We start from the raw sequence: 118,668 nt of genomic DNA on the forward strand, positions 1-118,668 counted from the left end.
ATAGTCTTTTGCTTTTAATAAATTAATTAAAAACAGGTTTTATATTAATTCAGGGTTTCTTTTTGTATGATGTTAAAATTTGTTTGATATTCTGAAATATTAATACTTAAAGTGTGACAACTAATAATAACAATAATAAAAAAAACATCTGCATGGGGGAAACATACTTTTTAAAACATTTTACCATTTTTTAGAGCATGACAGTAATTTGTGGTTTAGTTAATTGTAATGCTTGTTCTACCAGAGTTTTGCTGTGACAGCACCTAGTTTTTATTTTCTCCTCCTGCAGGAAAGAAAAAATTTATGTGAGTTATTCGCCATCATTAGAAAGTTTGCACAGAGGCCTAAGCATATGAAATGAGTCAAAGGTTTTATATTTCTAGTTAAACCATCATAGTAAATTCCTTTGGGTGTCTAAAACTATATGTGTGAAAAACGCCAGCTTTTATGTTTATGAACCTGACTTCATTTTTTTTTAGCATGTGTCTTGCAGTTTTCGTGTGTGAAAATGTTACATGTGTGTGCTGTTAGTGGGCTAATGGGGGTCACAATAAATATGGACCCATAACAAATCTTCCCATTTCCAGGAAAAATAAATATATTTTTCCACAATAAAAATAATCCACAAAAATACATGAGCACACTGTGCACAGTTCTCTGATCAAGCATTTGGATGTAAAGCCAAGGCACAAAATTAAAGAGGCCAGATTTGCGGGTGTGAAGTGCAGACACTGGCTGTTCACTCTTCCAAAAATAAAAAAAGAAAAAAAAAAGTTTCATAACAGCGAATGATTGTTGGGGCTTTTAATGGACAGGCGTGTTACATCATTGAAAAGTTCAGCTGAGGTTTCGGTCATTTAGGTTTTTTAGGACATGGTTAGGCTAGAAAAATAATTTATTTATAAAGCAATTTTACATATAGCGGGACCAGGACTCAGTAGGGAGGGCTTTGGGTTTAGTCAAAGTTAAAAGACAGAAGATCAGGTGGAAGATTAGGCTTTATTTATCTGGGGAGTAGCATAGTTACTCACCAGGTAAATAACTTTGCTAACCTTGGACCTCTTGAGATTGAATCTCAGGAAAAATTACAGGCAAAATAACATTAAATGAAAAAGATGTAGGCTGGAAGGGCAGAGGGCAATGCACTAAATTGCTTTGTCGACCTTAGTTGGAATGCTGACAAGACTGGATAGTCATAAGGAGAAATATGGATGGTAAATATGAAGAAGGGGTCTGAAATGGTAAAGTGTTATGTGAGAGTGAAGGAGTAAAGAAAAGGGAAGAGATAAATTGGGGAAATGAAAAGAGGTCATAAAATGGTATAAAGAAGTGGACTGTGAAGTGGTGTGATAAGCGATCTTGCATAAGGATGAAGAAAAGTCTCTGATGAACTGATAATTAACAAAGGATTAGTTTGAAGAAGAATCTAGAGGAGGAATAATGAGGAGGATGAGTGGAATTAAAAGTTGTGGGTAAAGTGGCTGTCATCGCTGATATCTCAAAAAAGAAAAAAATATAAATACGATTAAAAACTGATGATTTTTCACAAGTAGTAAACTTCCCAAGGGCATGTTACATTAGTCCCAATTTCTTACAATTTCTAGATGGTTAGAAGTGTAAAGGAAAGAGATTTTAGGTGTGAAACTCACTGGAGAAGATGTCATTTTGCAGGTTCTGAATCTGGATATGGTGCAGATCCAGTTTCAGTGTTATTTTGTTTCTCTTATATTCCCTATAGTAGTTTAACAAAGGCAGTTACAGGAAAGCAATATGGACAGTCAGTGGAAAAAAACATGCACATTTTATTACTTTAGATAACCACCTTTTATTAAAGTCATAGCACATTGAGCTGCATGTTAAGTCCAAGCAAGGTTTGGAGCAAAGCAAAGTTCAAACCTGCTTTGCTGCATGTCACAAATCTAGAAGCAAGAAATCTGGAACCAGAAAGTAAATTCTTCAAGCATAATCTGCAAAGTATGTATTTAGAATATGAGACCCAATTCTTTAACAAGTCAGTTAAATTTAACTACATTAGGAGTCTGTTTTTAACATTTACCTCCATTAAAGTTGGACTTCATCCCAACTTATTTTTAGACCGTATTTTGTTTCTTTTGGGATTTACAAACTCTTTGAACCTCCTCTCTGTGTCCACTCAGGAAGTCCTGGTGGCAAAACCAGCCATCTCTTAAACACACATTTGTTTCCTGCATTTGAAGGCGTGTGTGTGTGCGTGTGTATACCACTTGACCATCTGCACAGTTAGAGTGTGTGAGACGGGGAGAAAGAGATTTCGTGCATGCAGTGTGTATGTCTACGATAATGAGACTGGCATGAAGTGATTCAGCGTATGTTTTTCTGAAAGGCAGAACCAGCAAACAAACAGCTTTGCAGTAGGAAGCTTTTAAACAGCTGCTGAGGTTCACTGCAGTTCAGCTGCCTGATAATAACAGCAGGATGCGGCACATCCTGCTGCTGCTTTCAACCTGATTGCAGCAACCTGCCTTCTATATGCAACAGAACAAAAAGAACAGAAGGAACTAAAACATTTTAATTAAATTTCCCCTGTCACATAATAATGGCACAGTGAAATTGTAAAATGTACTATGTTTGAGCCATAAAAACCACAATTTGGAATCATTTCCAAACCATTTGGAACTATTTCAACCTGAATCTCTGAGTGCTATTGCTGTAATTGTGACATAGTTGTTGGGCACAGTCATCAAGAATGCAAAAAATAAGTTGTCTACATATATGCCCAACGTAATTTAACCAGCTGAAATACAAAGATATTATTTAGAAATGTTAATCATTGCCATTTATGGCTATGAGAAGCTCCTAAATGTCTCTTTAGGTTTAAAAGAAAGGACTCAAGTAAATGTATTGTCTCTCCAGGTGTTCATGTCATTAATTATTTTATCAGTTTAAAAGTGGTCCTGAAATTTATATTTTTTTGTTTTTTCCGTTTCCTTTACATCTTGTACAATAGTCTTTTCTTCTCTCCCTTTTCAATCTATGGTCGCTATTTCTCCAAAATAACCAGTTATAGTTCACTGTAGCAAATTAAGCTCTATGAATTTAAAGTTTTGCATTTGATTGCAATCCTTCACATTCATAGTTTCCACTCTTGTCTGTACAAACGACAAAAAAAAATGTTCAGTGTTCTTAGATAACTCCCTACACACATACATGTTTGCTCTTGAAACATGCCACAAATTGCTTGGAGGGAAATTTCAGACTCGGTTCACTGGCCGGAGATCAGTGAGGTTCCTGTAATTTCTTTGTGTCTCCTGTTTCATTCAGAAGTTGCTGCTATGTGCTGCATGTGTGAGTTTCATAAGCATTCTTCTGTCATGGCTCATGATGCTAGGAGGTGACGCTAATCTAGCCCAGCACTGTTGGGGGAAACTGCTACTTTTAACTGGCTGTCAGCCACGCCAGAAAAGTTGGCAAACTTTGCAACTTTTCCATCCTCACTTTTTCAACTCCATCCTTTGTAATTTCTCAGCACTGCTCCATCAAACAATACAAAAATTTGTGTTAAGAGAATTTTAATCAAGCCTACAAAGCTGAACTTTAGAAGAGGTTTAACTAGCAAAACTAGAAGACCACTTGTTCCTTTATTTATCTCAAATACCACTGAAAACTGACTGCTTATTTGTTAATCTTATTAAACAAGAAAAGATATGTACAATTACTTGAAAAGTCAAAGAAAATGTGTTTCTTCATGAAGAGCAATAGTTCCCAGAAACAATAGCAATTATCAGTTCTATAATATTTTATAATTAACTTCTTTATAGTGGTATAGAGAGTACATATTTTTGTATTTTTTTCTATCTTAAAAATTTACATATGCCTTTAGTGTTTAGAAAAAATGCCTTTAAAAATGTAGTACCATTTGGTTATCCTTCCACAAGGCACTTAGAATAGTTGGCTGGAATTTTGGCGCATTCATACTGACAAAACTGATGAAACTGACTCAGGTTTGAAGGTCACTTTGCTCTAACACATCTTTTCATTCCTTCTCACACTTTTCTTAAGGAAGTAATGTCAGAACGTTGTGATGGCCATCCCCCAAAAATTGTTTTCTTGTACTTAGGTCACTTTGTAACGACTTTGCCAGTAAGACTCATTTTTCATTTGCAAGACACATTTTTGCCGAATCTTTGACTTCCTGGCTGCTTTCTTGAGATGTTGCTGAGTCATGTTGTTTGTTTGTCAATGTGCCATCGATCTTGTAAAGTGTGCTACTTCTGAATTAAGATATTTTCTCAGGTTTGTTACATTTTTCCAAATGTAACAACGGTCATCATGGTGAAACACTTTAAGTTAATCCAAACCTAGTAATGGCTTCTTCCTCGCTGAGCGGCCTATAATCCAGTGTTGGTGCAGGACTTGTTTCAGTATGGATGACATTTGCATGTCAGCTCATCCACCATCTGCAAAATGTCCTTTGTTTTTGTCCTGTGAGTGAACCTATCTTCTTCTTGAACAATGTAATCTACTGTTGAATGGAGTTATTTGTTGCTGATAATTACAGAATGTAAATCATCAACAACATCATTTGAAATGTTACCGTTTCTATATGGTGTTAATTGGATGCCTGTACCTGGCAAGGTACAATGACATCGTCAGAAATTCGCTGTTCAGAATTATGACAACCCATGACGACCCATGCAGCTATTGGCTCAAAGAACGTGAATCTACGTTCTTTGATTAGCTGCAGGAACGGAAGCTTGGTCCATGGTGCTGAAAGTGAACGCGTCTCCTTCTGAGTTTGACATTTATTATGAGTCTCCGAGACCATGTCGCCACCAAAAAGAAAAGGACGACAGACATTAGAAGTTATTTCGCTACCTCGGCTGTAAGTACAGTGAGTGGACCCATAAGTTAGATATCTATCACGCAACGCATTTGTGGTAAAGTCCGGTGTTTATTAAGGTCAGCACTGAATGTGAGGTAGAATAGGTCTGTTAATTATGTAATACTTTTTCACATAGGATGCTCAGACAGCAGAGCAAGCAATTTTATGAATCTTTTTTCCTCTTAAATGCATAATATCTCAACAATTGGATCTTTTTCTTGAAGTGCAAGAAGTCATTTTTTGTTCTTATCTGCAATTGTGTTTGTTGTATAATCAGTAGATCCAGAGGATATTTCTTTTGATCTTACTTGTAATGTTTGCTGAATTTTGAAAAGGAAAAAGTAAAGTGTTCTTGAACTGATCTGCTGAGTATGACTGTATCTGGTTGTATACACAAGATGTATGATCTGGTTATGGTTGGGGGGAGGGGGCTATAAGCCAATGTAGTGACCCCCCCACCCCCCGGTCAAAAATGGTCGGGGGGGGGGGTCAGTAAGTTGTAAGGTCCCACCAAAACTTAGACCAAACCTACGCCCTTGCCTGTAGTAGTGTCTTCCTTCTGCACTTTAGTCTCTTTAGCAGGAGATGAAATTGAAGCCATCAAAAAATTACCATACAGTACTGAATTTCCACCTGTGAGCTAAGTTGTAAGGAGTGGATCTGGCCATGACAATGGAATTTTTTTTTACACTTGCCATGAAAAAAAAAAAGAAAAGTATTTTACTGTAACTTTATTTGTTCTGCAAAAAAGTAATGTAGAATCGTCAAATTTTTTTTGTGTGTAATATCCATTAATCCATTCAGCAGAGACTGTTTTTCTGTCTCTTCTGAGGAAATGCATTTCCACAACATGATCCTACATTCACTGCATTTCTAGGTGAGGATGGCATTTTCAAGGTGATGTGCTAAATTCCACTTTTTGCAGGTTAAAAAGTACAATTTTGTCATATCCGAGTAGAGAAACTCAATTTTTTCTGTGTCACCTACATGCCTGGAGGCAAAATGCAAACCGGATGTTGGCATTGGTAGACTATTTTGTGGAGGCACAACATTTTATTTAGAGCTAAGTGTCCACCACACTTTTTCATGTTTTTAATCTTGAAATATTTTAAAAACCATGCATCCGTTTCAGTAATATAATTCCTTTGTGCTTGTATGCTCCCAAGTGCTAGTCTGCTGCATAGTAGCCAACTAAAAGAAAGCATAGCTTGTGGTTGTCTTAAAAGACAGATTGTGTGAGTTTCCACACTGTTCAGTAATTTGAAACACACATTCTGTATGAATGAATCATTTGGGAATGAGTCATTGACATTTTTTAAATTGTCTATCTCTGTTCACTTTTATGTGTAATGTTGCACTCCAAGAACACCAATTTAAATGTACATAGCATGAGAAAGACAAATTAAAGGTCAGTGTTTCATTCCCTTTTCCTTTTCTTACTTCTGCAAAGCTTTGGAAAAACCTCCTGAGTTTATTTGAAGATCGAGCAGCCGAAGAGAATGGCTTGAGAGTGTTTCCAACCATTTGGGGTTTTCCATGGAATCTGCTACCCTTTTGGTTATTTCACCATCTTACAGATGTATATATTCTTTTTTTTCTCTCAGTTGTCATCAAGAAACAGGGTCAGTACTTCATCCGTTCATGCAGGATCTCTGACTGTAAATATCCAAATAATGTTTACTACAGGATATTGCCACTTCCCATAACGGAAATAGAATCTTAGGCATCCAGAAGATTATGCCCATCTTCCTTTGCAACAATAAGAGCTTTAAAGTCATTTTTAGAAATTGCACACTGAAGAACTGTAAGATGAGAGGTAGAGTATGAGTCAATGTGTGAGGCAGCTGGAAAACAGACAAAACGAACTCTGTGAACCCAAAGACTTAGGAATTTTGGTCAAGTTAAAACAAAAATAGGGGGAATATATTTTCTGAATTTTTTATTTTATTTTTGTCTGAACAGAAATGAAAATGCTATAAGCTCAACTTTTATAAGTACAAGTCAAAGATATTGCAGGTGAAACACATCCTGGAAAATGCGGTGTGTACACTTAGCTATAGGAAGTCCATTTAAATGCATGGGAGATAAAAAAACATTTTTGGTTGTTTTGTTCCCCAGGATGATCCAAGAGAGAGCATTAAATGGTGTCACAGGACAGGAGGTGGTAATCAAGCTGTTTATTGTCACAGGTGTGGCAGAGAGTGTAATGCTGCTGAGGATGTAGGCCCAGCTGGAGAAACTAGCAGTGTTCAGTGTTCCTGAACTTTAAGGCCACTTGCATGATCAATTGGACATTTGACCACTTCACCATGACAGCTTGATGGAAAAAGTCATGAAACTAATCCCCTGGTCTGCTGCAGAAATATTTACATCAATTTCCTAAAGGTCCTTAAGCAACGCTAACGTAGACAAACCAATTAAGTACAAATCAATACTTTAATATTTCAAGTAAGAAAACGGTAGCTCTGTTATTGTTATTTTTTATTATAAATCTAGGTTAAATTAATAAATGGAACAAAAATGAAAGAAATACAACATGTCCTTGATGCATTTCACATACTGCCCATGTGTAATGATGGGCTGTTCCTTTGATCTGAAGTATATTCTACTTTTTGTTTTATAATGCTGTCTCTGCGAGTCTTCACCCATAAAAACGTGTTTAGCGGCTTTAGACTGTATTATGTGGTTAGGATTTCATGTTCATTCAGCATTTCCCTTAATTCCGAAGCAACTAAAAAACAGATCTGTCGGATTAGGAGTATTAAATGGCCACAAACAAGGGTTTCTTAAATTGTCACTTTTATATTTAATTTCAGATGTGGTTACAGATTTACAACCCCGCTTCACCATTCATCTAACTTTGTGCTACAGTTAAGGTAATTTGCTGTATAGTTCATGTCCTCTCTATGTCTTTCTTTTTACGTCTTCCAAACTATCTGACAAACTTTTTCATGGCAACTTATAATACAAGAACACAGCAGACTTACAACAGTCTGAATATTAGCACTTTGTCATACTGCTACCTTGAGCGCGTCAAAGGGATTCATGATAAATTCAGGAGCTACATGTTACACACATAAATCATCAAATCTTTCTAGTTTACCAAGCACTTAATCTAGATTCTACACTTAATTATGATTTCTCATAAGGTCCCAGGACTCAGTAGTTCTGGTTTTAGTTTGGCTTTTTGTGATGTATCAATGAGGAGGACCTAAGGGTGCAATCAGCAACCCTGGCATCAGTACACGATTCTCCTCTCTGAGGCCTTAAAAGAGAGATCAATCTGTAACAACAATCAAACCAAACATTTCATGGCGTTCTTTTAAATATTACATGTTGTAAACAGACAAAACCAAAATTACCTGGAAACAACATGAGCGTAATACAATGTTTGTCTTGTGTGCCATTTTTACTTTTGTTTTTGGATCTAGCTGTTTTAAACTGCCTCTAAGAAGTTTGGTGCGACACTTTCTACCCCAACGGCTTTTAGTGTGATTGCAGTTTATATAGCCGGTTATAGCTCAGCTTTATGTGACGGATGTGAATATTTCCTACAAACTGCTTGTGGTCAGGTCATGGCACCAGTGTCAGCTCTGCCTTGTTAGAAGGCAGCTCCAGGCAGAGAAATCAGTCAGTACAGGACCTTGGCAACGCGTGGCGTTAGGTGCACTCAGTACACTCTCCCAGACTGCACTGACGTCCCACCATGCGCTCATGCCCATAACTCAACCGCGGCCAAACTAGCTCATTAGTGAAACAATCCTCACCCTGGTTTGTGTGTGTATGTCTGGACAAGCAAATGAGAGTGTAAAGGGTGAGATTTCACGTTGTTCTGGAAGAATTGTCATCACAAGCTCAGAATGCATTATATTGTTATAATATCTCTCTTATTCCAACTACCTGTAACATTTTCCGATTTGCTAATATTTTCCATGATATTTTCCCACATTCACTCAATCACTCCCAACACATTATCCACGCATTATCCAGTCTTTGCTTGCACAATATTTATTCATGGCACAAAGTATTCCAAATGAGTGCCCTCATAATGTGGTTGTTAATGTAAGAGCAGGTTTAAAGACAGGTTTATGAATGTGTCTTTATGCAAGCAACACCTGACCTGTGAAGACTATAATGAGGATTGTTACCAGTTGAGAGAGCTCTCTGGCAGTGTACTATTCTTCACTTGCTGTCTGAAGTCGTGCTTAACATAGTGTTTATATACATAGATGTTGCAGCTCCAACATTGTGTGACAAAGTGCTCTCTATTGATCAAATGACTGAGGATGAGAAATGTGAAACATACATCAAAATATATAGATAAGGTGTTCAGCGCCTTGCATTCATACACATTGAACTTTCTCCCGTACTGCCATGCTGCACCTCCAAATTTCTGAATGTATAGTGAAAAATAAAATAAAATACAAAAGAGTGCATAACTATAAAGTGAAAGGAAAATTATACATGTTTTTTTTAAATACTTTGCAAATAAAAATCTTTGTGGTGTGCATTTGTATCCATCCCCCAAAAAAGCTACCAATCTTTCAGCTTATGTCTCTACCATAAGCTGGCTCCCATTGCTGGAGCCAGAATTTTTTTTCCCCCCATTCTTCTTTGCAAAGAAAGTCAAAATCCCTTAACTTAGTGAGCATCTATGAATGTTTTTACTGTCAGTTTTCTCTGCTGAAAAAGAGCATCAGCGTATAATGCTCCCACCACGGAGAGGATGTGTTTACATTGCTTGGCATTATTGGTTTTAAATCACATGTAGTGCTTTGCCAAAAAGTAAACATTTTGATCGATTTTGAACAGAATACAGATGCACATCATGCCTTTCTGGTTTTTATTTGTAAATAAAAGTTTGAAAAACCATTTATCTAGAATGTCACAATTGTGTACAGCTTTGTGTTTGCAATAGAAAAAAAAAAGTAAGTTATGGTAAATAAGTTTGTGATTGGAACATAAAGAATTGGTGGAAATGATAACCTGTTCAAAGCACTGTGCATATTAGTACAACAGCATGTTTTCAGAATTGATTCCTAGATCTTTAGAGCAATGATTCAGCTTCTTGATGTGTCTTAATTATTTCCTTATTCTTCTTTGGATGTGGGAGGTAAAACAGTCAAGCTTTTCCAGGTCCTCGGTTATTAATCTTCTGCAATAAATACCAAAGTAAAGGAAAATCAAGTCATAACAAGGGGAAAGTTAAATTTTCTTGTCCTTTAGGGAATTTACTGCTATGACTTTGACCAAACTGTAAATCTTGCCCCCCCCAGAGGGAAGCAAAGGAGGGCTGCAGGGAAGAAAGTGAGCGGCGCTTGTTATGTTGCGTTTCTTGTTAGGCCACAGACACTTTATGGTGTGAAGTAATAGTTCACAAGGGTGCATTTTAATTGAATCCTTTCCTTCTGCTGCAGCTAAATAGCATTTTCAAAGATTATAAATGCTACGGTGTATAAATCAATTCAGCTTTCTCTTTCTCACACAGACTCTGCAGGGCTGGACTCAATTATTCGGCCTAGAGGGTCTGATTTTGATTGTTGAATAAGCAAATGAGACATGACATGGAAAAACATATCCTTTTTATATGAACCTGTAACTCCTTTAAGTGTGAGCTTTGTCTGCCTCGCTAATGTGATGTATTTTTAGAGAAACTGATACAACCTCTTGTTTCTTTTTATTTTGTTTGATCACTCGCTCTCAGTCTCTCCTTCTTCATTGTTATGTATTTTTTGGCATGAGCAGAGCTGAACAGCAAATACTTCGCTCATGTAGTCACTAGACAAATAAAAGCCCTCTAACAAAACAATAAAATGAAATCTGCTCATGGTTCGGCTTCGATTTGTTTCATTGATTTGCTAGGACAACCATTTCTTAGCACATTTAAATGGATTTACAGCTGTCTGAAAACCCAGTCATTAGAGGTGTATTCAAAGGAAATGTTTTAGAGGGTAAAAAATATAAATTTTTGCTTGCCCAAATAATGGATACGTGTTGTCCCACTTGATTTCAATCGATCACAAGATTGTAGGCAGCGAGATCCAGATATCAAAAGTCCTTCTTTCAGAGATGAACTCTCAAAACCGGAAAAGATGAAGAGATGTTCGGATTTAGAATCAGATGTCAGTCATTGCAGGAGACACAGCAAGATTTTCTCTAATAATTGGAGATATGGTTTAACATTTGCCGCACTATTCTTTTAGTCTGAAAGATGTGTTACAATGGCTGATAATCACAGTGTGAACTGACTTTGAGCTGACATTGGTAGAAACTCCCTTTGTAAAAACTTGTTACCTTTCTGGTCTTATATACCCGATGAAGACCTTAAGTAGCCATGCCAACAATTAACTAAGGCACATGTTGGAAATGTCTGATATTTTCTGACCAGCGGACCTCGAACCTCAGATTCAGTCAGGATAACACTATGGTCACTGCTAGGTTCAGGGGCAGGACAGTAAGCATTGCTAGGAAGTTCAGAAAGCGATGGAAGTGTGCCAGCATCCTGAGAGAGCTGACACGGAGAAAAGTAAAGTCTGAAAAGAAGATTTCGGTTTCCTGATTTCTGGCAGTATTGTGTTGTCCTCTCTTTCTCTCTGACACAGAGATGATGGATTTAAACCATGTATGTCCTGCGACACCTTTTCAGAAGTATTAATGTTGTACATCCTCTTGATTTTGTTTCCAATGAACAGAGATGCTGGTGGATGGGCTGATGCTGGGAGCTGGCCAGACAGAACAAAACTTGTGGTTTTCCGTTCGCATGAAGTGGAGCTGGTCCACATTCTGGTGGGTAAAAATAATGAAAGGCTGACCGGGACAGAGTGCAGGGAAGATGCAGAGGTGAGGGAAAGGAAGGAAGCAGGAAGAGGAAGAGACTAGAAGTATTCAAAGAAAGGTCTTTGAGGTGATTAAAAAAAAGCCAGACATACACTGTGACATGACAGTGGAGGATACTGAGTGAAATAAGAGGTGCTGAAGAGATTGTGCTTATGGCATTAAATTTAATATTCACAGTACGCTCTCTAAAGAAACGGCTTTGATTGTTTTTGTGTGTTTTATTTCAGCTATACATCAAAATCAAACAGGAGTGAACTAAAGTTCATTTATATGAAGGAGACATTAGAGCGAGAACACAAAATTAATTTTAGGTGATTAATAAAACTGTGGTAGAGACAAAAGATCCCAAAATTGGATGCCAATTAAACATAGCAAGAAAAACAAAACAACTATAAAATATAAATATAACACAAAAACAGTATCAAATGACAAAAAAACACTCAACATCACTTTTGTCTTGTTTTCAAGCTTGTATTGTTTTATTCATCACACAAGTCTGATCTTTCATCTTAGTAAAATCCCATACCTTAGCCGCATTGCAGTGTTCAAAGCCTGTGACAAAAGTAGCGGCCGGTATTCTGGACTATGATTACAATGATGGTATGCAAATGCAGAGGGCAATAATATATTCATAGAGGACTGCATATACGTTGGGTTATTTTGGGTCACATAACAAAGAAATCAAACTGTTCCAAACAGAAATTGTGAGTATTGCTTGATGACACCAACAAGCAATGCTCAAAAATTGCCTGTTGGTGTCAAACAAGCAAAATTCAAAAATGCAACTTCACTCAACCGACATGTTCCTCTCTGTGACAATCTGACACTTGCAGATGCAGTTCCTGAACACCACAAATGGTTTTAGCACCGAGGTGCAACCCTGGAAGAGTACAACCCACTGGGAGTGCAACTCTTGCGTTGGTAATACAAGGACAGGGTAGCCCTTGCAACTTCCGTTGGCTCTCCGTACTCTGAGGGAACACTGTCATAAGGCTCTTTCAGAACACATGTGGACCGGTCAACCAAACTAACATGAGCCAATCACCAGTTCTGCAAGTAGATAGATCTGCTCCAAATGTCTACAGGCTGAATGAAAGTCAAACCAATCATCATAAATCTGATACTGGACAGAGCCTCTTTTCCAATAATCCTGAGTAACTCCAGTGCTCTGGGGCTGGTGACCTGTAACCTTTTGCTGTGTCTCTGGTCAAACACACCTGAATCAAATAGGCTAATTAGGACTCTAATTAGTACTCTGGACCCAAGCCCTAGAGTAAGCTAACCCAGGTCACTTCTTAAAAACTTGGACTCTACCACTGCTGTGCAGGTGTTGTGCTCCCCACTCGCACACAGTAAGGAGGTGTAGTGTGTTTTATGTTGTGTTGGCATCAAGTTATTTAAATTCCATATGACAGAGTCATGTATAAATATAACTCTGACCTCCACTGATGGGTCATGTAATGATATGCACCTGCACAGTTCAGTTCAGGTGCAACAGGTTGAAACCTCATCTGCCTTCATGGTCCTTTGCGGTCACAATCCTCCTCCTACAGAGCTGGGCCACACTCTGCATAGTTTCCATTCACTCATTCACTTACATTTACAAAAACAATTAAATTGCATGTTCTTAAGGGGTTCAAAATGGCCCTAAAGTTTTCATGCTGGAGCCTGCTGTCTAATCTCATCTGGTTAGGCCACTAATTGTTAAAAGAACAAATAGTGCAGACCCTTTTGCCACAGAGGCCACTGTGGCAAAAGCGAGTTCCAAGATGCTATGAGCAAGAAATCCTTGTCAGATATTGTTTCAGGATGATGAGAAAGTATTTTTCTCTGTTTTTACTGAAAATCTTTTCTCTTTTTTTCGCTAGATTTAAGGAGTGATTACAAAGTCGAGTGTTTACAAACTGCTGTTATGTCTCTTCTTTATAATGTGCAGATGTCACCACCGAGGGAAGGTTTGCCTGTAGAGCATCGTGGTGCAGTTTGAGAACTGGTTATCCTGCAAATCTGACTCTCTCACAAATACCTGCAGTCATTGGGAAGGCATTAGGAAGTGATGTGTTCATTCTTTCCAAACAGAGATGATGCACTCGTCTGGTATGGACTGTTGCATTTGGTGGGCTGCCTCAGCCAAACCTTTTTAGAGGGGAGAAAGGGACGCTTCTGCTACTAGTTAGCATACATCTGTGGCTCCGGCGGACAAGGGCAGAGGCTCACAAGCTGCAGACCCGGCAGATTAATGTTGAAAAATGAAAGGCAGCAGTCACTTACAGACACTCTGCAGCAACAAAAAAAAAGCTGCCAAGGCAATCCTCCAGGCCGTCACTGCCATGTGTTCTCCATTCATGCCACACATTAGTGAGCAGAGGTATCAGTGGTTGTGAAGTGCTTAACCCAACAAACCTGGCTCCGGCCGGCATTCCTGCGCATGTGTAAATGTGTTCTCACTGACGGTGGTTTCATTCTCCAGCTCAACACATGGGAAAAGACAGCTACTTTACCCACAAATATTTGTCTGTCTCCACTAAGTGTCTTGTTTTGAGGAGGACGGTTTTCATTTTAGATTTGTTTTACTTTTCTAGCATCATCCAGCACCAACATCGCAGTGTGCTGCTCCCTGTCATCTTCTCATCTTCTCACCTTCTCGCGTGTCTTTGTTTGTACTCAAACATACAAAACTCCTCAAAGTTGCACGCAGACGGACGGCTCGCAGATGTCACCCCGCTTTCATTAAACACACTGACACATTTGACTCCTCCGCTGTGAGTGTGTGTGGGTGTGTGTGTGTGTGTATGTGACCACACAACCAGTTCAGTGGGAAAAGCTGATCAAAACCAGATGTCCCTGCATGCACATAGACATACTATCTTATTCTGTCTTTCCTGCTCTCACGTATGGAAACTCGTTCTTCCTCACATCTGTAATAATGTCCATCGATGCTTATTTCCATTTGTGTTTCTCCTGAGAGCACTTTGGTGAACTCCAGTTTGGGTTTTGTATCATTCCCAGCTTTGAAACCTGCAAATGCTTCATCTGTCAGAAATTTCACTTTGATAGCGTGAGATTTCCTAGAGCACCTGCAACGAACATTTCAGGCTCTGTAAATCAGTGTGTGTGCTTTGTGCAACGGACGTTTCTTTTTCTTTTTGCAGATGCTTCTTGTCTTGTGGTGTGCAGCAATGGAAAGCGCTGCACACAAACTGCCTGCTGGGAACTAGTTAGCCATAGACATTAATTACATTGCAGACGGCATGTTAAAAGCCCCAAAAACTCTTGTTAAAACTGAATTAAGGCAACTGCTCTCTGCTTCTGAAGATAACAAGAACACTGGGGGAGGGAAAAAAACACTTGCTGCACCCGAGATGTTTCAAACTAAAGTCTGTTTCCAGACGGAACTCCATTTTGATTGGCAAGAAACTTGTTTTATCTTTTATTATGAACAGACTCCTTACAGTTGAAATAGGTTCTCATGAAACGAAGCCACAGCCTTGCTCATGTTTCTTTATATAAATCAAATTTGTTGGAAAAATTGAGAAGAAAAAGTTAAAATGGAAAAAGGCAAAGGGCAAAAGCTGTCAATGGTGCGACTGCAAAACAAGAACCCAAACAAGCTGCAACTACAACTCTAACCACATAGATTTTAGGTTTTGATTTCCGATTTTTCCTCCAGCACGGCTTGCCAGCGTTCATCCCATCCTTACTGGAACACATGGCCATTGCCTCTTTGTACGACTAAAGTACTTGCCATTTGTTCATAGTTGAAACCATTTATTTACATTCTCTGTATAAAAAAACACATAACATTTTATTCCTCAGTGGCTAAGATTAAATCAGACAAAGGTTTCATATTCTAGATTTAATATCACATCATGGTTTCTATTTGCTAAATCCCAGAATAATAATCAGATATGTTTTTTGATCATCGTTTTTTTTTTTAATCTTTCTTCAAATTCAGTCATTTACTTGTGTTTACTTAGTATTGGGTAGCACTGACTTTTAAACAGAATGACTCGGTATCCTTACATAATTATGCTTCTCACATCAGTTTGGTGGAATTCTGCCGGTTCTTCCTGACAGAACTGATATAACTGAATTTGGTTTGTGTGCTGCCTTATACCCACATGCCTTCAGCTTCGCCCTAAAATTTTCTATGACACTGGAATTAGGTCTTTGTGATGGCGACTCCAAAACATTGGCTTAGTCATTAGGTCCATTTGGAATACATTTTTCTTATACGCTCTTCTTGGTTTTCTCCACACACGGTGCTGTGCATTTAGCTCAGACATTTCCACTCTGATCTTAAGGTGTTCTAGTCTTATGTATCAAGCTAGTTGCGGCTTTTTGTCGTTTTTCGATATCGTTTGACACATTTACTCATTTTTAAGTTGAGTTCCATTTTTACACTGTTCGAATGAGTTCTGTTATACTTTTAAAGACAAAAGAAAATCGGTGTCATTCATTTCTCACAAAATCACAATAACATAAACATGATCCATTAACATTTGATCCATAAACATGGTCCATTAACATTTGCAGCCTGTGATTTGTTCAAAATGGTTCCCATCCTTCACTCAAATACATTCGTTCAAGTTGTATTTTTCTTGATTTTAACAGTTAGGTACTTAGCAGGGATTTCCAGTGGACTTCCTCCTGTCTTTGTCAGATGAATTCTTATTTTACCTTTGGCTAAACTTAAGTGTTTTTGCATTTTGCATTGCATTACATTTTTAGACTCCAACTTTTTAAAATCAGGGATGGGTCGCTTTAGGGAGTGGATGATCTGGAGGAATGTTTTCAACATCCCAACACACATAAGAGTTGTGGGGGAAAAGCTCCAAACCCCATTCTGACCTATTAAATCTCATCACAATTTTCGACTGCATCATTACCAATCTGCAAGCCGACTCAGAATAATCTGCAGCAATGGATGGTCATGAACTGCTTTTTTTTTTCAAAGTGATTTCCCAAACACAAGCTTAAACTGCTGATAATGATGATGATGGCACTGCGGTTTGCTGATTCATGCAGCACTCGTCCTCTCTATAAACCCAACATGTAGGACTGAAATTAGGTAAAGAGGTCCTTGGTGTGCACTTTTTAGGAAAGCACTGAATATATTTGATGTAATTGTGTCAACAATTGAGTTCAAACCAGAGTATTCTCGGTACTACATATTCCAGGATTTATGAAGTAGCTTACGGTTGTAGGAGAGTATTTGATGGAGCAACACATAGAAATGGATAATTATTTGGAAGCAGCCAAGAGGGCCTTTGATTATGTTCACTGAATAACCTGCAGAGATCCATAAGTCAGGTAGAATGATCTGTATACAGGACAACTTTTAGCCATGAACTTTACAAATTTGTCCTATTTTGAAGAAAAGAAAGATTTTGCGTAAAAAAAAGACAGGTCACATCACCAGTTTGGCAATATATCAGATATTTAAAACAAAAAACTAATCAATAATTATTAATATCAACCGATATGAAATCCTTGTATTGTAGTAAATTTTTCTACATGATCATCCAGCAATAGGCTATAAACAATGTTGCAAGGGAGTTCAAAATGATAAACCTGGGCGGGGGAAAAACCTGCCTCTTGACTTTATGTGTTTTAGGAAGACACTGAGACAAAGGCACAGGCACAGCATTAAAATAAACTGCGTTTATTTTAGCCACACTGTATTGGATATAGAATAATTTGAGATTTTAATATTTATGTTTTTACTGATTTTCAGAACAATCAAACTGATATAATCCAGTTTGATTGTTCTGAATGAAACCACCTGACTCATTAAGGACAGAAAAATGTGTTTGTGGTGCAAAGTGTTGACTTGTTTGTGTGACGCTCCAGCTCAACTGTGAAGCCACATTCCAGGGAGCGGCCTGGTTTTATTTTGAACGTTTATAAGCAACCTGATTGAGAACAGAAAGTAAACGGATGAGGGACATTGTGTCCTGCCATGCATGTTGCATTTGTCACAGTGTTATTTCATGCTTCTGCCTAGAATAATCTCGAGAAGGTCTTTGATGTCCCGATCCTGTATTTTCATGGACTGTTATGGCTGGTCTGCGGAAGCCACTCTGTGGGGAAAGTCTCTGGGTAAATACAGTGAATCACAACCGCATTCGACAGAAAAAAGAAATTCCTTGAATCTGTTTCTAAAATTAATTGGGGAAACCTATTTTGGTTGTGACTTAAAAGAGATAAGACTCTTGGGTCTGTCAAGAAATTATTACTGTGCTTGTAAGTGTGCTTTTGGTGCATCTTTGAGTGTCTGTTGTCATGTGGGAAACTTTCTGAATCTGTATATCATTAGAAGGAGTTTTATTTTCCTTACATTTACCTGATTTTGTCACAGTTTCACAAGTCTCTTTTTAAAACCTGCAGTCTTTTTCCCCTGAGAGTTACATATGAACTGAGTGGTGAAATAGGCAAGCAGGTAAAATTGTTAAAATGGAGTTTAATCATTAAAAACTTTACCAGCAGGCAAACTTCTCACCTGCAATCCAAGTCTGGCTTCTCAGTTTTAAAAGTATTTCACATCAGACTGACTGGTAAACCACAGACATTGCAAAACCATGTTGTGGAAAAACTCAAACTGCAAAACAGATTTTGGTTTTATCCCAGTTGAGTCATCTGGAAGTGGAATTGAAGGGGAATTTCTTTCATTGTTTTCCATAAAGTTGACATTAGAACTGCAGCTATGATGTAAACGTGTATTTTGCTTAAAATCTTCACATCTAAATCAATCACATAGTTGTGGTAACAACTACGTGATCATGATCAATACGTAACAGAATCAACCCTGGGATGCTAGCGGTAGAATCTCTGAGGAAGGGTTCAAGCACCTTGTTTAACTTGTGCTATAAAGAATTAAGGAAGTTCTGAAGGCAAACGGTGGTCCAACCCAAATCTTGCAAGTTGTTTGTCTTTTAAATTACCTTTTTGGTAACATTACTGTTGAGCTGGTTCCACATACAGTGCTGTTAAAAACATTTTTGTCCATTGAAAGATTTCCCCTGGTTTTGCTTTTTCGTCACACTTAAATGTTTTCGTTCATCAAAAAAGTTTACTATCCAAAAATATAAAATTGGTTAAATGCCAAGTGCAATTTTTAAATATTTTTTACTGAAAAAAGTTACCTTAATCAGTCTTGCTCTATGTGAAAAAGCCTAAAAATTAAGAACTCTTTGGCTCGCTTCACTGAACAACAGTTTTGTTAGACATAATAGACTAAGAGTCTTTAATGTTTGGTCCATTTTTTTTTTTCACAGAAGTATTTCGAAAAAGAATGACTTGTTTAAAGTTCAGGACTTTGACTTGGCTATAGCCAAAGAACTCTCTCATCGATTCTACTTTTCCCCAGTTTAATTTTTTTTTAAATTATTGGCACTGAACTTACCTGATGCAATTGAGGTTTGCAATGCTCTAGATGTTGTTCTGGGTTATTTTGTGACTTCCTGGCTGAGACGTAGGTGCAGTGTTGAAGTAATTTTGTAACACTCCTGAAAAGGTTTTCTTACCACTTCATGTTTTCTCTATTTGTTGATTCAGACTGCATGATGTATGTAGTTTTTGATACTGAAATAAGCTTAATTATCTTTTTAATAGGACAATAAATTAAATATGATCATGTTTTCTTCTCACCAATAGAGGATGATTAAGTCCACAAGAGTTATACAAATTAAAGCTCATCAAATAATTTCCTTTTTACTTCCCAACACAATATTGACCAATTTCTAGATTTAGTTTATAGGTAACAGATGATAAAAGGAGAAACAACATAGTTTCATAATCGCAAAACTTACTTTTTTATGGACATTTTTTAGATGTGAGCACGATTCATTAGCCGCAGCCCCAGTGCAGGAAAACCGACCTCTGCATGACCTGACGTCTGCATGCAAACAGCTCCGTTTCTCACCCCAAACATAATTCCACTCAGCTGAATGCTGTCACTGGGAAACTTGGCTAAAAATAACTCCAGAGAGATAAATCGATGTTGTGATTAAATCAAGATGAGTCTGGATGTTTGGGGACGTCTTCAACTGTCCACTTTTAATCAATGAAATCACAACAAACCGCAGTGTGAGTGTGTGGAACGGCTCCGGAGTGAACTTTCCGACCTCCATCTAACGTTATTTTCCATAACCCAGTCTCATTTGATCAGAATAATTTCAGCCCCTTTTCCCATGTTTCCTGTTTGGAGATCTGGCCTGCCTCGTTGACCACTACAATTACTCCAAGTGTGTTGTTGAGAATGTATTGGAAAAGCTTTGGGAGGGAAAGATGAAAGCATGACAGAGAAGCATAAATGGATGATTCTCTTGTTGCCTGGGACAATACAACAAATGCCTGGAAAAATATTGTTTATCCTCAAGGACCATTTTTCCCCCCTCATTCTCAAAAGGTGTTAAACTTTGGATTTCCTGGTAGGAGAGATGTTTGGGAAGCGGGCTTGGAGAAGGGGCTGTTTTTCCGTTCAGCTATCACACCTGATTTATGTGAGATTTTCCTGGAAGATTTTGCCACTGCTGCCGTCTGAGTCTACCCACGCAGTAAGGCTGGACTCCAGGGTGGCCTGGCCCCCCCTAATCACACACCGGACAAACACTGTGGAGTGATCAGAGGCTGTGGGAATGCATTTCTAGATAATAGCATAAGTGCAACAGGAAATGGTTATGATAAAATAATAATAATACATTTACAAAATACTGTAGCTGGAATGTTGATGATGAACTTAAGAGTTGGCCGCTGCCTGTATGTACTCTGGCTATGAAGGTGGTGTCTGGGTCTTTGTAAAACCTTTGGTGCCAATGATCTCATTGTGCAGATTTGAATGATTGCCTATTGTCTGCAAGAGATGTTAGGGAGACAATCATAAAAAAGGAAATTTACTGGCCTGTGTTCAGCAGCAGAAGCTTTCTGATTTCTCTTTGTGTCATTTGTTCTCACTACTTCATGCCCCCTTACAATTTTTAAGTATTTATATCATGATCATTACTTCTACTGTCATATTTAGTATTTTGAATGCTCTCTCTGCACACCAGTCTTTTTTCTTACACTTGAAGGCTGAACAACATACAAAAGTTAGGCAACATCTCTACTGCTGCATTGCCTAACATTGAGGATATTCTGTTGTGCAAAGGAGATTTTTGGTTGGGGAGATCTGTTTCTTGGGTTCCCTTCTGATCATAATTGTCTTACTGTTCAGTCCCATCAATTTACAGCAGGTTCATTTGTTTTGTCAGGCAGTTACAGAGAGCTGCCATGGGCTTTGGCTTGAAGGCCTCGATCATTTCCAAGCCTGGTCCAAGCCTTTAAACTTAAAACTCCATTTAGGATGAATGATGTGATGAATGCTGCTTCCTCTTTTTCTCCAAAATTGTTCAGCCTCAGCATTGGGTGAGTCTGCACTCATGTTTCTGACCCGCCACTGAGAGTAGATTTTAGTTGGTGCTCTGTTGGGATTTTCTCACCGTGTGACATTAAATGAGACTAGATCCTCCTTTTCTTGGTTTTATTTCAGCCTCAACATCCTTCTTTTACTGCAACTTAGTGTGAAACTCCTGGCTGCATTCAGGATGGCAGGTATGAGAGAGGGGAGACACATCCAGTGTAAATATATGGATGTTTATCTATCTGTACAATTTACAGAAAGAAAGAATGCTAAGTGGGTTAAATCTCTTTGCTCGTATACTCTTGGGTCTGTATTCTCTGGTTTTAACTCGACCTTTGCATAGGTGGGTGGTCTGAAATACAATGCCAGATGGGATTGCCAAAAATATTTCTGATGTGTGCCATTTTAACACATGAATATGCTTTGATATAATGCATTTATTTTAGGTCTGGCTGGATGTACAGTATATGGTAATTTCCATTGTAGAAGGTGAACCACTGACTAAGACACAAACACATTTTCTTTAAGGATTATTCTGTATGCACCTCTTGCTGAAGAAAAGTGCTCAAACAGCACATTGCTGGCCACCCGTTTGCAGTTTGCCTTCATATTGCTATCGCAAACTGGACTTCTTATTGCTTTCTTTTAACAAGAGCTTTCGTGAAGTTCTACTGAGATTAAACTAGTAGGTTAAACAAGTGGGCTCTATGTACTACTTAAGCTTTGAAAATGTTTTTAGAGACATCAAAGAATAAGGGACTGAATCTGTTATCCATTTATTGTCTCAACTTTCTGTTCCATGCAGGGTTGTGAAGGGCTTAGCGCCTACCCTCAGCGGTCATTTGACAAGAGGCACGGCATACCCCAAATAGGACAACTGTGTCATATTTTTAGATAACTTCCTGATTCACACCAAGATTCAGAAGCAGGACTCTGAATGAAAAGGCAAAGGACCATGGATTTCAACCAGTACTACCTGCACCCCTTTCCATATTAGACTATTTTTGTTTGTTTAAAAGAAAGATTTATGACTTCCCATCCCTTTCACAATTATGCTCTCAAATCCCAATGAAATGCATTGCAGCTTGGCATAATGTAAATAAGTTTGAGGGTACGAATACTTTTTATATTTTCTAAGTTTTGAATAATGTATACAAACCATGACTGAAGATGAGTGAACAACCAACCCTTTATCTAACCTCTGATTTGATGGTCTGATGAAGAGTTTGATCCTGGCATCACAAGAGAAAAAAAACATTTTAAAGTTTTCTAGATAGGAATCAAATGTTAACTGTGATGCATGCACTTATTAATAAGTCACCTCTGAGAACATAAATGTATAAGTAATATTAAGGTCCATTGTTGCAGTGCAGAGGCACAGCATACTTTTGGGTGTTTTCTCTCTTGGTTTCCCAACAACACTCACAAACAAAGGAAGCAGTTACAGTGATTCAAAAGGTTAGTTCTAGCCTTATAACCGTTTAGGAAATTTAAAAGAAAAAAAAACTAACTCAGATTCCCAGGCATCTGATTGGTGCACAACAGCAGTGCATGCTGGGAAGCCCCGAGTATTCCATTGTCGCAATAGATGAGTCGATTCCTGAACACCATGACCTCATTCACTTCCTGGGAGATCTGAGCTGAAAGGCAGGCTGCTGAAACTCACCTTACAGAGAACAACGTGCAATAGTTACTAATGAGATCATAAATAAAATTGAAATGAACACATTCTTTGATATGATGGGTGTTCTAGTGTTTGCCATTGTCTTCCCTAGACAGTGTGAAGACTGGCTGATTAGGCCGGCTCCCGGACAAAACGCAGATCATTTCCAAGCTTTTAAAGTTCATCAATACTGCCAACGTGGTCGCCCGCCAGTTAAAGAGTTGAAGCCAATGAGGAGCTAAACAGACTGACCTGGAGCTTCTCTGCAGCACAGCTGTCTGGAAATCGAGGTGAGTGGTGTTTACTGGCTACAGAGCACAATTGCTTTTGGCTGTAGGGTTTGGGTCATTGACCTGCTGTGCCATCTCCTATAGGATGAATCTGATCAGGGGCTCTGTGACATCCCGGGACAAGCATAGCATGTGCTACTCAGGGCACGTGTTTGTAGAATAAGCACCTTTTGCACAGACATATGGCATATGTCTGTGTGGTATGTGCGACTAAAGTCAGAACTGGTAAAGCTGCAGATTACCAAGATTACAAACACTCAGCCATGTAAAGTAATGTATGGCTCTCATTTCCAACTTAAATTGAGATTCTGATTTCATTCAACAGAAAAGCATGTTTTTAAATGTCTCTATTTTGTCACATTTTCTATCAAAATTAAGACTGGAGTTTGAGATCATTAATCACCCTATTTGGACTGAGCTGCATATGTGAGAGAAATGAGCTCCTCCACGTTCTCCCATTGCTGCTATTGTCATCTGCAAACTAGTCTAGAGGAAGGTCATAGCTCTGTCACTCAGTGGTGCTCAATGTGCTAATGGTGGAGAAACGGCTTACAGTCACAAAGAAAATCCTCTATCTGGCATCATCGTGACCATGATAACTAGCTTTAGCATTCGTGGGGGACTCTACTGTCATTAAGATGCTGAAGCGTAGGACAGAGTGGGGGGGCAAGTGAGGGTGAAGGTGATTGATAGCGCTAAGGAACTCATTGTTTCAGTATTTACATTTTTATTTATTTATTTATTTATTGCAGTTTTCTTGAAGTTTCTCAAAGGTTGTTGGAACCTGAATGCTGTGTCTCCATGTTTTTTTTAAATTCTGGATATGAAAAGTAAACTTGACCTAGAAGACCTGATTGGTCTGGAAAATGATACAACAGATCATTAATGTGTTTTGAAGCTACGCCATTCAGTGATTTATAAATTAATAACAATATTTCAAAGTTTTTTCTTGGAATTAAATACATTTTTGATTGATATGGTCATTGTGGCGTCTTAGCAAGCCTAAATCATTACCCATCCACCGCCTTGCGTAGCAGTTGGAATGGTATGAATTTCTCCTACTTCTGGAGTTGCTCTGGCCTTTTGATCATCTGGCATTAAACATAATTTCCCTCCCAATTCACAATTATGCATGACTTTGTGTTGGTCTATTGCATAAAATCCTAATGAATGCATTGATGTTTTGCCGCTGTGCCATGAAAGAGTTTAAGAGATGTGAATACTTTTGCAAGAGACTGTTCAGAAGTTCGAAATGCAGGTCAGATGGTAAGTTTCCACTGCAGACGTTGAGGCTTTATACCTTTATAAACTTTTACAAACTGGTTTATTTGTGGCATGGGGCCTTCACAGTTAAACAGTAAGTGCGAGCAGCCTGTGAGCCACAGATAAAGGTTAAAATGTAAGCGTGTTAAAAAGCATTTCTGTTTCAGATTCACTGCAACTTCAGCCTGGCCGAAGCTCTCCACCCCACCTGCCGAGCTGTTTTCAATAAACGATGAAGATGTGAAAGAGTCGAGTCGTCCGAAGCAGCTCTGAGGTATCATAAACACGATTCCTGTTGACTCAGAGTTAACGACACGCAGCAGTAGTGGAAAATGCTGCCCTTGTTTTCCTGATCGAAATAGGAAATCAACCTGTGACCTTGAGCAGCGGAGGGAAAGAAAATAAAGATGAGCAGAAGACAAAGAACGCAAATAAACAAAGCCACAACTGTAGTAACAGTGACATGTGACCTCAGATGTTACAACATCGCCACACAGAGCTGTTCTCAGCCTTTAAAGGTGTTGTGGAAACCTTTTTAGCTCTTTTACAGGGTGGACTGACAAAATAAGATCGACCTTTTGGTTTTTTAAGTCAAGAATAGCTTCAGCTCATCACACTTTGGGTGGATTTGTCTTTATTTGTCATACTAATACGGTGTAATGGAGATAATTAGTGGAAAGAAAAACAAAGGCTGCAGATTTGATTTGGAAACAGTTCCAATAGCCTGACTGAGTTCTTCGTTTTGTTTGGAGAGCTCTTCTCTATCTGAGCTGAAGCTCTAAGAATGAAGGATTGTATTCTCTGAGCAGATTGTTTCAACCCAATAAGACAAACCTGTGGTTTGTGATGTTTGGCTGCTTGTAAAAGCAGAAACTGAGGTCCAACTCCTGGATTAATAATTATTTTTGTGCTAAACTTAGAAGTTTCATACATCAAACAAAGTGACCATCACTATTATCAATGTGCTGAGTTATTGCTGTTGGCAGGTTGAAGTTTTGAAAGGAAACATTGGCTCAAACATCATAAACATCGTTTGACTGAAATTTACTCCAGTTAGGTAATGATTGTCTGTAAAAGAGCATCGCACAAGCTCATCAAGAAAGTAATTTCACATAAATTTGAATATTCTATTTTATTACTGCTGCAGATTTATCGCAACGTTGCTTTTGCTTTGCCCAGTCAGTCATCTTTCTACAAAAAAGAGGAAAACTTTCAAAATAGCTCCCAAACTTTCTAGGAATGAACATTCTAGGGAAAGTAACTCAGAGATTTTAAAATTTTTTAGATGACCAGTACGCGAGTGAAATGTCCTGCCCAAAAAAAACAGAGAGAGACAGATGAAGCAAAACGTCAACCTACTGGTTAAAGACAGACTCCTCCCACCATTGCCACTGTTGCTCCATAATAAAATAAAAAACCTTGCATCCTCATCTCAGAGTGTGTCTTCATCATCTTGTTAAATGTTGAAGTTCATGATAGAAAATTTAAAAAGTTTGACCAAGTTTGGAATTTTTGAAAGGGTTGAGAGAAAAGGTATCTGCTCACTAAAAAGAATTGAAGCCCTACAACTAAAGGACTTTGCAGTCCTGTTCATTAGAATAGAATACGCGCTTCAACGAGACTTGCTTGTCAGATAGAAAATACATTTGAAATAAACCTTTTGGCAGGTGATAAACACATTTTTCTTTTTTTTTTTATTAGTTTTTGATCTGATGTATGACGAATCTTCCAAGAAATTAATTGGTGGTTTTTTGTAGGTTGTAAGGGAAAATCATCATAATTGAATATAAAACAGCCTTCTTTGTGTAATTAATCCAAATAATTTGTTTTACCTAGTGAAATGAGTTACTGAAGTGAGGATGATTTTTTCCATAATATTCTAATTTACTGAATATGACTGTACATGCTCAGTGAGAACAGAGAAATTTGCTCTCTTTTTCAGAACTACAAAATTTCAGTGACACCATTCTGTCCTTGTATCTTGTTCTTGACACATTTGGGGTAGAGCTTGTTCTGTTTGCACTGTTTGAGAAAGATTAGTAAAGAATTTGAAGTGAACCCTAAACTGCAGGGACTTTCAAGGAGTACAGCAATAGAGTCCTTATGGAGCAGAAAATGTTCTGGCCAGAAAGAAATGTGTAAACTTTTTTGCCACCTTGAGAAAAATAATACATTTCTCTGTTCCTGAACAATATGTTATGTCATGTATGCACAGCGGCATCAAAATTAACCAGAAGTCATGAAGAAGAGATATTTAGTGATAATACCTAAACATGTTATACTAATTGTTAATTGTTATAGAGGGGTCATGATATGGGCTGATATGTTATGATATGGGCTTCCCTTTATAAAAGTATGACGGCATGACTTATGTTTGCAAGGTTACATCTGACTGAACCACAAGACTTTGAGAACAACTTCCTTTGGGTGGTTGTGACCAGTGAGGGAATGTTTGGCCATAATGGACACCACATCAGTTCAACCGTTGTCAAGCATAGTATTGGAGGACTGGTGATTTTGGTCTATTTAAGAGTCAGGACCTTTGTATCTTACATTCTTTAACTTGACCATGAGTATTTCTGTACAACAACATATTCTAGAATCAAAACAGGGTCCAGCAGGGGTCAAAACATGGCAGCAAATCTAAAAAAAGAATGGCTGTAAAACAAGAAAAGGCCAACAAATGACTGACATGAGGTTAAATGAGTGCATTTTTGTGAATGTGACAACTTCTAGGCAGGGTTTTTCTTTAGCAACATATAGCAATGTTTATAGTGGCCATGTGTTTTCCGTAAAAGGCAAAAAACATGGGCTCTTCTGTTAAACATAAACTAAATATATTTAAAAATATTATTTTAAATTGCTTTAGAATAAACTAAAGCAATTCATCTTGACAGAGCCAAGCATATAAAAGAGTCTCATGATAGTTAATATGTAATACTCGTGTATATATATTCAGGTCCTTGTTATCAGCTTTTATCTTTATGAGTCTGTAAATACGGCAAAGCTTTGAAATTGGCCGAATTTCTTTGCAGACTTGATATATGGCTTCCTCCATGAGTTAAAACATAGTTTTATGCAGATAAATCACAGTAATCAACTGTTATTCATTAACTGACCGCGCTTGTTGCGATCACCTCATCTGTTTTGGAGACATATAAACTGCAGAGCGCCAACACGGAGAAGCAGAAAGTCTGTTACAAGCAGCCAGAGCTCTTATTAGATGAGTTTAATGGGGAGAACAGACTGTAAGAAGCTGGAAGACTTTAACTCCTGGTAGCTTTGACTTCACATGTTGTTTGGATATGTGACTGACAAGTTTCAGCTGATCAGTAAGCTAAGAGTACTTTCTAACTACTGTCTCACTTTTTACAGTTAGATTATCAGTCTGTTGTCTCTTTATGACTCAATATTCTCAGTGTTTTTTTAGATATGTGCTCATGAAATTGAGCTAAATTCTCCATCATAACAGTGGGAATGGACTTGGACTTTGATGTGATTTTTTTTTTCTTTCACAGATTTATTAGAAGTGACTCAGATTTTCCTTCTTGTGTGAGATATCTGCAGGAGGGTGGTCTATGAGTTGTGTAATTCCAGTTGATTGGTGAAAACGTTCCATGGCACCCACCCAGGTGTATCAATCCTACCATTCAAACATTTCATTAGAAGTCCTCTCAGCAAGAGCAAAACAAGATGTTCTGCACATCTCAGGTGACGTCCCTCCACTGGTCCGGTCACATGAGTGGGACGACCCCTTCAGCGACGACAGATAAAACAATCAACGACCATTTGGAGACTGCAGGCCAAGAGTGACTAGCAATACTGGGACCGGACTCAGAGCTCAGCTGTGAGGGTCGCAACCTCTCCGGTCCGGGGAGTGGTGAGAGTCAGCGCCGGGGGCCCAATCCATTTCTCTGGCCCCCTCTCTTCATGGGCTGTTATCAAGCCTCAGGGTAGGCAACTGTATCAACACAATCTGAGGCTTCATGTGGCCAAGTTCAACCGGACCCCTCTGAGTGGTCACCGAAGCCAACAGTGCGCATGGAGTAAATACGGAGAAGAACAGCAGAAGTTGAATAATTCTCGCACTCGGGGAGCAGCGTTTCAGGGTTGTGGATGGAGTTCATAAATGGTGGAAAGAATGCTTCAAATCCAGGCAGCGTAGCCCTGCACATGTGCACACATGGGGGCTTTTGGCATTAGTTCAAATACAATTTAACATGATTAAATTAACTTGATGTATTAAATATACAGATTGAAATGTGCTCATTTTGTTGTTTATTCACTTTCAACACCTGCAACTAAAAAGCAAAACAAGTCGAGCTTAAAGTGAAGACAATTTTAAGATGACTCAGATCCGATTTGAAGCCAAAACCTAATGACATCATCATACAACACCTTTGTGTTGTGACTCATTTTGCACACTCCAAATAAAAAGAGTAATGCCTAAGAAATGCAGGAGCTGAAGCAAAGTGCTTCACGTAGATGTTGTCAGAAAGTTCTTAAAAATAACATATTGTCAGTATTTTAGTTTGGGATCGTTGTCCTGTTGATGACAGCTGTTGAACAAATTGTCTCACATTTTACTATAGTATACTTTGGTATACAGAGAAGTTCATGGTGGATTCATTAATTGCATACGGGGCCAAGTCACGGGACTGCAAAACAAGCTATAGGATGACCCCCTCCACCACAGTGCTTGATAGCCAGCATGTGTTTGCTCTGGCATTGTGTCTTTGGTATTCTGCAAACATGCATTTTGTCCAAGCATCTCTTCTTTGCTTCCATTTATCTAAAGACATTGTTCTAGATGTCTTGTGGTTCATTCAGATGCATTTTTGCAAATCTAACTCACACACAGCGAAATGCTAAAACTCCTTAAATTGGTGTCGCCTGGCTGCTTTCTACTCTTCTAAATCATTTAATGGAGTAAGGTTCTTCTTCATTTTTTTCACGCAGAGATCTTTGGCTTAAGCTGTGCTCATTTCATTGTTTTTAGTGCTATACACAGAGCAAAACAGTGTTGTGTTTTCAAGGAACTCCAAATATCTATATATCCATCTGATTTATCACCCCAAGAATGCTCCTTTGTTCAAGCATGTCTGATTTTGAAACATGGTCAGCAAGTCATAGTGTTTCTGTTGTAGCACAAGTGCCATGTTGGCTTTTAGTTAATACAATCATAGTGACACAACACACTTCATGTGTACTGTGGAAACACACCGATGAACATCCACCTCTGGTCACCTTGAATTGTACATGTACTTTACTCACAGTCACTGTCTATTGGAAGACTAATTTGTGCCAAAGGTTGAATATTTCCACACAGAGTTCATTTGTGATGATACACAACAAGACGCCCATGCAGCCCATGTAGGCTGGTGTTTTTTCTTCAAATGTTCATTACAGCCAAACTCTTCTTGAGTTTGAGTGCAAATTGTAATCTGTCTGTTTTTAATGCATTATGGAGTAACAATTCCTTATACTTTCCATCCATATGTATCTCCGTACAATGGAATGGTAGAGCAGGATTATCGCAGGTTCTCGGCTCAAATCCCACTCCCTCCCTTCCTGAGGATGATCGAAGGGTTGCGTCAAGAACAGCATCCGGTATAAAAACTGCTGCCAAGTCTGTGCACACGCAGCTGCGGAGTGGGGGAGGCGGGCGTGCTGTAGCTACCCCATGGAGGGAAGTTCCGAAAGAACAAGATATACAGTATAATGGACCTGATAGGTGAATTACCCTTCAATGAATCTTCATCTTTATCACAGGTTTTCATCTAATACCTCATTGGTGCTAATCCTGTCTTCTGTCTGAACTTACTATCTGTGGGATTTTTTAAAATAATTGAGCTAATAAAATGGGAACATAGTATATTAGTAGTAGTACATAGTATATTTCTGATACGATGCTAATAACAAGGTGCAAGAAGGTGTTCTAATATTGGTCATTTACGAAGTTGCCCCTTGAGTTCAGAAGCCTTTTTATATGTGTGATCAGTTTACCTCTGTAGTTTAGAGTCACCGGTGCTATTTCTCCAAAACAGTTGAAACAGGAATAGTCCCTTTTAGGTTTAACTGATTTGCAATGGAGTCTAAGGCCTGTCGTGACCTCAGGATGTAAAACAAGACTTTCAGCTGAGGTTTTGGCCAATTCTGAGGTTCCCGTGCAACCGTTTGCTAATGACCTGCACAGCTGTGAGCTCTGGAGAAAATGTGTTGAATAACAGTACCTCGCAGGCCAAAAGACCCCAGAAACATTCTCGTCTAAGTATTTTATTTCTTATGATCTCAGACAAAGGCTTGTTTTGCTCTTTCAAGGCTTTTCTACATGCGATGGCTCAAATCCTCTGCTTATTTTATGACTTCCCATTCTCCTGTCTTGGACATGACAGACACCTGGCCAGAGCTCAGATATTTGTTTGGCAGCAGTTCACAGACATAACATTTACACACACTTCAATATTTCCAGCATTAGCATGATTAAGACAACACCCTGAATAAGAAACTCATGAAAACTATATATTCTGTTCATACTGACCTGGCAGGAGCTATACAAGCATTTGAGAAAATCAGTTCAGGCTGGTGCAGAAATACATGTCAGTCTTGGTTACATACAGTAACCCATTTATGGAGAATTCAGGAACATTTTCATACTTTTTTCCAAATAAGAATTTTTGAACCTTTTTTCCACATGCTACAATCAAACATTTTCTCATAAATTTGTTCAGCTATTGAGGTGCTTGGGTGAGTTTTTGAGTCAAAGTGCAGGTTGGAAGTGGTTTGTGGATGGAAAACCAACCTGTCAAAACTTCACAGAGGCTGCAGTACTACTAATGTTTCAGGTCAAACCTCAGCTTTGTGCAAAAATAGATGCAATAACTTACCACAGAGAGGTTTGGGGGTAAATTCTGGAACATTTTACTTAAGAGTGGAAACATGACTGGTTGTTTAGGTAACCCACACAAACAGCTTTAACAAAATAGTGTTTTACCTTCACTGTCAAAGAAGGTCCATACTTTGATGATGACAGTGTATGGGAATTTTTCTGCATTTATTTGATGCTGACAGTTTTGAGAAAACACATGAGCAGCTGGGCACTGATCTTCAGATGAAGACCTTTATCAGAAATTGTCTTTCATAAGACTAATTAAATGTGACCACAATCAGATTTCCATGTGAACGGTTTACACAGGACTCGCATGTCTAGAAGAAGAACTTAGATGTCACACAGCAGTACACTGTTTACGGGAGTAATAATGGATGTCATCATCTGTGGATTGATTTTAAAGTTGTTCACCAATAGGAATATTGTCACAAGATCATAACAAGATGAAGGAAACTATGGCAATAAAAAGAAAGCACAACTAATAGCAATGGTCTTTTGTGGAGCATTGGCTGAAACTTTAGTAGAAAAGTTTGTTTGGATAAATAATTCAAACCAGGAGTGAAGGGATTGTGGTGTGATGTGCTTTACTGACAAATTTCTTTCATAATTTTCAGAATTATAATTTTCAGCCATTGTTTATGTTCGTTTTTGCCACATCTAGCTTTCTTTGTTGCAGAATTATGATGCATGGTTCACATTAGTGACATAAAAGCTGGATAAAGTGAAACATGACTGCAGGCGCTTTGAAAACTATTTGATAAAAAAACAATTTTGCACAAAATGTGAAAGCGGTACAAACCATATTTGTTGGGATGGATGAAAAGATTGGAATCGACCTGTTGAGACAGCCATGACAAATTTGGCTATGGGTTGCTTAGGGGCAAAAAATGACTTGGTCTCATTTGCATGCTGTGTGAATGTAGCCCAAGACACATCAGTTTTTTCGCTCCTTATCATGCCATCAGAAGATTCAGAAGGCCTTACTATGGTCCAGAACTTGTTGTGTCACCCCTCGGTGGACCTGATTGTCTTGACCTGGTGTCTATCTCCAGCAGTCATGGAACGAGAGACAGGGTACACCCTGGACAAGTCAACAGTCCATCTTTATGCAGTGTGTGTCAATATCTGGTTCCTACTGAATTTGCCTCAGCTGTCAAAATCAGATATTGCGGACTGAAAAATAGTCTACATTATTTCTGTTTTCTGTTATTCAAGTTTCATTCTGTACATCTAAGCTTATTTTCAGTGGAACCACATTTGGCATAATAAAACCCACCTCTGACCCTGACTGACCTAATTACTCCAATATAGCTGCTGCTTTTTTAGCCTGTTCTTTTGTGTGACTTGCTGACTTCCTGAGTTTTCAAAGTGAATTCTCTGAATGAAGGCTTGAAAAAAGTAAATGGAAGAAAAGGTAAAAAAAATCAAGTGCACGTCTCCGACTTTCTGTTTTGATGCCTTCAGACTGAAACATGTTTCTTTTAGGAAGACTGTGTGAGCAAAGAGTCTTTTCTTCATCAGTCTACAACTTCATGTTTCTTGCTGCTCATGTGCATGTCTTTTGTCGCTGACATGGATCTTTGATCTTTAATGAGGGGAAAAATCTTACCTCAGTTTAGGTCCCGCATTCTGAAAAAAACAGGAAAGATAAAATGACAACACTGGGTCAGGCTGAGATTTAGGGTAAAAACAGGTGTATTACCAAGTTGTTTGGTAAACAGTGAGATCCAATCTGATGCCACTTCCTATCCTGCTGGCTGTTTGAGGGTAAATACCACCATGTGGTTCTGCAGAATGGAGCGGCACTGCTGCAGTGAGCGTAACGCAAGCACTCCGATTGATCGATGGCCCTCACTGACTCTGTCATCTCTTCTCATTGTGAAGAAATCCAAACAGTCAAACACCCAGTGTTTTGGTGTTTTTACACCGCCAGTCCTGAATTTGCAGATGTGTGAGCTGTGAGCGCCCGCTTGCATGCAAAATGACATAACATTGACGACACATGCTCTTACGTCCCGTTCCAGTGTTTAGGAGTGCTTTTCACTGAAGTAGATTACCCTAATTTTCCATGCTGCTCATCCTGTTGATGTATTACCTAATTCAACTTGTTTAATGTATTTAATCACTGACTTAAGTCTGATTCCACTTTGTATTTTTTAGGGCAACTTGTGCTTGAAATGCACTTTGAAGTTGAGCTGAGTTTTTTTTTTCTTTTTTTTCCCCCTGAATGTACCTTTCAGATGTGGAACACAAATTGCTCAAAAAATGAATTTCTTAAAGAGCGTGTTTCTTAGGTCCAATCAGTGAAAGCAAATATGGAGTGTTATTTGTATTTATTTTAGGTTAAAATGGGTTTTTTTTCCTTCAAGGCTGACCCATGTAGCCTTGAGGAGGATGAGAAAGAAGCCCAACATGATGCTCCATCCCTACATACAATACGTATGAAGAGAAACGTGTGTAAACATTGAAAAATCCTGTATGTTAACAGAAATACATTTTCTCACTGAAGTCTCTCTTTGAATTCAAAATTTATGACTGAAACATAAAATTTAATAGAGCCACAATGGACAGCCAGGCTTCACAAATCGGTTTGGGATAATTGGTTATGTTTCCCATCAAAGCCTGTTCGACTGATTCATCTCGAGGTCACCGAGTTCAGCACAACACCTGATTCTCATCACTCCCGCCCTGTTAAAATATAAGAAAAACACTTTAGCTCAACATCAACTTATCTCCGAAATTAAAATATTTGTGACTAGTTAGAAACGGCGTCAGAGACTGCTGTCACACCGATTAGATGAAAAAAAGTTGACACCCTTTAACATGCGTACGAAAAGATGAGTAGAATTAGATGTCGCAGAGCTCAATATGCTGAGGTTCTCTTTGGTAATGAGGAGGATGGATAGTATCAGAAATGGCTACATCAGAAGGACAGCTCATGTTAAATGTTTTAGAGATAAAGTCAGAGAGGCCAGAATGAGAATGAATCCACAGGCTTGTGTGCTGTGTTGAGGCTGTGTGAGTGTTGTTTTTCTACCTTATTCCTTCTCAGGGTGTGACTGGCAGGTGAAGCCTCCTGCTGGTGATCATTAGACATAATCAAGGAGTGGTATTTAAAGGACCAGATTTCCTGAGGCAGATGCCACATGGAAAAATGATCTAAAGCATTTAGGATACCAATAATTTTGGAGATTCTAACTGACCTGAAACAAGAAAACTTTAATGCAATTTGATGTCAGCCCAGGAAAAAAAAATGGTTATTTGTTTTGTCAGAAAGTGTAGTTTCTTCTGCCTCAAACTGTAAAATAGAAAGCAATATTCATACTATGGAGTTTCCATTCCCTAATTTATCTCAGTGACCATTTTTCCTGTTTTTCCTTTGAATGCATGGGGAAAATCAGGGCGAGCAGTGGTGAGCAGCACACAGATAGACTAAGCACAATTAGGGGCTTGCATTCCATTCGTTTTTCTATAAATACCCTGCAAATTTCCGTTCTGCGATTCTCATTAAATCAGTGGAAAATCTGCCCACTTTGCGTGGAACTGAGGGCCCCTTGCTTTTTTTCTCTCCATGGCCTCCAACAGGGCACAAACTGGGTGGCAGCACTGGAGACTGCCCCGCAGGAAAAGATAGTAACCCCTTTTAGCAACAATACAGACCACAGAGTGAAAATAAAACAACAAGAATAAAATGGAAATAAATCAATCAAATACAAATATCTAAATCCCGTGAAGACAATCATCTTATGGAGCAAAGGTGCTTCTGCAGAACTTAGTCTCTGCGTTAATGGATAAGTCAGCAACTTACATCTCAATGAGAATTTTAAATCATTGACTGCAGCTTTGAAATCTTTTAGTCACTGAGGACTCTATTGATTTGGGATTTGATGTTAACATTCAGACGTTGCAACTGGGTTCCTCAAGCATTTTTTCTTCTTCATTTTTCACCAAAAAATATTTTCAGGACACTTTGTTTCCATAAAACAAAGTGCCAGGCACTTAGTGTCACATATTGTCAAGTTAAAACAGCAAATGGTGTAGTTGTGTGAGTGCAATACCATCTCCACCCAGCTGGCACGTGGCTCACAGAAAATCAAGCACACCCGTCTCTCTCACTCAGGCCTTCAGGAGCCTATAAGGCAACTCAGCACACCTGTGTTGGGGATAATCTCTACAAACAAAGACCTCATCTTTAAGCTCCTGCAGAAACACCACTGGTAGGAACTGAACTTTAAACCTGTATTCGGAGGACCTAGCTGGCTTAACAAAAATGGATTTATGAAAGTAGTTTATTTTGTTTATTTTTTTGATAACTTAAAAGTAATTTGTAATTTGTTTGTTTGTAGGTTTTCAACCTGCTTGGGTGTCATGTATTGGAAAGTACAGTGATTTAAAGAAAAAAGAGAAATAAAATGAAAGGATGACACTGAGAAGAGTTGGTCCTGGATTTCTTTGATGGGAGCAAGCCCTTGTCAAGTTTGGGCAGAAGCTAAGGATTTTTAGAGGCCAAAAAACTTGACACATATCTTTGAAAATAAATAAGCTGTTAAGATGTTGTTGGCATCATCTAAGGTGTATTTTAATTGTGAATTGTTGCTGGAGGTTTCTGTACTAGCTTGTTCAGAAACATGAGAGAACTAGGACAACTCCATCAGATATTCAGTTCTGAATTAAGATATGTTTATAGATGACTAGTCTTGTTTATTTATTATTTTATATCTAGTGAAAAGAATGTGCCTTGGATGGACTTAAACGCAGAGTCTCCAATTTTCAAACAATACCTACCTGAGACCAGCAGAAAACACTTCCCAGTAGGTACTTTTACCATGCACTTACCATGCATATTGACTTACAATCATAATGAATATCATATTTCACTTAAATAATAAAATCGTTTTCACTGGCTAACACACAATAGACGCCTTTGTTCTTCTCGTTTCAGTATTAAGCTTAAAATCTGCCATATACTGTAGTTGAGGGAGGAAGTTCAGATAACTGGATTGTCAGAGTTCTGGTAAAACATTATGGTTTGTGTCATTTTTCAACCAAAAGGTATTCACAGGCTGGAAGTATTTTTATGGGCCAGGCAACCGAGAGGTCTGACTCAGGTCAGTCCGTCTCCTGAATCTGGAGACATATGGACACAATAACACATGCACACAACAAACAGCTGATAGCACATCATCAAGCCATCAAGCTGGAGAGCAAAATGGAAGTTGTGGATATGAGACGGTAATAATGCGAAAAGGAGACGGATGGATCCGCCCCGGTGATATGAGGTTTAGCGCATTTTTCTGACGTCAACGCTCAACGGCGCTGCTCCTCAGCAGGTCTTGTGGTTTCCGAGTTTGAGAGAGACGGTGCAGAGTCCACACGAAATCCCCATCTGAGAAAATCTCTTTCCCGCTTCCTCACTTCTGGCTGTCCTCTGTGTGGCTGCACTGAACTTTCCTCAAACTTTATCCTACGAGAGGAGTTTTGTAACAGTTCCCCTCTTTTTGCATTGATGTGAACTGGTTGTTCAGAATGATGGAGAAACTAAAACAGTGACAGGATCTCTGATAAAAGAAATATAATGCCGAATATACAGTATATTAAAAGAAGCTATTATTGAACTGACAAAGCTACTGCTAATGATCGGCAGGAAGGCTCTTTCTAATTAAGTTTTGCTTTTGGTACAATATTCTGCAAAAAAATCCGTAACACTGTTAAAGCTGAAGGAATTTTTTTAGATTGTTTTTTAACAATTAAAATCTAAAAAGTTTACCATGTATTTTTATCCAACAACCATTTCTTGGATGCCTCTGGATAAATTAGACAACTGTGGACTGGATTGTCTGGTACTGAGGTAAACTGGTTAAGATGTTATTTGACTGACTGGGACTAATTCATGTCATTGGATAATTTAAAATCATAGCAAGCAAATATCACATGTAGGTTACCTCTAGGCTTTATTCTGGAACTGCATTTATTTAAAATATCCCAAGAGCTTAGATTATGGAGTGCAATATGTATGCCACTGACATTTAACTACATGTTTTTCTGTCACCATGTCATTGTTTTAAGCAGCTTCTTGTTTTAGCCAGACACTGCTCCTGAATTTATTTCTTAGTTAAACATGTCAGTATCTGTGAGATTCAATAGATGCTAAAATTTCAGTTAATGAAAAGCAATTTAAAGAAACTGAGGTAACTGCAGTTGCTCACGCTTCCTGTATGAGGACATCTTGATCATTAGGCCTCCATTTTCCCAAATCTATCCTTTGCCTGGGGATTTCTGTGTAGTAGCAGTGTTTGCATCATCTTCACTTCAATCTATCAAAGTTTCTTTGTCAGATGAAGCATCATTCTTGAGGCATGACAGCACTGCTGACTCATTATCCAATGTGCTGAATGCTTTTTTTTTTTCCTTTTCTCTTTTTACTTCCAAAAGGATCTCATAGATGTACGCAGGCATTCAGACTTGAATAACAGATCTCTAGTGCTGTAAATGCTCCAAAATCGCAGCAGTGTAATTTCAGTCTTCCCAAATGTCAGCCTCAGGTGCAAAGAAAGTGACACAATGTGAGCGAGTGAGTTTGTTTTCTCTGCGTTCTGACGGGGAAACGTGTGTGAGGTAGCAGAGAAGTCTATTGATTTAAGAAGCATTCGTCACACTACAGCACAACTGGCTCGTTTCTATCAGGTTAAACCCTAAAATCAGTCAGATTTAGGTTTAAAACCCCTTCCTGTCCTGAAGACAGCGGTGTCCTCATGAACCCATTGACTTGCATATAAGTGTTTCCAGGGCTAAAGCTAAGGGAACCTCTGGAAAAAAAAACATTTCAAAACTTTTAAAGAGCAAACATAAAACTTTGCATGTTGATATTGTTGGAAAATCGTATAAAAAAAAAAAGCCACATAGTTTCCAACATAAAGAGAAAAATTGAACTGGAAATGGCTAAACCATGCATTTGGTTTTGTATTTGCATTTTAAAACATTAGTTGGTTCGTTTTCATTTATAGCCCAAATTATTAAGAGCCGTTGTGAAGATGCCAGGAAGCCACTTGCCATTTTCACAGAATCTTTTCTTTAAATTTCATTGGAAATTTTTATTAGATTACTGGTAATTCTGTCCTAATTGGTATGCTATGAGAGTTGCAACATTATCATTTTAGTAGTTTGTTAAAACTAAGGTGAACATACCCAGAAAGCTTTCATGAACTTAATCTGACTTGTCCTTGTTGTATCTGCCCCAATGACCTCTGGAGACATGCATTCTACAAGGACAAGTGGGTTCAGTTTTCACAGAAAAACCAAAGTTGGTGATCTTTCTGGTGATTAACCATTAGACTCTTTACATCCACATGTTTTCTTGCTAAGTAATAATAAAAAGTTAATTTTTTAAGGTGATTTGTGTCGGTCATTCATCCAAAATCCAAATGAAGGCCCTTGAAGATTTTGGTTGTATGTGACAAAATGTAAAAAAAAAAAAAAAAACAGTTCTAGCAGTATGAATACTTCTGGATTGCACTGTTTATATTTAGTGTATTATCAACCTTTTTAGTCGGTTTTCAAACATTTTTCATCCTTTTGTCTCTCTGCTCCGACGCACGTAGCTGTGATGGCGATGCAGATTGTTGCAGTTGTGTTTCCAGTCCAGCTGCTGAGCGCTGACACCAGACTGCCCGTCCAGACAGAGTCGGCTGGCGGCTGAAGCTGCTACCGCCTGTTTTTATGAGACTCTGCTGCTGTTCAGCTCCAGTCTGCTAGAATCATTTTGGTGTATTGTTACCAACAGTGTGCATGTGTTGTGCATGTCTCTGCTGTTGCATTCAAGTAGCAAAAAAAGGGGGGAAAAAAGGTCTCAAAGGCCTTATAGATTACAGTTTTTAATGGGATGACATCTGGCTGACTCCGAGCGCCCGCAAGACTCGGAAGTCGAATCATTTAAATCATATCTGAATGATTTCTTCATTAAGTATGGCACTGTGATTGATTTCTTTATTTTCCAGAGAGGTTGTTTGTGATCCGTTCAGTTGATGTGATCCGTGTTTGTGATCCTGGAGACATTCAAAATGAGAGGAAAATGTGACATCATGAGGCACACCATAACTCAGTTTGTGGTTGGACATGTTTTTCAGTAGTTACAGAAGCTGGAGTCGCGTGTGCCGGCCTCCTTTATGAATCATCGGTGTTCGTTTTCTGTTGTACAATTTCTGTTTTGGTAGATGAATTTTGGTTTGTTTTGTGTTTTTTTTCCTTTCTGTTTTGTTTCCGCTTGTGCCAGATTCTGTGGTTTTCTCATGACGAAAGTCCACGCCGCGCAGCCTTCTCCGGAACGGGGGCGAATACACTTGGCCACCGTGTCCTTGAGTTTCCACCGCATAACAACAATGTTTCAATTTGTCTAATCGCGGGTATTTAGGCTAAGTAAACTATCACTCTTCAGGATTTCATCTGCAGCCACAACCCAGTCATGCAGACCTCTTATTCAAACCATTTGTGTGCGGTCGAGAGTGGGAGTAGGGAGATGACAGGGGGATTGGATAACTCAAGGAGAAAGTCTGGGATGCAGAGAGTGAGAGGTCGTGGCAAGAAGCTGGAAACCACACGCAGCTTGCGTGATTGTGGTTCACGCACAGCTTTTTCCCTGCTTTTCCTTTCTAACGTCCTCTCCCAGACCAGTGAAGCACCTGCAGGTTTTGACTTTTTGACCTCAGAACTCTGCTGCAGACACTCTCATCTTCTGATGTGATCTCATCTTAGCGGACAGGTTTGACCTGCAAACAGCTGGATGGTTGGAGATAGTTTTGAGCTTTTTTTCTTTTGGCTAAGCTTCAGGATCTTAATGCTACAGTTAAGGACAGTAAACTTTGAGGGTGTTGCAAGTTTTCTACTTGTGTGCATGTCAAAATTTCATAATGTTGCAGACTTATTTTGATTCTTTCACAGTTGTTTTTATCCCATTTTTAAAGTGCAAATACAAAGTTAACTGTGAACTGTTGAAGATATTTCTATACTGAGATTGAAGATGAAACATCCAATGCAAAAAACAGGAATGAAAGACGGTGGGTCATTCACAATAAATTGGCACAAAAAAGTGATTTCAGTAAAATCAAACATACATTGTAATTGATAGTTATCACAAAGAGTTCATCAAGTTCAGTTGATTATTCAAATTGTCTTGAAAGTTTCCATCTAAGGAAACCCAGCAGATTGCAACAAGTTATTAACAGCATGCATTGTGTCGTTGACTTCATAGAAATCCCTCATGTATGCAGCGACAGTGGAGAGGAAAAACTCATCTTTAACAGACAGAAACCTCTAACAGAACTGGGCTCAGCACGAGCAATAATCGTCCATGACCGACTGGTAGTTTGGGAAGACCCATGGATGGATGGAGAGATGGACAGACGGATGTGGTGTTTTCTTCTCAGAATTTTTTTCATGTAGAAATTCAGATTGTGTAGGAACCTTGTTAACAACCGTTCCATTGTCCTGGTGAAAATAAGCCCTGCATAGCTTTAATTCTCCATTTATTTACATCCTGTTGAAATAGCCAGATAATGGTGAAGATTCTTTATTCTAATTAAAAACTCAATTCTATGACAAATTAATTTAGGAAACAGGGTTTTTGTTTTGTCCTTTTTTTTTTTTTTTTTACAACTTCCTGGATTTCATCAGTTTTAGGCTTCCATTTTTCTTTATTGTCCTTTACAATTTTAATTTAGCACATTTTTTCCATTATTGAAGCATAAAACATTATTGGGGTGTGGTCTCACGTTCAGTGTAAGAAAATGAGCTCCATCACCAGCAGTACCTTTTATTCCTGAGGTCATGGCACTGCTCACCGAGCCCAAATCCTCCACCTCGGCTTCCTGCATCGATTTAGGATCATAACCGGCCTCATAAAAGTTTGAGAGGGAACACAAGAGCCAAAACTCTGTCCCAGCCAGCAAGTTTTAATGGTACGAGTTCATAATGAAACACTCCTCTCCCAAAGCGCTGACGTTATCCAGTGGACACACACTCATTTTAAAAGCTATTTATAAAGTGTGGGGCCATCAGCGAAACAAGGCAGTGTGTGTGCGTGAGATCACAGGAGGTTTATCAGCATTTTTTTTTTTTTACACTCTGGTGTTTGGTCGTTTTAGCCACTCAGGCCCCAGATGTTTTGAGGTCAACACGTCTTGACCCGCCTCCTTGGAAGTGTCGACACTTGTGGTTTGGAGTCGTGCTTGATGAGGGAATCATGAAGTGCAAGCTGTAGCCTGTAGGAAAGACACATCAAACACCGTCACTGTTCATGTTCTCATGCTTTGGTGATTAGTTCTAACAGCTCCCTGCAAGTTAACCTTTCTTTTTCTTCTGCTGCACAGTGATGACATTTCCACTTCCCTGGAGAAGCTGCAGGTAATGGTGCATTCAGTCCGTCCATGATCTTGATTCCTGGTCAGAGCCCATTGCCTCCACCTGCTGCCCCACGCACGCTAATGATTTCTTCAGATGAAGGTCCAAATACTCCCACATGTGGTCACTTCCAATCTGCAGCGTCTGCTTCACAGTCTCACCCAGCAGGCTGCTTTCAGCATTCCTAAACTGCAAGCCAATCTGCACCAATTATGTCATTTCCTTCCCTGGGGGCTCCTTCTGTTGGTAGTCACAGAAGGTAACATGATTCAGGTTATATCTTATTCCTCTGAGTGATTTACATCCTGCTACAGAGGAATCACAAAAAGCCTTTGAATGGTGTAAAACCACACAGTGATGAACAATGCGATTCACAAAATGTTATAACAATTGCAAACTAGTCCAGGCTTTTATCAGGTTACATTTGTTTGCATTTCTCTGTAACTTTACGCTGCAGGCCCAACGCACGGACGAACCCAGTGACTCAATGAACCTCAGACGGGCTGCTGATGCTGCTGCTGCTCATGTTCGGGTTTGAGGATGCCGAGATGGGAATGAACTCTGAGTACCATCAGATGACATGCACTCAAACACCTGGCGGTTGGAACAGTTTAAAGCCCACCAGTGTGAGCTTCTGCTGCCACCTGCTGATCACTAGCTGATTAACAGGGAGCCGTGGCTTAATGAACAGTTTATGAATGAAACAGTTCCCTGCTGTGCTGTCTATATGAACAAGCCAGACGTTTGGTGTGCAGCTTTCAACTGCAATGTATAATTTATTCTTTCATTCCTCGCTGAGTGAGAGATGCAGCGATTTGATCAAATTATAACTTGCATAAAGAGTTATGTTAAAACACGAATGAATGCCACAAAGTAAAACACAACATGTAGAATGAAAGGAGATAGTGGATACTCTACTGGAAGAAACCAACTTTCCAGTTGACTGTTTCATGTTTTTCAGCAACTCTAGAATCTTCCTGTAGCTTCAAGTTACAAATCATGTAGATTCCTAAAAAGGCTGAAATTACATTTAGTGTTATTTATTATTTTTTTAATCTAGCAAAATTCTATATAGAGAGAAATTGATGGATTAAGTCATGAACCACCACGATTATTAACAGTCTTTACAGATTGTTAGTTTCGGAGGATTTACTTCAAAAATGGCATAGTGATTAGAGCTTCTTACAAGTTGTCCTAATAAATAAAATTGAGTTCTACTTTTTTTTTAACTATAAAAAAACAGGTAAATATAGTCAGCAGTTTGGCTGCTCAGCCACCAGCAGCTGCACTTCAGCAGCTGGTTGTCTGTTTCTGAAATGTTTCCATCCAAAAGACCCACTATGACCTAATTTCTTTACAGAAAACCAACACATATAGATGAGGACACAGTAACCCAAAACAGCTGCTCAAATGGAAACAACCTAAAATTGTGCAGCTGCTTTTTTTTTAACACCAGAAGGAAGCGTCTGCCTCAACCCCTCTGTTTCCTCCTCTGAGAGTCTGAATTAGTCTGACAAAACATCATGGTAGTCCCATTAAAGAGTTTCTGTGATGTTAGTAAACTAAAACTCCACTCATGAGTATTGGCAGCTCTGCACAATGAGCTCATCACATTTCTTCACTGAAGAATGATTCACTTTTTCACTCACAACTACAAGAAGCATAGGAACAGAACCTGGTTCCTTGTAATGCTTCACTTCAGTTCAGTTTATTAAAATAAAAGGTGCATGTTAAATTAATCCTATCAGTTAACCTCCAGCACATCATTCACATTCCGTCCAAAATCAAATGGCAAGTAAAATATTTTATATTGTTTAATTTTATTACCCGAGTGTTGCCGTTTGTTTCACTGAAACAGTTTTAGATCACTGACTTAAATTAATAATTAGTCTGCATTCATCACTTTAGTGTATCTGCTTTAATATCAAACATTCATTGAGCTCCATTAACTTCCCTAACATGAAAAGCCTTCAGGCAACTGTAAAACTAACCTGCAAATCTCATTTTAATTAACTATGCAAACACAGACTTAAATATTTTTAAGTCTGTGATAGTGAGTTCAAAAGGGGGATAAAGTGCATCAGTGAAATTGTTGTTTTTGTCATACTACCCATTTTTAGATGACTTTTAGTAATCAGGTAAACCTTCCAAAAAACGCTGGCCCTATATGTGAGAACGTATTTGAAGGAACACAAATACCATCAGGCATTTGCAATGAGCCTTTTAACATCGCTGTGAATTTTGGCCAACTTTTGTGTGCAGATTTATTTTACTTCCATTACATTGGAGAGTTTTCAAGCATGAATAGCCTATTTGAGGTCATGCCACCGCACCTCTGTTTAAATACAGATATTGACTTACTGACTTTTGATGATCTGAAACATTTCAGTTTCATAAAAAGACAAATTTAGAGCATTTATTTTAGGGACAAATGGGTTTTCAAAGTTCTTTACGCTGCAAGTTTTTAGACTGATAAATGTCCAAAGGGGCATCAAGGAGGCATCATGCAAACTTCCATCAAACACCTTTAATTTGTATGCATTTAATTTTCAAATTGCACTCCAAATAATTTGTTTCTGTGCCCTTTTATTGTTTTGTTTGTTGTTGTTTTTGTTCTCAACCCTAAAAAATAATGACAACTCTAAATTTTACAAGACTTCATTTCTATTTTAATTCTTTGAACTTGAATACTTGTGACATTCAGACCTGAGAGGAAAGAGAAAGTTCAAAAAATACCACATTTTTAAGAGTAATGTTACAACTGTGAAACCTGTGATAACATGTCATTGAGGATATATTTCTTGATTTTTATTTTGTTTTATCGCAGATCACTTTTCTGATGATGTAGAAAGTCTTTGACTCAGAAAAATGTAAACTCTGATAAATTTTCTCTTTTTTGTAAATATGTATGGTTAGTGCGTTTCAGTTTATTTTAATAGAAATTGGTTAAATAATCGTTTTTTAAAAAACAATGTGTTCTCAGTTCTGATTTTACTCCATCTTCCTTATTTTGTTTCATTTTTTTTTTCTAAATAATTTTGTCTTTACCTAATGTTTGTGCAGAGATGCAATTTGTCCACAAGAGGGCAGGATTACCTCATTTATTAATTCAGGCTGGAGCCGCAGATTTCTCTGTTTTCTTCAAAGCTAAACCTGCTCATTGTAGACAACTTCTTTGAGTAAAGTGACTAATTAACATTAATTTTAGCTGGCATAACATCATATCTGTCTTCTCAATATTATTTTAGACATGTTTGTATTTTCTACGCGCTTTTCTTTAAATAAAACCCATTTCCTGTTTGATTGAGCAGTGTCTGACTGTACTTCATTTTTTCATTCGCCGCAACTGTTCAGACATCTTCAGTTTGGGAACATCAGAAGATGGGAGCCTCTCTCTCTGCGGCATACGGCATATCGTAGCTAAATCCACTCGGATCTGTGGTCTGGGTGCAGTGCGTAATGAGCTGTGCGCCTCCAGGAGCCGCGCGTCGACGCTGCTGTGCGCAAACCAAACCAACTGAACCAAAATAGTAGAGAAACATGAATCTGTCCTCCACGAACTCCTCTGCGTGGAAAGCGGAGTCCGTGCTGATTTCGGTGGGATTTTCTCTCATCTTTCTGCTTGGCATCGCGGGGAACTCTCTGGTCCTTGCAGTTCTTTGTCGCAACGGACAGATGAGCACCAAGACCACCAACATGTTCATCTTCAGTCTGGGGGTGGCCGACCTCTGCTTCATTGTTTTCTGCGTGCCGTTCCAAGCGACCATCTACACCCTGGATCAGTGGGTCTTTGGTCCGGTGCTTTGCAGAGTCGTGCACTTCATCATCTTCCTCACCATGTACGCCAGCATCTTCACACTGACCGCCGTTTCCCTGGACAGGTGCGCAACTCGTATCACATTTTTCACATTCTTGTAAATGTTAGGTTTTAAAGAGTTAGTTAAAACTCGTTCAAACTTGATCTGTTTTAGTTTTAGTACACTGCAGATAAAAAATAAATTAAATTAAATTAAATAAAACGTAATAACGTGCATACGTCCAGATAACTACAAAGTTAAGTAAAGTAGCATTGAAGGACAATGCAATAAAAATGCGATCTTAAACTATCTACTGCCAACTCTCAATCGCCGTCACGCTCAGTTGTACTCCCGGTATTCAGCTCAGCATTCCCACAGCATCAGATAACCTTCGCTTCCTGCGTGAGAGCTGGCATCAAACAGGGAAATGTTCAAAGTCTTCAGGTCAGAGATGCCACAGTCAGCTGGGATGGAGAAGCAGAACATCAGAGGGCCTGGAAATAATAAAACCAAATAGCAGTCTAAGAATAAAAATGTGAAAGTTTTCCGTTTTTAATCATCAGTAAAGTTTGTGCTTTCAGTTTGTCAGACATGAAAGTTCATTTCAAAAAGCTCCGAAAGAAATTTTGATGTCTGGCATTCTGAGGAATCTTTTTATTTTCATTTATTTATTTACTTTGCTTGACAAATTGACAAATTATGAAAAACAAACAAAATCCAAAGACGACGATCAGCTTTGTTCTTTTGTGTGTACAGCTTTAAAACAACGTTATCCTTAAGAACAAACCTTGATTTTAAAGGTCTGTCATAATTCGTTTTTTATCAGTGTGAAAGGAAGCCCATCCAAAGAGCTTTAGTCCATGCAAAAGTCTAGCCTGATAAAAACCAGCCCCTTACTGCACTTTGTTTCGAGGTGCTGTAAGCGAGATTTGAATCGAACGGAATAGCGCTGGATGCAATGGCGAGGCTAAATGTCTCTTTTAGCTTACTGTTCATGTGTTATCTCTGGTTGAAATAATATATTTTAAGGGTTTTATTGCAACTGTAGCTTGAAACTGTGTTTAAGTGTTATACGATTTTTAATGACAATATTGAATCCCCTTTTGTAATAATTTTCTAAATAAAATCTTTAAACTCTTATTTTTGAAGAATGTGGCTTTATTTTCTAAACAGCAACACAATTTCTTTTTTTTATTTCCATCTGATGTAGACCAACCTAATCTTTTTTTTATGAGATTTAGTCACTACGATTGGGATTTTATTTTATTTTTAAGACTACCTGTAATTTTATTTATGTTTTTCATATTTGAGACATTTGTTTTCAATTGGTACTACATAAATAAAGTGAACTGAACTGAATTATAGTTTTATTCAATTCCTTACTACTTGGTGGAAATGGCTCATTGGAACTTTGAAATGATTCAACATAAGACTGACTCTGTTCCTCCCAACCAGATGGCTAATTGTGAGATCTACTTCAGTTTAATAAGAAATGCTTAATATTGAGGTTTGTGGTCGTGTGTTAGCCAGAGGCATTGTACGTCACATCTGATCTGGCTCCAGCAGCTCGGACTTGGTCACTTTTTATTGACCCAATGGTTTCTGAGAACAACACAAACTTTTACCTCTCAACCAACTTAGTCATTCCTCCATTTCAGAAGTTCTTTCTTCTGTTTCTACAGGTATTTAGCCATATGTTACCCACTTCGCTCCCGGCAGATGAGGACTCCAAAGAACGCCCTCATCTCCATCTGCCTGGTTTGGTCTTTGGCTTTGGTTTTCTCCACACCATACCTTAGCTACTTCTCTCAGATGGACCTTGATGGCACCTTGCTGTGTATTCCTGCCTGGGAGCCCAGACCTCGCTTCATAATGGACTTGTGGACCTTCATCTTTGGATACCTCATCCCCGTCCTGGTGCTCAGCCTCACATATGCTCGCACCATCCGCTACCTGTGGACCAGCGTAGATCCTGTCAAAGACAAGTCAGAGTCAAGGCGTTCCAAGCGGAAAGTCACCAAAATGATCCTGATTGTGGCTGCTCTATTCTGTCTCTGCTGGCTCCCTCATCACCTCGTCATCCTCTGCATGTGGTTCGGACAATTCCCCCTCAACCACACAACATACGCCCTACGCATCCTCTCCCATTTGGTGGCCTACGCCAATTCTTGCCTCAATCCCATTGTCTACGCACTCGTCTCCAAGCATTTCCGCAAAGGTTTCCAGAAGGTCTTCAGCTGCTCGAGGACGAGGAGGGAGGAGAACAGGGTGCACGTCATCCAGGCAGTGAACACAGTCAGCAATATTGAGACGAGACCCTCAGAGGAAGAAGCAGCTTCCACTGCAACCTGACAGAAGAGAAACTCTGAGAAATGTCTCTTAAAAATGATAAATTCTGTAAATATTATTGATTTTGTTGCTATTAATAATTGGTAAAAAAAAAAAAAAAAAAAGTGAAAAAGGAACTTTGAAGGAAGATGCAGACTGTTTTTATTTATTATTGTTGTTAAAATTATTCTCTGTGTTGGCATAACCTTAGGTGTTAGACTAAAGGCTAAAAGGTTGTTCCTACCCAAATGTAGTTTTATCCATTTGATAAACACCAGCCTCATGCAGGTATAGATTCTCAGTCACACAGGGCATGACCTCAGTACTTAAGAAGGTAATTGGACTTCTTTCTTGCTTCTGTTTAATCTCTCATCCTTGTTCCGAACTGATGAAGCCTTTAGTTTCTGTTGTGATTTTTTCTTTAGATTCTACACACACAGGCTGTGTCTATTTTCTAAGCAGTATGGTGGGAAATTACCATGCTGATATTCTTGTGCATAAATATTTGAAAAGACAAATGTGGCACATTCAGGTACCTGGAAATTGTACCTAAAGACAGTCTATTATTTTAGAATGATTGTCTTTTGACACAATGTGTGTAAATATCTGGTTTCAACTACTGTATATATAACAGGGTCCATAAGATGTAGAGTATTTGTGATGGAATGCCCATATCTTTTTATGTATTGCTCCAATCTTGTGAAATATTAGGGACACTACTGGTAAATGAGGCTGTGCAAAGTATTAATAGCAGATGTGTTGATAAATTAAATGTTTGATTTTTCAAAACTTTTCAGTAAAAAATTGAAGTCTTTTTACACATACTTAAAAGTAATACAAGTTTTCAAGTTCTGAGCCCAATAACTAAGACATACAGTTATAATATTCCTTTATTTAATCAGGTAAACCCCGTTGAGATCTAGATCTCATTTTCAAGAGGGACCTGAGCAAAAATTTGCAATACATAGCAACCTGGTTACAAGATAAAAACAATTAATACATATGCACAAGTATAAAACAATAAAAACAATTTAAAAACAATGACACTGTTTCATAGAATCTTGTTGCCTATCTAATACAGTCACATTTCCAGACCTCTGCGGTGCATAAACTGAGGAGTCACCCCCTGCTGCCCAATGTAGTGCAGATCTAATAGAAATTTACTCTGACAGTTTTCTGAGAGCCTAAAATATCTGAAAACGGCGATTACTGTGAAACATCTCACTGTGACTTAAATATAGGAAACAAACTACATCTCTCTAAGCATATTATGCATCATCAATGTGGGGAATAAAACACATATTAGCACACACATACACAGACACTCAGTGTTTCCTTCACCTGCACTTGGGCTTTAAATATTTGTAATCTAAGCATTCACGCTGAGCCTCTCTGTGAGTCATGTGTTCAATTGGTCAATGCTACAAACAGGATACTCTGATGGTTGTAACTGAGTAACTGATCGGTAAAAATAAACATGCAATAATTCTCTGATTGTGGTCAGAAATCCTAACATTCACTGCTGGTCCAGTCTCCTGAACATCAAAGCAGTTCTAAGTATAAATATTGCCAATATAGACCAGCTTTCACTACTGACTGACCAATAAACTATGTATTGCATTTCATCCATCTGTCATCTATTCGTGGTAATGCTTTTCTTGATCTATCTTGAGAGAATTTAGATGCGTTTGACATCAGGAGGGTCGATGGTAGATGTAGGCGACGTTGGAATGTAACCATACCGTTATGTAATTGGACAGATTTCCTTATATGTTCATGTCCGAACATCTGCTGTGATCAGCCTGTTGCGAGCGGGCCTCTAAAGCTGACTGATTGTAAAATGTCTGCATGATATTGCTGCTGTTATTAGTGTTCCTGCTTGCTCCTAAAAACTGATGGAACAATAAAATGCTAGAGCAATATGTGAGAGTTATGCAACAGGAAATCAGAAAAGTATTTAACAATAAAAGACGCCTTATTCTTTAGCTGATCATCTATTTTAGGCCAGGGTTTCATTTTTCAGCTCTTTAGGAATCATTTTATTGAAGCAAAAATTGTATTTTCCACCCGTGTAAAGAGTTGACTAACACACTAAGTGTTCAGACGTAAACCTGAGTTTACCTAAGAATAGAATTTTGAACATGAATTTGTAAAGGAACAGAGTTTATTACGTTCAGGTGGAACAACCGAAGAGGAGAAACCATAATCCGGACCTCTGTGTGGTGGGCTGGAGAGCATCAATGGATAAAATTAGAAACAAATCATGTTATGTGTAAATGTGTTTTTTATTTCAGACTTGTGGCCCTTCATTAGCTCCTGTTTGGCGGAGACTCAGAATAAGATTTATGTGTTTATTTAATGTTTAACTTTATCAGTTTTTATATTTCAACTTTAAAAATACATGTTTTGTTGAACTAACGGAGATAATATAGTTGTGTTCAATACAACAGTGTTGGGTTTTATTCCTCTTCATAGAAGCTACACCTGACTTGACGTTTTTGTGTTAACCAATTCATCTCCTGGCCTACGGAGCCAATAACTTTATCTTCTCTTATTAAAAATTGTAAACCTGGACCCATTTCTGTTTTAAGTCAAGCAATTGTATCCACTGCTACCACTAACTGTACGTACTGTTTTTCATCCTAGACAAAGTACTAATTTATTTGCATTTCTTTCCTAGATAAAGCCTCCAGAAGAACAACTGCTCTTTTTTAAATAAATAGATGTTGGAATTAGGTTTAGAAGGCGGGTTAGAAGGATCCTACCCCAAACCCTTGTCGGCGTTAGGGTTAAAGTCTTTGGATTTGAATTAGAGTTGTAATTGGGGTTGGAAAAAGTGTTGGATTTAAGGTTAAATTTGGAACTCTCAGTGCTAGTTGGCCGGCGTTTTTTTTCTGAAGACTGAGCATATTTCAAGCAAAAACTTGAAGAGTGATTTTAGGAAATCTATATGAAAAAGCTGAAATAAATAGAAGTACTGTAGTTGAAGGATACGTCAAAATTTTTAAGTCTGAATTGCATATCTTGCTGAAAGCACATGGAAGCATTTAGTTGTGAAAGAGCATAACGTTTCTAGCAGAATTGGTCAGAAATTATGGGTTCCATTCATTTCAATGAGGCCCAAGATGATCACAAATGCTGAATATTACATAAACCGTAGAAAATGGCAATACTTTAGGTTTAGAACTTTAGGTAAAGTTCTAAATCAGGCTTCAATGCTAAAACATCCTGGCTTTTTGAAATTATTTATTTTTTTGTAAAAAAAACTTTGTTTTAAATTGTCTTCTGAGTCTTCTTTTGTGTAATAGAAATCTTTATTTTTTGTTTGTTTGAATTTAATCCATCTCTCCAGTCTAAAATTGTTACAAATTCTAAGGCAGTGACTCCTCACATGCTTTTTACTAATCCTTGCCTAAGAAGATAAAAGAAAATGTCTTAACAACCCAGTTCTCCTTTTAAACAACACATGCTGGGAGATGTACAAATAAAAACTTCACCTATTCAAAAGCCCTAATCTGTCCCTGATTTCTTTGAATTTTCCATCCAAGCTCTCAGACTTTATTATGTTTTTCAGTTTTTATGAATTTAATATACATTTTCCTCTAAAGACTGCTTGAAGAGATTACAAGAAAGAATCAGGTCAGCTGTACCAGCTGCAGATGGTTTTCTCTCATCTGCTGTTCTGTGGATGTTTTGATCTGTTTAAACTGCTTTTGCTGGTTAAAAAGGCAGCCCTACAGCACTGTGAAAGTCCTGAGGATCATCAATGATTATGACAAACGTAAGACAGGCCTCGCTGTTATTTTTGGTCTGCAGTGATTTTCAGACTCTCCCACCGAGGCCATTTTCCCCCCAATCTCTTTCTTGTTGTTAAATTATGAACACTGACCTTAGCCAAGGTAAATGAGGTCTGCACCACTTTAGAGACTCCTGGATACATCTTCCACAGATGTTTGGTAAGCCAGACACTGTTGGGGAGATTTGTCAGTTTCACATGTTCTCTATTCACAAATAATGACTTTCATTTTTGTTCATTTGTGTCCAAAAGCCTTAGAAAAAGGTTTTCTAACTCTTTCCAGACATGTTGCTTTTTGTAGATCTTTTAGCCCAAGTGCTACATTGTCAGACAGGTACTTAATTATACAGTTCATCAGTAATCAGACGTAATTAAAATGAATCAAATAAATTCTTAATCAGAGTTTTTGTAATCTCTTTATGGGTTAATTAGTTTCTCACATAGCTACTGGTTGGGTGTCTTTTCTCTCAACAAAATAAAATTATCATTGAACACTGCTTTTTTTTTTTACACTTTTCTTTTACTCAAATTATATATTTTTTAAGAATAGCATTTGTTTTAGAAATAAGAAAATGAAGATGCATTTTCCATGCATCATATTTATTCCTAGGCTGTAGTCACTGTATTTTCCAGCTGAAGGCAACAGTGATGTTCGGACTAAATTATGCTATTTAGAGAAAGACTTGATCTTTTGTTCCACTGTCTTCACCTTTTAATGAAACCCTGACAGGAAAGAACCAAGCAACCGGAATCGATCAGCATTGCTTTGTCGCTATGGAAACCAGACGATTCCAAGGTGGTCTAGTTGTCTTGGTGATAAGCGGCAACAACTTCACCCTTCGCTGTGACCCACAGGATGATTTCAATGCCATGGGGAGACAAAAACAGCTCAGTAGACTTTACAGCTCCAGGGCTGCATCAGTGTCATCATCACCTGGAGGACACATTCAGCAAAACGTTCAGCTCACTGCCGAACGAGGATCTTTAGGAGCCAAATGTGTTATGCCTCATTTACTCATTTACTCTAAATTTGGCACTTTTTAAACCCCTCTGTCTGTCAATCTGTAAGCTTGAAATCTTACTCCGTCAGTTCTGTGACGAAAATAATGTTCAGCACATTTTTAAAGCTGAAGCTCACCTTGAGTTGGGCACACCGTAAATGAGGACTGCAGATTTTGAAAATTCTAAGTAAACAGTTGTGGATCTTTGAGAAAAAATTTCAGAACAATTATCTTAAATGTTAATGCTGATAAACGACTGTAAACTCTTTGAACATATGAAGAGAAGTGATTTTTGATTTATGGCACAAAGGCATGCTGGATATGGACCCGATCTGACTTGAACACCAGCTGTTGATGAATCTCAACAGTCACCATGTGGTGCCCCAGCACCACTGGCAGTCACACAGCCCTCAGGATGATCCTGCCACTACCATGCTTTGAAAGTGGAACAGCATGCTTGTGTTTAAAAGCCTCTCGTTGAATCATCCAAGCTTATAGTACATCTCTGCGCTGAGGTCAAACACTTTTTCTTTTCTGGTCATAAAATAGTTAAGCTGAAGACATTTAGCTTGTCCATGTGTCCAGATTCAAATTTCAGTCAAATTTGAAGAAGTTAATAGAGCAGATGTTTAGTCAGGTAATACTAAAGAAAAGGCACTTTTATTTTTAAACTTAAAATCTTCTCTGCACTGAACATTAACAATGAGTTTTATAAATATGATTTAATTGTGTAAATCCAATTTGGTCTGTGAGAAATTATTCTTTAAACAAGCAAATCTTAAACTTCTACAAACTTATTCTGGTCTGTTTAGTGGAAAACACACCAACAAGTGTGTTGGTGCCACACACAGCTGTGGAACTGAACACAGGGTCTGAACGTCTTCCTGTATGCAGCCTCTTCATCTCATTAGGGGGCGATCTCTCTGTGGGGTTTCTCTAATTGTTGAATGTTCATTAAGTGGCAGCATCTGGATGTTTTCCATCATCTGTCTCCATATTCGTTTGTTTTAATTATCTGTAATGAACATAATTAGACAAACTAATAAAGCAGGATGATTTAGTGTTTATTAATCAGAAACTTGACATTAGAGAGGCAAAGTTAGATAAATATATGATAGAAAACATTCAGATGCAGAAAGGGAGGAGGTGGTGTGCAGAGGGCGTGTTTCTGGATGAGGGAGACGAGCTGGACATCAGGCTGATGTGTCGAAAAGCTTCTCGATCATCTCCTCCACCTCCTCTGGCCGATACTTGTGATACTTCTCAGGGTTCTTAGTGAAGGAGATGTTGGCACACCTGCAGGTGAAACCAAAGGAGTGAAACATTTTCTGCCATAAAGAACCGATTCAGGAATCTTAACACTATGCCATGGCACACTGTTTGAAGTCCATCATTCAGAAAACAGCTGCAAATCTTTCATGAGTTGATGCAATGTCAGGGAAATCACAGAAACTTAGAAGTTCCATATCAGACTCTGTAGGCCATAATCCTCATCATCATTTTAGGAGAAAACTAAATGCAGTTCTTTGACACAAACAACTACAACCAACAGTCTGAAGGTCCTGCAATGGCCCAGTCAAAGTGTAGACCTTTCTACCTGACTGAAATATTATGGTGGGGTCTGAAAAGATTTAGCCTGGCTGCTGTGAGACGTTGTAAATGAGAGTGGGGGAAACAAACCCTTCCCTGATAAAGTCAGATAAAATGTGGCTACTGAGAGATAGTGGGCCTAAAGCTGGCTCTGCAAAGAGAGGACTGTTTTCCTATACTTAGCGCTTCCATTTAGGAACATGACAATTAAGTTTCTCTTAGTTTTCTGAATTCAAACAGATCACGTCCCCATATCAAGATTACCAGGGGAGATAAAATGGATGTGTCTCACCTCTGCACGAAGGCTCTGTAAGCATCTGAGACGATTTTCCTCTGGGACTGTCGGATGTAGTCTCTCTGCTCCTTATCTGGAATGGCCCAGCCTTTCTGGATCTTGCACAGCTCCTCCAAGCCATCATTGAACCCCTGAGAGAGACACACAGATGACAACTGCAGTTAAAAAATCTGCTTTAATATGTTCACAACAAAGGCTTGTATTTTCTTTGTGGCTCACCTTAAATTTGTCTTTAATCACCTGTCGTTCTTTGTCTTTCAGCTAAAAGAGAAAAACAAGTTTAAACAAGTTCAAACAACATTAAGTTACATATAAAGCTACAAAAATTCACTCCAAAAGTTTCAGCTTGACAGTAAACTCCTTGTGTGTTTTTTCTACTTGCCACTGTAGCACAAGTATCACATTTGTACTAAGATTTTTGTTTCTGTGAAATTCCTTTCCATATATCTAGCTATGGAGGTTTCACTATCTCTATCATCAGTTTCCTCTTCAGGATGCAGGGGAGTCAAAACTCATCCTCTACCTCCATTTCCCTCATCACTAACGATAATGCCTAGTTGAGCATATTTTTAAACAACCCAATTTTTATATACTGCATGTAAACTCCAGCTTTAAAACCACACGTTGTAGTGTCCTAGCAACCAGCAGAACCTGGGCGCAATGTGGAGGTGTGTGCGCTCCTCCTCAGCTGCACGCTTTTGTCAGGCAGAAAACACAGCTGATTCCCATTTCTGTTCGTGTGGTGCCTGAATGTGTAGTAGGACTTAATGATTTAGAGAACAGAGATTACTGATTGTAGCAGAGGCACCGTCGCATGAGGCCAGGATGGTAGTCCACCTTTAAATCGTCAAACAGCATAAGGAACATATCAACGCTATCAGGGCTGATGTAAGTTTTGGTAATTAGATTTTCTCATCAAAAACAAACGATAAACAAGCAGGATATTTTTGGTTGTTTTAGTGTGACATATTAAACTGAAATATTTGTTTTAAAGTTTTAATCAGATTAGCACAAATTTAAAAATTGATTTTTCTTCTCATATCTAAAATAATAAAAACCTAAAACCAACAGCAAAGAGAATTTTTTTATACTGTTTCTTGTATGACCTTGTCCAACTTGATTTGTTTTGTGGTGAGAAGACAACAGATTAATAGCACCTACAGTCACAATTTACATTGTGCAGGAATGTAAAAGAAAATTATTTTTGCCTGTGATTTTCTTTAAAATTTCAAAACCAAGTTAAGAATTATACTCAACCACTTTTGACGACTAGAAACTCAATTTAAATTGAGGTTTTTTTAAAAAGCTAATCAAGTAAAAACTTGTTGGTTTTTTTGTCTTTTATTGAACAAGAAGAGCAAAAAGGAAATGAGGATTATGGATGGCACTGTTTGCAACGAGGCTGAGAGTTATTTCCGTCCCATCACATCGATGTGCTGTTTCAGTTGCTGTTGGAAACTGTGTTGAACTTTCAATACTACAGATCACACAAATGCTTTGAACTGTGTTCTGAGCGACAGATTATGAAGGCCTGACCTTGGCACCTGGTTGGAAAATAGGCATGTTCTTGTCTGTCAGGTGCTCCAAAACCTTCAGCCAGCTGCAGCAGAAAGAAACAACTTGAGCAGTAAGTTAAAAATGTACTAAATGTTCTTGAGTTTTCCATGAAACTATAACTTACCTGCGCTGATAAATATCGATCTGCTGCTTGATCAGCTCTCTGTAAGAACTCTCTGCCTTCCTCTGAGTGACCGTGACCAGCTGGATCAGCTCGGACCTGCAGCCATCCAAAATAACATGGACAAACATCAACATCTCAGTGGTGAAATGAAGTGCAAAGTGTCTGACAAATGAGGCAGCGAAAGAAAGACAGGAAAGACGCTGACTTCTCCAGCGACTTGAGGATATAGTTGTAGTTGTTGTGCAGGAAAATGGCGCTGAGAGCCGAGTCCTCGTAAACTTTGGATTTACTGAGCAGGTTCAACTGCAGGTTTCCTAAAACTTTACCTGAAGAAAAACAGAGGATGATTACGAGTCGGCACAAGAAGAGCTGTCACACTAAACAGGCGAAAGTGTGTCCTTACAGATGTACGAACTCAGGAGCCGTTTGTTGAAGTCTGAGGTGGAGCTGCTCGCTGAACTCGTCTCTGGAAAAACAGCGGAAATATTTAACCAATGGGTTTAGAGCTAAATGATCCCACACAAATAAGAAAAGTAAGAGTAAAGACAGAAAACATCAAGCCTACACACACGGACAGTCTCCGGCTTACCTCGGGGGTCTAAAGGGATATTGTAAGTGTCCCCCAGAACTACAAAGGCCGAGGCCAGGCAAAAAGAGAAGAGACAGAAAAAGAGGCAGGAGCAACAAGGTTAGAAGAGATTTGTTAGAGCAGAAAAAGCAAACAGCCGTCAGCCAGGCAGTGAGGGTTTAAAGAGGAACATTCCCACCGTTTTATCAGAGATTTATGAGGCAGGCGCACACAGTAGCACAAAAACAAGCAGAAACTGGGAAACCGGCCTGTTAACCAGACTGTTGAACTGGTTTCACATTTAATCACAGAACAGGTGTTTGGAGAATGATGTCGCCCCTCTGGTTTCTGTTTGGTTAAGAACTCTTAATCTTTGTGAGGTTAGCTCCAAAACACACTGAAAAGGTCAGATGTATTAAGCTAATATGTTGAATGTGTGTGATGAGTTAAAACATCCCAGTCAAAGAGGACAGACCTCTAGTTTATATTTAGTCAGATGCTACACTTAAACTGCCTTAGCTGAGGAACTCAAGAAAATAAAAAAAAATATTCACTGACAAACAACAAAGCTAAAATGTTTTTACAAATAACTCAACATTAGTATTCTAACTTAATTTTGAATGGATGTAAAAAAATATTTTTAATACCCTTAAAAAAAGCATTGTATAAAATGTATTCTATTGTTAAAATTTTAAAAAGTTGCATAATGATAAAATATTTTATTTAGTGTAAAGTGCTTTGAGTGGTCAATATGACTAGCAAAGCATGTGTGAAACCATAATGTGAGACAGAGTTAAAAATATGGAAATTAAATAAAAGCAACAAAAAATACATAAATCTATAAAAAAAAAAACATTTTCAAGGAAATTGTGTGAAGGAAAAAAACAAAATAAAATAAAGATTAACAGAAATGTTTTTCAAATAAATTTAAATTAACTAATTGCTTGCTCTAAAGCGCCACATAAGGAAGTTACATGTTGGAATTTAAAGAAAGCTTAACATCCTATTAACTTAAGATTTAAGAACTACATATTAAGGGTAATATAAATAAATATATAAACAATTTAATATTTCATTTAAAATAAGCAAGGTTGGAAGAAGTATTGCAGACAGATGCAACTATAACTCCTTTTTAATCTTACTGGCTACATTTACAGGCTGTCGTTCAGAGTGATTTATTAAGAACAGACTCATAGGTGAAACACATCAGTATCCAAACACTGTCCAGCAGAGGGGTCAGTTGTTTCAGCAAAGCAGAAAGATGAAAGACAGTTAGTTGTCCGTGTCGTCATAGTGACGGTACCTTGGGAGGCCAACATGGCTCCGGCCGTCTCATGAAAGTCGAGCAGCTGCTGCAGAAACAGGATGGCCTGCAGAGGAGAAGAAGAGCACCAGCACAGCTTTATGAACCAGTGATGATAAATGTTTGTCAGAAAACTAGCATCCGCAGTCACATCGTTACGGAAGATTACCGTAATTTCAGGACAATAAGTCAATTGTTTCCACACGCTTTGATGACTGCCGCTGAAACAATGATGCTGCTAATGTAATGATGTTACCAAGCTAACGAGCTACATGCCCAGGGCGAATTTGCCTCAAAACAAAAGAACAAGTGAGAATGACCATGAAAGAGAGAGTAAGAAAATGTGTGACTATGTCATTTTTACGTTGCAACACTGAAAAGGCTTCACTGGTCTTAGAGCGCGGGATGAAGATAAAGATGAAGATAGCGATCTATGACTGTTCCTGCTTTTTTTAAGCAGCTGTGTTACAGGAACTGTTAGGAAAATGTATTTACCGTACATATTTCATTAAAAGTAAAAAAATAAATATTTCTGTAAAATGCCTTGTGTTAAAATGTGGACACCTACGGCTTATAAATATACAATTTTATTTTATTTTTAAATTTAGTGATGTAACTTATATTCAGGTTCACCGAACGGTCCAGAAATTACGCTGCAATGATTTCTGTGCAACAACAATTTAATGAATCTCATTCTGACACCAGTGTCTAATCACTACAACTTGTTGCTAAAATTTTAAAATTTGAACAAAAATCTGTTAAGAGCTTCTGGGTCCGTTAGAATGAACAGGTCAGACATGCAACATTTCGATCTGTACTGGGAAAAAAAAGTCACTACTCACGTTGCTGGTCAGTTCGTGGACTGTTCCATCTTTGGGCATGTTGTACTCTTTATCAGGATCATTCTGTTGTTAGGAAACAAGAAAGGAGAGCGAGTAAAGATTGGTCGATCAGTCAATCAATCAGGGATTGCTGATTAAATGGAAATAATCTGATCGTCGTGCCTTAATGCTGTCTGCGAACTCTTCCAGAGCTTTGGCTCCGATTGTCTCCATGGAGGTGATGAGAGTGGGCAGCTTGTTCTTGGTGCTTGCAGCCGTACCCTGCACACACAGGGTGTACAATTATTCAAACTCAAGAAACACATTATTTTTCTTCAGCGTCGGAACGACGGGGCTAAAACGGCTCCAACCTGCAGCGTTGAGTCAAACTCGGACTTGTTCATCTTCAGGTGTCTGAGGATGGGGAAAATGGTCAGAACGGCTGAGTAGTCGTGGCGCATGATGGCCCGGCGAGCCGCAGACACGATGTTGTCTCCCTCCAGCATGAGGTTGTCCAGCGCCTCCTGTGGACAGATGAGAGAAAAACCAGCGGGACGTTACTGACTCCCCTCAACAGTAAAATGTATCGCAATCCAATGCAGTGGAAACCCACCTTTTCACAGTTCAGTATTTGTGAATTCACAAATTCACAGATTTTTCTGTGGAATGTAGCTAGAATTATTCACGCAAAATTTGCCTATTAGCGATTTTCTCACATAGAAAAAAATATTTGAAAGAAAATGCAGCTTGGAAAGCTGAAATACAGAAGCACAATGCTATTTGACACTACTGCCATTCGTAGTAGTGTCAAAGCAGCCATTCGTTTTCCTTTGCACTGATTGGCTGACCCCCAAGAGTAGTAGTGCGAAGACGGTTTCCTCTGTGTGTCTTAATGCAAACTGAGGCATATTGTGTGTTTGAACTGTTAAAACAAGCAGCTGTCAGTGTTTTTAGAGGGGGTCTCAAGTATTCACAGATTTCAGCTATTCACGGTGGTTGTGGTCCTTAAACAGAGCGAATACAACTGTAAATAAATTATTGACAAAATAGGTATTTATATGTCATAATGTAAATATAATTGTAGTAAGCATATTAACTAAAAAATATTCAATGCAAAATGATAAATATAAACCAATTTACAATTATGTCATTTTTTCAGATTTCCTGTTCTGCAGTCACTAATATGTTTTTCTGCTTCTTAGTTTCATTTCAGTGCTCTGATTTCACTTTTAAGAAACCAAACCTGCAATAAAAAGATCAAATCTCAGCGTCTCTGACCTGAATCAAGGAGTCGAATGTCTTCTTCTGGTGGTGCTCAGGGATGATTTCTGTCAGAAGGGCATACTCACTCTGAGCCAGCTTAACGAAGGCACTGATACAGTGGATGTACGAGTCGATCTCGATGTCCAGGACATCGTCTTTCCCTGAGGGGTGAAACACAACAGTTCTAGTAAAATGTCTGGTTTACAATACTGAACATTTTAACTGCCCCTTTTTACTTTATGTTTTTCTCCCATACATTAAAAATTCTGATTTCTGCAGGACTTTGATAAATTATTGGACTTTGGCTACTTTTCATTCATTTTAAGTCTGTGACATTTCACCAGTTTTAGAAAAAAATTCTTTTTGTTATAGTATCAGCTACCTTATTCTTATTGATAAATTATTCATATACATATATACACACATACATATACTGTATGTATATGGTCTGTTCCTATTATTTTAGCTGAGTGATTTTAACTCCAGAAAAATAATTAAGAGCCATAAAAAGAAAAAAGACTCATGAAAACTTTAAAATGCCCCCAGAAAAAAATGTATCAGTTCTAATGAGATAACATAACGATGTTTATGATAGCAAAAACAAAGAAAAAATGTTCAGTGTTATTATTATGAACACTCATTTTGGTAGTAGTTTTATTACCACACAAAATAAGCATAGTCTTACACAACATGTATTACTATAATCCATATTTTTACAATTTGGTAATTGTTATGATATTGCTTTTATTTTGGATTTGCATACAATTCATGTTATCATTATAAATATTATTATACAAACAGCCATTAAATGATGACCTGAATTTGCCTGCACTGTATTATAATAAGTTAGTCATAAGTATATCATTAAAACGGAATCTGGCAATATAAAGTGGACAAATCTGAACTTGACTTGATTCTATAAAATTAGATAGGCAAGTGTAATTATTAAGGCTGCACTGTTGTACATGATGCAACATTTGTCTTTTAAACAAACTTTGAGATATTTGTGCATTTTTTTCTACTTCTGTTTTTGCCATCATAGAATACTATACCCTGTAATACCAGCTGATACACTAAAAAGAAAAGTTGGAGAATTGTCGCTCCACAATGGAACATGTCTACCTTTTTGGAAGAAAAATATAAAGACATGAGGGATTGATCCGGATTTACACAATTACATGAAGCAGTCTGTGTTGAGGTATAGTGACAATAAGTGTTGCATCTGCAGGCTGAAACAATTCAAAATAAAAACAAAACAATAATATTTAATCCGAGGTCCACCTGTTTTTCTTTCTTTTCCCCGCTTTTTCCCATAACTCACCTGTGGTGGCCCCGTGCTTCTCGTTCAGGGCGTCAGAGTGGAGTTTGACCCGCAGGTCATTATCGTAACCTGGTGGGTGGGGACGGGACAGCAGGAAGACTGGTCAAAACCACCTGGGCTCTGACCAGACTGAGGGGGAAGGGGGAGACAAACCTGACCCTGGATCAGCTGTTCCGACCACCACCAAGCACCAGCACCAGACCAGAAAAGAAGCAAGGGAGACCCACTGAAGGCTAGGGTAGGGGGAAGGGGGGCCCACAGGTTCATGTTGTCTAAATCAATGAGTGTGTGAAGCTACAAGACAGAAACAGGCTTCAAGTTTCACAACAGCTTTAGATTGGTCTCACCTTTTAAAAACCACATCCTGGCACACGTTTCCACTGCAGGTTATTGCTACTCTGGAAAAACCGCACTGTCTCACACCAAAGTAAAATATATTTTCAGATGAGCTCTTTTGTTTGTTTCACCTCTTTAGGCCACAGTCGTTTGGAATCATTTTAATTCTGCACAAGAATATTAAAAATAATTTATACCTGTTACAACAATGTTCTAATATTTTAATGTTATTAAAAATCTTCTGAATAGCTGATAGCTTTATTATGTTGAAATCTAAGGTACTGTAAAGATGAATGACAACCAGTAATGTTTCTAATGCAAGATCAAACTGAAATTAGAAGCAGTACAAAAATGTTGATATTAACAATAAAACACCAGTTATGAAGTTCTGTAAATTAGTGGAATTATGTAAAAAATAAAATAAAACAATGACTGAAAGTTTAATTAAAGATGGGGCCACATGTAGAAAAGATGAACATCTGTCTAAATTGGGAAAAGGTGAATTTCTATGAATAGAAGAATGAAATAGATTTGGGGGTATTAAATTGTATTGCTGTGGCCTCTTACCAAACTTAAAACCTCATATCGCCATCATTGGTACAAGATTTACAAATTATTTATAATAAGGCAGTGTGAAGTTACAGTAAGGCTTTCTCTGGCAGCTGCTCCAGCCTCAACAAAAAGCATTTGTCTATCCATTTCCAACCCAAAGGTGCTCTGACAGGCGGGGCTTTAGTGATCAATCTAGACTTCCTGCCACAAAAAGTCATTAATTATTCATATCAGGAGGAAATGGTGACTGCATGACAAAGGAGTTGCTGTTAATAGATTTTTTCTTTAAAGAATCAGGTTATAGAGTCTAACGGATCTCAACAAAAAGCTTACATTTTAGACAGTCTAGCCACCAGTCAAAAACGACCAAGCAGAAAAAAATAAAATAAAAGATAGCATTAAATCTTTTAAGGTGAAAAAGTAAACTATTTATAATTAAATACACTACATTAATTTGCCTGTGAGTGTCTCACAGCATGCTTGCTTTTCCAGTGCTAGGTTTAAAGTGGCAGAAGTCCCATATGACTGCTACTGGCAGCCTGGTTAGGAAAGAGAGGAATTCAGTAAAATAAAATATGTAATGGAGCAAATGAAGAGTGCAGCAAAGTATGACTGCATTCTTAATAAAGGAGAATATTAAAATCCGCAGCAATCTAGGAACATTCAAACAGATTGTGAAGGTCATGGAGACCACAAGACATTCATTCATTAAAATTTCCTGAAAATATTTTGACATTCAAGTCTGTGCTAAGCTGATAGGCTTCTTAACAGTGGAAACGTGTTTCTGGGTGGAACCTGATTATTCTTCAATCAAACATGACTAATTAAGACCTTCAGAGCTTTTGTGACAGGCCTGTTTTTCTGTGACTGAAACAGCTGCAGGAGGAAAACAGAGCAAAGAGAAGACCAAGGTGCTTTACCTTCCAAAGGAGTGAGGTTAGAACCCCCCTTTTTCCCATCCAGCCCATGCTGTGAGTACTGTTTCAGAAGGTTCTGGGCCTTGCGAATGGTCCCTGGTCCCATAGACATACAGAAAGAGTCCAGAGGAGTGGGGCGGAGGAGGCAGCGAGGTCCAGACAGCCAAGAAACACGAGAAAGGAGAAGAAGAAAAGATAGGAGAGCTAGGAAGTGAGTGTGGAAAAGCAGACAGCACATCCCTCCACCACAAGACAGCCAGCAGAGGTATCTATGGAGGGGTGGGAGCAGTCCACCACCACAGCTACACAACAGGACAACCAGGTGAAAGACAAACTAAAGCACTGACAGGACAGCTGTGCTGAAACACACAGCGCCAGGGTCATGGAAGAGAATACACAGGTTAGGTACACAGCCTTCATAATTAATACAGTCAGCATCATTATTATTACTGATAAAAAAAAAAAAGAAAGTCTAAAGATACACAGATGAAACATGTTCAACAGGTTTTAGAATTAAACGTGATGTGTTGGCTTGAGTTAGTGAGCGTGTGGCACATTTACAAAACAAACCGTACAGAGCTGGGGTGGTTAGAACATCAGCAGAATCACACATGCAACAAACACAGAGACAAGGTCGCAGCGTCGCAGCCATGTCCAACAACAGCCATGTCCAGCCGACTTCAACCTCAGCTCAGTCTACATCACCGGCGACAGAACACACACTACGGGTCTCCGCACAGACCAACACTCTTGCTTGTACGGAAAAGCTCTGAACCAATGTTTAAGGTTTTAATCTTGACTGGCCATAGAATATAGTGTCATTTTAAAGTATATACTGTATATGTACTTTATATATATACACAGTATATATATATATTAAATATGACAAAAGAAATTGCTTTGCAATTGGGTCTCCGTCTCTTTAAAATCTCCTGCTCTTTCCAAAACTCCGCCTTCAGGATCTCATCGCAGCATCGCTTTTAGCAACATTCTTACCAGAATTGAACTGAGAACTAAGTAGACTCAAACTTTTGATGTCTCTCCTATAAATGTGTTGCTCTAATGTTTAATACACTCATGTAAGTCAACTAAGAAAAGGCTGAGAAAAGAGCCAGTAGTGGACATATTTTTTACAGCAAGGTTAAGTAATATAATATAAATTTCATCGCCACAGACATTCAGTGACGACGGCTGCTGCAGATGAGATTTCAAACAAGTCTTCTTCCCATTACTTGTGATTCATTTATGGCGTTACATTGAAAAGATAAGCAAAATTACTCCAAAGCTGTAATGAACCGAGAATTGTGGCTGCAAAAGTATCTTGCTGATGGCCTACAACTCATTACTTCCACCTCTAGGCAGTTTTGCAAACAGCAACACACTTCAATGACATTTCAAATACTCAGAAACCAAAACTCATCTCTGCCTCATTACAGAAACATAATGAACATTGAAAGCAGAGAAAACTTAATCTAACAAATGTTTATACCGGTAAAAGAAAGGTTACCAATTCATACGTATGAATGAATTTGTCCTTGTTCCGAAATGGTTAATAAATGTTTTATTTAGTTTTCATGTCTTTTTGTTCCCGTAGCATTAATTAGAAGGACAAACTGGTTATCAGTCACACTGTGCAGTGAATGAATCCCCTCCAAAGCCTGGTTTTTCCAATTATCTACACACATTGTGTGACAAATCAGTTAAGCTGTTTGTCGGCAGCAAGCTGCTCTAGTCACAAACCACCACATCACTGAGTCTACACAGCCTTCAGTTTCAGGGCATCAGCAGAGATAATTACATAAATGTTCCGTTTTCTTTTCTGCAAAAGTGTTTCTGTCTGAACACAGAACACCAAGAATCTGACGAAGGTGTACAAACTGAGATGGGGCTTATGAGGTCGTCTGTGCGGAACAGGAACAATCCGCAGCACAGCGCTTATTATTTTTAATCAGTTCCACCTTCAGAGCGGCAGACTCGCGCCATTACTGTCGCTTCATGCTGAACCTCGCCGTGAAACTGAAGGTCAACACGCTGAAGCTAACCGACTACATCTGATCAAACACTGAACCTCGAAACATAAACCCTAACAGAGTCTCTCCTCCTGCTCTGACACGTGGCACCAAACGGACACAAGCAAGCACGACACACACACGGAAGCATTGTGTTTACCTGGGATGTAGACTGTCATCACAATACAGGGATTATGGAGGAGGAAAGGATGAAGGATGGTTAGAGCATTTAAAGAAAAAAAAATAATAATTACACCATGTGGTGAGGAATGATTTAAAAGAGATGGAGAATAATGTGGCTGGATGGTAACCAGCAAAGACTGAATGCAAGCGTCATTATTCACAGATTCGGACGTGTTTGTTATATTAATCTGTAAGACAGAAGCTGTGGTTGCCGAATGAAGAGGAACGTTAACAGATTATGTTTGGAAGCAGGTCCATCTGTTGCTGACCTGGTCTTTTGGGAGCCTTTTTGGTAGGCGTGTCCTTGCGTTTGGTTTGGACTGCCGGTGAGTACAGGATACCAGAGGAGGCACTGTTCTTGCGGAAATGATCCTTCAGGCCTTTGATGGAGCGATCCAGCTGGCTGGACCGGATCTGGAAGTAGACGTTCATGAAATCTGCAGAAAAAGAACATTTTCAAGATTACGCCATGACTTTAAAAAAAAATCTCTTAGTCTTTACTTACTTTTAGGAGATTAAGAAATTAAGCAAACAACTCTAATTGGTTCATCTCCAATTCAAAATTATAACCTCTGATAAGGAACCTGCAGCACATTTCTTCCTCTATGGGTCATGTTTGGGTCAAAGCTTACACAAATGCGTTTGGATGTGTTATGTAATCAGCAGGTCAGGCTGTTAGGTTTTCATTTTTTAGACGATTCCTAGATTAAAGGTTGTTTTTTTTCCCACCACAAAACAATTACAAGTGATCAAGAACAAAGCAAATGAACATTTTGGACAAAGATAAGTCTTTCAAAATGACATTTTTAATAGTGTTTTGTGTCGGATGGTGAAAATGCCCATCCTTACCATATATGGAAAATGATATAGCAAAATAAAACAGACCTTTGTACAAACAGAGATATTACCATGCACAAGAAAAACTTTTTTTCCCACTTTGACTGTTTTTTTTAATGAAAAATGACAAATCCTTGTGCTACCAACCTTTGTGTGAAGATTAAACAGCAGCTTGAATATAAACCAACTAACTGATCAGTATCTGTCACGTCTCCTGCGCCTGAAGCAACACTCCGCCACTCCCAGTGTCTACTCCAGATTCAGCTCACAGAGCAGCTACAAATCCATGTAAATAAATATGCTACAAGTATACCTGCAAATATAAATAATTTGTGATTTTATCCTCAATCGGGAACATTACGTAGGAATGGACAGAGAGATTAGGTTTAACAGTTTGTGCTCCAACCTGTTTAGCTCACTTAATGTTATCTATTAACATCATTAACACTCTTATCAAAAAAATGAGAAAACTGAAGGACAATAAATGCTCTCATCCAGTTCTTGTTAAATTAGTAGTCATTAAAAAGACAGAGTGATCAAATGTTCAATTATAAATAATACTGAAGTCTCTAACCATAAAGGTACCATTTAAATTCAATTCTTCCCTAAAGACCTAGAAATAACTTATTTTATCTCGCATAACAACCACAATTACTATAAATGGCAAACCGTACCAACTGCCAGGCGGCAGCTTATCATTTGGCTGCTCAGTCAGCTCAATCTTTCCAATTTTGTGGCTGATAAAACAATTCATGCGTACAGGCAAAAGCATTCACATCCTCTTAATCGCTCCTGGCCTGTCTCCAAAATAAATTCATGAAGTATCCAGATTAGTTCTGCTAACTGCTTGACTTTTAGCAGAAAATCATTATACTGCTTCGGAAACAGCTGAGCTCTCCTGTTAATGCTACACTGCCCCCTGATGGCAACTTTAGGTGGGCTACTTCTGTTTTCCCTGTAACACATTTGTTCATTTGTCTTCAGCTGCTGGCTGTTTAACTGACTTCAAAATCTTATTTTTAGAAGAACTTCATGAGGTAATTCCTGCTGAGAACACATACAACAGCAAGGCTTGTTGGATAAAGTCTTCTAACTAAATTGAATAAACCCTTAACCTTTAATAACTTTACCTTCCAATCATGTGGATTGTAATAAATCTGTTAGAGCACAAAACAGGAACACATTTTTGTATGTTATGACACATATTTTGATGAATGTTGTAATGAAACACAGGAGCTAAATATAGTTTGATCCCGACCCGCCTCCTTGCTGATCATCAGTCAAGAAAATGAAACTTCTCTGCATCTCTTGAACAAGAAGCACATTAGAAAGGTCCAAATTGGCTCTAATTTATTTGCATTACAGCTCCACATTCAATGAGAGATGTTCATTTATAAGATCTCATACAACGCATTTATATTAAAGGAAAGAAAACATTATGTAATCTTAGCTGTATTATGTTAGAATGAGAGAACAGCTGAATAAATCTTCTAAAGGATTAAATCTAATTTAAGAAGAAGTTGGGAGACCTAGGGTGGAAGTGATATAAAAACAGCAGACAAACTAAGACAAACCGCCGTACCCTGGTTGCGTCCGTATTCCACCAGCCAGCCGGAAATACAAATGATGTCCTGCAATACGGCTTCAGGCAGGTGTTCCAGGACCACCTCCTCCTGCAGCTCTATATCTTCGTCCACACTGATGGCATCCAAGATCAGAATGGGGGGAACGGGTTTACTGTAGCGGGTCAAGAGGCTCCGGAACTCCGCCTCCAGCAGCTCTTTCCCTTTCTCAAAGCGAGCTTTCTGAAGAGAAAAAAAAAAAGACCAATCAGGGCGATTTAAAAGGAAATGAACACAGAGGTCAGAGGTCTTAACATTTTTCCCCACATTTATTTTTTTTTAATTACCTTTCTAAACTAAACTTTAGAGTTTACGATCAATTTTGATAAATTTTCAAAGAAATATAACATTTTCCCCCATGCATCCTATCTATATATAGAGTGGGCAATATCTAATATGGAAGCTGAAAAAATAGATGGATGGAGGAACAGATGGATGAATGGATAGATAATATGGTAGAAATAACTTATTCAAATATTTAACATTTTGGCAAAAAGGATAAAACATAAAATAAAAAAATCTAATGTTTTACATTAGCAGATTATTTTATCATACTAATACATTCTTGAAAAAAAAAAAACACTTCAACCAAATCAAATCTTCCCAGACTTTTGAAGACTGTGTGGGATTTGTGCGATGGGTATGATTCAGACTGTTGAACTGATAAAAAAAAAAAAGAAAAACAACAATCACAGATTTCAGAAGATAGTTACCACTGTGTTAAGTTCCGGGCTGTCGGGGTTGTTGTCCTGAAAGTATTCCACAGCTTTCTGGATCCTTGCAATGCAGGCGAGGTATTCATCCAGTCTGCCTGAAGGTCTGAGAAAAAGCAAGTACATGATATCCCAGTAACTGCTTACAGCAGAATTTAAAAGGTGGAGCTAATCCTTACCCCTCTCTGATTATCCTGTCGGTATCTTTGGCCACGTGGTAGTAGCTGATGACATGGTCCAAGCAGGACAGAGTTTTGTCCACATTCTCCTGCAGCCTCTGCAGGTTCTCCGTCTGCTTGTGGACCGGGATGATGGAGTTCTCCAGCTGCATCAGCCGACTCTCAAATGAAGACAGGATGGAAACCTTACAAAACAAGAACAACAGAACAAGTCAAAAACAGATCTTCAACTGAAGCTTATGTGTATAAAAAAATGGAGCTAGCATACAGCACGCATACAGGAACCCATGATACAGATGTGTAAAACGGTCATGAAATGTCTTATTTTATTGCAGTAGCATGATTTCAAACTTTGGACCACTGAGAAACAATCCAGTCGCCTTTCTTCTTAATTTAGGTAAAGTAATTCTGGTTTACCTCCAGTTCAGGATTGGCTAAACACATGGCATGAGATAGTTGTTGCCCATATCCTGGGTGTGTGACCATATCGTACCAATATTGTACTTTTTCTATATTCTGTGCATTTATTAGCCACTGCTGACTTGTTCAACAGTTTGGTTAGCTTCAGTTGTTTTTAAAGTGCTCTATGAATGAACTTTAACTTGACTTAACTTATAAATCTCTCCCATATATGGAAAACAAACAAGAGCTATGCTTAATCTCTTAAGGCTGCTTGTTAGCCGTTTTCTTTCACCGGTTTGTCTTCAACACAACTTTTCATTAATATGTTTGGATAGACCTCTCTGCAAAGATGTTTTATTTAAATTCTTTCTTCGTTTAAATGTTTACATATAAGTAAATCAAGTTCTAATAAACCAAACTCAGAGAACGAAAATAAAATAATAATCCTTCCAATATAGCAAAAGCAAGATCAGGGTATTATTGTTAATATTAGTAGTAGTAGTTAGTACAAGTCTCTTATGTTTTGGACAGCAGTAAACAGATCTTCTTACCATGCCTTTGGTCAGCTGATCGCTCTTCTCCAGGTTCTCCCGGATGAATGACAGCGTCTCCTGTTCCTGTAAAATCCCCACAGTAAATAATCCCGTCTTCACACATTATCAGACACCACTACTTTATAGTTTACAGTCTGCATGTATTTAAACATCCTGTTTGTTAGCTAAACCGTGAATTTAGCATAGATCTCATCTTCCTGTCCAGCCAAACTGACCTGCTTCAGTTTCTCCTCGATCTCTCGCTTCCTGGCGGACGCATCCTCAGTAGGAATCATCCTGGACGTAATTCCCATTAAAGGACGGTCTCCAGAGGAAGAAACACTAATTCTCTGGACTGTTTAAATCATAAAAACAAACCAAAGCTGCTGTTTCTAGGAGCTACAGGAAGCTACTATAAGCTATAGGTTGGTTAGCCGTTGTAGAAAAGTCTGAACTTCCGGTGGAGTTTCAGAATAAAATAATTTAACTTAAAAGAAGCATTTTCCGTACGATTCTGGAGCACATTAACTAAAAAAAAAAAAAAAGTTATCCATCAATTTGGACTTGAACATGTTTTCTATTTCTTACTGCCATGACTGATCAAAAGAGACATACCTTGGCCTTAGACGTTTCCTAAGACTGCAGTAAAGCCAACCCGAACACGATATTCACATGCGCGACTGCACAAGACATTTTTCCCACTAAGTTGCCGTACGTTTTGTTGAAAAACTTTCAGAAGTATTAGTTATCCAAGTTAGCACAGCAACCTAGGAAAAAAAATAAAAACATACCGTTTTGATGATCGTGCCTTGATGTGATATTCTTTACACATTTTAAGAATTTGTTAGTTTCCTGCAACTATGATGATTCGAGCTTTTATTTTGAAACGTAAATTTACTGACTTCCTATCGAGATGTGTTCCGTCTTTTGCGTACCCCAGACGTAATATACTAAAATAGACGCCAGAGGGCGTTGTTTTATTAAATATTAAAGCCATTATATACCCACGAGTAGAAAACTAAGTCAAGGTTTCACAACGTAATTCAAACCAGGCGGAGTCATATGCATTTTAATGCAAACAATGAGTATTTGCTTATGGAACGTTAAACTAAAAACACAAAAAAGAAAGTACACCCTCACTGAAAATACACATGAGAACCTAATAAAAAATGATATGATCTCCATTAGGTTGATTATTTAAATCTAACCTAAAGTGTAGAAAAACACCCTGTGGTTTATATGGCATTAGATTGTGAAGAAAAACATTCATCTTTGAAACATTCACCTTTGATGCTTCCATGAAGTAAGAAGTAGCAGACAGGTGTTGCTGTTGACCCTTTTAAAAACCACGCTGGATCATCAAAATGATAATCAAACACACAGCAAAAATAAATAATAATTGAAAAAGAAAAGAGACCAGGTGTTACAGTGGCCCAGTCAAAGCACAGACATCAACATAAATGAGATGCTGTGGTGGTACCTTTAAACTGCTGGGCCATAAAAAAAGAAGCAAAGCTGCAGACCTTATGTGTTTTTGTATCATACATATTCAATTTAAATTTAGGGTTTAGAACATTCAATGACAGTTTTTTTTGTATTCTTTCCTGACATGCACACACCTGAACTAAAAGCAGGTTTACTTCCGTTTCTGGATAATAAATTAGCATAAATAAAAACAGGAAACTAGTCAGAAAAAAAGTCCCAAATGCATTTACACAAAATATTCCACATAGTTTGTTTTACTTACATATTTACAAGGAATACGTTACACAGCCTGTTGTGCAAGAAAACTTCCTTACAAAGCATCTGAAAAGATGCTCAAAGTTGCATTAAATTATTGAAAAAAAGAAATGAAAACACAAACTAAAGATATATTTATGAGACTACAACACAAACTAGTCAGGTTAACATTGCAGGCTTTTGTCACTCATGTCTGAGATGTTAGTAAAGAGTGCTTATTGCGCAGGTTGAGTTACTGGAAAACAGCAACCAAAACCTCTGAATAAAACATGAAAATAACTCAGAGGATTTGAACATTAAATTAAAAACAAAACCAATGTCTTTAGTCCATGTGGGAAAGATTCCTGTCTCTACTTATTCTATGAGATTAGGAAAATTGCAGATGTGCAAAACTCTATGATTCCTCTTCTTTAGACAGCGTCTGTGGATGACAAAAATATCAGTGCTACTTTAGAAAAACAAGAGAAAGAAAATCTTCAGTCATTTGATCTGAAGTCCCCTCACCTGTTTCAGGAACTGTCGGCCAAAATAATTAGTGGCCATGTTCTTTAGGCTGGTCTTTGCTCCCACTTTACACCGCACATATCCGTACAGGTTAGCTCCTTGCAGCACCAAACCCATGATCACTACAGGCTGGAGAAGAATACAGTACTGTCACTAATGGTTTAATAGTGTTAATATCCACATTATTTCTTCCTTTGAGAATAAAAATGTATCAAAATATTGCAACTTGTACTTTGTACAGTGATCATTTTGTACAGTGTAGGTCAGAGGTTTACATTCACTCATAATGGACATGAAAGTCATTAATTCTGGGTTTTAAATGATTTACTTGTAGTTGACTTTTTCAGGTTGGAATGATAACTTAACTGAAATTAAAAAATGAAATAAAATTTGGTTCGTATGTTTCAGTTCAATCCAAGTTTTCTCTCAATAACAAGTTCAGAACTGTAGCTGCAGATTCAAATATATATGTTCACTCCCAGTAATATTTAGTTACATAATCCTTAAGTTGCACTGATACTTCAAATACACACATTCCTTAGCCATCAACAAGCTTCTGGCATCATTCTGGATGAATAATGGACCTCTCTCCTTTGCAAAATTCTAACAAACTAGGTGGTTTTAAGACACAGATCAAATTTAAATATCAGTTCATAAAATTTAAAGTTGTAGTGTTATTATCCATTTGATGAGTACATCTGAACTGTTCTTGGAAGTTTCTCATGTTGGAAAAGTTATGTAAAAGTTTAACGATCTAGTTGAGTCCATGGTTGTATTAAACTGACATCACTGTTTCATTGGCTTCAAGTTTAAGACCAGTATGAACTGACAACTTTCCAGAGTGTTTCCTGAATATTCTGACCCAAAAGTGTCAAACTCCAGTCCTTGAGGGTCTGGTGTCCTGCAACCTTTAGATGCAGGACATCTAAAAGTCCTGCATCGATGACCCCTCTACCAATTTCCTTTCATCCTACGGAGACAGTTTAGGTCAAGTTGTTAAAAGCATGGACACAGTTTGGTGTTCCAACAGGATAATGAACTGAAAACACATTCCCAAACTGGTTTTGGGAGGCCTTTATTAAACCTCCTGAATGGCATCTCTAAAACCCTGACCTCAAGCTTATTGAAAAGGTCTACACTATTATTAAATGGCACAAAACCAACTATATTTTGGGTGGATTTAAATGAGCTCTACCAATTGTGATTAAAAAGAGTGGTGGTCAAATATCAAGCCAAAATTCATTCAGGACCTGGTCTGTAGTAATCAAAACATGATGTGGTTGAGATGCAACTTGCTGACGGACATTTATCCAAATATTAGTAGGTCTGTACAAAAAAACACACTTAAGAATTGCAGTTGTGTGTTATTTAATAATTCCATTCCAAAAATAATGGCTTCAATGAATCATAAAGGCTAAAAATTACTATGACATTCATACTTGATGGGTGGATCTTTGAACGGATCTGTATATACTCCATGAAGCAACTTACCATCCATTTAATCTTAAATGAAAATAGTGTGCTAAAGGCGAAGATTCCCCAGATGACCGGGCAAACTATCAGTCCAAGCCAGAAAATTCGGGACTCTGAATCCGACGCTTGCTGCTTCCCAGTACCCTGAAGGAAACAGGATATTCTCACAGTTACACCATCTGTGAATACCATAAAGGTCACTGACAGTAAACGGATGCATTTATCAAACTCATGTAGCCCCAGATGTCAGCATCATGAGAGGTTAAAGGCCTGGAAGTGAATTGGGTAAAACAGCAGAAAGAAGAGAAACCTCATACCTTCCGCGACTCAAACACCCAGCGGCTTTTCCCGTCATCATCCACCTGATTCCACCACCGCAGACCAACCATCAACCTGCCTGTGATGTTCTGGAAACCAACATTTCACACAGAGATATTTTAACACAGTAAAAGAGAAAACACATTCTTCTGTTGGTGTGTCTCCACTGCTATATTAACTTTGAAGCTGAACTTCTTGACGTAACTTTAGTCTTTTTTTTAGAAATCTAACTCTCTAGAAACGAAGAAAACTCTTATCAAAGTGAATCTAAGCCTTTCTTTGTGACTGATAGTTTATCATTCTTAATTCTTGTTTTCAGTTCTACAATTACAAGCAAAATAATTCATTAATCACAACTGATGATTTAGGTTGAAACTCAGGTGAGATATAAAAACTTCATTCTCTTTTGATACTACAGATAAAAAGCATGCTTGGCTACAGCAGTGGAATGCAGCCCTCATTACAACAATGCAAATCCTACAACTCTGTCAAAATATCTGCTGAAAATAAGACCCATGATATCAAAGACAATTAGAAACCTTAACCCATTTCAGGCATGTCCTGCTTTCTATTTTGCCAAGGATAAAGTACATATAAATACATACATACTGTACATACTAAACAAGTCTAACATGCTACTTAATCTCCCTTTATGAACAATAAAGTACTTTTGAATTGAACTGCAGCAATCACATTAGTGGACAGCCATGCACGGCAACTATTTTGGTTCAGCTTAGCATAGATATCAACCCAATTATTTATAATTTTTGACAATTTAACAAATGCTCATTTTCTCTAATTTGAAAGAAGAGATTTGTCACCAAGCTATTTATTCAAAGCCTCTGTGCAAAGTGAAGCATAAAAATAAGCGTTTCTGACATCTAGACCATACAGAGGGGAGCTTTTATCCTCATTGATCGCAGACACAGAACACTTTATTTAACTACTTTAAAGTATAACCATAGGACAGTAAAAGAATGCCCACCTTTACAGTCCAGAAGTCACAGGAGAGCAGAAGGATGATTGTGACCATGGAGGCGATGAAACTGCCGCTGACGAGCTCACAGAGCAGGTAGACAAGCGTAGCGCTGACTCTGAAGAAGAGGTGGAAAAAGGATGCCACAGGATGCCTGCCACAGATTTATAGCACGATTAGAGCATCATTTAAAATCTACTCACTCCACCCATTATTACTGCCAGTTACAAAAGACGATTATTTGTTTTGGAAAAAAAATCAAGATAATAATCTAGACAAGACATGGCTAAAAACTATTTTATTTCTAAGCTCAATAATGTGACCATGTAGGTAAAATTATCGATAACCTAACAACAAAGATGTAGAAGTGGAATTCAGCAAGCCAGAGTGTCTGCAGAGAAAACTCAAAGCAATACAGTCTATAAAAATGTAGGATAATACTTTTGCAGATATAAAAAATGACAGAAGCAGAAGGTGGTATTCGTGAGTGAGTGATCTGTTTAGAAATCAGCTGAAAGAAAAGCCACACTAGAACCATCACTAGACATTAAGGATAAGCAGTCATTGTTGTGCAACACTTTTTCTTCAATCGAGGCCAGGAAAGAATCATTTTTGATGATGGTTAATACAGAAAAAGATCCACGATCCATCCTGAAAAGCTGAGCTGCTATGTAAGAAATGAATTCTAACTGACAGTTCGTGACTCAAAGAGTCAAGATGTAAATGACACAAAAAAATTGTTCTCCTGTTTATGACAATTTTTCTTCTTCTTCTTGATACAGAAAAAAAATCTAATCTCTAACAACTATTTTATTACACTTCATAAGCTCTGTGTAAGTAAACCAGAATGATCACCTGTTTGATAAATTACCATAAGTAGGGTGGAATATGTCTTTATTCTTCTACTCCATTAAAAACAACAGCTCAGTAGAAATAAAACTGTCAGTTATTTTATTTATTATTTTGGTCTCCATAAAATGGTAAACATCAGACTCATTTGCCTGAATGCTCTATAAATTGAAATAAGAAAACTCTGACAATATTTGCTAGGTACACTCAAAAACGCACACAGAAAGCTAATCCCATCAGGACTCTGTAAACTTACTTGATGTTCTTCTTTGACCTTTTCCCTGTGTCCTCCTCGGCATCAAACAGAGACACGTCTTCATCGTTGGTATCCTGAGGGATCAATAAGGAAGAGGCCTTATCCTCAGAGGCACAGAGTTGATTCTAAATAAAACTCAGACGTGTCCATATGGACTGATCAGAGGTCACAAGAGTTTGAGTGAAAGCCCTGTTGGTGCTGTACCTTTAACACACATGGTTGAACTTTCTGCTGCATGTAACAGCAACTAAAGTTTTAGCCTTGTGTTGAAAAAAGGACAGAAATCAACAGTTACATTTATCATCTTATTAAGTGAGTTTTCTGTAAATACTCCTGCAGAGGGATACAGTATACAGCTAGAGTAAATAATAACTTTGATCCGTAAAATCTGAAAAATACTGATCAAAACTACTTTAGATACAAAGAAACCGGAGGGAATCCAAGATTTTTGCAAAAAAACGGCTTCAATGTTGTAAATTAGCTTTACAATTAGCCCTTTAATAAAAACACGACGTGCCAGTTTCCTAACGTAACGTTCTGCTTTTAAGCGAATGATGGCAATATTGGAGGTTTTAACAGCATTTTTATGCTTCCGTTAACCGCAATTTAAAATAGAGAACAAATACGCTTTAGTATGCAAGTCGTTTAGAAGAATGTAATATAATAATATTATAGGTAATATAGGAGAATGTTGGTTTTTTTTATTTGTTGGCAGAAAATGTGAAGCTAAGGTTAGCCACCTTTAGCTGAAATACAGTCTAGTTTCAAGACATTACTAAACATTAACGTCGAGTACATTATAAAGCATACAGACGAAAAGAACGCAACTGATGGACTTAATACAAACTACAAGCAAATGTTGATTACAGACAAATGTTTTCGGAACTTAACATGTAGCTGCTGTGTTTAAGCATGCTAACACTATTAGCAAGTTAGCTGTTCGCCTCACTGGAAATAAGAAGAAAAAAAACAACTTTCATCAACAGTTTTCTTCACAACATCATAGAAACAGCATAAGCTGTGTGATATGTCTAAATTTAAATAAAATAAATGAGTATTTTCCACTTACTCCTGTTAGCATGATGAAGTTTAGCTCAATCTTCCTGGTTACATACTCTGTGACACGTCACATTACGCGACGCGTTAGTCACGTGACTGACGCCACTACGTCAGTACGGTGATTATAATATGAGGCGAAACCCCTTTGTGGAATGTGTTCTGCATATAAAGTCAAAATCGGGTAAATTATTTGTTAATAATTAATTAACAATTAGTAATAAATAGTGTTTTTCTTTCTGACTGATAATTTCCTTGTCCTCCCATCTGTACATCACAAAACCGATTTCGACAGGACTCACTGTGATTAGTAATAGCTTTTAATAAGCTATTAAGTTTACAATTTAATTTTACAGTAGATGCAAGCTATAAAAAAGCAACATACTGCGTGAAAGGCATGTGCAATTTATTCACAGTGATCAATACAAAACACACCCATATGAAAAACTTAACAATGGAGCAGCCCGCAGTCCTTTGTACAGAAAACCAAAGGACTGGTTTTCGGTACAAAACCAGTACAGAAAACCTCCTCTTATGAACTATTAGAATGACTGTTTCTGTTCACTTCACTACTTCACAGCAAGACTGAAATTGATGCTATAACTTAGAAAATATTCTATATGTTAAAAATCAGTATTACATACCATTTTAAAAGAAGAAAAATATTTATTTTAGCAATGATGTGATGTTAATGGTGTATCTGTAGCTGCACTGCAGTTGGTCAGCATGCTTTCGATGATGCAGCTACAGAAATTTGGAAAGGTAGAGAATAAAAATTAGAAACGGCACGGAGCAAGACAAAGTATACGAGAAAGAGAGAAACAAGTGGAACAGTGACGCTACAATGAGTACATGTACTGAAGATGAATGAGTTTGAATGAATGAGAAGAAAACGAGGGCAAAGTGGTGTGGATGGAGATGAGTAGGATGATGATTAAGGATGATTTGTGACAGAAGAACTAAAAGGAAGATTTACAACATGGTAGTGATAACCGCTGTGGTGTATTTTATCAAAGTGGCAAAGCTGAGATGGTTCAGACCAGTTTGTCATGTTAGTGGAACATGATGTGAAGCAATGTTCATTTATAGATATAAACACGTCAAGCTAAAAAACTGATCTCTGTAAACAAAGACTTACTTTATTACAAACTGATAAACACATTATTATTTCCATGCAGAACAGTAACAAAAAAAGTTACAAAAATTTCCAGTAACAGTAGTCCCAAAGCCACAAATATAATTGATAAGCACAGGAACATTGATTTTTCAACTAAGCAAACAGGTCAAACATGTCCAAAGTTTCCACATTTCAATTTTTCAGATGTAATCATGTAACAGTTCAGTTTTTTAAGCTCTTATTGTTTAGGATTGCGAAACAAAGGGTCCATGTTCTGGTGAAGTAGGGGGAGAGGGGCTTTTCAGCGGTAATGGTTCCCCAGGAGCCACCAGAACTACAATATTCTCTTTCTTGGGCAGGAAGAAAGCTGGATAAAGTGGCTCTAGAAACTGGGCCTGATACTGGTGAAGGAGTGTCATGGTATTGTCCACCCCATAGAAAGAAAGAAGGCCTTGCGAATAGTCAACGTAAACACCAATTCGAGTGAACCTCTCCACGTTCAGTGGTGTCTCCTCGTCGCTGTGCCATGCTGAGTAGGTTCGCCCGTTCCACTGGAGACACCAAGAGAACTTGTTTCCTGTAATGCAGCTGCTGCTCTCATCCCCCTTCCGGTCAATGCTCTTATATGTGACCCCGACATGTGTGCCTTCACCACTAAGATCGGCCTCAAAGTAGTGGCGACCTACATAGAAGCTTTCAGCAGCCAGGACCTGCCGATGGTTCTCAAAGCGTTCAGGAACATCGGGATAAGGATGCTGCCAGGGTGTGGTGTTGGTCACCTTCTTGTTCTCCTCAGTCAGGCGGAGGAACTTGTGGGCCGTGTTAGCATCGAAACTTACTTGAGCGGCATCTAGAAAGAAATATTTAACAAGTTAGCTGTGTTGCAAAATAATTGAGAAAAAGGTGCTCACAGAACAGAGCTTCTGTGAGCTCTGTTCACATGGGTAAATTCATGGACAATTTGTGTGTACAAAATATGTGCAAGGCAGAGTTTACAAGTCCTACCAGTTCTCAAAGTACACACAAATGGAGATCTGTCCTCCCAAAATATTCAACCAATCTACACCACCATCAACAGTTATAAAAGTTTGAATGACCGATTAAAAGGTACAACTAGCTAACCACAGTCTGTTCTGAAGTTAGAATTTATAATCTCATTCATGCTGCATATAAATGTAAGCAGGGAGTCTATTTTGAGAGATCAAGCACAGGATATTTTGTGCTTTAAAATTATATTAAAGATAAAAAGGTTCTTAAATATTTGTCCATTCATTTTTCATTATACTTGCATGGCCAGTGGGGGCTGGTCCCCTAAAGTGCAAGACATTATGTACATTCTGGAAAGATTGCCAGATCATCCCAGGGACACACAGGAAAGATCACCGAAGCTGTACACACTTACACTGAAGGACAATTTGGAGTAGTCAATTCTAAATTGAATGTTATTGGACAGTGGAGAGAGAGCTGGATTTTGGATAAAGTGAATTTCTTAATGCTAATGTGGTGTATGTAATCATAACTATGTACTCTGACTAAATGTCACTTACACTGGAGAAAGTCAGTACGGGTCTGTGGGTCTGGTTTGGATACGTCATGCTTGGCTGCAGTATTCGTTTGAACTGTTATCTTTATTCCTATTTCATCTGAAACAGAACAAAAACAAAACAATCCATTTAAACAAGTATTCAAAGCCTCCCTGCTGCTGAAGATGTTCTTATTTAAATAACATAAAACACCAGTGACCGAGTTGTCATGCATCTTGCACTCAAGCATGCACCAAGGCATTCCTTAGCTAGAAATTCTTTGCATGTGTGAACATGCACAAGCAACCACAGAAACATCTGATTGGACTGTTTCTCTGGTGTTAACTTTAGGTTTACTCACCATTGTTGCATTTTTCCTTGACCTTCTGAATGTATGTAGCGACCAGCATGTCACAAAGATTGCTTGTGGACTCCTGGATCACCTGACTGAAGGAGTCCAAACGATCCTCCAGGCCAACATAGATACCAGATAGAGAATTATCAGTGGCTTCTTTCTTCCACTCAGCATACTCCTGAGAAACAAAGAGCATTTCAGAAATGAAAAAGGCCTTCAGATGTTGAGGACTTTTGTCTTCAAGGTTTCAACCATGAAGATTAGATAACTAAAGCAGGAATTTGAAGACTATAATGAAAAGTTTTGTGTAAATATCCCCCAAAATTTAAAATGATTCTTGTTGCCAATTCACTCTGACAGATTAAAGCAATCCTCAAAATATTTCAAGGTACATGGTCAAATTTTTGTAAGGTTTAAGATTTATTTTTGTTCATCTCAAGCACATTGCCCAATCATACAGGAAAACCTGTCTGTCTTGGTGGTATGCTATATGTATAAATATATGGCACTGAAGTTGAATACAATTTGCTTATTCCACCTTTATGTCATTTAAAATGCTGCCATCTAACTCCCTGTAGCACCTAGCTGTGCTACAGTGCCAACTCTACCTTTTCTGTTAAGAGAAACTATAACCAGGGATTCAGCAACCGCTATATGTCTTCTATAACTGACATCTTCTACAATAATGACAACATTTTTATTAGCATGTGTGTTCTACAGTGTGATGTTCTTTGCTGCCGTTTATGCAAAATTTTTGTTAGGTTAAATTAAATGTCCTTCTGGTACCTTGCTTAGAGTGTGTCGTGGTTCATGAAGAAATTACTACTCAGTTCATTTTAATTGATATTGCTAATGAATAATTGTTATTTGGGTAACTCTACACAATTCAATCAATTATCCACTGTGGCTACGCGCTAATTCAGGGAGAGTAATTGCTGAAGTCTGAAATTAATGTAGTCTGTGGGTTTTGTAGATGGAAAACTCAAATTAGAATGACAAACCGATGGCACCGTTTTATAAATGGGATCAAATTGGAACAAAAGTAGTTGATTTTGAATCTGTCTATATGATTGGATTTACAATCTTTTTCTGTAGGCCTTCATGAATCGGATTTATTATTATTATTTTTATAAAAGTGCTTGACCTTACCTGCAGGAAATCTACATCATTTTTATTTTTGGACAGCTTCTCCGTTTGGGCTTGAGCTTTTTTCAGCTCTGTACACCTCTGCTCCAGGTGAACCTGGATGCCATCAGCTTGCTTCAGCGCCTGGCTCTCCTCAGCCGCCAAGATCTCAGTCACCTCCTTCTTGGCCATCTCCACCATCACTTGAAGCTCCTGGAACTGGCTCTCGATCACAGATCGTACTTTTGTCACTGATTGCTGTGAAATATAACATGCCGAGAATGCAGTGAAGCAACACGGTGATGTGACATACCTACCCAACCGCAGAAGACAAATATTTGTTACCTCACTACCGTACGACTACCACAGCATTACTCTTACCTCACAGAGAAACCTGTTTTTCCAGAGTGGCTTCGAAACTTTTACACCAAAAATATCTGCTTCCCCCATATATTTAACAAACTATTGTGACATGTTTTCGTCATACACCCTGTGAATCATTTTACAGATTAGTCACCTCTTATATTTACCTCGATAGAAACTCTGTTGTCTTGGAGTTTGTTGATGGCATTGTCTCCTGCCGTAACCACCTTCACCATCTGTGTCTGTTTCTCCCTCAGCTCTTTCTGTGATCATAAAAAGGAAAACAGATGTGAACAAGTCTCATTGAAATCATGTCACAAGCAATCATACTGAAAATATTCAGACGTAAACATGTAGACATTTCATTCTGGTTTTCTCCATTCTGTTGCGGTGTAACGTCATATACCATCTCTTTAATACACACTTCTTTCAAAACTTTCATTCATTGCCAATCTAGCAAGACAGGTCGAAATTCCTCAGGCAGATCCAGACGACTCGGAGGAGATCATGTTACTCCGAGATTCATCTCCAATAAGATTCAGACCCCGAGGGAAACATTAATCTCAGTTTCTTTTCTTGAGTAGGCATGCCCTTATAGGTCAAAGACATATTAAAAGAGTGCAGAAATTCATTGCCTGTGGAATTTGTTCGGAAAAAGGGGTTCCAACACAGGAATGGCATGGCAGTGACACTGCAGGCGGAAGTCTGAAAGAGTTCTGATGAGTTTATTAAATTTGTTTTTAGTCCTGATTTGAGGAACACAGAAGTTCCAACAAGCAGACAGTTAATATTACATTTAGTTCTTTAAATTTAGGTTAAAAGGTAAAAAATGTCTCTAAAATTATAGGGACATCAAATCACACATTTGTATTCTGTAGGTCAGCTATCAAATATTTATATTTTGGGGAAAAGATAAGTGTTGTGAAATCCATCACCCCCCCAACATCACTACTTATTGTCATTGTATAATTCCGATCTCGCTTCTATCGTCATCCTCAGGTGTGGGTGTGGTGAAGGGGAGTTCAAGGCCAACCGCAGAGCCTGCTCCCAGTATGAATCACCCAAAAAGCTACAGAATGGAGATGCCGCAGAAATCACCTACCCCAGAAGATGAAGCTTCTCACCTTAATCTATTCTGCTAATACAGGAATGTCATCAGAGGCCCATATGCAAGATCTTATTTTTAAATATCATATGGCCATCGGTGAGGGTGGACTAATATATTGAAGCTTTACCTTTCAGCTGGTTGTTTAGAGGAATTTCCCAGGCCAACTTGACTCTGGGAAGCAATTATAGACTTTAAAATGAGAGGACCAGAGGAAACTTCATACCTTGCCTAGAAAAATGAAACCAAGGGCCCCTCCTGGAGCCTGATCTGGATAAAGGGGTTTCAAGTCCTTGGATTTCTTCTGGTTGTGCGCAAGAAAACAACAAGGAGTCTCTTTCACGTGACTCTACCCCCTACTCAGAGAGACTTTAAGATATGGTGTGGGAGGAGAGGTTGTGCAGATTTCAGGCATCTTACTCTGGTAACAATCCATGCAGAATATTGAGAATAAAAAGTGTCTTTTTTCTTATCTACTGTTAACTGTATCATCAGTTTTCTTCCCATTTCGCAAACAGGAAATGTAATTGTTTTCTCTTCCTTTACAGCTAATAAACAGCTTGAGAATTTGCAACACCGCCATGTGAGAATAGCAGGTGTCTCTCTAGGAATCTGACTTAAGCTGAGGGTCGGACATAGAGATATCTTATGGCCTTAATAGCAGACACTGAGATAGGATTACTGTTGTGATTAGAACAAGTGTTCCCTGATGAATGGGGAAGTTTAGAAACAGCTGAGAAGTTAAATTCTACTTCTTCTTTACAGTGAAATGTTTTAAAGAATTTTTCAGTTCCTGTATTCAAGTTTTCATTTTATTTCTCGAACTACAATGAAAAATCCAACACACTAAAATACAACAAAGCATGTTCGTTTTTTTTTGTTGTTTTTTTATCAATTGGAATGAGTCCATTTAAACTGCCATAGTTTATTGAGAATTGATTTTTAAAGTTATGGAAAATTTCATCTTAATTTAGTAACAAATCCTGGGGATTTAAAAATAGTTACTTGCCTCTATCTGTCTCCGAGCCTCCTCTACAGGGACTGTCTTGTGGCCTCTATGCTCCTCTTTTAAACAGTCTTGACAGATGCAGCAGGAATCAGCACAGCAGAAGAGCTCCAAGGGCCACTTGTGACTCTCACAGGTACGCCGCTCAATGTCCCTGAGCGGCTCCACCAACCTGTGGTTCTGAAACTTTTGGTTCTCCAGGTGAGGCCGGAGGTGGGCCTCGCAGTAGGACACCATACAGGTGAGACAGGACTTCAAGGCCCTGCAGGGGGTTTCGATGCAGGAGTCACACACCACATCATTGGGACCCAATGGCTCCTCCTTTGCTTCCTCTGGTTCTGGTCCCTGGTCTGTCTGTGGCTCTGGCTTTGTCTCACCCTCTACTGGGGCTTTGGGATCCTCAGACTCCATCAACTCTCCTTGTACTTTGACTTCCTCCACAGTCTTTGGGTCTTGACTTTGTTCTTTTTTGGTTTTCTCAGGAGAAGCAGCAGCTGTTCCATTTTGCTTAGGCCCATTGTCAGGAGCTGGTTTGACAGCAGGACTCTGAAGGCACTTTGGACATCCTTTAGTTTTGTCTCCTTGACAGGAAACGCAGACGGAGTGACCACAAGCTGTGGGCTTACATTCGCTCACTTCACCTGAGCAGACACCGCACAGGTTCTGCTGTTTGGGAGCAGGAGCTGCTTCCACCGCTGCTGGTTCTGCCATGTCTCTTCCTGCCTGGTTCTCTCCCCACCCTCTGAACATAACAGGCTGAGCCGCTTTTATCAGCTCTCAGTTACCCGTACAAAATAAAGAGAATGAAAACCACACCTTCATTCAGGGCTCATAGTTTCAGTCTAAAAGAAACCTCACATGCAAATTTACACCCACAGCCTTCCCCTTCTTCAGTGGGTGGAGCTCACAAACCAGCCACAGAAACTCCAGAATATTTGAGAGCTTCTTTTAGCTTTGAAGAAAAAGATCACTGTTGTGGCACATAAAATAAAAACCTTGGACTTTTATCAAAGGCTGTGGTCAAATTGACTAGGGACTTATGACATTGTTCAACTAAAAAATGCGACTCCCATGATACGCAATGTTTCAGGGCCTGCTGAGGAATTTACCACCTTTAACAGATGTCTGCTGCTTAAGAATCAAGAGTGCAAATACTGAGTCTCTCAGGAATTTGAGTTGATCTGTGCTGCCACCAAGTGTCCAGCAGTGGTGTAGCCAGGATTTTTCCCAAGTCAATTACTGATCTAAAACCAGTCTCATAATGAACAAGTTCATGTTAATTTGTGAATTTTTATCCAGAGGAAATAAATGTGACTGAGAGATGACATAATTGTGTTTGTGAACTGCTTTGTGTTCACTTATGTAATTGCTGTTCAACAGCCTCCAGGTGTCCTGCAGGTGTGAAACGTGTCCCTGCTCCAACACAGCTGACTCAAATCACTGAATCAGCTCCTGAAAGACACCGTTGACTTTTACTGTGAATTAAACTGAACTGATTCCCTTTTGAAGTGCTCTTGTAAGTTGTCCTATTTTCAAAAATGGTCTGAAAGAATATGGAGGAAAATGTTGCTATAAGGTGTGACTTTAACAATCTGATTGTCATGTTATGCTATGTCTTTATTCTATTTCTGAAAGTTTATATATATATATATATATATATATATATATATATATATATATATATATATATATATATATAGTTCAGACCATGTGGATACACCAAAACCTGACCTCTGACAACTTCTGACAATTTCAGCTTTTAATTTGATAAGCAAAAGAAAAATAAGCTATAAGTAACAAAATGTCCTAAAGTTGTGCTCTTGTCTTTTTTTCTTGTCTGTTGCCCAAAAGCTGAGATCTGGACTCAGTCTATTGTTGGGTGCTCCTGCAGTATGCATGTAGGACCTCACACAGAGGCACAAGTCTATATAGGCTTTCAGTGTTGGATAAGAGTAAAGGAATGCAACAGCTTGGCGCTGTGGCACACCCCCAGCAAGAAGCAGCAGTTACATGATAACATGGCTTTTTGCTATTGTCATGTAACAGCAAGAACAATAAATGTTTGGTTGGTTCTTAAGAAATATTTATATAGCGATGTTTAATCACATTTCTATCTCTTATCTCACTTCCGTGAAATATTCTTTAAGCCAGGCATCTACCAGTCAGTATTGCTCCAAGGAAAGCTTTCTTTCAGCTGTGAGATGTATGAGGGGTTTCTTGTATGTATCAGCCAGTTTCAAGTCAGCTCACCACATTTCAATGAGATCAGGATTCAGGCTTTGACTAGGCCCAGAATAAGGAAGACTTTTGACCTGAGGTTTTCTTGAGACATTTTTTAACATCTTGCGGTCTGCTCCAAGAGTTAGCTTGTTTATTTCATTTTTGCTTTTCATGTTCAACTAAGTTTTACTCAGTGAGAAGTGAAAAGAAGTGAACAAGGATAGAGACAGATATGAAGCTTTTAATTTATTACATTTAAATCCAAAGATAAAAGGCCTAATTACAGATGACCAAACAAAGCAAGAACTTATTAAAGTCATGGAAATTGTGCAAACAAACGCCACACAGCATAACAGACAAAGAGACTAAATCATGGCAATACTATGCACCATGTCAAGCATCTGCAGAATTGGATTATAACTTTTAAGTTTTAGCATATGACTGGTTAACAGCCTGAGTTTAAGGCTTAATCCTCTGAAATAAGGTTCCATGATCTCACATTCCAGGATTTTTTACAAAAGGTTTGTGCTTTAAAGATTTAAAGGATAAAGAGAGATGGGATTAACTTGTTTCAACAGAATGTGTGGTGGCTAAAAAAATAGATGTAGCCACTATTTCTGGAGGTGGAGTCCGATAACATAAGAATTTTGAATGAAATAAATCAAATGACTTGCCCATAATGTAATAACGTTTTGGATTATATAACATAACATTTGTCCAATATTGTAAGAAAATATTAATGACATGGCAATAAAAAAATCTTTGACATGTAGCACGAGGAAGCCAGAATGTAAACCATAACTTTCAGATTGTAAGACAACTAACTACTCAATCTACTGAGCCACAGTTAGCCATCGTCAAGGATACACATTTTGCAGTGATCCTTACCTAAATATTGCTGTAAGGCACAACCTGATGATTACCTTTAGTACAACATTTTTAATTAGAATATTATTTGCAAATACTTTCATTTATGAAAGAATGCTAAATTATTTGCAAAAAAGTATATTTGTTAATTAGATTCAGGATGAACCCATGCAGTTATTGCATTTTTTCTTATGGTTCACCACGATACCATAACAAGTTATCATACTACGGGCAGAATGTTACATTATTGGCTCCAAAATAATATTACATCATTGGCCACTTTTTGTCAAACTCGTTATATTCTACTTAACATTAGCAAAATGAATATTCTATTGGAGGTATTATGTCTTTGACCATTATAGCACTGGTGCATGCCTTTAAACAAGGCAAAAGAGAACAATTTGATACCTGATTTGTGCTTTTGGACACAGAAACCTAGCCCGTTTACACCATGCCAACTCTTTATGCAGGAGTCTTCCATCATTGCCTAGTAAATAAAGATTTACCACCTTTAGCAGCTTTGTCAAAGTGGAAACGTGATTTCCTAACTTCAGCTGAGGTAGTAGACAGTACATGTTCGAGGTAAGTCAGGATAATGATGGACAGAATCTTTATAACACAGAAACCAAGTTGAAACATAAGTGTTAGAGCAATGCTGCTGATTAGAGAAAATGTTTAGGGTTAAATCTTGGTGTCTTTGATTAAATCAACAGCTAAACTGTAACTCTTAAAGTCTGTTAGTGTTTTAAAAACTTCTCATAATTTAAGCTATCTACAGTACATATTCTTTTAATACCTTTCTTGTGTTTTAAAGGCCGTTTTAATCAGCACAATATAAGCTGAAACATGTCATTAGTCCTAAGTAAAGATGTCATCATCCTCCTTTAGTCATTGCACTCCCACCAGCTCTGTGATGGGTGGAGCGAACACCATCAACTCCTGGTATTTGGTAAAGAACAGGTGAAGACGGGACAGGTAGGTGTCCTCCTGGTAAGGAAGCTTCTTTTCAGTCAGGTACTTGGACACAACAGGCTTTACCTGAACAGAATGAAGCAAGACAGGGGTTATGCATGATCATAGGATCATAAAACTCCTCAGTATGCCAAACATTTCTACAGTCATATGTGAGGCCATCTGTGAGACAGCTGAAGCTTGCCCCAAATTGGATCATTAACAGGACAATGATTCCAAACAGCAGAAATGGTGAGAAAAAAAATGGCGTGAGGCAGTAATGGTAACTCCACCTTTAAACACATGTTGTCTGACAGAAAGGGGAAGAGGTGGTGTTCTATATGGCAGCTGATCAGAGAGTGTCCAAATGTCCAGTCAAGCATAGGGTTGCGGGGCAGGTTCAGAACTCCGTGGGTCATCTGGTAAATCCTCTTCGGCCGTTTTGTTGGAGAGAACATTGGTAGACCAATGTGCTGCAACAAGACATGTTTTTTTTATTACATTTTAGGTTAATATGATACAACCACTTTGTATTTTGAGCTGCATCTGATCAATGGAGCAGGTGTTTTGACCTGATGACTGTCTAGTTGGGTGTTTGCTTAAAATTATATTCTTATTTTTACCCCTTAATTACTACATGTTACCAGGTAAATTTTTTAAATGATTACAAAATTTCTGACTTTGAACAATTTGAGATGGTTTTGTATTGTTAGCCTTTAACCCTCCCACAGTCTTAGCACAATGCACAAGATGTGCCTTGCAGATGTCATGGTCAGAAAGTGTGGAAGTAGGAGCATGGGGGGATTGGAAGGGTGGGTGTCCCATCAGACAGTGAGTTCCTAAAACTACAGAAAAAACCCCTCATAAAAGCGCACAGGACTGAGCACTGGGTAAAAAGCTTGTGATTTAGAATGGACCTCATCTCTTAAGTCCTTGGAAGGGTTAAACTTTACTATGCATGGAATGTTTGGCTGTTCCACTACATTAAAAATAGGAGGTAAAAATTAGGTTAAGTGTTGAAACAAATTGGAATTACCTACAAATGGTGCCAGACTTAAGGATATGAATCCCAATTAAACAAGACATTTTTGATTGTGCAGAACTACAAGGAACACAAAGTCAATGTCTCAAAGTGACTTTCTTCTGCTTACTGGAAAAATTAATTATGTAAAGACCCAGTTTAAAAATTACATGCAGTCATGATGTCTATAATTTTATCTTAATTTTAGGATTTCACTTTTAAAGAGTGGAACAATTTTACAAACATCCTCTGTGGTTTATAAAACAAACAGGGTGCACAAGATTGAATTTATTGTGCAATTTCTCTAATCCACAGGGTCCACAGATGGGAAAGAAAATTCCTGTAGTTCTTTAACTTGCATCTGAAACTGTGGTTTATCCTTTCAGGTGTGTCACTGTTTAAATTTACTCAAAAGAGGGACGAGTAAATTGATCCTGGAGCTGTGGAGATCGTGCAAATAAATTCTGTGAATTCCAACATATTTTTGTTGCTTGTTTTAAGATTTTACTTATTGACCGAAAAATATAAAATTTACAGAATGCATTCAGTACAATCTCAGTATGATGAACCCAGTAAAATCAGAGGTCAACCTCAGCCGAACAGCTTTGAACCCAGGGAGGTGGGAGGTGAGGTGAAACCAGCCAACAACAGCATCCACAGACCCAGGAGACGCTGGAGAGAGGGTCTCCAGTCTGACCTCTGAGTTAGAACAAACATCTGAAACCTGCGTTCTCTAATCCACCTTCACACCCTTTGTTCTGAACAATGTACAATGACCTGGATCTTTTCTTGGAAAATCATGCCTGGATTGTTCTTGTTATCCCTTTAGTTCTCTGACTGCAACACAATACTGGTGTCTATTAGTTTCCCACAGAGCCTGTAATAAAAGGTTCCCTGGTGAATTTTTGGCATGAAATGAAAAGAAGCTGGTTTGCGAGTGGAGTATTTTTTCTAAATGGCACACTTAAGTCAAAAACTAAAAAAAAAAAAAAATAAAAATGAACAAGTTGACATAGTTTGAAACAAAAATGTCCATAAACATGTAGACAGAACATGTAAAAAAAAACAATTAACTCTGTTGACAAACATTGTATTATAATGTAGTTTATTCAAATATGATTTTACCCTAAAATATAATTACTCTTGTGTAGTTTTGATGTATTTCCAATGCAGCTGTTCATTTTTGAGTTATCCTTTATTACTTTAAAGAAAAATTTAAATGGTTAACTTACTGGTCAGGTGTTAAATCTGTGGTCTTTCTTCTTGTTATCCCTCAAGGTTCTGAATTAGGGTCTAATTTTTTGGTCCAATTTATACATGTAATATAGGTCAGAATTTGAAAGGTGTCTATCTCTATTTTCATCCTGATGATACACATTTCATGTCATGCAAAAATTGTTCCCCAGTTGATTTTCTGTTGTTTGCAGAAAATCAACTGGGCAACTGGGCAAATTGTTCAGTAAAATTTGTTCCTTCTCAAACAGCTAAATCCTGAAAATATTTACTAGTGGTATAATATTTTCATACAAACCTTATTTTAAGTCCCTCTTAAAAAAATATATTTAAAAACGGCAACATAAGAGCTATGGTTCTAGAAATTAGTAATTTTTTTATTCAACAGTAAAAGGACAACGTAGCAGTTGCCTTCTTACTGTAATTTATATCAACACTCCTCACTGTGATTTATAAATTGATAACTTGGTTGCTATCTCTGTAGCAAATCTCTAAATGTTAATCTAACAAAGCACCTGCATGTTCCAATTGGACCTTTTTTTTAACTGTTCCTCTAATATGTACACAACTTGAGAAAAAAAACTTTTTTTACTGACTCTTTTACTTAATACAAACTACAGCTGGATTTGAAGTTTTGCAACTCAATTCAGCAAAAGGACACTTAAAATATGTATGTTGTTTCCGATTTTATTGATTACTCATATTTGACACTTTTTCTTATTTGGTCATTTCAGTCAATTTGTTTTATGCATTGTATGGATTTTTATCTGTTTTAAAAATGTTTTCTCATATGTTAGTTTTGAAACCAGTCTTTCTTAAAAGAAGACAATTTGTCTCCATAAGATTTGCATGTATGGAAATGCAGGCACTGTGTTGTCACCTGGAAAATGTTGACATGGATGTACGGAATGGAGAACATGGCTCTGCACACCAGCATGCATAACAAGGCTCCGGGCATCGACCTGAACCCGGACACGTTTATGAGGAGCCAATACTGTGAATACAGGCCCAATGCAATCATCAGGACCGTCCGGACCACCATGCCTAAAGAATTTCCTTTAAGATGAGCTGAAAACAAATATATCACTCAAATTAAATTAACACTGATGAGAGAGACATGTAGGACACCAAAGAGTTAGAAAACGATCTCAACTTTATGCTGGTAGTCATTTTAGTAACTCTACAAATGAACCTACAGTGAAAAAAAACCAACAAAACAACTTTCTAACCTAGAGCAACAAGTGGAGTGATGACCGGCACAGATAGGGGGGCCATGAACAAGTAGATAAAGCGAGGCAGAAAGGGAATCTTCCAGACGCTGGAGTCGCCGAGTCCAATGATGTTGGTGTGGGCGTGATGCATCTTAATGTGGCCATGTATGCCTGCTTGAGCTGAGAATGAGCCACAGATCTGAGCAGACCAAAAAAATTAATAAAATAAAAAACAGACGTTAAAACTACACATATATCTCAGTCAATGCACATGTGTTTAGGCAGAGATTGGATACAAGCTATGAATCTATTATATTTTTTGTTTACATTTTGAGGTATCTGGTCAAAGGTTAAGAGAGAAGGCAATGATACAAATGTTTTGCTTATGTAAATACCACCATATTTAATAAATATCCATGTTTAATTAGGCAAGGTCAGTGAACTGAGTTTCTGGATGCTCAGGTTATTTGAGGTTACTGAATGGTTTAAGCAAAAACATGTTCTGCTTTGCAGCACAGAAAGATAACATGTTTAAATCTCAACTGGAACTTATTTTGCTCTTTCTGTGGTTGTGAGGGTTTTTGCCAAGTTTTTGTTATGGTTACTGGAGTAATGAGTGCATCTAGGATAGTGTGATACAAGTTCAGTCCAATTACCTCTGAAACTAGATATTTATATGCATTGGTAAAAGTTCAGCTAGAATGACTAAAATTAATTATAGTTGCTAAACGGCAGGATAATGAGAGATATAGTGTTTGTTTTAAATTTTCTTTGAAATCAGATGTTTTCCAATTTCCATACTGTTTAACCAATTACCTTTTTATACTTTTTTTGTCAAAGGCTTTAGCTATTTTTCTATGAAGTTCTCCCAGTAGTTTGACAGCACTTTGGTCCATTCCTCCTAAAGGAACTGGTGTGAAATTGGTCAGGTTTATAGGCCATCTCGTTCATACACCTTAGAAAATCTAACCATTTTTTAGGGCTTTGTGATGGTCACTCCAAAAATATTGATGTCATTGAGTAATAGTTGAATTATAACTTTGGTAATGTTTAAACTATAGCCCTGGTATTAAACATGTTTTTTATTCAACTTAGTCAAGTTGAGAGGGTTTTATGGAAGCATGTCTCTGTCAGGAAGAACATGGTTGTGTGAAAAGCATAGACAAAGAAAAACATAAATAAGGCCCTTCACATAAAATATTAACTTATAGTTGATATTTTTTACTCTCACCTTTTTAGCATTAGCTTTGCCAAAGAAGTGAGAGTAAGAATATCCAGCACAAGTTATTTTTGTTTTAAATTTTGATATGGTAGCAGATTGTTTTGTATTCTGCATACCTCGATGAAGAAGATGGCCCAGAACTTTGCCCAGGTGTGCGACTCACAGAGTGCCCCATGACTGGCCAGATGTGTCCCTTTGACGGTGATGACGGCATGAGCCAAGCCCATCAACAGCATCCCCAAGGTAAACCACAGCAGCTGAGACGAGCCTAGCAGCAGGAAGGCTGGAAGACAGATAACAGGAGATAATTGTGTCTATAGAATTGTTTTTACATTAACTTAAAACTCTTGACTCTCTGTTTCTTAACATTGCTTTAAACTGGATTTTAATAAAATATTTTTATCCCTGCTGTGCCACATTAGTTTGATAGTTTCTGTACTAAAAGGCTGAAACAGCTTCTAATAGATAGGCTAAATACCTAAACAAGAAGGACAAAAGAAAAAAAAAATGATGGTCAGTCTTAGTCTTTGTTCTGGTAGTTTTCTAACAAGCCTAAGAGCTCAACCTCAGACACCAGAGGCCTCAGTTAGAATGTCAAATGTTAAAGTTTTTGATAGGATGATTAGAAAAAGCCCGAACAAGTGTGGCTTGTTCAGAAGGGCTGAAGGAGAAAGCCTCTTCTCTCCTAAGAGAACATGGCAGCATGGTTTAGGTTTGCAAATATGCATCTGAATGAACCAAGCTGAGATCTGGCCCAAACTGGGCCATCAACAGGACAATGATCCCAAACACCGCAGGAAATCCTCAACAGAATGGCTGAAAAAGAAATGAAGCCAGGTGCATCAAGAGTCCAGTCAAAGTACAGAGCTTACTCAAACGCTGTGGGAGTCCTGTAAAGAAACAAATGTTTAAAAACTAACAAACTCAACTAACTAAAGTTGGATAAAGAAATCGGTCCTGACTTATTAAACTTTAAAATTAAAATATGTTGTCTTTAGCTTCATAAATTAACATATAGTAGCTTCCAAAAGTATTCATATCCTTTGAACTTTTCCATATTTTGGGTGACTCTGGATGAAAAGCAGAGAAGCTCTGCTAAAACTACGGCAAGTCGCCTGCGCCACATCTAGATGCCTAAATGAATTGAATTGTTACGAAGTGATTGGCAGATAACATCAGCAAGAAATTAATCAGGTGTATCAAATGGGTCTGTGTGCACATATGGTAAGAGATTTGACAGTACATTCTGGATGTTATTTGATTCACTTTTTTAGTCAAGTACCTGGTAGTACATATGCTTTAATTAAGCCAATTCTGATATATGATAACCTCAACCATGGCAGTACTCCAAAACTTTGTGAAGTTTGCTGTGTCAAAGCATAAATCTTAACAGCAGCCTGCCAAAAAGACACAATCGTTTCCAATTGCTTTACTGGAATCACTGCAGATGTAACATCATTCAGTCCAAAAATAATATTGTTCAATAGGCAGAAAAAAGTTCCAACAAGATTACCGTCAAATAATAGATAAGAACTTAACACAAAGTAGAAGATCAACTGAAAGATGATGAATCACAAAGGTCATCCAGTGGGTCTTTGCTGTCAGATTCTGTTAATCTGCTCCAGCTAGCTTTTTTTAAGTTCTCAATCTTCCCCTTTTGTTCTCCACTTGCCCTGTACCCCCATTTTGTTAACTAATAACTACAGAAACCAGAAACAAAAAGGGGAAAAAATCTGCTAAAGTCTAAATAAAAGCTTTAAATAAGTTATAGAAAACTTGAAGAACAAATAATCAAGTTTCAGTTTAAGGATATTTTTTTTTCCTTACTTAGTAACAAAATCTAAAGAAGTGGTGGACAGTTAGGAGCATCTCCAGCTTGAGGTAAATTAGCAAGCAGATCTGGTAAAATGAAACCTTATTCGTCACCAGAGACAGCAGGGCTCCTCGTATCTGACACCTTTCATCACATACAACATTCCTTACATCACTTCATATGTAGATTAAAGGTCATTCTTTAATTTAAATGTAAATTTACACATCTCCATTATGTAGGAAGATTCAGCAGCTCATTATGTGCATGAAGTAAAAAGAATATTAGTAGTTTGTTTTTTATTTCGTTTGATCTAAAATCCAGACTGCAGTGTGTGCTCTCGATCATATATACACACAGTCACATGGGGTTGTTAAACTTCATTAATGTCTCTGGCCCCTACAAATTCTAAATCCATAAACTTGTGCTAATCAGCTTGGTTTCAGATTTCAGACCCCACTGTTTCAGATAAAAGTAGAATGATGCACAATTTACAAATTCTTTTACAAATTAGAAAATATTTTAGTGTATTCATTTCAGTTTATTTAGTTAGTGTCAAATTGCAACACGTCATCTTAAGGCAATTTACAAAAAATGGCAAGGTCTCTAACAGCCTTACACATTTATGGCAAAAATAGTTCAAGGTAAGTCAGCTTGGATGGAGGACTGGACTTTAACTAAGCCATTTTAACATTTGCTCCTACAGCTTTCCCCCCATGATTGTCCTACATTTAACTCCGACCATCATCCATTTAATTCCTACCAGCTTCCTCACAGCATGATTCTGCCATCATCATGTTTCGCTGTGGAAATGCTGTGTTCAGGTGTTGTACAGTGATCATTTCCTGGTCTCATATGACTTGATCACCTGCTCCCATAGATGACTATTGGTAAACATGTCCTGCCAAAAGATTTCTTCCACCTGAACTATAGATCATCGTTGATCCTCCAGTCACTTGTCTGCTGTGTACCTTGATCATACTAGTTCTGTTTATTCATAAATGTTCTCCAGCAACCCTCTGATGGCATACCAGATCAGCTGGATTTATATTGAAATTTGTGTTGACCATACAATTGTAATGAAACATATTAAATCTTTTATAGTTTTTATGTCATTTGTCAACATTTTGAACACAATGAGTCATTTTAGTCAGTTTAAAATGTTTCAATACCTCAGATTGCTATCTCTTATGATTAGAGATGTGTTAAGTTATTCCTTACCAGGTACTAGGCACAGGAATGCTGCAGTCAGGATGCTGCAGTCCACTCCCCTCCTCTCCCACCAGCTGCTCTCTTTCATCACCTTCTGCACCAGCCTGGTCAGCTCCATCATCAGAGACTCTTTCCCCACATCCTCTTCTCCTCCTCTATTTGTCAGCTCTGAAAGCACTCCGCTTCTCAGTTTTAGCACACCACCCCATCCTCGGTCATTCTGGATTTCTGGAATTTCTCGGCATTCATCCTGTACACTCTGCATGCTGAAGACCGGCTCAGGACAGAGTCACAGTCTCCCCCTGAGAGCAGCCGGAGCCAAACGCTGCAGCACTGAACGCAAAGTCCACTGAGGAAAGTCAACACTGACAACAAACTCCCTGTTGGTGAGGATCATTGTCAGAGAAGCCCGACCCCCTTCCTGTAGCTGTTCTGGATCCTCCCATCCCACCTTTTTTGTATGTCATTCCTCCTCCTCGCCTTGACTTTGAATCTAATGAGGCACTGGCTGAAGATTTAACAGGATGGATTCAGAAATCCTACAGAAAAAAAATGCATCTGCTTCAGTTCCCCCTCTCTGGTGTCTCATGCATTCTGCATGACGCTCTCCCCTTCGTTGTTTCTCTGCCTTTGTGTGCTCTCCTCTTCCCCCTCCCCTCTGCTGCTGTAACCTTGGCAAACATCCTGGGAAAGGCGAAGGCTGAGCAACAGCGTCCACTTCTGTTTTTTTCAAAGTAGGAAGATAGCTTTTTCTTTTAGAAGTTCATTCACATTAATCTGCATTCCTCTGGAATCTGAATGATTGGATAAACAGGATCTGACTTGGAAAGGGGAAAAAATATGTGGAAATTAGAATTGTCCTTGTATTTTTCTAAATTGAATTGTATTTTTCAGGCTGGGTTCAGCAACAATACAAAAATGTTGGAGAAGTGTTACAAAACTGTGAGGTCCAAGAAAAGGGAATGATGTGCTAAATAAAATCATAAAAACAATACCTAAAATGACAAAATAGCTAAGTGCAACAAAGAAGAGGGAGAAAAAAACATAAAATATCAGAACAGCTTACTAATGCTAATGCAGATAAATAAAAAAAAAAGAGTGGAAAATGGCTTCTAAGAAAAAAGTTAAAAACACAGAAAATTCTACCCCAAAAGGGGAGGTATGTACTGAGAACCACAATTACATAAATCTAACAAAATTTAAGACAAGTTGAATTTCAACAGCCTTAATGCATTCATGCCAATGTATGAGTACAACAAGCTCACAATGAACTCTTTTACTTTATTTTAATAAAAGATATAATGTTTGTGTGAACATTTTCAGGCAGTTATTACAAAAAAATAAAAATGATCATACATGCAGGGTCATGCCCTCTGGTGCAGATACATCCAGAACTGAAAGGTGATGCGACATGCAGCAACCTGAAACTGCAGCTTTATCTTACGCAAACTCACGTAACTTAGTCCTGACACCACATCGTCTTACTGTTACCACCATGTCTGCAGCAGTCTCAGATTAGTGTCTATCACAAACATACAGTATGGTCAATAATGTACATGTGCCAAACAAAAATATTTTGTTTTAAAGTACAATATTTGAATTAAGATTTTTTCTTCAATGGAGCAATAGAGATGTACAGTAACAATAAAGCAGAATTTATTGGAGGTGAATCAATAGAAACTTACCTGTTTGTGGAAAAATATTAAAACCAAAACCTGTATCTTATTGTAAAATTTGTAATTAGTTTTATTTAGTTTGTTAATATTTGTGTGTATACTCATAATATGGAGACAGATTTAGATTTATGCAAATCTGTCTTATTCAAATAAACTATCTTCTTGACAATTCCTATCTAGGAGAACCTACAGCATGAAATTGAGTGCAGTTACAGATGGTAGCCACAAGATGGTGGCAATGATTTTTTGGAGATAAACAAACCCAAACCAGTGATGGAACCGTTAAAGGGCCATAATCGAGTTTGTTGACATGCTTTACCTTTGATGATTTTGAATTGGAACCAAAAAGTACTATTTCCTGCTGATTAGTGATTAAAATGATCAAAGACAATACATGTTCTGTTTTGCCCCATGATATTAGCCAAAGTCTGTCATGAATCTATCTGCTGGGAATGAAGATGTAAGATGATACTCCCGCTATAAAACAGATAAAGTCTCAAAGCGCAGAGTCCTCAATAGCTTCTGGTTCTTCGAGAACATCAAGACGCCTCTTGCAGGCATCTAGCATCTTTTTTCTAGGGCCTAATGGGATATGAATGCTACTGAGGTCCTGATCTGAACATAGCAACAGTGCTTCCAAGTCAATCTTCTCCCGACTGAGCATCGGCAAGAATTCACTCAGGCCCTGAGAGGCAAGAAAAGTTTCCAGAGGGTTATTCTCTGGCTCCATATCCTCATCCAACCCGATGTCAACCTCTTCCCAAGGTAATTCTTGCAGGTTCCTCTCCTGTAGGCTAAACGCGCTGCCAATACTGTCTTCATCAAAGCTAGGAGAGCACTGAGGCAGGCGTCCACGCAGACGGACATTAGGTGCTCGACCAACAGGTTCACTTCCTACAACACTTCCTTCATCTCGTCCTCCAATCCCGAACATGCCACCTGTCATATAGTTCCTTCTAAACACCATGGTGCCAAGCCCAGGTCGTGTGAAAAGAGAGTCCCGCCCAGAGTCTGCACTGATTTCTGAATAAGCAGCTTCATAGAGGCCTGGGTCACTCATGGCACGAGAAACTGTGTCAACATCGTCATAATTTTCCCGGGGGAACATGTCCCGGATGTTGAGACGGGCCCGCTCTTTGGGGTTGGCATAGGTGCCTTGTTTGAGGAACATGACGTCGCTACCAAGCTGCAAGCCAGTGAGCGAGCGGATACTCTTTCTCCCATCTTCGTAGATTTTGAACGTTCCATCAACCTGCTTCTTCTTTTCCAGTTTCTTCTGAATCTTGGCCTTGCCCTTGGCTGTTGAATGCAGCGTAGCCTGGAAATAAAACCAGCTTGCTTAAAACAAAATTTAAGGTCTTAAAACAAAAACAAACATAGGCACATTTTTCAAAATAACTTTTGTTTTCAAAAATATCAATAAAAAGTCTACCAATAGAAAACACTGTTGACAAAGACCTCAAAGACTCCACTTCACAACCTCTGATGTTTATTTTTACACTTCAATCTGACAATGGAAGAATACAGAAGGTATGTCTGGCCATTAGATGCCAGAAGCTTTTGTTTATGCTCAGGTTATTTACTACCACAATAGACCAGATGAGGACCCAACCCATCTATCTTCTGATCCATTGTGCCATCACAAGATATTATCTATCCATTTTATGTCTTTTGCTTATCCAAGGACAAGATTCCTCACATTCTTTCTAAAAAATCCCCCCAGTGAGTTTTTAGCCTGCTCGGAGATGTGCTCAGAAAACCTCCGATACGAGATATCCAGTTGACATCCTGACCACACATCTAAACACCTTTGATGCAGAGGAGTAGCCATTCTGCTATAAGCTTGCCTCTATTGTTGGAGCTCCTTACTGTGTCTGTAAGGCTGAGTCCACACAAGAGCAGAGCAGAGTAGGGCATAGATTACTACATGCAAGGCCTCATTTAATTTTACCACCCTCCTACTATATTACTGTTAAACACCACACCAAGTACTTCCCTAAATCCACAAAACACAGTCTGGACAACCATCCTCATCAGCTCTACAAGGGTAAGTATCTGTTCCTCTGTCCAATGACCAGAGCAAAACTTACACTGCTGCTTTTGATCGAGGATCAATGTTTGACAATCATTCGGAGCCTCCTTTCCAACATCCTTGGGTAAGCTTTCTGCCCCTTTTCCTTACTCCTCTGGTTCAAAACTTAGCACTTCCTTAACTATTTAATCAACAATTAACCTTAACAGGATAGTTTAGAGTAAAATGTTAAAGATGAAACTAACCAGTCAAAAACAACCAGTTTCTATGCTTAAACAAAACCTTGGGTTTGTGGGCTAAGTCTTCATCAAGTTCTTAAATTCTGTGTCATGTAGTAATAATGCATAGTACATAGTAAAAAAAATGGTTATAATCTCAATTTTTCTCATAAAAACCATTATTAGCATATAGAAGACATATAATATAATGCTTGTTTACATCTGACTCATAACCACCTGTGAATATGGCATGTTGGAGGTGACTGTGTTGAACTTGGGGCTTAGCGTGCTGCTGCTGGTGTAGCTGGAGAAGCTAATAGCATCCAGGTTATCCAGAGCCACTGACTCCTTCATGAACTTCCTCTCCATGCGCTCCCGATGCCTCATTTGGAGCTTCTCACAGTCTTTGATGCGACGCTCCGCAGCCCGAAATGCTCGGTCCTTCAGCTTACTGACCAGCTTTGGGTTGAGGGTGATCTGCTTGGAGGCGGTGGAGTCCAGATATCGAACACAATCCATGTGGCCCTTGGCAGCTGCCATGTCCAGAGGTGTGTGATAGTCATTGTCCAGACACCAAAGGTTGGCACCGAAAGCTACCAGGAAGGAGAGCGAACTCAGGTGGCCGTTGGCAGCTGCCAGGTGGAGCGGCGTGTTCCCCCAGATGTCACATTTGTCTGGATCACCTCTAAGAAACAGGAGAGGAGATGTCTAATTAAATTCATTGAACTGATTCTAATGCTAATTTTAAAGATTTTCTTTTCGGCTGTAAACACTGGGAGATTTCTTGTAGAAAAGGCAAGAATCTACTTTAACTGTGAGTATGAGTTAATTTAGTCAGTTAGGAGAGGATTTTTTCTTCAAATTAATTAGATATCTACAAATGATCATTAAGAGGATCAGAACTGGCTAAAATAAACTAACACTTGTTCCTTGATTAACTTCATTTTAAAGGTAGAATAGAATAGAACAGAAACAGTATTTATCTTCTCACAAGAGTAAATTCTAATTTTAAAATAAGTAGAGGTAGTCGGGCAAACTGATTTTCATAAAAATCCAGTTTTTTCTCCTTCCTCCTGATATTAATGAATTATAAGTAGAAGCCTCAATATGCAGTACATTCCCCCAGGTGTTACTGTATCGTTATCAAGAACATAAACAGGAGCATTCAGCTGCAGCAGCGACAAACTTTCTTTCTTTTTTTCCCTCCTCTTACACGTCCAGTCCATGATTAATAATTGACGCTCTGCAGGTTAAACATGACAGAGGTGACGTTGCATTATTCATCCCACACACCCAAAGTCTTTTTTTCACACACGAACATGCAGTCACCACAACAGGGCCATCGGCCTCATCAGCATCACCTCTGACTTTATTTTCAGCCTGTGACCCTGATGGACCTTTGTAAAGTTCTTCGTTCTGCTGTTGGTTTAAAAGCTGTAATGCAGATCCAGTTGCAATGGCGGGAAATGTATCACTGTAGTGACATGCAACAGGAATCACACCTACGTAGCTCAGACAGTAATCTGATAACATGTAGCTCTAGTTTAGAGGTGATAAAGCAGAGATAAACAACAAAAAACAAATTTGTTTTCTTGAAACATGAAAATATGTGGCTGCTGTCAAGAGCAATTGTTCTCAGAAAGCTGACTGTGAGACTTTATTCGTAAGTCATTAAAAATCATTTAATGCAACTCGAGTTGTTTTTGGCACTCATTTTTCCTTTAATCCCAAGAAAAATATGGGATATGAAATGCAACAGAATAGTTTAGGTGTTTGCTTGTTATTATTCTAAGTGTAATTAAATGTAATTAAAATGATTTAACCTCTAAAACTTAAACACCATTGCCATATACAGAGTGAGAATATCACGTATGTTACAGTGGAGTGTGACCGTCTCTAATTGTAAACAGAGGACAATTGTTTTCTTGCCAAAAACACTTTTCTAACCAAAATATATGTAGCTGTTTATTCACAACACAAGAGAACTGGGTCAGCTTTTCAGATTTCCTCAGAGATTCTCCAATACAGAAAAATATTTCTGTAATAAATATTATTTTGCCATGACAATGACTGTGGTGGAGTCTGTGTTGTTTGTTGGCAAATAGTTTCTCAGGTAAGAAAATATGTTGCTGTACCATTGTGCTTAATTTTTATGTACCAATACAAAATGTATTTTGATATTCACCAATTGTGTTATAAAATTAAACCAGTGTTGGACCTTCAGCCACGATAGACTAATTACAGGAGCTGGCATAACTATTGATTCATCAATGCACTGCATTAACCCACTTCGGTCCGATCAGCAGGAGGACGAATTGTTTCAGGAAGGAAATTCTGCATGTCATTTGGAGATCATGTGCCCATGACCAGGATAAATATGCTTTCTTTCATCCGTCAATCATGAGGGAAACATCAGGGAGGACATTACATAATCTGAATAATCTGAATTATTGTGCTGCCTCCTCATTACTAATACTTAGAATTGTTAAAACGGAGCGGGCCTTAGTATCATCTGCTTCTTTAAGGGGTATTTTTCCTTTATTTCTAGACACTAAGCTAGATAAAACTACCCTAAAAGCATCCTGAATTGTCCCCTTCCTTAAAGGTAATGGTAGCTAAGCTAAATGTAGCTCAGGGGTCCAGCATTTTCAAAACATAGCTTTTCCCTGCAGGTGTGCTCAGTCATAGAAAACACTGGGGCTCACTATGGTGCTTTGGACTTAAAATAGATTGTTTTGAGACAGCAAAACATTAGATTCTTTATGTTAATTTAAGTCACCTTTCTGGTATTCCAAATGATCAAATTATCCATCACAGCAGTGAGTGATAAATATTTTGACTTAAGACATGTATACAATCATCATGAACTACAAGCTTGAAGACATAAACAATATGACACTTCCCCTTTGAATTCTATGACTTTCAGTGTGCACATGCTACTATGTAAATGTAAATTAAAATACAAGAGATGAAGCTGAAGGGCTGGTAGCACTGCTGCCTTGTAGCAAGGTGGTTTCCCAGCCCAGGGTCTTTCTGCATGGAGTTTGCATGTTCTCCCTGTGAATGCGTGGGTTCTCTCTGGGTACTCCGGTCTATAATATAAAATCCCAGTAACATAAAGTAAACACTGAGATTTAATTGCAAGGCGACAAAAGATGGAAAAGTTAACGGCATATAAATATTTTTCCAGGGCCCTACACATTTAGCAGTGTTAAAGTTTTTCATCAACAAATTCAAATTGTTTCTCTTTTAATACATATGTATCTACTGTACATTCTTTGTAAATATGTTGTTTCTTGGCTTAAAGTAGATTCTATTGGGCAAAAATAAATAAATGAAAATTTGGAAACATGGCTGAATAGACATTCTAACTGTAGTATACAAAGAAGATTCTTTGCTATACTGAAAAGTTGGCCACTGTAGTAAAAAAGCAACTATACAAATCTTCCAGGAATTCCTGTGTTATTGACACATTCATTGCAACAACTTGTCAATCTCTGTGACCATTCCAAGAGTCGGCTGTCCTTGGCATCACTGCATGCCCTATAAACCTGCAATCAGCTGCACGATAAAGGGCACCCAGACTGTTTCATTCTGCTTCAACAGATAACAAGGAGCCACTTTGATCAGCATCCTGCTTTGATTGTAGCTTGGAAACCTCAGTAGATGTTGATCCTAAAACATTTCCTGCATCTCAACATAGACATTAAGCCAAACACAATGGATTTTTAGATCATTTTTAATCTAGTTGAGTGAAATTATTACTGATGGCTTCTGGATATGATTTAGAGTGCTGGCCTGCAGACCAGGCTGGTCTGTTCTAAAATTGATCATAACTGAACATGAAGCTGTCACAGTGTGCATTCACTTGTTTAACCTGACCTTTCTATGTAGTGGGGCTGTAAAACCTTCTATATGTCCCTCCACTGATTAAACTGTGGAAGGAAGTAACATTTATTCTAAATATTTTATTTCTTATCAATTTTGTTTTATCAATAATAATAATAATAATAATAATAATAACAACTCGATTTTAAACTAGACCTTGATTTGGTTAAATATAGTTCTTATTTTACGTTTCAAACTCTATAACATATTTATTTATAAACAAACAATAAAGATTTTTTTTACGGACTCACCCTCTGCCAACGATGAGCCGGAGAGCCTCCAGGTTGCCGTGGTAAGCGGCCCATAAGGTCGGCGTCATCCCATCTTCGTCCGGGGCGTTCAGCTCCTTCCGAGTGGCTTCCTTCAGGATGTCCAGGTAGCCGTCCCGGGCCGCCCGGTGGTACCGGTCATTCATGGCGGCCTTGGCTCAATTCCAGCTCCAGTCCATAACCTTTTAGTCCCTTTGAAGAGCTGACTTCTTGGTTCTGTCCGGGACGCTGTTGATTCTGCGGCCTGCAGAGCCCAATGCTGGGCAGCTGGTTGCTTAGAGACGTCGGCCTGCTGTAAGTCAGGAATGGGCGGAGTTGTCTCCACGTAAAGACGCGCCCCGCTTCACGTATAGGTCGAACCTGGAGCATCCTTCAGTTTTGAAGATAATTTCGAATCCCGACAAGTTAAATTTCAGCATCCTCTTTAATGTTATTGTTTTTACATAGATGTTTTTAGTTACAACCCACACAACTTTTGGTGAGGTGTACAATGATCAAATATTAAAATCAAAAACAGCCCGACTGCTCGAATTATCTTTTCTTGTTCCATTAACAAGAAATAGAACAAGGACAAACACACTTTCCTTTCCTACCGTTTGACATTGAAACAGATTAAACAATAAATGTTGGAATGAGACATTTTTGGATGTTACCTTTACATTTGACATACATTTCCTTGGAATTCTTTGGTAGAATGACCTTTCAAATTATATGATTTGGGCCAAACAGGTTGCCGCCTGATGCACACGACTTTTCAGTTCTGACCATGTATTTTCTTTAAGGCCAGTGAGATTCTTTAAAAAAATAGTTGAAAGTCTGATTCTGTCGCATGCAGTCATATTCAGTAGGTTCTCAAACATTTTACTTTATATCCCTTGCTTGTCAGAAATCGCCTTGTGGGGGTCACCAGGGGGTCACTGTCCTCACAACACGTCATTAGCTACACGTTAGCGAACAACTAGTAAAAGGTTTCCACAAAAACACTTGATTTTTATAAGCTGGAGGGGAAAAAATACATTATTAGCTAATGCACTCACCTTGCTACATTCAAAATGTTTTTGTAACTGAAAATATAACAAAAGAAAAAATGCATCACTCCTCTTAAATCCACACTCAAAGATGCACACTGCTCTATATTTTATCAGCCAAAAAACAACAACAGGCGCTTTACAAACACATAAATACTTACAAAGACGAAAGTTTTCCAAGGTACGTACAAAGCGTATAAACGTTTACTGCCTCCCCAACTGCCTAAATTCTTGTTGCGAAGGTTACTGAAGAATAATACGTCAGATATTGTTTACTCGTAAGAGCGCTCACTCGGTCATGTTTCTACAAAGATACGAAGATTGTGGTACAGATGTCCTACTCGGATCAAATTCCAAAACCCAAATTTAAAAAAAATATATTCTTAATAGTCACACAATTACGAACGTATTTTCACTATAAACTAATTTATAGTATATTTGACCGAATGCCCTCACAGTAACACATCCAGTAGGTACAGAAATTATTTTTCCATTTTAGTTTGACTGACTGTAGCAAATTGATTCAGAAAGTAGATAGCTCAAACTTATGCATTTTATCCGTTCTTCATACTTTTTATTATTTCCAAAGGTATCATTTGATAAATCCAGTTTAGCCAGGTCCACCCACTCGGAGCCAATAATTTTTCCCGCTTTCATATACAAATATTTATATTTGATTTATTTTTAAAGCTGCAGATTATTTTTATTACTACAATTATGTACAGTTCCTTTTATATTTTTAAGAAATAAGCATTTTTATTTATTTTTAAATGACATACATATTTTTTGACAATTTGAGTTAGACTTTATCTAGCTGCAGCATAAATCTTTGCTACAGCTGTGTTTTACTGTGTGTACTAAAACTTCTGTAGTGCATTCCAATTGGCTCTTAAATCAAGTATTTAAGTGAATGAAGAACACTTTTAGGTGTGTACGGGGAAGATATTTCTAAGTACTTTTGATGAGTTAAGAACATTATATTCAACCAATGATTTCATGTTGGATTTAATGCATAATGAAGAACTTTCAGGGCATGTTTAGAGAATCTTTATTTTTTTGAGTAAGTTGGTCAAAGATCATCTGGCAGAAGCTTGTTATTGAGGTCAACTCCAACAGCTCCTCTAAATCCTCTGAATCTCAAAAAGCCTTATGTCCGTATCGTACCAGATTGGAGGATCCACATTCCTTCAAAGAACAAAAGGAAGAGTGAAAAAAACTGTTTCAGCAGCCAAACTGAAATCCACTGTGAATCTACATCTGGTATGTTTACCGTAGGTAGATGACTCCCCACATGTAGGTCCGGAACCACATGGCAGTGCCAGAGTTGGCCTGGTACTTCCTGATCAGGATGGGGTGCGGGACTGGGAGGAGGCCCACCAGCGTGCCGTGCTGCAGGAACCTCAAAATCTCTGACTCATCTGTTAAACCCCTGAAGATAAAACAAAATCTCCTCATTTGATCCAGCTCTAAACAATCAGAACATCTCAGATTTAAGAATCCAATTCCCAAAATATCAACTTTTTGCTTACTTGTAACTTACAGCAATCTCTTGTAAATCAGTTAAACTATTAAATCCATTTGGCTTCTAATTAAAACTTTTCTCCTACTTGTCGATGCAGATCTTCTCCACCTGAGGGACCAAGACTTGCAGAAGCCGCATGATGGTTTGCAGAGGAAGTCTAGATTTCCATGACAACATCTAACAGGAACAGGTAAATAAAGCATAAAATCTCATAATAAAAACCAACAGACAGCAGAAATAAGCATAAAAAAAACTTCTCTCACCCAGTCTGAATTAGCGGTCCAGGCGACAGTAGATGAGACGCTTGACATTCGACTTCTTGACGTCTGTGACCTTGTGAAGACCTGATGACAAGATGAAACAGTGAGAAAGCAGAAAAATAAACAGAGTGCGAGCAGCGAGGTATCTGCTATACCTCGTGGTCTCTTTCTGAGTTGGACTCCGTGTCGCTGGCTCCATTGATGGCACCACGGTGAGGTGGTGTTGCCGGAGAGCTTGAACGAGGCAAGGCAATCATTGTTCCATCTTCGCTTACCTGAGATTTCTCCGTAATCTTATCAATTCCTGAAACAACATGAGCTGTTACTTCCTGCTGAGAGAAAAAAAAGGATGCCTGACTGGAAATCTGTGGCCTGACTTGAAAATGGAAGTTCTCCATCAAATCTGACTAGTATTTTGAAGAATTTTGCAAAGAAGAGGGTACAAACATTTCAGTAGATATGTAAAGTTTGTAGAAGACATACACAAATGGCCTTGAAGATGTGATTGCAGAGTTTCTACATAACCTCGGGGGTTCTAAATAAACGCAAGCCACACTTTTCAGACACACAAAAAACGTTTAACACCCATGTCTCACTAATCTTACAATGTTCACTTTAATTTGTTGCTTCTAGTGCTCTAACTTACCTCTGTCTGTTCATATTACGGTACTTTAAAATTTGTCCATTCTTTCACAATTTTTTTCAGACTCAAGTTGGCATGGTCATATTTTAATTTACACTTTTATGGTTGGTTTATAATTTTGTTTGTTTCAGATTACAGGTCCCAGCATAGCAGTTTTAAGCTTTCCATTATAAATTTCTTTGGCGTTTTCTTGTCTTTAAATAAATTTCTGTTACTGGAGCTTTTCTTTGTTTTGTTACCATTTTATTTCACCTTCTCATTTATCAAAGTTGCAAAAAAAAGAAAAAAAAAGAGTATTTTAGAACTTACTAACTTATTATCTATTTATTCTTGGCAGTTTCTTCCCTACCTGGAGTGGCCTCTAAGGTGGCTTTGAGTGTCCCGGGCTCAGCAGGTGCAGCAGGTCTGGAACCCTCCATGGACTCGCCATCTGTGGAGTTTAGGCGGGAGATCCCAGACTTCTTCTTCTTCTTCTGCAAAGTTTTCTGAATGGATCCCTCATCCGTGGGGAGGTTGGCTAGCTGGTGGAAAACGTTCCTCTTACGAATGATGGCATACACCAGGTTGAAGTTACCTGTGGGGAAGGTTTCAGACGTCAAAAGGGAGCCCCAAATGCAGCTGCACTCACAAGATCCCATTGTTGTCCTAACCATCAAACTGATACTGGATGATGTTGTTGAAGACCTCCAGCAGGAAGAAGACCAGGTTGTGGTTCTGAGGTGCAGATAGGAGGTACCAGGGCATGGAGAAGGCCTCCAGCAGGTGGAGCAACTTGTTGGCAGCCACCATTGACAAGCTCTTTAGGTAGGGTGAAACTACAGAGGTAGAAAATGTGCTTACATCAACTCTCCACTATGGGGCAGCATTGTCTACAGGCATACTTACTGTTTACAATTATGGTGAGCAGGCAATCAAACAGAGGATGGAGACGCTGGTGTCCACAGGTAATTATTTTGTGAAAAATCTGAACAAGAAGGGACATAAATATGACTCTTGGTAATACTGAGAGCATATTATAATCTAAAGCTGGAAAATACACCAACAAAAAATAATTTGTAGAATCTGCCAGTTTGTGTTCAGCTTCAGTAAGCTTTTAAGATTTGAAAAGAAAACCAACCTTTTAAGCATTTTCTTATATTTTCTGTTTTAATGTTGTGAAATATTTGTAAAGCACAGGTTGTTAAGCTTTAGCAGACTGATAATCCCTTAGTCAAGTAAAGTAGGTCTCTCACCACTATGAGCAGGTCAGCGTGGGTTCCTGTAAAAACAGGAATGTCCATGGGGACCCGGAGCGTGTACGGTTTATTCAATCGAACACCAAAGTTTCTCTCTCCGCTCAGCAGCAGCAGGATGAACACGCCAATGTGCATGAGGCCCACCCGAGCTGCACACAAACATGAAGGGCTTTTAGAAGTTTGTGCGGTTTTGAAGAATTTTAGAACGTTTAGAGCAGATCAGTGTCTCACACTGATCTGCTCTGGCATCATTCAGGTAGAACAGAATGGGAACCAGCATCTCCAAGACGTCGCTGCTCTTTAGAACGAAGAACAGGAATTTCTGCAACATGCAGAAACAGTCATGTTAGTGAGTTAAAGACAAGTGCTCTGTTAGGTTATACTAAGACATAATAAGTTACACTATGAAAAATGAAAAGAACACAATTGAAAATTACAAGAAGCCTCGCACTTTGTTAAAATCGCAGCACTTCCAGAACAGAATTAGCAGCTCCTGGTGGAAATGGATCTTCTTGGTGGATCGTGGAAGGTACGTCTGGATCAGAGGGTTGTTGAGCAGCTGAGCAAAACCTCGTAGGACAAAACTCAAATCCTATTGAACCAATACAGAGAATATGCTAAAACTTCCAATCAGAAATGTTCTATTTGTGGATAAAATTGAAGGTTTACAGTTTGGTACCTCCTCCCTGTGGATCCTCGAGAGGTAATTCACAAAGAGGTTGTCAGGTCCAGCTGGCTGTATATTAAAACAAAAGTATATTAAAAAATTGTAATTCTTCATTTCAACTTATATACTTATTTACACGATTTTCTGTTTGACTTATGTTAAATGTTTTGAGGGATTGACCATGCACTTGCAGAAATAGGTAAGATTAGGAACTAAAATTAAATTAGTTAAGTAATATTTTTTTTTTTAGCTGTGTTGATACTTCTTTAGCGTACCTTTAACAAGTTTCTTTCACACTGTTTGCTGTATAGGATAGAGTGTAACTGTTTTCCAGCAAAATGGAAACAATAACATTTATCCATCATACCTCTAATTCCTCAGGTGGATTGGACGAGGAGGAGTCCAGCGCCTGGAGGGCAGCGCTCACAGCCGACCCAGTCTCGTGCTCCAGGGTGACAATCAGGACCTGTAGCGCCTGCTCCACTAGCTGCTCTCGGTAGTCTGAGAACAGCAGATGGTTGTACGGGATACCGTATCCCACTGGGTCGTAGGAACAGACCACGTTCAACAGGGATGTGAAGAGCGGCAAGGCATGTCTGAAGCAATGGCACACAGATAATCCTGGTTTTTACAACAGAGCATCTATAAACTGAAGAGGTTTAGAGATGGAAACTGTAAATAGTACAAGACCAATATAAGTTGTTTTAATATACAAGAGAAAAACGGTGAAGGTTCTGGAGTGAAAATCTCAGCCTCTGGACCATAACATTATTGAGCCAATTTGGGGATATCTTAAACATGCAGTTCATGCAAGAAGAGCTAAGAATATGAAGGAACTGAAGGACATTTTCCAAGAGGAATTGAAAGTTCTTTGCATTTTTACACTTTAAAATGCTTACTGTTTTCACTGCACCTGCAAAAATAATCCATAATCCACTAGGACAAAATAACAAAAGCAATCAGTCTTCTTCTGGACTGCAGTCAAATAAAATAAATGGTAAATGCTCAAAAAGCACAGATTTAGACATAGACTATCTTGATGTGGCTTTTTTTAGCCATGCCAACCTGTTTTCTGCAGAACAGAAGAAGGAGACCCAGGGGTTAAGCACTTGGCTGTCAGACAAAGGAGAAAGATACATGGCTTCAGAGAAGCAAGTGAGAAGCAGCTTCAGCAGCTCTGTCCTGCAAACACACAATGAATCTAGCATCAAAACAACAGCAGTCAAAAAAATCATAAAGTGGGAAAAAGCAATATTAATTAAATAACACGTTACTAAACTCAATAAATCCCTGTAGTGGTGAGCAATGTAGCAGATTTTTATGGAAGCAATCAGTTTAATGGTAAAGGACTGTTAATAATCTCTAAACTGATTTATTACAAATTGCCCTCACCTTACTTATTAGTTTATACTGACTGTGTGGGTTCATCTTACCCAAATTATCACAAAGCAAAGTTTTAGTGTCTTATTTCTCCCCCCCACCCCACCCCCGGTTTAAAGTAAAATATGTCCATCACCTTTTTAGGAAAGCAGCTAAACAGATAAAATCCAGCTTGCAGTCTCACCTGTTCAGGTCATGGATGTAATTCAGGGGAGGCGACTGAGCAAAGCCCACCCCGGCCTCCCAGATGTACTCACAGCTATCTATGGATCGCATTTCCTCTGAGGCATCCTAAAGCAAAACAAGAGTTTAAAAAAATTATAGTTTGAGATATATACTGAATTAATATGTGGAGGATGATTCCCTACCAAAGGTACAGTGTTACTTGTGACGTCATGCTCAGTCATAATGTTAAACTGTGGTATGAAAACATGAAATATTCCTTATTGTTAAAGGCAAAAAATAAAGAAGGTCTAAAAAGGTTCTGCATTTGAACACTTGGACCATGTTAATAATGGTTAATCAGCAAGCAGAACAAGCCGAGTACTCTGCTGACATTATCTGGCGTTGACACCTCGGCACAGATAACTGCAGCTTTAAGAATAGAAGTGATGAGGTGTTTCTGTAAGTTATCTGACAAAAGGGCACACAGCCGCATGCTGTATTAAACTTCTCCAGTGGCATAACCGAAATACGCTGTCCAATAAGTGAAACCTAAAAAACAATAAAGCTGCTAGTTAGTAATAAAGTTCCGATAATACTTGTCAAAGCAGCAGATTTGGAAAGGAAGATTTGAAAATGTTCTAAGTTACATGAATATGTCTAAACATTATGAATTAGTTACTTCAAACATGTTTCTTTAATAGAAAGCAAAATCAAACGAACAACATTTAGAAGAAAATATTTTACTATTTTACATAACATGTGGGATGGAGTAGTCATTTATTAAATCCTACCCCATCACAATATGGATGGGGTCTATTGGATATGGATCTATTAACTATAGATATAGTTCTATAGTTAATCGAACTATATTGAAGTTCTATTAACATCGATATAGTTAATAGAATAATGTCAATTTTTGTTAAAGAAATGTAAAGTAGAATATTTCAACACATAAAAAAATGTGAGGAAAATAAATCTTATATTTAATTTCTAACTACCAGTGACCCTCAAAATTTCACTATAATTAAAAAAAACAAACATTCTTAGACATTCAATTATATAAAAATTCTATTATACCAACTCCCACATTGACATGCCAAAATTGGACAAATATCAGCACAGAGCCATGGATACAAAAGTTGACTATAAAAGAGACAATGGCCCTAAAAATCTCTCTGTATGAAAACAAAAACATTAAATAAAAAATAAATACTAAATTAAAAATAAGTTAATTTATACCAAAAACAAAAAAGCAACGGCCTGACCAAAAACAAAAAAAGCAACGACCTGACACATGACCTTAAATTGAGTTGATTCAATTCATTTAGATGTCCAGAATGGCAACATTTAAGCTAATATACCTCTAAAGGAACTGCCTTGTTAGAATTATATTCTCGTTTATTTTCAGGTAAAATATTAATCCAACACTTCACCAACTCAAACCACATTTTTTTATATAGGTGTTATTTCTTTTCCATTTCCTTCCATGTTGAATCCATAAACAAAACATTTTTTACTCCAATTGCATATCGGTTTATTTCCTTTGATGGTTTAGTATTATTGATAAATAATACAGATAGATAACCACAACAAGGTAAACGTTTGACCAAAAGTGTGTATCTAAAGTTAGTGTAATTTTAAGACTAAATATTAGACCTTTTTATACTGATAGTGGTTCTGATCCCCCACGCAATCAAACTGACTCTTATAAAATGACACCTGATCAAACTGAAATATCTACGTATGACATAACCTTCTGCTGATAGATAACATTATTTATCAACCCTGAGGTACCAGACAGAAGCTGGCTAAAAAGGTGACCAAAGTCCAAACCAAATGTTTAAACACTTGGCTTGAATCCTTGAGAAATCTTGACCAAGACCACTTTTCAAGAAATTAGATGAGGGTTTGAACACTGGAAGGCAAATAAGACAATTAATCCAATTTAAGTAGAGTTTTTTTTTTTTTTTTGTCCAGAAAAAAAAATCTGACCTCCAGGTGGACAAACACTGACGGAAAAGTGAAAACCTTATTTGCTCCCCCCAGCTTCTTTCCAGCTATTCTTCATGCTTGATTGGCCACAGAGGCAGGTGGGAATAAACACTGACCACTTCCTCTGATGGCAGCACAGATCACCTCCCCAGTCTCTAAAATGTTTGCAGAGCTCAGTTAAGACGAGTCCACCCAGCTCAAGTACGGCCACTCCTGCCTCCCTCTGCGCCATGGAGTCACTCATTAACTCCAGCAAACTGCCTGAGAGGTTTGCATGAAGGAGATAACGGCACAGACTTGTACCACCAGAAGGTTAAGAAAACAAGACCTGAAACCTTTCATTAGAGAAAATGCTGACTAGCTCTGTTTTCCTACCGTTTGCAGTACGTTTTATAGGAATGATGTGCTTTAATTAATTATCAAAGAGTTCAGGACAACATGTCAGATTATTTTATTTCTGTGTGTGCAAGTTAAATGTTAAATTTGTCCATCACACCAGTTTGGAGCAACAGACGTACCAGCCTTAATTGGACACAGCACAGTAACACACTTAATGTTACCAAGGACTTAAAAGAATGTTCAACTCTGCATTAATTGGTAATGACCAGCTATAAATGTTCTTCTTTCAACTCACTGACCGGGTTGTTCTTCTTGTGACTCTGGACGGTGAAATCTGGACAGAAGAGCAGGTCAGCAATGGTGAGCAGCAAGGATTCAGCCAGCGGCCGAGCTTCGTTCTCATCAGCACCTTCGTCCAAACTCTGCAACATGAATGCATCATTTGAAAACTAATCTCCCAGGTTTTACAAACCAAGAAATGTGCTGGTGACTGAACAATTTTCATCTTTTTTCCCTCTGACTGGTCAGAAACCATAGAATCATACGTTTTTCTGATCAGTGAATGCGCCATACTCAAGACAAAATCACTCTTTGGTGTGGCTGTGTTTGCAGAGTGAAGAGGACTCAGCTATATTGGACAAAAAAAGCTTGCAACATCCTCTGAACTCTCAGTTAACATGTACTACGTACTGGGAATCCTCAGAATCCTTTTGAAATCCAATATGGCTGCCATAAATGTTGGTGACAGCTGCAGTGATGAACTGCTGCTTGATCCCAAGCACACAGCAATGTACAAACCATATTTTTTACCCATAAAATACAGATGAATGCATTTTAGTTTTTATTGCTAATATCAGGAAGCATTGCTTGCTGCTGCATTGAGTACAGCAACAAGCAAATCCTAGAAGTCACTCCAATGACAACTACTTAGAAAAAAATAAGAATTAGGAATATTTGTAACAAAAAATAATTATTCTATGTGGTTTACTGACCAATTAAAGAATATTTTATTCTCACTCATCTTTTACTCCTTGTATTTACAAATCACCATCCCAAAATGTAGCTTCACACTCACCAGGCAAACATTTTATTTAAGGTTTAATTGGTTTTGTTTCTTGAAAATAAATACTTTTTCTGCATAACTGGATTCATTACAAAGAGCCCATCAGCTGTTTTCACCTGCAGCAGCCCTCTTTCTCCTCAGTCCCATACTTTCAATAACAGACATTCAATCCCTCCTTAACTCAACCATTGGCGGGTAGGCGGTGGGAGATACAATATGGGCAGTGTTTGCACCATGGTCCCCAGTCGACCAGGTAACCAGAGACTCAGCAGCAGGTGGGCTGAGAGGAGAAGAAGAGAGAGTCCAGCTTTGGATGGAGACCTTTGCATCCACTTTAGCAGTGGTTTTATCTTACACTGCAGAATCTGCTCTGAAAATCAAAGAGCAGCAACTTTTCTAGTCAGAGAAGATTATTGTGGCTAAAGCAATCAAAGGGCTACAAACTGTGCGATGGAACGATAGCTAATAGGTTAAACACTCCTGTCTGCAGACAGAACGGATTTCTCAGGCAGCAGCTTCCAGAGATTACATACCAAAAATTAACTATATGCACCTACCTAACTTGAAAATGTCTTTGCAATTTCAATAAAAGATGTATTTAAGGTTATTAAAGCTAAAATATTCAGAAAATGTTATTTAGCTCTTCCTTCAACTTGAGTATAACTGATAAACCTTTAAAGAGTCCAAAGAAAGGTAAACTGTCAGAGTGTCAGCTCTCTCAGGCTACGTGTCGTACCCCGGACTTTTTTGTGCCAGGAATGGTGGACCAGAAGAAGCCCCTCCAGTCAGCATCCTCAAAAATGTACGGCAGGATCCGGGTGAGAAGGCGGGTGCAGTTCAGTACGATCTGACGCTCCTTCTCCGAGGGGCAGCCAGAGTCGGCACACTGAACCAGCCTCTCCACTGCCTGGGAACAAACCATGTCAAACATTTAAATTAAACTATAAAGTCCTCTATTGGAAGAGTCAAATTAAGTCATTTTATTAAAAAGATGGCAAAAAGATGATTGTAACAGAAAAACAGAAACTATTTTTTAAAAAGAAATAGAGAACATGAATGCAATTTTGACCTAATATATGTTAAATAATCAAGGATTCTTCAAAACAAGCAAAGGTTTGAAAAAAAAAAACCCCAGCAAAAAATGACTTCTTAGATCGTTATATGTATTTTTCTAATTTTATTCATAACTTGTTTTGTTGATTAGCGAGTGGCTTCTCCTCCTCCCATCTGTTTTTTTTTTTTGCTCTTTTAGACTGACCTTTTGTACTCAGAGTGTGGGAATAACAAACACCTGCATTCCTTTGTTTCTGACTGTATCCAGGATGAACAAAACAAGCAGTCAAGTAAAACACGGGAATCCTTGCTGTCTGTAGGAACTAACTTGTAAACCTGTGTTTTAGTGACTAATTAATTTATTACAAAACTCAATGCCTTATTTTCAGTCTGAGTCTCTGGGAAGGCAGAGAAGATTTTCATTATATTGCAGATTTACATCGAGTAAAAGGTGTTTAGATGTAGACCTCATCCTTCAGCCTCAGCCACGGGTCAAATATTTCAGTGGGAAGATCAGATTAGAGGTTGGATGATTAACAAGGAAGAGTTGGCTGCAGTGTCTGCAGATGTGATAGTGCAAAAGGGGCATCATATTCACAACTAACCAACTAAGCTATTAGTTTTAATAGCTTTTGGTCTTTTAATACTGTTGCTCTGTTAAATAGCATAAGAAACAACATGCTTTGTAATTACAAATACAGTATTTACATTTTAGTGGTGCAGACTCCTAAAGTAGAGTACTTGTCTGATAGACTGTATTTCTCATCTCCCATAGTTACTGGCGTCCCCTGATTCAAATGTTAAGAAAGCCTTAAAATGAATCACTATCAAGACGTGGTGAACACAAGGTGTTCAGTTTTTGCAGCAGTGCTCCTCCAGCAGCAAGTTTTAGAGATTTTTCTACCTCCTGTAAGTTTTTCACTTTGTATGTTGAGAATATGAATTTTTGCTCTCATTAAACCTTGTTTGTCACAGTTGGAGGTGTTTTAAACATTTGAAATTATAATTTTACAAAGTAAAAAATTAGGTATTAAGTATTTTCAGGAAGTAATTTTTTGACTTCTGAAGATTAACAGTGAAAGGACCACTTGTCTTTCCCATTTTGAAGAAAGAAACCCATTCCATTAAATGTTTGAGAAACAGAAATTCACTTAAATCCAACCATGCGATATTACTAAACATGATCCAAATAAGACAGTCATTCTGAGGAGGACAGGTTACCTTATAGCACAGGGTTGCTAGGTTGGATGGAGACTCCTCTCTGACAGCTCGGATTTCTGCTGCGGGCACCAGAGCAAAAACATCCTGGACGGCGATGGAGCACTCAGCCCAAAATTGATCCCAGAACACATTGTCTGTGGCTTCAACAGGCTGCAGTAGAGGAAACATTGTAAAGTCTTTGTGTACCCAAATTTTCATTTTCATAAAAATGTTCACCAGCTTTGCAGCAGCAATCCTGCAGACATGTTATTCACAAAACTGGTACCATTAAATAAAAACACACTTATAAACCCAGTTAGATTGAAGTAATTTTCACTCAACTAAGACGTTTGTTTCTGACAAAACATTGAAAAAGTCCTGCTAGTATTGCAGCAATAAAAACTATTATTAGAATCCATAACCAAGCATGTTTTCACTGGTACTTTAATTATTTAATTTAAGAGAGATCCACAATTTTGTTATTGAAGAGTCTGAGGGGCAGGTTGAAACACACCAATTAAAAATAGGATATACCGCTATACTTTTTTTATGTGTATGACTGGGTTAATTTCTAAGTGAAATGTTTTGGAAATGTGCAAAAACCAGATGATAAATAAACTTAAACAGATAACAGCAACAGGATGATCTTAAATTATATTTCCATGAAGTAATGACCAAAACGTTGATTTTATTTTTTCTCAGGTTTACATTCTACCATAAAATACGAAATGGCCAGGGTACAATTTCTGTAGACCTTAGCTAATCCAGTCCCCAGGCAAACACATTTTCATATAAAGTAGCATTAAACAAACAATTGATGCAAAACTGACAGAATGATGGTTTTTCTTCGGGAAAACAGAGCAAATAATAAAATCGTAATTGCGCCTTGTCTTAACTTCCTGTCCTTATTTCAAATCTAAAAGTGTAGTTACTACGAGTTTGTTTTCACTCCACTTATTATAATCCGACCTGCACCTGACTCTACCATCTGGCACACCAACTTTTATCATCGCAAACAAATATCGTTCAGAATTCCATTTTTATCCTTCCACGTTCAAGAGCTTTATTACGAAGAAAACAGACACAGACCTGAGTTTTGGTCGTAAGCTGGATCACCGCTTTCCTAAAGTGAAGCTTAGTGTCAGCGTTTCCCATTCTTTTCGGTTTCCAACAGCCGCGTCCTCCTACCTGCGGATCCTGCTGATAATTTCCCCTCATCTCAACTCAGAGCGCAGCGCAGCTGGTGCGTTCATGAAAACTCGGATAATTTCACCTTCAGAAACGTGTCAATCTTTTAGACTGTTAATAATAATAATAATAATAATAATAATAATAATAATAATAATAATAATAATAATAATAATAATAAACAAGTAGTTGCTTTGTAAAAAAAAAAGGGTGGGATTTGTGTTGGAACCATCAGGCTGAAACCCTGTTTTTTTCTATTTTTTCTAAATGTATTCACTGAATTGATAATAAACCGCTGTTGCTTCAATGACATACCTAAATCAAATGTATTATTTTGTTGGGATAATTCTGACTGTCCCTGAAAGCAGCACATGCTGAGCAGGATCCAAATGAGCAAACTTCCGGGATACTTCATGTACATATTTATCTTCCCGTGTTACCATGTGACTCTCCTGGTAAACCCGCTACAGATAAGATTCACGTCATGATGATCTATATAATCACTGCCTGCACGATCATCTCTGAACGTAACAATACAGAGAGATTTTTCCCCCTCTCCTTGTCAGTTCAAGTGCCAGTGAATAAATATATGAAGTGGCCGCTAGATGGCACCATAAAGTCACCAAGCAGTACAGTTAGTGGAAGGAATCAGCAATGAAAAAACAAACAAAACACTGATGTCCAGCCCCCTGTATATAATTGATGTATTTATGACTTTTTAATGTTTTCATGACGTAAAGCACTTTGAACTGCATTGTTGCTGAAATCTGCTATACATATAAACTTGAAAGGTTGACATTGTAACCTACAAGTTCTGACTTTTGATCTATAAATACAACAATACACTTTGGTTTAGCAATGCACTTTATGTGTTGAAGTAACTATTGTATGTTTAATACAAGCACAAATTCTATAGAAAGGGAGTAAGTAAATATTTTCCATGCTTTTCTAAAACAACACTTGAATATATTGATCCAGGCTCCCAATCAATTTGCAATTAAAATTTAAATTGTTAAATTGTTCAGAAGATTTTGACCAAAATCTACTTTGGTCAGTAGATTTTGATCAAAGCTGAAGAAAAGCTTTGCCACAGCATGACGCTGCCACTACCATGTTTTGTCATGAGATTGGTGTGTAATCCACCACACACAGCGTTATGATTGTCAACCAAAAGGCTTAATTTTAGTCACTTCTTATCAGATGACCTTCTTCCACATGTTGGCTGTGTCCCTCTGTATGGCTTATAGAATGCTGCAAATTAGACTTTCTGTGGATTGCATCAATATTTATCATATAATTATTAATAATTCTGATTAATTATTTATACAATTTTCTTTAGTTGAATTGGGGCACCATCCCTAAGCATGACGAAGGAATGAATTTAAGACTACCGGACAGTAGAAAACTCCTCATACAACAAGGAATGATCTCAAACAAGCTTGTATTCAATTAAATCTGAGAATTTACAAACAAAGCAGCCACATTTTACAGTCAAAATATTCCATCAATAACTTCTACCTCCAGCTACCTACACATCATCTACACAGGAAAAGACTTGAATAAGTAAAGGATGAAATCAAATGAATGAAAAAAAAACATGATAAGCAAAATGGAATACTTAAACATAACTTCAACTGATTAACTACTGTAATTAAGAACAAGAAAGAATCAGCATGAACCACAATGCAGCTAAAT

At 38.1% G+C, this 118,668-nt stretch overlaps 7 protein-coding genes across 16 annotated transcripts; 1 reads left to right on the forward strand and 6 right to left on the reverse strand.

Moving 5' to 3' along the window:
• Nucleotides 1-44,986: 44,986 nt before the first annotated feature.
• On the forward strand, nucleotides 44,987-48,611 carry LOC102232678 (galanin receptor type 2-like). Its single transcript, XM_005794796.2, has 2 exons — nucleotides 44,987-45,476; nucleotides 47,075-48,611. The coding sequence occupies exons 1-2, from the start codon at nucleotides 45,136-45,138 to the stop codon at nucleotides 47,742-47,744; spliced, it is 1,011 nt and encodes a 336-aa protein (XP_005794853.1). The 5' UTR covers nucleotides 44,987-45,135; the 3' UTR covers nucleotides 47,745-48,611.
• Nucleotides 48,612-53,564: 4,953 nt separating this feature from the next.
• Nucleotides 53,565-70,101, reverse strand: exoc7 (exocyst complex component 7). Of its 7 annotated transcripts, none has more exons than XM_023340841.1 (21): nucleotides 69,879-70,101; nucleotides 69,661-69,726; nucleotides 68,708-68,892; nucleotides 68,529-68,634; nucleotides 67,776-67,998; nucleotides 65,626-65,793; nucleotides 63,168-63,260; nucleotides 61,360-61,428; nucleotides 60,054-60,199; nucleotides 59,147-59,299; nucleotides 58,959-59,057; nucleotides 58,797-58,859; nucleotides 57,955-58,021; nucleotides 56,673-56,711; nucleotides 56,487-56,549; nucleotides 56,289-56,409; nucleotides 56,084-56,179; nucleotides 55,939-56,002; nucleotides 54,622-54,663; nucleotides 54,400-54,533; nucleotides 53,565-53,813 (listed from the first exon to the last, which is right to left on the reverse strand). In XM_023340841.1, the coding sequence occupies exons 1-21, from the start codon at nucleotides 69,954-69,956 to the stop codon at nucleotides 53,711-53,713; spliced, it is 2,178 nt and encodes a 725-aa protein (XP_023196609.1). In that variant the 5' UTR covers nucleotides 69,957-70,101; the 3' UTR covers nucleotides 53,565-53,710. The 7 variants fall into 7 exon arrangements, with proteins under 7 accessions (XP_023196609.1, XP_023196605.1, XP_023196604.1 ...); XM_023340837.1 differs by lacking the exon at nucleotides 63,168-63,260 and adding an exon at nucleotides 65,334-65,345; XM_023340836.1 differs by lacking the exon at nucleotides 61,360-61,428 and adding an exon at nucleotides 65,334-65,345.
• A 1,235-nt stretch (nucleotides 70,102-71,336) lies between these two features.
• LOC102223342 (Golgi apparatus membrane protein TVP23 homolog B-like) lies at nucleotides 71,337-76,903 on the reverse strand. Its single transcript, XM_005794676.3, has 7 exons — nucleotides 76,828-76,903; nucleotides 75,759-75,832; nucleotides 74,663-74,807; nucleotides 73,677-73,766; nucleotides 73,378-73,503; nucleotides 71,887-72,015; nucleotides 71,337-71,803 (listed from the first exon to the last, which is right to left on the reverse strand). Exons 1-7 carry the CDS (start codon nucleotides 76,837-76,839, stop codon nucleotides 71,777-71,779), a joined length of 603 nt encoding a protein of 200 aa, XP_005794733.1. The 5' UTR covers nucleotides 76,840-76,903; the 3' UTR covers nucleotides 71,337-71,776.
• Nucleotides 76,904-77,931: 1,028 nt separating this feature from the next.
• trim16 (tripartite motif containing 16) lies at nucleotides 77,932-84,219 on the reverse strand. The gene is made up of 6 exons (XM_005794797.2): nucleotides 83,412-84,219; nucleotides 81,465-81,560; nucleotides 80,959-81,192; nucleotides 79,816-79,987; nucleotides 79,479-79,574; nucleotides 77,932-78,781 (listed from the first exon to the last, which is right to left on the reverse strand). Exons 1-6 carry the CDS (start codon nucleotides 84,156-84,158, stop codon nucleotides 78,177-78,179), a joined length of 1,950 nt encoding a protein of 649 aa, XP_005794854.2. The 5' UTR covers nucleotides 84,159-84,219; the 3' UTR covers nucleotides 77,932-78,176.
• A 1,642-nt stretch (nucleotides 84,220-85,861) lies between these two features.
• fads6 (fatty acid desaturase 6) lies at nucleotides 85,862-95,821 on the reverse strand. The gene is made up of 6 exons (XM_005794677.2): nucleotides 95,165-95,821; nucleotides 92,250-92,416; nucleotides 90,930-91,110; nucleotides 90,581-90,768; nucleotides 87,740-87,919; nucleotides 85,862-87,533 (listed from the first exon to the last, which is right to left on the reverse strand). The coding sequence occupies exons 1-6, from the start codon at nucleotides 95,418-95,420 to the stop codon at nucleotides 87,384-87,386; spliced, it is 1,122 nt and encodes a 373-aa protein (XP_005794734.1). The 5' UTR covers nucleotides 95,421-95,821; the 3' UTR covers nucleotides 85,862-87,383.
• A 656-nt stretch (nucleotides 95,822-96,477) lies between these two features.
• LOC102233199 (Usher syndrome type-1G protein homolog) lies at nucleotides 96,478-104,974 on the reverse strand. Of its 3 annotated transcripts, none has more exons than XM_023340498.1 (4): nucleotides 104,428-104,974; nucleotides 103,221-103,608; nucleotides 99,319-99,766; nucleotides 96,478-98,149 (listed from the first exon to the last, which is right to left on the reverse strand). In XM_023340498.1, exons 2-4 carry the CDS (start codon nucleotides 103,382-103,384, stop codon nucleotides 97,328-97,330), a joined length of 1,434 nt encoding a protein of 477 aa, XP_023196266.1. In that variant the 5' UTR covers nucleotides 103,385-103,608; nucleotides 104,428-104,974; the 3' UTR covers nucleotides 96,478-97,327. The 3 variants fall into 3 exon arrangements, with proteins under 3 accessions (XP_023196266.1, XP_023196267.1, XP_005794855.1); XM_023340499.1 differs by having other exon boundaries at nucleotides 103,221-104,236; XM_005794798.2 differs by having other exon boundaries at nucleotides 103,221-104,974.
• Nucleotides 104,975-105,297: 323 nt separating this feature from the next.
• Nucleotides 105,298-116,991, reverse strand: LOC102223857 (protein HID1). Of its 2 annotated transcripts, none has more exons than XM_023340406.1 (19): nucleotides 116,875-116,991; nucleotides 115,807-115,956; nucleotides 114,269-114,439; nucleotides 112,769-112,891; nucleotides 110,158-110,264; nucleotides 109,659-109,706; nucleotides 108,961-109,189; nucleotides 108,606-108,662; nucleotides 108,378-108,518; nucleotides 108,158-108,248; nucleotides 107,924-108,075; nucleotides 107,577-107,655; nucleotides 107,342-107,506; nucleotides 107,041-107,265; nucleotides 106,204-106,352; nucleotides 106,052-106,132; nucleotides 105,874-105,965; nucleotides 105,537-105,695; nucleotides 105,298-105,451 (listed from the first exon to the last, which is right to left on the reverse strand). In XM_023340406.1, the coding sequence occupies exons 1-19, from the start codon at nucleotides 116,938-116,940 to the stop codon at nucleotides 105,388-105,390; spliced, it is 2,349 nt and encodes a 782-aa protein (XP_023196174.1). In that variant the 5' UTR covers nucleotides 116,941-116,991; the 3' UTR covers nucleotides 105,298-105,387. The 2 variants fall into 2 exon arrangements, with proteins under 2 accessions (XP_023196174.1, XP_014328823.1); XM_014473337.2 differs by having other exon boundaries at nucleotides 109,659-109,775.
• Between the last annotated feature and the right edge of the window lie 1,677 nt (nucleotides 116,992-118,668).

This window comes from Xiphophorus maculatus, chromosome 10 (genome assembly GCF_002775205.1).
Source record: "Xiphophorus maculatus strain JP 163 A chromosome 10, X_maculatus-5.0-male, whole genome shotgun sequence".
In the NCBI taxonomy this organism is placed as follows: domain Eukaryota; kingdom Metazoa; phylum Chordata; class Actinopteri; order Cyprinodontiformes; family Poeciliidae; genus Xiphophorus; species Xiphophorus maculatus.

Bases quoted from the DNA above. Each gene is read 5' to 3' on its own strand.
- LOC102223857 (XM_014473337.2), bottom strand. From the start codon at position 116,940: ATGGGAAACGCTGACACTAAGCTTCACTTTAGGAAAGCGGTGATCCAG. The intron at 115,957-116,874 runs GTCTGTGTCTGT...CCTCTACTGCAG, and splicing joins AGCTTACGACCAAAACTCAG to CCTGTTGAAGCCACAGACAA. The intron at 108,519-108,605 runs GTACCAAACTGT...TTGGTTCAATAG, and splicing joins CGAGGATCCACAGGGAGGAG to GATTTGAGTTTTGTCCTACG.
- LOC102233199 (XM_023340498.1), bottom strand. From the start codon at position 103,384: ATGAATGACCGGTACCACCGGGCGGCCCGGGACGGCTACCTGGACATC. The intron at 99,767-103,220 runs GTGAGTCCGTAA...CCTGTTTCTTAG, and splicing joins CGGCTCATCGTTGGCAGAGG to AGGTGATCCAGACAAATGTG. The intron at 98,150-99,318 runs GTGGTTATGAGT...TTTTATTTCCAG, and splicing joins CCAACATGCCATATTCACAG to GCTACGCTGCATTCAACAGC.
- fads6 (XM_005794677.2), bottom strand. From the start codon at position 95,420: ATGCAGAGTGTACAGGATGAATGCCGAGAAATTCCAGAAATCCAGAAT. The intron at 90,769-90,929 runs GTTAGAAAGTTG...ATTTGTTTTCAG, and splicing joins CACTCCACTTGTTGCTCTAG to CTCATCTTAAAGGAAATTCT. The intron at 87,920-90,580 runs GTGACAACACAG...GTCTTGTTGCAG, and splicing joins TCCATGTCAACATTTTCCAG to CACATTGGTCTACCAATGTT.
- trim16 (XM_005794797.2), bottom strand. From the start codon at position 84,158: ATGTTCAGAGGGTGGGGAGAGAACCAGGCAGGAAGAGACATGGCAGAA. The intron at 79,988-80,958 runs GTAAGGTCAAGC...TTTGTTTCTCAG, and splicing joins ATGATGTAGATTTCCTGCAG to GAGTATGCTGAGTGGAAGAA. The intron at 78,782-79,478 runs GTAAGTGACATT...ATTTCTTTCTAG, and splicing joins CCGTACTGACTTTCTCCAGT to ATGCCGCTCAAGTAAGTTTC.
- LOC102223342 (XM_005794676.3), bottom strand. The intron at 73,767-74,662 runs GTGGGCATTCTT...GTTGGTTTCCAG, and splicing joins GTGACTTCTGGACTGTAAAG to AACATCACAGGCAGGTTGAT. The intron at 72,016-73,377 runs GTAAGTTGCTTC...ATTCTTCTCCAG, and splicing joins CATTTAAGATTAAATGGATG to CCTGTAGTGATCATGGGTTT.
- LOC102232678 (XM_005794796.2), top strand. From the start codon at position 45,136: ATGAATCTGTCCTCCACGAACTCCTCTGCGTGGAAAGCGGAGTCCGTG. The intron at 45,477-47,074 runs GTGCGCAACTCG...CTGTTTCTACAG, and splicing joins ACCGCCGTTTCCCTGGACAG to GTATTTAGCCATATGTTACC.
- exoc7 (XM_023340841.1), bottom strand. From the start codon at position 69,956: ATGGGAATTACGTCCAGGATGATTCCTACTGAGGATGCGTCCGCCAGG. The intron at 68,893-69,660 runs GTAAGAAGATCT...TTGTTTTGTAAG, and splicing joins ATCAGCTGACCAAAGGCATG to GTTTCCATCCTGTCTTCATT. The intron at 54,534-54,621 runs GTGAGCCACAAA...TGTCTCTCTCAG, and splicing joins TGATTAAAGACAAATTTAAG to GGGTTCAATGATGGCTTGGA.